Source organism: Aspergillus affinis (genome assembly GCF_023601865.1).
Source record: "Aspergillus affinis strain CMG 70 chromosome Unknown NODE_59_length_196328_cov_85_596298, whole genome shotgun sequence".
Lineage (NCBI taxonomy): Eukaryota > Fungi > Ascomycota > Eurotiomycetes > Eurotiales > Aspergillaceae > Aspergillus > Aspergillus affinis.
Genome location: NW_026515840.1, coordinates 1 through 134,427, shown reverse-complemented (window position 1 = coordinate 134,427; position 134,427 = coordinate 1). Strand labels below are relative to the sequence as shown.

The 134,427-nt window shown below is 51.1% G+C and overlaps 43 protein-coding genes across 43 annotated transcripts in view; 23 read left to right on the top strand and 20 right to left on the bottom strand.

Annotated features, from left to right (window-relative positions):
• The window catches only part of KD926_008704 (arrestin family protein), a gene marked incomplete at both ends in the record, with an annotated part of 2,076 nt that extends 1,500 nt beyond the window's left edge, over positions 1-576 (bottom strand). The window contains 3 exons of the mRNA XM_053101455.1: positions 1-221; positions 283-426; positions 515-576. The exon at positions 1-221 is cut by the window's left edge and continues 98 nt beyond it. Of these exons, the coding sequence (XP_052954994.1) occupies positions 1-221; positions 283-426; positions 515-576 (427 nt within the window). The remainder of the gene's footprint in view (positions 222-282; positions 427-514) is intronic.
• Positions 577-7,088: 6,512 nt separating this feature from the next.
• Positions 7,089-7,809, bottom strand: KD926_008703 (SNARE domain- containing protein; the record flags this gene model as incomplete). Its single annotated transcript, XM_053101454.1, has 3 exons — positions 7,089-7,247; positions 7,482-7,590; positions 7,784-7,809. 3 exons carry the CDS (start codon positions 7,807-7,809, stop codon positions 7,089-7,091), a joined length of 294 nt encoding a protein of 97 aa, XP_052954993.1.
• Positions 7,810-8,715: 906 nt separating this feature from the next.
• KD926_008702 (putative telomere silencing protein Zds1) lies at positions 8,716-11,499 on the bottom strand (the record flags this gene model as incomplete). The annotated part of the gene is made up of 3 exons (XM_053101453.1): positions 8,716-8,931; positions 9,002-11,407; positions 11,479-11,499. 3 exons carry the CDS (start codon positions 11,497-11,499, stop codon positions 8,716-8,718), a joined length of 2,643 nt encoding a protein of 880 aa, XP_052954992.1.
• Positions 11,500-12,764: 1,265 nt separating this feature from the next.
• KD926_008701 (uncharacterized protein) lies at positions 12,765-13,232 on the top strand (the record flags this gene model as incomplete). Its single annotated transcript, XM_053101452.1, has 1 exon — positions 12,765-13,232. One exon carries the CDS (start codon positions 12,765-12,767, stop codon positions 13,230-13,232), a length of 468 nt encoding a protein of 155 aa, XP_052954991.1.
• A 795-nt stretch (positions 13,233-14,027) lies between these two features.
• Positions 14,028-15,516, bottom strand: KD926_008700 (SYLF and SH3 domain-containing protein; the record flags this gene model as incomplete). Its single annotated transcript, XM_053101451.1, has 4 exons — positions 14,028-14,049; positions 14,119-15,212; positions 15,290-15,393; positions 15,474-15,516. The coding sequence occupies 4 exons, from the start codon at positions 15,514-15,516 to the stop codon at positions 14,028-14,030; spliced, it is 1,263 nt and encodes a 420-aa protein (XP_052954990.1).
• Positions 15,517-16,388: 872 nt separating this feature from the next.
• Positions 16,389-21,593, top strand: gem1 (ERMES complex Ca(2+)-binding regulatory GTPase GEM1; the record flags this gene model as incomplete). The annotated part of the gene is made up of 9 exons (XM_053101450.1): positions 16,389-16,398; positions 16,464-18,334; positions 18,511-18,893; positions 19,382-19,524; positions 19,614-20,556; positions 20,626-20,911; positions 20,977-21,174; positions 21,270-21,345; positions 21,451-21,593. The coding sequence occupies 9 exons, from the start codon at positions 16,389-16,391 to the stop codon at positions 21,591-21,593; spliced, it is 4,053 nt and encodes a 1,350-aa protein (XP_052954989.1).
• Positions 21,594-22,819: 1,226 nt separating this feature from the next.
• Positions 22,820-23,809, bottom strand: KD926_008698 (GPI anchored serine-threonine rich family protein; the record flags this gene model as incomplete). The annotated part of the gene is made up of 6 exons (XM_053101449.1): positions 22,820-22,959; positions 23,019-23,123; positions 23,223-23,329; positions 23,428-23,559; positions 23,613-23,691; positions 23,761-23,809. The coding sequence occupies 6 exons, from the start codon at positions 23,807-23,809 to the stop codon at positions 22,820-22,822; spliced, it is 612 nt and encodes a 203-aa protein (XP_052954988.1).
• A 3,813-nt stretch (positions 23,810-27,622) lies between these two features.
• KD926_008697 (uncharacterized protein) lies at positions 27,623-29,359 on the top strand (the record flags this gene model as incomplete). The annotated part of the gene is made up of 1 exon (XM_053101448.1): positions 27,623-29,359. One exon carries the CDS (start codon positions 27,623-27,625, stop codon positions 29,357-29,359), a length of 1,737 nt encoding a protein of 578 aa, XP_052954987.1.
• A 605-nt stretch (positions 29,360-29,964) lies between these two features.
• Positions 29,965-35,097, top strand: KD926_008696 (Smr domain protein; the record flags this gene model as incomplete). The annotated part of the gene is made up of 8 exons (XM_053101446.1): positions 29,965-29,994; positions 30,110-31,750; positions 32,111-32,330; positions 32,426-32,745; positions 32,850-33,183; positions 33,417-33,570; positions 33,642-33,726; positions 33,808-35,097. 8 exons carry the CDS (start codon positions 29,965-29,967, stop codon positions 35,095-35,097), a joined length of 4,074 nt encoding a protein of 1,357 aa, XP_052954986.1.
• Positions 35,098-36,544: 1,447 nt separating this feature from the next.
• Positions 36,545-39,030, top strand: KD926_008695 (uncharacterized protein; the record flags this gene model as incomplete). Its single annotated transcript, XM_053101445.1, has 6 exons — positions 36,545-36,953; positions 37,019-37,070; positions 37,113-37,184; positions 37,357-37,414; positions 38,454-38,608; positions 38,724-39,030. 6 exons carry the CDS (start codon positions 36,545-36,547, stop codon positions 39,028-39,030), a joined length of 1,053 nt encoding a protein of 350 aa, XP_052954985.1.
• A 1,100-nt stretch (positions 39,031-40,130) lies between these two features.
• On the bottom strand, positions 40,131-41,270 carry KD926_008694 (E2 ubiquitin-conjugating protein UBC8; the record flags this gene model as incomplete). Its single annotated transcript, XM_053101444.1, has 6 exons — positions 40,131-40,267; positions 40,323-40,504; positions 40,570-40,684; positions 40,742-40,779; positions 41,160-41,167; positions 41,238-41,270. 6 exons carry the CDS (start codon positions 41,268-41,270, stop codon positions 40,131-40,133), a joined length of 513 nt encoding a protein of 170 aa, XP_052954984.1.
• A 1,180-nt stretch (positions 41,271-42,450) lies between these two features.
• On the top strand, positions 42,451-43,370 carry KD926_008693 (ubiquitin-like protein ATG12; the record flags this gene model as incomplete). The annotated part of the gene is made up of 3 exons (XM_053101443.1): positions 42,451-42,718; positions 43,047-43,246; positions 43,311-43,370. 3 exons carry the CDS (start codon positions 42,451-42,453, stop codon positions 43,368-43,370), a joined length of 528 nt encoding a protein of 175 aa, XP_052954983.1.
• A 290-nt stretch (positions 43,371-43,660) lies between these two features.
• Positions 43,661-44,821, bottom strand: KD926_008692 (3-methyl-2-oxobutanoate hydroxymethyltransferase ECM31; the record flags this gene model as incomplete). The annotated part of the gene is made up of 2 exons (XM_053101442.1): positions 43,661-44,278; positions 44,339-44,821. 2 exons carry the CDS (start codon positions 44,819-44,821, stop codon positions 43,661-43,663), a joined length of 1,101 nt encoding a protein of 366 aa, XP_052954982.1.
• Positions 44,822-46,644: 1,823 nt separating this feature from the next.
• KD926_008691 (protein serine/threonine kinase activating protein nimO) lies at positions 46,645-48,831 on the bottom strand (the record flags this gene model as incomplete). The annotated part of the gene is made up of 3 exons (XM_053101441.1): positions 46,645-46,761; positions 46,816-48,192; positions 48,313-48,831. 3 exons carry the CDS (start codon positions 48,829-48,831, stop codon positions 46,645-46,647), a joined length of 2,013 nt encoding a protein of 670 aa, XP_052954981.1.
• Positions 48,832-49,677: 846 nt separating this feature from the next.
• Positions 49,678-51,556, bottom strand: KD926_008690 (aminopeptidase P family protein; the record flags this gene model as incomplete). Its single annotated transcript, XM_053101440.1, has 6 exons — positions 49,678-49,906; positions 49,959-50,770; positions 50,827-50,954; positions 51,022-51,054; positions 51,115-51,279; positions 51,349-51,556. The coding sequence occupies 6 exons, from the start codon at positions 51,554-51,556 to the stop codon at positions 49,678-49,680; spliced, it is 1,575 nt and encodes a 524-aa protein (XP_052954980.1).
• A 425-nt stretch (positions 51,557-51,981) lies between these two features.
• KD926_008689 (pyridoxamine 5'-phosphate oxidase family protein) lies at positions 51,982-52,837 on the top strand (the record flags this gene model as incomplete). Its single annotated transcript, XM_053101439.1, has 2 exons — positions 51,982-52,045; positions 52,101-52,837. 2 exons carry the CDS (start codon positions 51,982-51,984, stop codon positions 52,835-52,837), a joined length of 801 nt encoding a protein of 266 aa, XP_052954979.1.
• A 567-nt stretch (positions 52,838-53,404) lies between these two features.
• Positions 53,405-54,424, top strand: KD926_008688 (SIR2 family NAD-dependent protein deacylase; the record flags this gene model as incomplete). The annotated part of the gene is made up of 2 exons (XM_053101438.1): positions 53,405-53,735; positions 53,796-54,424. The coding sequence occupies 2 exons, from the start codon at positions 53,405-53,407 to the stop codon at positions 54,422-54,424; spliced, it is 960 nt and encodes a 319-aa protein (XP_052954978.1).
• A 920-nt stretch (positions 54,425-55,344) lies between these two features.
• KD926_008687 (putative SNF2 family helicase/ATPase) lies at positions 55,345-58,834 on the top strand (the record flags this gene model as incomplete). The annotated part of the gene is made up of 2 exons (XM_053101437.1): positions 55,345-58,350; positions 58,418-58,834. The coding sequence occupies 2 exons, from the start codon at positions 55,345-55,347 to the stop codon at positions 58,832-58,834; spliced, it is 3,423 nt and encodes a 1,140-aa protein (XP_052954977.1).
• A 5,393-nt stretch (positions 58,835-64,227) lies between these two features.
• KD926_008686 (protein kinase) lies at positions 64,228-66,402 on the top strand (the record flags this gene model as incomplete). The annotated part of the gene is made up of 6 exons (XM_053101435.1): positions 64,228-64,501; positions 64,744-64,973; positions 65,029-65,184; positions 65,242-65,696; positions 65,756-65,785; positions 65,838-66,402. 6 exons carry the CDS (start codon positions 64,228-64,230, stop codon positions 66,400-66,402), a joined length of 1,710 nt encoding a protein of 569 aa, XP_052954976.1.
• A 1,851-nt stretch (positions 66,403-68,253) lies between these two features.
• Positions 68,254-70,813, top strand: exg2 (putative exo-beta-1,3-glucanase; the record flags this gene model as incomplete). Its single annotated transcript, XM_053101434.1, has 3 exons — positions 68,254-69,267; positions 69,326-70,338; positions 70,399-70,813. 3 exons carry the CDS (start codon positions 68,254-68,256, stop codon positions 70,811-70,813), a joined length of 2,442 nt encoding a protein of 813 aa, XP_052954975.1.
• Positions 70,814-71,776: 963 nt separating this feature from the next.
• KD926_008684 (uncharacterized protein) lies at positions 71,777-77,591 on the top strand (the record flags this gene model as incomplete). The annotated part of the gene is made up of 10 exons (XM_053101433.1): positions 71,777-71,981; positions 72,067-72,379; positions 72,522-72,607; positions 73,039-73,492; positions 73,540-73,778; positions 73,925-74,900; positions 74,950-75,670; positions 75,718-75,768; positions 75,814-77,509; positions 77,554-77,591. The coding sequence occupies 10 exons, from the start codon at positions 71,777-71,779 to the stop codon at positions 77,589-77,591; spliced, it is 4,779 nt and encodes a 1,592-aa protein (XP_052954974.1).
• A 522-nt stretch (positions 77,592-78,113) lies between these two features.
• KD926_008683 (mitochondrial 54S ribosomal bL33m domain-containing protein) lies at positions 78,114-78,645 on the bottom strand (the record flags this gene model as incomplete). Its single annotated transcript, XM_053101432.1, has 2 exons — positions 78,114-78,283; positions 78,426-78,645. 2 exons carry the CDS (start codon positions 78,643-78,645, stop codon positions 78,114-78,116), a joined length of 390 nt encoding a protein of 129 aa, XP_052954973.1.
• A 2,281-nt stretch (positions 78,646-80,926) lies between these two features.
• On the bottom strand, positions 80,927-81,757 carry KD926_008682 (uncharacterized protein; the record flags this gene model as incomplete). Its single annotated transcript, XM_053101431.1, has 2 exons — positions 80,927-81,206; positions 81,261-81,757. The coding sequence occupies 2 exons, from the start codon at positions 81,755-81,757 to the stop codon at positions 80,927-80,929; spliced, it is 777 nt and encodes a 258-aa protein (XP_052954972.1).
• A 2,756-nt stretch (positions 81,758-84,513) lies between these two features.
• Positions 84,514-85,137, bottom strand: KD926_008681 (uncharacterized protein; the record flags this gene model as incomplete). Its single annotated transcript, XM_053101430.1, has 1 exon — positions 84,514-85,137. One exon carries the CDS (start codon positions 85,135-85,137, stop codon positions 84,514-84,516), a length of 624 nt encoding a protein of 207 aa, XP_052954971.1.
• Positions 85,138-91,806: 6,669 nt separating this feature from the next.
• Positions 91,807-93,152, top strand: KD926_008679 (putative zinc metallopeptidase; the record flags this gene model as incomplete). The annotated part of the gene is made up of 2 exons (XM_053101429.1): positions 91,807-91,819; positions 91,888-93,152. 2 exons carry the CDS (start codon positions 91,807-91,809, stop codon positions 93,150-93,152), a joined length of 1,278 nt encoding a protein of 425 aa, XP_052954970.1.
• A 168-nt stretch (positions 93,153-93,320) lies between these two features.
• KD926_008678 (NAD(P)-dependent alcohol dehydrogenase) lies at positions 93,321-94,346 on the bottom strand (the record flags this gene model as incomplete). Its single annotated transcript, XM_053101428.1, has 1 exon — positions 93,321-94,346. One exon carries the CDS (start codon positions 94,344-94,346, stop codon positions 93,321-93,323), a length of 1,026 nt encoding a protein of 341 aa, XP_052954969.1.
• Positions 94,347-94,801: 455 nt separating this feature from the next.
• KD926_008677 (nitronate monooxygenase) lies at positions 94,802-96,189 on the top strand (the record flags this gene model as incomplete). The annotated part of the gene is made up of 6 exons (XM_053101427.1): positions 94,802-94,931; positions 94,987-95,508; positions 95,573-95,601; positions 95,670-95,755; positions 95,832-96,014; positions 96,072-96,189. The coding sequence occupies 6 exons, from the start codon at positions 94,802-94,804 to the stop codon at positions 96,187-96,189; spliced, it is 1,068 nt and encodes a 355-aa protein (XP_052954968.1).
• A 737-nt stretch (positions 96,190-96,926) lies between these two features.
• On the top strand, positions 96,927-99,933 carry KD926_008676 (lipase/esterase family protein; the record flags this gene model as incomplete). The annotated part of the gene is made up of 4 exons (XM_053101425.1): positions 96,927-96,995; positions 97,058-97,454; positions 97,655-97,796; positions 97,854-99,933. 4 exons carry the CDS (start codon positions 96,927-96,929, stop codon positions 99,931-99,933), a joined length of 2,688 nt encoding a protein of 895 aa, XP_052954967.1.
• Positions 99,934-100,327: 394 nt separating this feature from the next.
• Positions 100,328-101,595, bottom strand: KD926_008675 (Mrp/NBP35 family ATP-binding protein; the record flags this gene model as incomplete). The annotated part of the gene is made up of 4 exons (XM_053101424.1): positions 100,328-101,007; positions 101,082-101,201; positions 101,327-101,462; positions 101,539-101,595. 4 exons carry the CDS (start codon positions 101,593-101,595, stop codon positions 100,328-100,330), a joined length of 993 nt encoding a protein of 330 aa, XP_052954966.1.
• Positions 101,596-101,874: 279 nt separating this feature from the next.
• KD926_008674 (AATF family protein) lies at positions 101,875-103,725 on the top strand (the record flags this gene model as incomplete). The annotated part of the gene is made up of 3 exons (XM_053101423.1): positions 101,875-101,932; positions 102,005-102,110; positions 102,183-103,725. The coding sequence occupies 3 exons, from the start codon at positions 101,875-101,877 to the stop codon at positions 103,723-103,725; spliced, it is 1,707 nt and encodes a 568-aa protein (XP_052954965.1).
• A 436-nt stretch (positions 103,726-104,161) lies between these two features.
• On the bottom strand, positions 104,162-104,800 carry KD926_008673 (uncharacterized protein; the record flags this gene model as incomplete). Its single annotated transcript, XM_053101422.1, has 1 exon — positions 104,162-104,800. The coding sequence occupies one exon, from the start codon at positions 104,798-104,800 to the stop codon at positions 104,162-104,164; it is 639 nt and encodes a 212-aa protein (XP_052954964.1).
• Positions 104,801-105,896: 1,096 nt separating this feature from the next.
• KD926_008672 (uncharacterized protein) lies at positions 105,897-108,140 on the bottom strand (the record flags this gene model as incomplete). Its single annotated transcript, XM_053101421.1, has 9 exons — positions 105,897-106,039; positions 106,155-106,254; positions 106,315-106,421; positions 106,472-106,897; positions 106,958-107,219; positions 107,287-107,456; positions 107,508-107,706; positions 107,762-107,827; positions 108,087-108,140. The coding sequence occupies 9 exons, from the start codon at positions 108,138-108,140 to the stop codon at positions 105,897-105,899; spliced, it is 1,527 nt and encodes a 508-aa protein (XP_052954963.1).
• Positions 108,141-108,697: 557 nt separating this feature from the next.
• On the top strand, positions 108,698-109,833 carry KD926_008671 (putative NAD binding Rossmann fold oxidoreductase; the record flags this gene model as incomplete). The annotated part of the gene is made up of 2 exons (XM_053101420.1): positions 108,698-109,024; positions 109,093-109,833. The coding sequence occupies 2 exons, from the start codon at positions 108,698-108,700 to the stop codon at positions 109,831-109,833; spliced, it is 1,068 nt and encodes a 355-aa protein (XP_052954962.1).
• An 869-nt stretch (positions 109,834-110,702) lies between these two features.
• KD926_008670 (LLM class flavin-dependent oxidoreductase) lies at positions 110,703-111,806 on the bottom strand (the record flags this gene model as incomplete). The annotated part of the gene is made up of 1 exon (XM_053101419.1): positions 110,703-111,806. One exon carries the CDS (start codon positions 111,804-111,806, stop codon positions 110,703-110,705), a length of 1,104 nt encoding a protein of 367 aa, XP_052954961.1.
• Positions 111,807-113,452: 1,646 nt separating this feature from the next.
• On the top strand, positions 113,453-115,668 carry KD926_008669 (putative glutaminase; the record flags this gene model as incomplete). Its single annotated transcript, XM_053101418.1, has 2 exons — positions 113,453-113,885; positions 113,948-115,668. 2 exons carry the CDS (start codon positions 113,453-113,455, stop codon positions 115,666-115,668), a joined length of 2,154 nt encoding a protein of 717 aa, XP_052954960.1.
• Positions 115,669-116,492: 824 nt separating this feature from the next.
• KD926_008668 (uncharacterized protein) lies at positions 116,493-118,898 on the top strand (the record flags this gene model as incomplete). The annotated part of the gene is made up of 2 exons (XM_053101417.1): positions 116,493-116,875; positions 117,044-118,898. 2 exons carry the CDS (start codon positions 116,493-116,495, stop codon positions 118,896-118,898), a joined length of 2,238 nt encoding a protein of 745 aa, XP_052954959.1.
• A 1,054-nt stretch (positions 118,899-119,952) lies between these two features.
• Positions 119,953-120,578, bottom strand: KD926_008667 (uncharacterized protein; the record flags this gene model as incomplete). Its single annotated transcript, XM_053101416.1, has 3 exons — positions 119,953-120,135; positions 120,196-120,406; positions 120,484-120,578. The coding sequence occupies 3 exons, from the start codon at positions 120,576-120,578 to the stop codon at positions 119,953-119,955; spliced, it is 489 nt and encodes a 162-aa protein (XP_052954958.1).
• An 890-nt stretch (positions 120,579-121,468) lies between these two features.
• KD926_008666 (uncharacterized protein) lies at positions 121,469-122,671 on the top strand (the record flags this gene model as incomplete). Its single annotated transcript, XM_053101413.1, has 3 exons — positions 121,469-121,837; positions 121,886-122,385; positions 122,458-122,671. 3 exons carry the CDS (start codon positions 121,469-121,471, stop codon positions 122,669-122,671), a joined length of 1,083 nt encoding a protein of 360 aa, XP_052954957.1.
• Positions 122,672-123,508: 837 nt separating this feature from the next.
• yap1 (putative bZIP transcription factor AP-1/Yap1) lies at positions 123,509-125,469 on the bottom strand (the record flags this gene model as incomplete). Its single annotated transcript, XM_053101412.1, has 3 exons — positions 123,509-123,659; positions 123,720-124,930; positions 124,993-125,469. The coding sequence occupies 3 exons, from the start codon at positions 125,467-125,469 to the stop codon at positions 123,509-123,511; spliced, it is 1,839 nt and encodes a 612-aa protein (XP_052954956.1).
• Positions 125,470-127,875: 2,406 nt separating this feature from the next.
• On the top strand, positions 127,876-128,883 carry KD926_008664 (uncharacterized protein; the record flags this gene model as incomplete). The annotated part of the gene is made up of 3 exons (XM_053101411.1): positions 127,876-127,926; positions 127,983-128,718; positions 128,795-128,883. 3 exons carry the CDS (start codon positions 127,876-127,878, stop codon positions 128,881-128,883), a joined length of 876 nt encoding a protein of 291 aa, XP_052954955.1.
• An 890-nt stretch (positions 128,884-129,773) lies between these two features.
• On the top strand, positions 129,774-130,786 carry KD926_008663 (oxidoreductase, short chain dehydrogenase/reductase family; the record flags this gene model as incomplete). The annotated part of the gene is made up of 3 exons (XM_053101410.1): positions 129,774-129,903; positions 129,974-130,337; positions 130,405-130,786. 3 exons carry the CDS (start codon positions 129,774-129,776, stop codon positions 130,784-130,786), a joined length of 876 nt encoding a protein of 291 aa, XP_052954954.1.
• Positions 130,787-131,504: 718 nt separating this feature from the next.
• On the top strand, positions 131,505-133,466 carry KD926_008662 (CoA-acylating methylmalonate-semialdehyde dehydrogenase; the record flags this gene model as incomplete). Its single annotated transcript, XM_053101409.1, has 3 exons — positions 131,505-132,267; positions 132,326-132,963; positions 133,050-133,466. The coding sequence occupies 3 exons, from the start codon at positions 131,505-131,507 to the stop codon at positions 133,464-133,466; spliced, it is 1,818 nt and encodes a 605-aa protein (XP_052954953.1).
• Positions 133,467-133,876: 410 nt separating this feature from the next.
• On the bottom strand, positions 133,877-134,427 carry KD926_008661 (tryptophanyl-tRNA synthetase; the record flags this gene model as incomplete). The annotated part of the gene is made up of 1 exon (XM_053101408.1): positions 133,877-134,266. A coding segment is annotated over one exon (390 nt), but the record flags the coding sequence as incomplete, so codon positions are not given.

Here is a 134,427-nt window from a genome sequence, read left to right as displayed (position 1 = left end):
CTGCCTTGAAGCGATATGTGACGTAGGTATCGTTCAAACCCTCCACACTCTCCGGCATCGATCCCTCCAGAACCAAGTCGAAGGGATACTCGTAGTTACCGCCAGGGAGAATTTCGGTTTTGCCTTTACCCGGGTCTCTGAAACTCCAGGTCTTCTCGTAGAACACGCGTTCCCTCCATGATTTTCGGCCGCCGCCAGCGGAGCTGGATGGCAGATGCCAACTGAAGTGACCAGATAGTTAGTCGACGGCGGTTTCTAGATTGCGAGGGGTCAACGACTTACCAGACTCGAGAAATGCCGGTCAAGTGCAGTCGGATATGCTTGATCGAGAGCGGCTCCGATAGACAAAGGATGAGTTTACCGCTCAGATGAGCACTGGCGGCTTCCTGTTCGCCACCTCGAAACACGATATAGTCTTCATCGAGCCTGCGGGACAAGAAAAGATAACGGGTTAGCCAAAGCCGAGAACGAAGATCGGGTTCCCGGAATTGTATGCGGGCGTTTAGTGACTCACCGAATGTCGAAGTATTTGGCATAACTCGCACTACCTCCCCCGCCAAAGAAACTGAGGGCCATGACGTTTCAACTAACAGCTGCAGACGAGGGGCAGCTGCCAGAAGAGGAGTAATAGGCCAGGATGAGTAGCCAAGGGATTGAAGGGTGTTGATTGTAGTGGAAGGGAATAGGAAGGAGGGAAAGGGAGGGGATTCACCGGAGTAATAAAAACTCAGGAAATCGGAGTGTCCACCAAACGCGCGCCAGTAGGGAGAGAAAAATCAAGAAAGAAAATTCAAAAAAATCGAAAGAAAAACCCGATGACACAGAATCAACGGGAAATTCGCAAAACGCAGCGTGCCAGTGATCTACCAGGCAAGCCGGGTCGACAAACGGGACCCACCCAGGAGTTTTGCTGGTGGGGGCTCGCAGCCGTTTCCGTCACCGTCTCGAAAATTTGGTCGTTCGGAGGTTTTATTTTAAATTTTTTTTTTTTTTCAGTTGGCCCGGAAAAAGTGGCGAGAAGCGGATCTCTCGGGCTTTTAGGTTAGGACGATGATGCGATCTTTCTAGTCTCTGGCCCTGCCTGGCTTGACTAAGCCCACTCCTGGATAAAGATAGAACGATGCGAAAGAAAGTGCGAAAGAAAGAAAGGCGAGGCTTTGGCCGGTCAGCAACTAGTCGATAAAGGGGTCCAATCGTGGGAAGGAATGGAACAAAGGGAAGGAATGACAGGAGAAAGAGAGAGTATGTATAAGGGGAGATAGAGATAATCATGATGGATGACAGTCTCCAAATCCAATCTGCATCAGTGCAAGGATAAGAGATGATAAGAAGGGAGGGACAGACAGGGACCGGGCGGTATCCTCGATACGCACGCCATACCGGATTACGTCACATACCTTGGAGTCAGTCACAGTAAGATGTCAGTGTCATGTCAGAGTGTTAAAGTGTTAGAGTACAGCCTGAAGAGGACGAGATCTCTTCTAAATACCGCGGAACTCACGATGCAATCTTCTCTCCTAGGGATCGTCGGGTTTTATCTCATCGCCATGAACTCGTAAGATCGACCTCCCCCCCCCGAGTCTAGGCGGCAGTCCGGTTACCCGGCGTCTACTATCTACTGAGTAGATTAATTGATGATGTTATCTATCCACCATCACAAGCAACCAATTTCCCCGGGAAAAACGAATCACCATCCATCCCTTCACCATATCCATCTTGGCACGCGATACCGATGCTTAGCTCCTGCTCCCTCCCTCTGTGATTTTTCCGGCTGAATACCTGATTATTCTCGAGGGGGACGAACATCCCGGCTGGCCCATCTTTCTGCCTCGGGATCGTCAATGCCGCATGATGTGCGATCTTAACGAAGTTAAACGGACAACTAATTCCAGGGGCAAATCGACTTAGATTTCCGCGGGGACAGCCGAATGATCCCTCCCATTCTGGAATTCTACTCCGTACAGAGTAGTTTTCTTCGAGGGCCGAGTCTCGCCAGTCGTCAGTCGTTGACATGTGCTCGGACAAATACCTCTACGACACGCATCCTGCCTGTCTGTTTAACCCCGCGATATAGTTACAGCCTGCAGAACGAGGTTACACAGCAGCTATCGGAAAATATCTTTCCGGGGCTGGATCTTCACGGTCGTCTGGGCTTCGCGGTCCCTCCCCTCCCCCCACCTACGGAGTAGTTGATGATCCTCTGTCGGCGCGTGCATCGGACCCCGGTCCCCTCTGAAGGTACCTTTTGTTTACGTGGATGTGGTGTGTCATATGGTGCTGCAGATCATGTCAGGGAGAAGAGAGGGTGGCATGACATCCTCGGTAGCAGGACATACCACCTTATTCAAGCCGGCAAGCGCAGCTGAAGATGCTGAAGAAATAGCCGAGATGACGGACTGAAACACTTGATTCGAATTCACATTCATGTTTGACAGTTGGCTCGTCAACCACCGGGCGGTTGGCATGAAAAGCTCAAGCTAAGCTCAGCTTTCGCAAGTCGGGCCCCAAGGTGGAGAGCGATGCAAGATGCATGCATGGCAACCAACTCCCAAGACCGGGCCAAGAGCGGTGGAATGGCGTGCTGTTCACGACTCCACTCCGGATAAACCGACTGTCGGACTCGGGCACGAGAAAATGCCAGCCCACTATCTGATCAAGCGACGCAAATTAACAGCATGGTCTTTTTCTAGAAGGTTACTATCGGTGAAGAAAGTTGAAGCGGTAGATCGAACTCAGAGACTTGGATGCCGAGCCTGTCATGTAGATCGAGGGACACAGTGTGGCACTGGCCTCATAAAGTTAACGACAGTTCAAAGAGAGCGTTACAGCTATCGATCAGCATCCTGAAGAGATTTGGAATGATCGCAATCACAGCCAAGACTCCCGGCCAAAGTCACCTCCCGTACAGGGCAATCATCTACGGCCATCACCGCTTCACATGCATCCGCAGCATGCGGAGGGGCACGGCGTACAGCACACCTAATTAAAGGGACAGGGGGAAGTGCCGTAGTCTCCTATACCTGGGAGGCCAGCTCATCATTGTGTCAATCTCAAACGACAATCATCCAGCGCACGGGCTTGTTTTCTCCTCAAGTAGACCGTAGTATACTCCTAATCTACTGCCCTGACAAAGTAAAATAAATACCCTCCGTATTAAGCCCGTACGGTATTACAGCCTTACGGGACTCGGGCAGTCCCGGGCAGGACAACATGTGATCGGGGAAAGTCGTACGGCCTCCAGGAGTCGCTGGTCGCATCCCGACTTGGCCTACTTCAACTGTCAACCACATGCCCGATAATGTCTTTCTTGTCATTCTTCCATCCTCTACTTACTCCGGAAGTTGATCACGTTCGAGACAGGCGTATTACACATCCCCTTCGTAACCATGACGCTGATCCGATGAAAAAATGCCTCTCGGCCCGCGAGTTTCAATGATCCCTTCACACAGCCTAGACCAGTGCCGAGTGTGCCATATTGACGCAAGCACTAACTATCAATGCTAATATCACGATCGAATTTCAGCTTGCGCAGCTCATGAACGGAATAATAAAAAAACAAGGCCCACTCCCTATACACGCACACGGCCTTTCGACCTTCCACATTGGTTGACGAAAGTTTCGGTCTTCCAAGGTACACAGTCCGCAGCATGTAGATCGTGGAACTATCCATTTCCTGAGGATCACATTCGGTGAGCCGAGATTCCAGAACGCATCGCTTTCCAGGGATGGTATGCAGGACCAGCCACTGATCACATCATCCGAGCTGGCCAAGTCAGTTAAGTGGGCCTAGCCTCGAAACCCAAGAACGCACTAAGCCTGTGGCACGGACTGTCATTAAAGGTGGTTTTACATTTTTTTTGCTCAATCCGGAGGACACCATCCCGTAGATCATGGTGCAGTGATGGCCAGTATTGGCATTTGATAGCATCTCGACATGACCACCAGTCGGGACGATTGGAAGGAAACGCACCCGGCGCACCATCTTTGTAGACGGTGCACAGCTACTTACCGTTTCAGGGACCGATTGACGTGAAGATCTTCTGCATTAGACATGCAACCTAGGAGGGGCTTGCATGAGGGCAACCCTCCACGCCATCATAGCACGCAACTGTTTCAGGCCTTCAGCACCTAACCCTGAGGCTATTGCTATATACGGAATGCCGACGTTGAAACAATAATAATGTCGGCATGCCGAGTATTCAGGGCGTTCAAAAGCGTTTCGCAATCCGGTGTCCCCATTCGGCATAGTCTTGCCAAGTCGCATTCAACCGAAGCTTGGATATCAAGTCGTTTAACTATGGACTCACGGAGGCTAGCAAGCGGGAAGAAAACTGGATCCGAATGAAAAACTGTGGTGAACAAAGTGGCGTTTCTCTCTCCTCACTTTGGTTCATGTCCTGGTCCGGCTGTCAAACCCAGGGCAACTCTACCAAGGGACATCAGATTGGAAGATAGAAGATGAAAATTGACCCCTACTCCTACGGAGTACACAAAACTTGTGGTTTCCTTTCCCAGCCTCTGAATGGAGCACCAAGCAAGCCACGCAGCGCGCCAGGGACTGCACAGACAGCAGACGTGGTGCAACGCAATACCCACTCTTCCCGTGTGCCCAACATGCGCGCTGATTAGATATTTTAGCTGTTATCAACGGACCAGGGTGCCTGAAAAGGAGAGGCAGAAAAAGAAAAAAAAAAAAAAAAAAAAAAAAAACCTGCTTATCGTGCCGGACTTGCGGTGGCTTCTCCCGAAGCGGATTTTGCCGCGGTTCCACCAGGTACAGTACCTAATCGACACCAGAAAGTTTGAAAATTGCTAAACCTGAATAACACATAACATAACAAGCCAACAATACACCGGCGCCTAGAAGAGGGATAATGGTTTTTGCGGCTTTTCCGTTTATCATGCAACGGTGCACGATCTACGGACTTGAGCATTTAAAGCTAGACCAATGACAGCTGCTGGTTGCCACACATGGCCAGAACCATCGAATGTCTCTGAAATTGCTTTTTTTTTCGCCGGCAATCTCGTCTTCGCTTTTATGATTTTACCCGAATCATTCTGAGGGAACCTACCTTGTTAGTGTGTCGGGCTAAGTCCGACAAAAGTACATTCTATTGACCAACTTGCCTAACACAACAGGTCAATATCGTGATCGTTGCCATCGCACTAGATATCTACATCAGACCCTAACACCAACTAAGAGGTTCCTAGTTAGCCCTGATTCTTCGGAAACAGCTCCGAGGTCCGAAGTTCTCTCTGGCAGATAATTTCCCGGAAGCGACGCTGACGCCGTGCAACCGTACTTTTCTATCGGAAACACGTTCGCGACATGGGATCTAGATCCCGTGCGACCTTACGATTTCTCGGGCTGACATTTCCAGGGACCATGTCTGATAAAGGTTACCAGGGTCCGGGAATTCGCCTCGATCCAGCTTGCAGACGGAAGAAACGCGTTTTTCCGCCGTTCCTGTTCGCCTCGTTGGCGTTCGGCCATCCCGATTATTTACCTATCGGGAGGCCGATGGCTGAAGTCGGGTTGTTTATCATCGATTAGCCCAGGTGGCTTGTTGTCGGCTTGCTAGATAGGTACGACAGAGCGGTAAAATTCCAGCATATCGCCGAGATCTACGGATATTATCGAGTTCTTTGCCCAAGCATGTCGGCTCAGCCCTATGCATATTTCCCTGCCCGGTGAGAGGCAGGGTCTTGAGTGATAAGCTTAGCAAACAACCGGACAAGCCCACACTTGACCCCTGCTATCCTATTTCTTCTGTCCTTTTCACCGAGTACAACAAACCTACTACAAAGACCTTGATCGAGATTGGACTTGATATTTGGCCCTCTCAACCATCGCACATAGGAGAGCTAGAATCCTCCTTTTCGGAACCATCGCTCGGCGGTCCATCCCTTGATATTATTTACTGACTCCTGGCATTAGGTATTAGAGCATCCATTCACATAAAATTATCTATCTAGATCGCTTTCCAGCGCATAGCAAACGATCAACCTGGAACAGTGTCAACATCAACTATGAAATCTTTATACTCAGACACATCAATGGTTCCATTCGACATCATCGACAATCCATCACTAACACCATAGAACATCTGTCCAAGGCTACTAATACTAAAGTAACATCAATCAATCAAGAGTATCAAATAATACCACTCGCACTATCCTGCTACATTTCTCGTTCCTGTACCTATAGACCCAATCCCCGTTACCTAACCCTCACCTCAATCTCGGACCTCCCACAGTCAACGCATTACAGCGCTACCAGATAACCTGTACCTCGTCTTGATAACCCAGGTAAGTATACCAAATATCTTAGACATTTCGTTAGCCAGATTTGAGTCCCAAAGCACAGAAAATCAACAATGCATAGATCAACCATCGCTAGCAAGAAAGTACTGATAGTAAATAAAAACTATGCCATATCATGCTAACATCATATATACCATGAACAAATAAAACAGTAGTAGGCAGCTCAGAGCCAGAAATAATTAACAGCCAGACCAACAAACTCAGCAAGTCAGCAAGCCAGCAAGTCAATATGTATGTATGTATGTATGTGTATGCACGCAAATAATCCATATCCATCGAAAGAAAGAACCCCAAGCAAGAACGAGATATAGAGTAAAGAAAGGTACATATGTATTAAACGACCACAAACATGGATCTCGAACCCGCAAGATCAAGCAGTCTAACAGTCAGTCTCTTCGGGCCTTTTCTTTCTTCCTCCCTTCTGCATCCGACCCTTCCCTTCATTCAACAAGAGTTGAACAGGAAAGAAAGGAGCGGGATTATTATACCAAGTCGAATCGAAACGATCCTAACCCATAACCCAATATGCAACCACGCAAATTTAAAAACCCCTAAAGTGTAAAAGCACGAAAAACCTCCATACTCCTCTTTTCTCATCCCATCCTAGAAAGAAAAATATCCGTGGACATTCCCCATCAGTTCTTGCTCTTCCCCAACATAATATCCCTCCCCAAGAGAAGATAAGGAAAAGACCACCCCGGACATATTCTCACCCCTCGTCGCAGCGCGACAATACCATGCACCGGAATGCGATTACGACGCGATCAGAAAATCCACCTCAGAATCACCCAAAGCGCCACCCCAACGCAGACCACGATGCCCGCGACTTTCAGCACAGCCACCGTATCGCCCTGTCGCGCCATGCGAGTTAATCGGCTCGCGCTGCCTTTCAGGCCTGTTGAGAGGGAGGAGAAGACTTGATTCTAAAGGTGATTGGGGTCGTATTAGCATCGTTATTGGCATTGGCTGGTGTTAGGTTGAGGGTATGGGTATTCATTGGTGTTTGATGAGTAAGGGAAGGGGTATTTGAATTTATTGTCGGAGCGAAGATGATGATATGTTGCGTAGTGCGCGCCGGTCGAGAGAAGAGAGATAGAAAGAGCGCTTGTAGCAGATAATGAGGGAGGAGTGAGGTAGGGAAGTTTAGTACAACGAACCGAATGATCCAACGTATCCTGATCTCTAGCGTTATCGTGAATATCGATCGTGACGGATTTCAAGGCGGAGACTTTCGAGGAGAGGGAGTTGAGGAGGGCATTGTTTTGTCTGTAGAAGAGTGGTTGAGAATGCGGTTAGTTATATTATATCATGGTCTTGGACTGATTTTGGTGGTTGGCTCCGCATTTTCGGGCTCGGAATCTTGAATCAAGATCAAGACCTCACGATTCATGGATACGAGAAGATGCAGAGACCGGGGAATCGAAAATGGAGACGTGTGAAAGGGGTGGAGATAGCGTACTGTTCTCGTTCGTAGGCGTCGCCCATCTTGGTGGTTGGGGTACGTTTCCTTGTGGTAGAGGTTCGAGGAGGGTGGACTGAGTATTAGAAGATAAAATCAAAATCAGGCACTGGTTGATATTCGTAAAGCAAGCTATCTAGTCCGTTGATGGAACGCTGGAATGGAGACAGGCAGCAACTTGAGGGAGCAAGTGCCGGACAAATGATGACATGACGATTGCCGACGGCGGCCCCGGCGGAGATAGGATCACGTGATGTCACCTGCATGTGAATGGACTGGCCGCCGCTGCATACAACGCGAACAACTTGAAGCCGAGCAGAGAAAAGGTCTCCAAAATGAGTTCTGAATAATCTCTATACAAAATTCCTATTGCAGCAGCCAGAGCACCTATGATCCCGCCAATCTACACAGTCATACCGTCCAAGTCCAAATCAAATCCGCCACCAGGGGTTATTATTAGACAAAGGTGAAAGAACAAGAATTGAGTCCCAAGTCCATGAGAGTGGAAAACTGAACAATAGAATGATTCAAAGCGACAACAAAAAAGACTGATCACCACCGACGCTATGCAAACAAAGCAAAACAAGATCAAATCAAACGTAAAAACAATAGGTCGTACCTCGCACGATCCTGCTTTTAAAGCCGGGATGTGCGTGCTATATAGAAATGCAATAGAATAGGAAGCAAGAGAGAGTATAGACACCATCAGGTGTCACATCATATATTCTTCTCCTCCTGGTGCATGTATAAAAGTCACAGTTCGCAGAAGCATAGGCAATGGAAACGGAATGTCAGAAAGGTGGGAATGCAGTGCTCAGTGTACAAAGTTGCAGGAAGGACCAGAGTTCACACACAAGAGGGGTATTCGTACGCTGCAGAAGAACTTGGAAAGAAAACACAGTAGCAAAAAGAGAGGATACTCCTGTTTCCTGTCACCACATGTCATCATCGTCATCGTCGAGTTGGACGTCATCTCCAAACGACGAGTGACCGTACTGGTGATGTCCTGATCCGTATCCATTTCCATTCTCATAGCCTTGCTTACCACCCCGCGACTGCGACCGGTATTGGTCATGCTGATCATCATGATAATTATACATTTGCTGCTCCTCATAAGAGCCATCGCTATACTGTTGTTGTTCTTGTGCCTATGGGAAGAGATGGATGGTCAGTTATTATGCTTTCATAGAGCTCAAGCAAGCCGACTAAGGGGCTTACCTCTTGGTATCGCTGATACTGTAGATATTCCTCGGCCTGAGCCTTCTGTTGCCTCTGCTGCGCCGACGACGCGAGCATCAGAGGATGCATCTGCTGTACCTTGGCCAGGTACGAGTACATGAAGTTGCTGAGTAGGACCTGGGAATATAGCGCACGCCGCGGGTTGGCAAGCTTGATATGAGCCATCCGGTAAATAGCCCGTTCCTCCAGGATCGAAAATCGAGTCCATGGGAAGTCGACATCCGGTCGAAGCTCGCGGACAGGGGGGTCGGGAGATAGAGTCCGAGATGCAGTCTTTTTATGACTACTATCTCCGCTGCCCTTCTTCCGGCCACCGCCGAAGATAGAAGAGAACAGCCCGGACTCCTTTTCTTTCTTCGACTCGCCAGACGTACGACGAACGTGGTCTTTGCGGCGCTCTTCTTCTAGCTTGGGATCAAGCCGATCCACCACAATACTTTCTCGTCCGCGCTGGTTGGAGTCGCTGATCGGCAAGGCGTGCGCCGTCTCGTGAACCTTATCGACAATCTTGGATTTGATCTTCTTGGAGTCGCTGTCCTTATCCTTCTTCTTTTCCTTTTCTTTGTCTTTGTCTTCCGAGCCGAGCAACCAGTGCCAGCTCGACTTGCGTCCGCCTTCCGAGTCCTTCTTGTCCTTGGATTTCTTGCCTTCCGACTTGACTTCTGTCTTGGTATCCGCTTTGCGATCATCGGAGAATGTAGGAATAAACGAAAGGCTGTCCGTGCGGGTCGTGTTGCCTGGGAGAGCTTGTGGGGTGTTGGCGAATTCGTTGAACGAGGGCGTACTCTCTTTGCCATACGCGCGGGTCTGCTGAGACCGTTTGGAGGAGCTCTGATCGTAAGCCGGCTGGGTTTTCGCGGGTACTGCAGACGGGGGCGGGTCGTAAGAAGATCCTCGGCTGGGATTGGAGGGGGACTGCGGAGAAGCGGGTTCTGGCGTTGCGGCGGGTTCCAGAGGGGGCGTTTCGATAATCTCGGGAATCTTCTGTTCGTTCGGAGGTATATGCAGGGTGGATTTCCCGTTGGAGCTGATTCGGGAATGCCATTGACGGTGTTGCGACTGGGAGCCCGACCTGCTCCTGGATTCTGCTGATAACTCATCCGAATGCTCGTTACCAAATTGTTGCTGCTCTGGGCTTGAACCCCTAGAGGGGCCCATGGCCTCGTCGGAGCCGCCCGCCGTTGCCTGCGTGGACTTTGCCGCCCGCGTCGCACTGGGAGTGGGATCGGTCGATACCCGGCTCAGACCCAGGACGGGATTTTCTCCAGTTAAAGCCGGCGCGGCGCCTTCGCTGGTATCCGACGTCCGCGCCAGACGCTTGGAATATGGAACTTTCTCGCCCTTTTTCAAGCTGCCGGCTTTCCTGTATTGGGTTCTCGTGGACCGCCTGAGACTGTGGCCGGGAGGCGCCGGCGGGAGGATAGGCCTATCCTCTTCGGCGATATCGAGGTTCCGCATCTCGCTCAACAAGGACGAGCTGGCACTTCGGGGTAGCGAGTCGTCCACCAGGGTCTCCAGCTCTTGCAGATTGGGGCCGTCCCCTTTGGACGACTTTGATCGTTTCCTCTCGAGCCGCTCCGCACCGTCGGTGTAGTTTTGGGAAGTGTCGATCTGTCTAGACAGCATGGACTTCTTACGCCGAAGACCTCCGTTAGACCCTTCACGTTCAGGGCCCAAAGTCGAGAAATCGCCCGATTTTCGTTTGATATGATCGGCTTTACTTTCGAGAAAGGACCTGAATTCTTTCGGGGCCAGCTCCGGGTGCAAGCGAGCTGGAACCCAAAAGAGTCGGGAGGCATCGTTTTCATCGTCGGAAGGTGACGGGGCAATCGACGGTACGGAGAGGTTGGGATTAAAGCTGGGAAGATCCGGATCGCCCGTGGCTGCTACATCCATAGACATCCGCCGAATGGCGGCCAAATTGTTAAGCTCCTGAGCTACGGCGGCAGGGTTGGATTCGTAGTCGATATCATTAAGCGGGAAGGAGGTGGTGGCGGTGTCGGTCGATCCAGGGGAAGTGGTTGAAGTAGGGGAGGTTGGGCTGGTACTATCCAAAGATTTGGCACCCGCGGGCGGGCGAGACTGTCCATTTGTTTGTCTATTGTTGTTTATTTCATTTAGATGGCTTTGTACTTGGAGCGACTGCGGCGACGAGGGCGATTCGGCACCGGCGAGTTTCGGGGGGATGATCGAGATGGTATCGGTCAGAGGGGAGGGGATATAGCTGAGGCGTTTCGATTCCCGTTTGTCGTAATCATCTTCGTACATATGGCCGATCGCTTCCGTGACATGGTGACTCGGGTCACTGATCGACAGATGAGGTCCATGTCCTCGTCGTGTGGCATATCCTCCGCCAACCTCAGAGGGGCTCGGGCTCGGTGAAGCCTAGAAAACGGGGCGGGTTGTTAGTTCAGATCCATAATTCACAAAGGATAAACAGGAAAATTGAATCGCACAACGTTCGCATTGATCTTCATTGCATTTGTTGGGGGGAGATTCGGTGGTTGTGTTGACGTTGTTCAAAGAGAAAAAAAAGGGACAGCACAAGACAAGGGGGTAAGTAAGACGGGACGGGCATCACAGGCAAATCGCAGACGAACATGGTTCAATCCATGAACAGCAACGCAGGACGGGAGAAGAAAAAGAAGGGCCAAGAGAGATGGGTTAGAAGCCAACGCACCTGCATGAAGAGCAACTTGTCCGGGAACTCAAACTGTAAGAAATCCCGAAACGGGCTGGGGAGACCGGAGGGCGATGAGAATCTCGCCTCGTGGAGAGGAGGTCAATGTACCACCTGGGCGGAAAGACTAGGAAACAGGATGGCGGTCATGGAATCATGGAAGCGGGGAAGAAACGCCGACGAAGAGCAACCACCAGGGTAACGGAAGGAAAGAGAGAATGAGGATGACGGCTAGGCATCCGGTGACAAATTCTCCTTCAAGAGAGGAACGGAAAAAGAAAAGAAAGAAGGAAAAAGTATGCGCACGCTGTATGTAGTGATGAACCTTCGAGAATAGAAAGAGAGGAGAGGGCACCGGGGAGAAAGAAAGAAAATGGGGAGAGAAACGAAGGGGTAGAGGAGGAGGGAGGAAAAGAGAAGCGCGAGGCTGAGGATACAACCCGCCGAGACGTCCAAAGTCGCGCGGTACCTGGAATTGGATTAAATGGATTGAACGTAGAGAGAACGTCGGTGCGGAAGAAGAGAGAAGAACGAAGAGCTGCCTGAGGAACGGGAGTTCGGTCACGTTGCCCGGTCGGTGTCTTTTGTGTCTTCTGTGTCTGGACTCTTCTTCTACTCTCTGGGTCACTCACTCGTTCATTATTCAACCCTCTCAAGTGATGATCACTTCCATGCCCCTCCTACTGACTTGGCCTAGACTGACAAACACTGATTTCTCCTCCCACTCACCTCTCTTCATTCCGTTGGATCCTGTCGACTGTCCCGCTCCACTACCTTACTCACTCAAGGGCCGATCAGGGCCACTGGACGGTAGACGATCGCTGATCAGCATTTGCCCCCCATGTCCCCCCCTGCGCTGGCCTTTTTAGCATGCTTCTATTTATGAATATGATCAATCATACATGGAGTTTGCTGGCTATCAGATCCATTGCACTACATATAACGAGCATATAGCCTAAATCGATGTCTGTCTATCTATCTGTCTCCATGCTCCATACTCTGTACTACTGTCTTCTACTATGGAATGCTGCCGGGTGAAAGTATATGGTTACACTCCTTCAGATGAGCGAACAATGGTCACAGGGCGACGACAAAAGCACAACCCTCGCTGATTTCTTCTCGAGTGTATCCGATGACATGGTCGAGTTCACACCCCTCTACTTCGTAGTCGATGGTTCCATCCCTATCCCTATCCCTATCCCTACCCCGAGTCCGCTGTCTTCCGTGTTTCAGCCGACCCTCTTCCGCCCTGATTCAGGACTCAGGAGTCGAATGAACAAGCCCGTTGATACCATGACAGTCAAGAGCCAAGGCTCCCGTCCCATCTTCAGGGCGCCTGATTACTCCCGGACACAGACATGGTCATCGACTGACTCACCTCACCGGGTGGCTTTGTTCCAACACCCAGCTCACCTGTCCTCCTCACTAGGTGATCCTGTCCCATCCACAGCAGGGAATCATCCAGAAGCCGCCCTGCTGCGCTTGGCTCTCAAGGCCCTCCGTTTCAGGTCTCGTGGGCCCCATCGATGACCTGATCTCGATTGGCCCGGAAAGGGGGGGAGCGCGCATCTGTCTGCAGTGTCCGGTGACTACCCTGTACCTTGTCGGAGAATTTCTTTTATGCTGACAAGCCTCCCTCCTTGATTAATAATTGGTGCCTACCGTTGGACGGTTATGGAAATACCGAAGGAATGGAATAACGGCGGATTCTTGATTTGTGGGATGCTGGGGTTTTAGATTCTTCCTAGGAATGTATGTACGGCCTTTCGCTGGGCTCCATTGTCCGCCGAGGACTTATGTCGATACACTATACTTGGGGCCCCTTGCTGCCCTCTGTTCCATCCCTTTCGCCATAACCAGTTTGGAATATTGATGGACGCTGGAACTATACTTGAAAACGGAGTCAAGGATCAATTTACAAACTGGCGCATTCAACCGCGAACAACATTGAAAAACAAAAGAGAAGGAAAGTGATCTAGAGAAACCTTATCACGGCCAAATATACAAAAGGTATTTATTTTAAGCCCGAGTGAACCGACTCCGGGCTGTCCATGCCAACCTGCACAACGAGAACTCCAGCGCTTGCACTAGAAAATTCAGAAGAGGGTCTCCGAAAGGAAACCGGGAAGGACATGGAGGGGTATGTAGTTCCTTGATGTACGGCTGAAAGGATGTGGCACCGCTTAGATACCACGAAAAGACGGACGCGACAAGGAAAAGGGAGTAGAGAAATAGAAAGGCAGGACCATGAATAGGAAACAAGGGTGGACGTTGGGGTCATTAAAGGTCGTTCCGCATAAGCCAAGACTCATGGCTGTAAGAGCTCTAGGCCGTCTCAACATAGTTGCTAGAAGAGGTTATATGATTAGCATGACGGAGTTCTGTTCTAGGTAAGTGAAGAAATCAATGGTCATACCTGGGAAAGATGCCGACCCGGTCCCCAATGCGCCCCGTCCACCAGTCTTCTTGCTTGTCGGTTCTCTTCAGGATAGTGATAATATCTCCCTTCTTGAACCCAAGATCTCCGTCTTGGTCCGCATCGAAGGTGAACAGTGCAACCGCCTGGTCTTGTCGCAGAGCGGCGCCCTGTCCCGTTCGTTGCCCGAAGACCGGTTTGGGCGCTGTGGGCCGAGTGGGCTTGCGATCCGAGTAAACGTAGTCATCCTCGGCGAAGGGTGCCGTGTTGCTGCGGTTGCGACCGAACGTATCGAAGTTGTCGTTGCGACCATAATCATTGCGGGTTTGTCGGGTGGTCGCAGAGCGGCCGAGACCTCCCGCAGGCCGGTCGTACACATCGTCAGCCCATGTGTTTGCGCGACGGGGTCGGTCACGGTACTCGTACTCGTCGGCATCGTTGTTGACGCCGGAGCGAGTGGTATTCCGCCGAGAGCCCTCCCCAAACGCGTCTCCGCGCCGTCCTTCCCACACCACGTCGTCATGTCGGTCATCGTAGATAGGGATGTCATTGTACATGGCGTCGCCTTGGTTCCTGGCGTTCCCGTAGAAGGCACGCGAGTTTAGGACGTTAAGCAGGGGGGCGGCGGCCGGGGGTGGCCGGATAGTTCCACTGAGCAGCTGGCGGGCTGACACTCGGCTGTTGTAGAGCTTCTCGTTCGCATCCTTGCGTTCCACCAGCATGCTGCCCTCCAAACTCACACCGGCGAAGAGACCCTTGGTCTTCGAGTACGAAAAAACCGCCGCCACACCCTTCGTGCTGGCTGCACCTGCAGCCTCTGCATTCCGTCCTACCGGCCCCGCAGCAATCGAAACGTTACCACCCAGCGTCAGTGTTCCCACCTGCGAAAAGGTCCGGACAGCGGCGGCATCGTTGAGAATGAAGACGAAGTCGGTCAACTCGAACCCAATCTGACCACCGAATCCGGCACCGGCCGTTGCGATCGCTGACGGAGCGGACCACGAGCCATCGGCCAAACGGGCAACGACCACTCCCGAACCAAAACGAGCGGAGCCTAGGAAACCAGCCTTCAGGACGGTGAGAACGGCCAGACCCTATGGAGAGAAGTCGTTAGTTCGATTGCAGTCCAGGGTGCTTCGTTCTTATTTCAAGGGGAATGGGTTGATCATACTTTAGCCCCAGCCAGAATCTCGGGAGGAATAACTTTATCAGGACCAAATGACTGTCGCGGGTCGACGAAGGAAGCAATGATTTTACCGGCCTTCTTGCATTCGCCTGTCAAACGGGCGCAATGTCAGCGCCGAAGTTCATGATGAATTGCGGGGAAATTGCAATGGAAGTGAGCAGATACGTACTTCCCAGAGACGAGGGCAAGGGATTGTGTATCCCAAGAGGCATTTTGACGGTGCTCTTCGAGATTTAACGGGAGCGAGGTGGGAGAGGGAAAGGGAGGGAGGGAGGAGAGGGAGAAGGGCGAAGGACGAAGGAATCAGGGAGACCGGAAGGTGTTGATAGTTTGGAGAGAGAATGCGCGACGGAAGTCCGTTCAGATGGGGGCGACCGGAAGTGGACCAAATGACGGGTGACACTGGTGACTGGGCGCTCGATATCAAGCTAACTAGTAGTACTCCGTAACTACAGAGGTGGTATTTCAAGGTACCTGGGCCTTGGTCTCGCCGACGTGCCGAACCACGGAGAGGTTGGTTAATGGAAAGGTTGATGAAGAATGTGGGCACCTTCCGAGCAGCGAGAGAGAGAAGACAGAAGGAATGAATGAATAATATATCCCTCTCTCTCTCGCTCTCCCTCCCTTCCTCTCCCTCTCTCCAACCGTCTCTCGTGCTGGGCGCAAAGTGGCGGAGTCGTTCGATCCGCTTCTCTTCGTCTTGGACTTGCCTTGACTAATTAATTACCTGTATTGATTGAGTATCTTTGTGTTTCTTACAATGATGGAAAGAATTCCAAGGGAGATGTATTTGTTATGCTGGAAGGAGTACTGTATAATTAATCTAATCTCAACTATGACATCAAACTAAATACACTGATGAAAGTTGACACCTGAGGCCACCAGAGTCGGCGGAAGAATCGCCGAAGCTCCGAGTTAGTTATCGCAGCAGATCAACGCAACACAGGAAAACTATTCCCTGGTGCCTTCCACTTGGAAACTTGTTTCCTCTGAAATTCATACATGGTGATACCACTCACAGCTCATGAAGCATGCTTTGGGAGTGATTTGAAAGAGGCGCCGTTGATCGCCTTCCCCGTTGCAAATGGCTACAGGTGCGATTGGCCCAGTACCGCTCGCCGAGGCCTCAATCACGACATGATGTGCTAACATCTCCCAGTGCGGATCTGTGTGTGTGGCGATGAGGGGACTGGGAAATCCAGTCTCATTACTTCCCTGGTGAAGGGTGTATTCGTGACAAACAAGATCCAGCCCATACTTCCTCAGATTACCATCCCTCCTACGATCGGAACCCCCGAAAATGTCACAACCACCACGGTGGTCGATACCTCCGCCCTCCCGCAGGAGCGCAGCAATCTGGCGCGAGAGATTCGAAAATCAAATGTGATCTTGTTGGTCTATTCGGATCATTACAGTTATGAGAGAGTTGCGCTTTTCTGGCTGCCATATTTTCGGTCCTTGGGAGTCAATGTGCCCGTGGTGCTGTGCGCCAATAAGTCGGACCTTGCTGCAGGCCACAGCGAGTCCCAGGTCATTGAGGAGGAGATGCTGCCATTGATGGCGGAGTTCAAGGAGATTGATTCCTGCATTCGCACGAGCGCTCGAGAGCATCGCAATGTCAACGAAGCCTTCTTCCTCTGCCAGAAAGCGGTCACTCACCCGATTGCTCCGCTGTTCGACTCCAAGGAGTCTTCCCTAAAACCGGCCGCGATCGCAGCGCTGCAGCGCATCTTCTACCTGAGTGATAAAGACAGAGACGGCTTTCTCTCCGACAAGGAGATCGGAGATTTCCAGATGAGATGCTTTGAAAAGCCTTTGAGTGAAGAAGACCTGATGCACATCAAGGAGACCATTCAGAAGATAAACCCACATTCGGTGACGCCATCTGGCATTGACTGCCGGGGATTCATTCACTTGAATAAGATGTACGCTGAAAAAGGACGCCACGAGACTGTCTGGATCATTCTACGAGCGTTCCAATACACTGACAACCTGTCGCTCCAGGAGAGTTTTCTCCATCCACGATTTGAGGTTCCCCCGTACGCATCTGCCGAGTTGTCTCCCGAGGGCTACAGGTTCTTTGTCAACCTGTTTCTTCTGTCGGACAAAGACAATGATGGCGGGCTGAACAATGCTGAATTGGCGTCCCTTTTTGCACCGACCCCCGGCTTACCGGCTTCCTGGGCCGACGGCTCATTCCCGTCCTCTACGGTGCGGAACGAAGCCGGACATGTCACTCTGCAAGGTTGGCTTGCGCAATGGAGTATGACCACTTTCACTTCGCCTAAAACAACGCTGGAGTACCTCGCCTACCTAGGGTTCGAATCATCCGACAGAAGTAATCCGTCTACTACGGCTGCATTAAAAGTGACTCGTCCGCGAAAGCGGCGCAAGCGCCCTGGACGGGTGGGCCGAAACGTCGTCTTGGGCCACGTGCTTGGGGCTCCCAGCTCGGGGAAGTCCGCCCTTCTTGATGCCTTCCTCTCGCGCGGTTTCAGCACGACATATCACCCCACGATTCAACCACGAACCGCGGTCAACACGGTGGAGCTTCCTGGGGGTAAGCAATGCTATATGATATTGGATGAGCTTGGCGAACTGGAGCCGGCCATTCTCGAAAACCAATCCAAGCTTCTGGACCAGTGCGACGTGATTGTATACACCTACGATTCGTCGGACCCCGATTCATTTGCATACATCCCGGCGTTGCGGTCCAAGTACCCCCATCTAGAAGAGCTTCCCAGTGTTTTCATCGCTCTCAAAGCGGATTTGGACCGCACCACGCAACGAGCCGAGTACCAGCCGCACGAGTATACTGCTATGTTGAACATGACCAGTCCGCCGCTCCATGTCAGCGCCACGTGGAGCTCGATCCAGGAGGTGTTTGTGCACATTGCCGAAGCAGCCATGGAGCCCAGCCTGGCATTCCCTCGGAGCGAGGAAGACGCCGAAGGGAAATGGATGGCATGGGGCATTGCCCTGGGGGCCGTGGTCTGTGCCGGAGCCGCGGCGGTGATGATCTGGCGGAGAGTGAGTGGCAGTGGGGAATGAGAATGAGGGAATGGTTCTCGATCGGTGTACACCAGATGGATACATGTGTCGTTATTAATACTATATGAATATATGATGAAAGATGACCTTTCAGATTGTAGTAAGTATAGGAGTAATCGGTACGGAAGTGCTTCGTAGGTATATGTATAGACTAGGGAGACGCTAGTGCGGCCAGCCCGCTAAACCACATGGAGCAATCACCAGCCCGAACTCCTCCCCGCCTTTGCACACGAGAGAAGCGCCAACCAGGCAAATCAGGCAAACCAGGCAAATCCCCGGAAAACCTTCTCCTCACTGGAACTAACCGGCTTGGGCGCTCCTGCCTCGCTTATGCCGATTGCGCAGAGGAATACTTCTCGCCCTTCTACTCTTCACGTCCCTCCGATCATTTATTCAATCACTCTAACAGTGTACCCCCGATCCATCCTTCCTGGAATCCATCGGACACTTTCAACGCCCTCCTTCCGCCCCCTCATTTAAAACGCCCGGGCAGTGCAGCGCCTAAAACCCCCCGATATTCCTCCGCGACACACCGGCGGTACTTAAAGATTGCACAGCACCTTGGTTCTCAACCTATTTATTCATCGCGTTGACATCTCCCACCCTGAACCTTGTGTTGTAACTATTATCCAATTAATCCACTCCTTTAGCGCCTCATACCACCCTGAGTAGCACCATCCCAGGTGCCGCTCTCGGGGGAGGATTCGCTATCATTGCGTGACCAATCTATCGAAGCCGTCCTGACCGGGTTGCGTTCATCCCGTCTCACGAGACACTCCTTTCTCCGTTGGACTAAATTGCACTGGGTGTCGCAATTGCAGCCATGTTGTAAGAATCACCCCGTCTCGGCCTGCCTACCCGTGCCCGTTCCTCTTCTATTTGTTGGTCTGTTGCTCGGCCGTCCGGGGGTTGTTAAATGTGTCCATCGGCTGTGATCTCCGTGGTTCCCCAGAAACTGTCCCGGACTATACTTTTCATGACGGCATTGTTGCGGCTTTTGTCTCGTGGCTGACTCTGTTGACCCAGCGTCCTTCCCCCGCCTCCGCCGCGCTACACCGTTCCAGTTGCCTATGCAGCTGGAGCGTCGAATGGCATGGCGGTCCCGGTTGTCGAAACCAACAATATAATCAGCAACCCAGAGGGTGGATGTCCGTTGCAGGTCGGAGAAGGTGCGCTTTGCTTTTCTGGATATTCTCCCATACCGTTCGCAGATGAAGATCCGTGTCGATGACCGCGCTAACGTCGACTGCTGCGACAGGCACCTATCACCTTCAGGATGACCTACACCTTGCGACACCCCCTCCGCATCCCTCCGAAGCTCCGATCATGAACCCTAACCCCCTAGCAACGGTTCCCACCCCTCCCACTACGGGCGTCAAGTTATCGCTGGTCAGTCTTGGCTCTCGAAATAAGACCCCCGTTTTCTCCTTGAACGACGGCATCACGGCGCCCGCATTCGGAGACGGCAATCCCGCGCTTGTGGCCCCGATCACGAAGGAAGGCGTCAAGAGGCGCAAGCCGAAGAACAACATCATTAAGAGCAATTCCTCATTTGTCTCGCGAGTCATTACCCACGAGGCGTCGACGAAACGGCTGAATGACCGAAGCCCGGACGGATTGTTTGCGTTCGCCAATATCAATCGCGCGTTCCAGTGGCTGGATTTGAGTTCGAAACAAAAGGACGAGCCGCTCTCGAAGATCCTATTTACCAGGGCGCACATGTTGAGCCATGATGTGAACGAGTTGACGAAAAGCTCGTCCCACATTGACGTTGTGATGGGTTCGTCGTCAGGCGATATCATCTGGTACGAGCCAATTTCACAGAAATACGCCCGAATCAACAAGAACGGGGTGGTTAGCAACTCCCCGGTGACGCACATCAAATGGATACCTGGGTCGGAAAATCTGTTCATGGCGGCGCATGCGAATGGACAATTGGTTGTTTATGATAAGGAGAAGGAGGATGCTTTGTTCACACCCGAGCTGAGCAGTCCGTCGGTAGAAGCTATCAAATCCTGCGGTCGACAGCCGCTGCAGATCTTGAAATCGGTCAATTCGAGGAACCAGAAAACGAACCCGGTCGCTTTATGGAAGATCGCCAACCACAGGGTCTGCCAGTTCGCCTTTTCTCCCGACCAACGGCATCTCGCTATTGTTTTGGAGGACGGGTCCCTGCGGGTGATGGACTATTTGAAAGAGGAGTGAGTTTACGCCCCTAATTATAGTGCACTCGAGCAATCGAAATAGTCAATTGACTGGACACATTGCAGAGCTTTGGATATCTTCCGCAGCTATTATGGGGGACTGATTTCCGTATGCTGGTCACCTGATGGCAAATACATCGTGACGGGCGGCCAGGATGATCTGGTGACGATATGGTCCTTTCCCGAACGCAAGATTGTCGCCCGATGCCAAGGTCACAATTCCTGGGTCTCAGCTGTAGCATTTGATCCTTGGCGCTGTGACGAACGGACATACCGATTTGGGAGTGTCGGGGACGATTGCAGACTGCTGTTATGGGATTTCAGCGTTGGCATGCTGCATCGACCAAGAGCGGTACGTAGAGGAAGGACTCCATCAACTATTCACTTTGCTCACTTACTGACTCGACGCGCCATTAGCTCCAAGCCAGCGCCCGTCATCGAACCAGTCTTCTCCCCTCCAATGCTCAACACGCCAATCGTCATCGAGCCGACAGCGCAGGCAACCGCGTACGATCGGACTCGCAACGCACCGCAGGCATTGACAACACCTATGACCAGACCGTCCGTCATCCTGTCGAACCGAGGGCACGGACTGCTCTCCTACCACCTATCATGGTTCGTTTCCCTCTTGTTACACATACATCCCCGTCGCACAGAGAGGCGACGACAAAACCAGAAACCCCGAAAAAGCCTAACTAACTGTTTGGTAGTCCAAGATCGTCGGAGATGACCCTATCTCCTGGTTAGGATTCCAAGAAGATTCCATCATGACCTCTTCCCTAGAAGGTATGTACTACGGCTGCCTGATCATTCCCTCTCTTTTCCTTTCTTCTGCTTATCCGCAGAAATGATACCCCATTACAAACCCAACTAACACCACATTCTCACTAGGACACATTCGTACCTGGGACCGGCCTCGAGAAGGCATCAATGACACTTACAATGGTTACACCTCCTCGCCAGCCGTCAGTGCCAGCGCTGCCGCGTCTGGCTCCGGCTCCGGTTTCGCTGACTCAGCGATGGGCTCGCTTTAACTAACTAGCAATCAACTAACTAGGAGTGTGTGGTTACTTTTCTTTTCCTTTTCTTTTTTTCAGTTCCCTGTCCCCCCTTTGCCGAGTGTTGTTTGTTTCATGGCTTGTAAATATGTACATTCTCTTGTACCTTAATTCATATACCCATTTGCACATGCCTTTACTTCGTCTTTGTAGAGTGTAGCCTTACTGTATATTCTACCTGGTCTGGCCGGTGGCGGCGGCGGCGGCGGTATATTGTAGTATTCGATCTACTTTACAAGGGAGTTAACTGTAGTATATCTACCGCGACTAAGTTATCTCCGGAGAAGAGAAATAGAAATTGCACACAAAGTCTCTTGAAATAAGTTGACCTACTATTAGGCAGGAGGTAGTAAATACACTAGGTGGTAGGTAAATGTCCGGGTTGATTTCAGAGATGGTTCGTGGTACAGGATATATTATGAAATTCTTACATACCTAGGATAGAGCAGTATATGGACAGTCCTATTTCTTCGTATGCTTCGTGCTTAGAGGACATGAATCGCACTGTCACTGAATCTCGACTCTTGAGAGCTATCTAGTAGGTCTGGTCATACGGAGTACAAGATACAAGGTGACAAAGAGAGCATGAACATAGGCGATGTGATCTAAGTAATAAGAGACATAATCAACGGGATGACAGAAGAATATATTGGAAAACAATTAACACTTTATGTTAATGATAGAACACTCTAGACCAGATCAATTGCGCACAGATCCTCTCGCCTCCATGGCACATAAAATAGTACCTATCACATGCAGTCGCGAAGCCAAAAAGAAATACTAGTGAAATCCAATGCATGCAATGAACAATACTATAGAAGCAATGTATGCAGTATCCTTGCATGAGTGATGAATTGTCACAACCAGCCTTATAATTGAAATGCAAGCTCGAAAACCATACCGAGGAAAGAAATAGACGAACGCAAAACTAGTGAAGGAGGGAATATTCATTAAGATGTCGCGTAAATACATCGGGCTTGTTTCTCATCACACAGCAACTAACTAATGCATTATATAGTCCAAGATGAATTAAATATTCTCACCGCGAAATGAAAAGTTGGAAAAGCGACGACCAGGATGATGGACGGGTGAATCGTTACTCTTCGGTTTTTAGGATGTCGACAGGGTGTGGACGCTGAAGCGTCCGTTTTTTCTCGCTCATTCTCACTTGCTCCAAGTACTCGGTAGGACCAGAAGGCCGCTTAGAGCACAAGTGCGAAGATACTCACCATGAGAGAGCCGAAAGTCGCCGGAATCGCGAGGGAAGAGGCACCGGCGGTGGAGTTGGTGGGCGCAGCAGTGGACTCGGTGGGACTCGAAGAGCTAGAGGTAGTGGTCGTTTCTGTTGCGGAAGAATATTATGTTAATGACCGTTCTCTCTTAATTCGTGTGTATACTCACTCGGTGCTGCAGAGCAGGCGGGAATGGTGCTAGATGATGGTATAGTAGAGCTGGAAAGTGTTTGATGTTTGATGCAGGGGCGGGAAGTAGATTTGGTGCTGGTAGCTGTGTGTGGTGATGATGACAATGGTGATGGTGGTGATGAAGATAGTGATGTTTATGGTGTAGATGTGGTGATGGAAGAAAATGTAGAGTCTCTCTTACTGTTCTTGGGCTTATCAGCAACCTTGGTGACCTCAAATTCCTGCGACTGGGCGAGAATGCCGGTGTTCATCTTGTCTCGAGAGATGAAGTTGAGCTGGTAGCCGGCGCTGTAGTGAAAGCGACAAGATTAGCTTCGAACTGAAGGGCGTATTGCGAGCCCAATCATCTCGTCTGCCCATGGTGTATCAAATTGGACCAGACATACTCCTTCGGAATACCCCAAACGGGGTCGATTTTAACGGAGCCCTGGGAGGCGTCGATATCTTTGGCAATCTCCTTGTTGGCGCTGGAGCCGTTCATGTTGACCAGGTCGATGCTGAACTTGGTTGGGTCCGACCTATGCATGATTAGTATGCGAGGAACATTCTATACATGGCATCAGTCACTTACTGGACGGACTTCCACTTGATCTCGTACTCCTTGCTCAAATCAACCTTGGCCCCGGTCTTGGGCGATGTGACAGTGAGAGCTTCGAATCGAGCAACGTTAGCAGATAATCCCTTGATCACAACCACGGCCAGCAGATTCAATCACATACCCACGCAGGAGACTGCAAAGAGAATAATCGAGAGAACGTTGAAACGCATTGTGAAGTGATATGTGCGAAAATGGTATAAAAGGTATCACAAAGAATCCAAGACAGCTCGATCAACGAGGTAGTGAAGTATTAAAAACAACAGCAATGTATTTATAAATCAGCGATAGACTGGAATAGACTGGAATGCAATCGAATGAATAGGCTGCAACTTGGAAGGGACGACGAGGGGTCTTTATATCGCAACTGGAGGCATTTCCATACACCGCAAGAAGAAGCCATGGCAAGAGCGATCGGCCAATGTTTCCAGGGCTCGCTCCTTCCGTTTCGGAGGCCATTCAGGTCCTTCCGGATTGACCGATAGGAGAAATCTAAATTGAGTTTTCTCGGTGTTCTTTGAGGTCGCAAGCACAGGGAGCAGCATCCTGCATTAAAGCGAGGGGGGCCACAGGTGATCTATCCTTCTTTCGCCCTCGTCCGCGAATCCCACCGATCCTCTCATCATCGGGACTCTTAATTGGCAGACTCGAGAAGACATTGCAGAAAAACTGACCTCGCCTGACTGGTTCTGGGAAATCTAGGGTAACGTTAAGGCAGTCCGTGTCCAGCACGACGGGGCTCTGCCCGTGCGTGCAGGAGGCATCTTCCTTCTCAAGGGTTGCCCTTTGGCATACGTTTAGTTACGATCATGACGTATTATCCAACAGGGGATGCTATTTTCTTTTGGCCTTTGTGCTTCTTTCTTCCTTTCTTTTCCTCTAATCCCTACTGCACGGGGTACCTGTTCCTCGGGCTGACCCTTGTTGATGGCGAAACCGAGGAGCTGCCTAAAACCGACGTGTGTATAAATTTTGTCGGCTCGACAATTAATTGACGATCGTTGACACATCGGTGGGGATCAACTGAAAGTCTGATAAAGCTAGCTACGAACCTGCATACATTAGAGGCTACATAATGGCCAACTAGTGTCGGCGATTGAACAATCTTAACACGACAACATGTTTGCTGCCTAAAAAATCTCAGATTTTCATTATCGTGCTATCAGAAATACACAGTGCATTCAATTGCGACTTCGAAGAACACCGAAATCGAACGAATTACGACGACTCCGCAATCCAGTCCGTTGAGCAATACTTGGCGCATTGGAAGGGAGAGGGTTGCGTACGACCGATAACGTGGACTCGCCTCCGATTGCCCTTTTCTTTTCTTGCCTATCTCGTTAATCGGAGTTGAGCTCTGAGTTTGCCTTCGGACAAGGCTTGTTTATGCGCTGCACATTAGGGATTTTTGGCTTGCCAATAAACTTCTGATTCGCACGCCGAGCGGTATACATATCATCCCCAGCCGCTTCCAGAGTCGACATATCACATCCCGAACTGCCGGTCTGCACGAACTATTGAGATTTTGCCTTTATATTCTCCCGAATCTGGCTAATAGGTAGTTGCGTGACTCAATGGCAACAGCAAGAACCATGGCGTGCAGGGTAGTCCAGGCGTGATTCGAACTTGTGATGCCGAAGCTATTATTAGCTGGTAGGAGGCGACAAAGCACTGCGCTCTGCAACTGTACGCTGTATTCCCGTCGGATTCCAACATTGTTCCTCCCTACTGACACGTAGAATTCCATGGGAGTTCGATGCGCCTGAGGCCTTCTTCATCTCGCACCTGCCACGTTATAGCGTCACGTTCTAGGTGGTCGACGCTGAATGACCATTGTTTAATCTAATTATAACAGCATCTCCAGACCAGTTGTACACTTCACGATGCCCCATAAATAGACCATTGTCGTGCTTACGACAGCGTGCGTAACGATGGTCCGGAGTCGCCAGCATGTTGAACAAAAACGCGCAACACGGTAGACAGCTACTTAGCGTTTACTTCCCAGATACTTTGCTTTCTCCCTTACGCTTCGCCTTCTCGCTACCCACCTATTATCCTGATGACTGCGATAGACACAGCATCAAATAGAAATTACTGTGCCGGACTGGAAGTGCTTCTCTCACCGCTCCGTTGGAGGCAAGGCCTGGATATTGAACCGGACCGCTATATTAGCTTCCCGAGAGTATAGTCAATGCAACGACATATATCTGCGCAGTGGTTCCGATTATCAGGTATGATTGACATGCACCTTACATAGACATGGTTATCATGCATACGCATACGGTATAGTAGAGGTTGATTGGGGACGAGAGATGAATGTGAAATGCCTCGGGGGGTAATAAACACCTTGAGAAAAGACCCTCGATTCCATTTGTAATACCGGATTTGAACGTGCAAATTAACAGAGGATCAAATAAACGTCGTGGTTTTGTATTACTGTTATTTCTTGGGTATATCTAAGTCAATCGCCACCTTGTTGTTCCCAGTCCTTCAAAAGACGTAGTACTAGTACAGGGATGTCGGAGAATTGAGATCAAGTTTCAAAGTTCAAGGCTTTCTTTTTCCCCCCCCTTGATTTCTCCAACAGTAGGGCACGGCAATTGCTCTGGAACCATTGCTTGGTCTTCTGGTGCGCCACAGATCGTCAGTCAGGAATGCGGCTTTCCGTTTCCGTTACTCTCAAGAGCCGAGTGCTACCACGACAATCCTCAGCATCTGTTCAGATTGGATAATCTCATTGATGCAAAATACAACCCTGATGATATGATTCTCCAGCGGGAGAAAAACCTAACAACATAAAGTAGCGTTGCAATGTAGTTGGGTACGGGTACAGAAGGTTGAGCCCGCGCGGCTACCTCCCACATTACCACGAACACCAGGGCCAACTAACTACCCATCTATCTACCTAAGGAAGGCCCACATTCTTGCCAAGAGATGACGAGATCAATCTAGGTGCAGCTGCTGCCCTCTGCATGTGAAGACCTACCTACTTCCTACCTTCTGCACGAAGAGATCTAGGCAGGGTGGATTTCCACCAGACGAAAACCCGGGATATTTTCCCGAGCGGACCTTGCCAGCTTGTTTAAGTGGAGGAGAGAGAAGGTGAGTAGTAATGGTGGGTAGACGGAATCGGAGAATTGTGTGGTTGTATCCATGGGCAGCTGGCTGTTTGCGGACGGAGAGAAAGGAGGGTGGGCTAGCACATGGAAATGTCCTCTCAGGGTGCAGTCCCACCCTCAGTCGATAAGACTCCTGAGAAAGGTGGTGGTATTGCTCCAAGTAGGTGAATGTGTGGTAAGGTAGTTTCGATAAGGGAATGAAAGTCTCATACCCACTGGTAACCGTGGGTGGTCAACTCAGTCTTAAGAGGATGACACAAAGGAGGTAGCACAGGTCGTCAACGTCTGCCAGAGAGCTTGCTGATCTTCTCAGGAACCATCTCGGTTGCGCCCGCCGTTTCACATGTCTGCTACTCACCACTGACTGTTGTGCGAGGGCCTTTTTCCCTCTCTTGGTACGGTACAAGGGAAACATGAGGTTTGAAGATATGGAGTTTCTAACGTCGATAGAGTCACAGCTCTATCAAGGTTTGAGGAATCCTGGATTTTGCATTCGGTCAATTTTTCCTTGGATGAGGTCTTATATCTAGTCATTCTTAGGATTGGGAAGAGGATGAAGGATGGCGAAAGCACGAAGACATGGACGAAGACAGACAGACAGATAGACAAATTCGGCCAATCTGTCTAGATCGCAGCCCATCCAGGACCCATGCCCGTTTTCGTTTCACCCCGGACTTGGAAGGTACCGTTTCCTCCTCCGGAGTAGGACATTCGGACCCGAAATTCTGCTGCGTCCTTACAGATGCGGTCTGTTCAGGTTATCAAGACAGAGAATGATATATATGATCACGGACTTGCCCACATTTTGGATCGTCGATAACCCCCTTCTTTCGAACATCTCCTTGACCCCTGGGCACTTTCTTCACCATGAAGCCCCAAACGTCGACAGTCATCTTAGGGCTTTGCACTTCGGCCCTTGCCCTCCCTTTCGGTAATAACCAAAACGAGAACCCAACCAGAACGACGCAGGCATCTAAGCGTCAGGATGTCGCAGACCCCAACTCCTCTGCTACGGCAGAAAACGCGGCCCCAAACCCCATGAGTGGATTCTCATTCCCCGGGTTCGGCGGAGGCCAGTTCGGTGGTCAAACCCAGGGCGCTCAGAGCTCAGGTTTCGGAGGCTTCCCAGGAGGTGGAAGCTTCACTGGCGGTGGGGGCTTCCCCGGTGCCGGACAGGGGCAGGGCTCGTCCTTCGGTGGCTTTGGTTTCCCCACCTCCCCAACCCAAGGAGCAGAGAGTGAGGGCACTTCTCAAAATGCCGAGCCCCCGGAATCCGGTAACCTTCCTACAGGCGGAGGTTTCGGCGGAGGCTTCGGCGAAGGCTTCGGCGGAGGCGGCTTCTCAGGCTTTCCTAGTTCATCAAGCCAGGGAAAGAACCAGAAGTCTCCCCAAACTACCGAAGCCCCAGCCTCTAATAGCCCTTTTGGCGGTGGAAACTTCCCTAGTGGGGTTTTCCAAGGAGGTGGTGGCTTCGGCGGCGGAGGTTTTCCGGGGTTCTCCAACACTCCGAGCCAAGATGCCTCAGCCTTCAGTAACCCCTTCGGTGGTGCTGGTGGTTTCCCCAGTGGAGGCTTCTCCGGAGGCGGTGGCTTCTCAGGCTTCGGCCAGGGCTCAGGTTTCCCGGGCTTCTCTAACGCTCAGGGCCAGGGACAGGGTGCAGATGCTTCTCAAGCCGCCGAGCCCCCGGTCTCTACCAACCTTCCCGCAGATGATGGAGCTCAAGTAAGTGCCAGGGAAGCTAACATCCCCAACCAAGGGGAAGACGATGTTGTCCCGGAAACCTCTGCCCCTCCTGGCCAAGCCGTAGGCAAAGATACCCCTCAAGGTACGGAAGCACCAGCTTCCAGTAGCCTCCCCGGAAGTGGTTTCCCTAGTGGAGGCTTCCCAAGCCAAGGAGAAGGTGAAGGTCCTTCACCAAGCACCGGGTTTTCTGGCTTCGGCCAGGAATCTGATTATCCGGGTTTCTCTGACTCCTCCAACCAAGGAGGGTTCGGTCAAGGAGGATTTGGTCAGGGCGGATTCGGTCAGAGCGGGTTAGGTCAGGGAGAATTTGGCCAAGGATCAGAGTCTGGTTTCTCTAACCCTACAAACCAAGAGGGAGAAAGTGAGAACCCCTCCCAGAGCGTCACAGATTCCCCGGATGGAGGTTTCTTTGGAGCTGGTGGCTTTTCAGGCTTCGGTCAGCAAACCGGGTCTGCAGGTCCCACGGGCTTTACCACTCCCCCAAGCCAAGGGGGAGAGAATGGTGCCACTCAGGGACAAGAAGAAACCGACGAGGCCCAGGACACTTCTGGTCTTCTCCCAGGATTTCCAGGCAATGGAGGTTTCCCGGACTTTCCGTGGCCGCCTGGCAACGACAACGAGACCGATGAGAACGCCACGACCAATGGGGCCCCGAGTCCCTACAACAATGCTGCGACAGGCACGTTCTCAGGATTTGGTGGACAGTCGTTCGGCCAACCCACCGGTTTGCCAGATACCACTGAAGATTCCGTGACGGATGGACTCGTGGGCATTAGAGGTGGCCAGGATGTGCCAGAGACACCTGACGATGCACCCGAGCCGGAGGTTGGAGCTGACGAGGAACAAGAAGCCTCAGCCTGAGTTTGATGTTTCGAACCTTTTTATTTGTCGCTTGTGTTAGGTTTTTCTTTGATTCCTTCAATTATTCTTTCTTTTTCCTGTTCTTTGTTTCCGATTATTGTGGAATCCATGCCATTATCAGTTCCAAGACATTTTATGTCCCCTAGATACTGGCGGAATAAATCACCAGAAATATGTTGCTATCGTTATGAGAATGTTATTTGGTGAGTTGCAAAAGGACGGAAACGAACAATTCCCGTATGATACTAGTCATTCACCATCTTGTCCAAAGATATGACTCAGATGGAGAGCCTTGACACCGAGTATTGGTGGTAGAGCGGTGTGTTTATACATCGCACAGCCAAAAGACCAAAAGGCCCAAGACACATGACGTGGAAAGCACGAGTCATCCAACCGATTATGTCATCCCCGAGTGGTGTCGTTTTGACTCTCTCCCCCGCTCCAGAATTCCCACTTTGCGCTTCTCGTCTCTCCCACAACCCAGTCAGATTCTTTGCGCAGGGATTTTCCTCCTTGCCCGAAGTCCAGTTGTTGTTTGGAAACACATAGAGGCATGCCCAGGAACCCCCGAATACACCCCCGACGTATCATTAGCGACTTCGAAGATGGATGACAAAAGTGACAGCTTATTTAGAGTAAGTCCTTGGCCCTTTTCGCATCCTATGTCGCTCGCGTTAGAAAGCCCCACGTAGATATTTGCTGGTATTGTTTGCTATACAACTCGGTGGTTAATTGCTCTTGGGATTTTAGGAATTGGAAGAATCCTATTGCCCACCTCTCGACGCAGCACTATTTACCGCCATCGTCTGTGACTATGACCTCACAGACGCGACTCAGATCCAAGACCTTCGAAACACCCTAGATACACTGAAATTGTCCGCATGGGAACAGGAAGGACTTCCCTTCGACCCTTCCGGTACGAGCGGCTTAGGATCGGTGGAAGGCCTCGATGCGGACGGCATCCCGTCGGAGCGCAGCGTGTCGCAAAACGGCACCGTACCGTCGCGCGAAACAGATCTGACCAGCCTGGTCTCCGAATTTTCCTCATCCAGTATCAATGATCAGAACAAGAATCATAGGAAAGACCAATCTGGGCTCTCCGAGCGTGTGTCGTATACAGTGGCTGCCGATGGCTCTCTTCGTCTTTCCGGGGCGACCCAAGAAGATAAGATTACGTACTTGACAGAAATGTTCCCCTCAGCGGACTATTACAGCATACAGCATACCTTGCAAAAGTCGAGTGGAGATGTAGATCGGTCGATGGACGTTCTGCTTAATCTTGTCTTTTTTGACGAGCAACCCTCGAACGAGCCCGACGCCAAGGTTGCGATCCCGAAAGGAATCGACGGCTTCCAGGACGGCTTCGATGCCGACATCTCGCGTAAAAAGGGTCGCAAGCGCAAGGGCAAAAACAAACCCGCCAGGAGCCAAGAAGTGTCTGCTTTTGATTCGGAAGAGTTGGAGTCGCCTCGCCCCATCAACAAATGGGATTCTGCCCAGAAAGATGTTGACTTCATTCATTCGCGCACCTCTCCTATTCTAAAGAAAGAAACAGTCACGTCTACTTATCATGCCAATGGAGCTTCACTGTCATCCACCATTCGGTCTCTCGCTAGCGCGTCTGCTCCGGCAAAGGAGGAAGATATCGATCAAGACCCAGTCAGGATGGCCCAGGTGGCCGAGCTGATGCAGGAGTTTCCCTCTATTCCACCAGCAACATTTGCCGGTCTTCTCATAATTACAAGGAGCTCAACCTCGGCCGCCAGTGAATTGGCAGACGCGATGTTAACCGGACCGACCACTCCGTCCGTATCTGAGTTGATTAAGATTACCGCGGCGCCACTGCCACTTGACATGGACGACGAAGAAACACCATCACAGCGGAAAGCTGCAGCGCGGATCGCTCGAGACTACACAACCGTACGGAGCACCGCTGGAGCTCACTTCGCAGCCGGTGCCGAGGCCCTCTCTAAAGCCTCAATGGCGTACAAACGAGGCAAGTCTGATCGACACTTCGGCGGTGCGGCTGCCTACTATTCCTCCGTGGGACGAGATCACTTGGAGCAGGCCAAGCGCAACGCTGCAGAGGCTGCCGACGCCTTGGTGGACTCGCAGTCGACGTCCAACATGCTGGATCTACACGGAGTCTCGGTACAGGATGCCGTTCGCATTGCCAGCGATCGAGTCGCAGACTGGTGGGATTCCCTCGGGGATGCCAAGTATGTCCGGGGAGGCAACGATTCCATCCGTGGGGGATATCGCATCGTCACCGGAGTCGGGCGTCACAGCCACGACGGAACCTCTCGTCTGGGTCCGGCTGTGGGTAAGATGTTGGCTTGTGAGGGCTGGAAGGTGGCGGTTGGGGAGGGTGTTTTGACGGTTACTGGAAAGGTGCGACGTCGTTGAGATTTGTCGTTTTTATTTAAGGAGATACCCATGTGCATGTGTATATTTTCAAAATCTAGTGGAGGGAGTATCTAGGAGATGTTGTCATGAAGTATAGTTACTGTTCGGTAGATACTAGATCCATACAGAGCTGATCTACCTTATTGATGTGACTGCAAAACGTGACCAATGAATAATCCGATTGAATCATTTTCACACGTCATGTGGGGCTCGGCCAGAGGCGACTCGGAGTGGAGTTCTCAAGTATATCTCGAATCGAGAATCTTCAATCGAGAATCACCTCAGCGTTCGGTCTCTCCTCCTCTTTCATCCATTTTCCATACTCATCTCCTGATGCGTTTCCAGACATTGTATTCTTCTCTCCGTACGTTCGCCATTCCCCTCCGATCCCGCGTCATACGCCGAGCCGCAATAGCTCCACCTCTCGCTCGACCCGGAGCAACTGTTCTGAAAGCCGCTCCAACGATCCCCTTCTTGAGCTCCCTGTTCAGTTCAAGTGCCAACGACAGAATGTCTTACCCCGACCAGCGAAGTGACGACTCCTGGCGCGCCGTTCTCAGCCCAGGTTGGTTTCCTCTTCCCCTCTCCCCGCACTGTTGATGTGGTCGCGAGAGAAACAGACCTAAGTCAGTCTCTAACCATGAACCAAACGTTCCACAGAGCAATTCCGCATTCTCCGTGAAAAAGGCACCGAACGTGCAGGCTCCGGCAAATACGACTCCCATTATCCCACCGAGGGTGTCTACGGCTGCGCCGGCTGTGATGCGCCATTATATAAGGCCTCGCACAAATTCAAATCCGGCTGCGGCTGGCCGGCGTATTTCGATTCTCTTCCCGGTGCGGTGACGAGACACACCGATAGTTCATTTGGCATGGAGCGGACGGAGATTGTGTGCAGCAACTGTGGAGGTCATTTGGGACATGTTTTCAAGGGCGAAGGGTACCAGACACCGACGGATGAGAGGCACTGCGTGAATAGTGTTAGTCTGCGGTTCCAAGCGGATGGAGGCGAGCCGAAGTCAAAGGCGTAAACCATGGAAAAACAACTAGTGTAGCATGAGATAGCGCGTGTCATATCATGAAGATGGAGTTGAGTGGAATCCGGACTTATACTGCCGTAGAGCTGCATATATGGTGCCTGTGCGGCGCCGGATCGGGCAGCCACACCGGGCGGCCTCAGGCCAGCAACCGCCACCTGACCGACGATCGATCGGAGAGTCGCCTTCGTGTTTCATCCTCCTTTCTGCCCGTCCTCGTCCTCCCTTTGCTCTGCCAGCCTGCCTCGAGTGGATTGCTTTCGCCCGCTGTGATGTCTCGACGCGCGACGCCATCCCAGGCTGCTCAGAACCAGCAGACCATCAAGAACCTGCTCAAACTCGAGTACAACAAGACATGTGCCGATTGCAAACGCAATAAACGTGAGTGGGCTGGCTGCTGATATACTTCCCTCCCCCCGCGGTCCCGAACCCTGGCGACTCGATCTCGGAGCACAAGGAGACTGACAATTGCCTTGGTAGATCCACGATGGGCCTCCTGGAACCTAGGCATCTTTATTTGTATCCGCTGCTCTGGCATTCATAGGGGAATGGGTACCCATATCAGCCGGGTGAAATCCGTGGATCTCGATGCGTGGACCGATGAACAACTGCAGAGTGTATTGAGATGGGGCAATGCGAGGGCCAACAAGTGCGCTACCCCCTGGAGACTGGCTTTTTGTTCATCCTGGTGAGAATGTGTGCTGATGGATGGGTTCTTGGCAGATACTGGGAAGCGAAACTGGCACCCGGTCATGTTCCCTCGGAAGCGTAAGTGGAATTGTCACCCGCGTCTTCCCTCGGCCGTTGCAAGTGTTTGGCTAATAGAGATATGGGGATAGTAAGATTGAGAATTTTATCCGGACCAAGTACGATTCCAAGCGATGGGTGATGGACGGCCCAATGCCCAACCCTGCGACACTGGATGTCGGTGATGACGATGTGGCAAGTGATACGAGACCCCGAGTTTGCCAATGGGACAAATCACTGACTTGATTGATCTTGAAGCCCCTCGCGGTCGTTCAAGAAAAGGCGAAACTCGAGCGCTCGGCTTCTCAACGAGTGGCTACCTCCAGCCAACCCCCCGCGCCCCAACGCCGCCAACAACAACCTGCCATCGATCTGTTTGGTGATGACATCTCTCCTCCGGTGCGCCCTAGCACGACCGAACCTGCACCCCGAGCTGCGCCGAAACAGCAACAGCCGCAGGCGCAGGCTGCCCCTAAGCCCCAACGCCCGGGAGACTCGTTGCTTGGGCTGGATTTCTTCGGCAGCACCGAGCCGGCCGCCGCCAGCCGTCCGGCTAGCACGGCCTCAACACCGACTAACCCTACTGGCATGTCTCGACCAGATCTAAAGCAATCCATCCTGTCGCTCTACTCGAAGCCTCAGCCTGCCCCGGCGCAGCATCAGCGGACCTCCTCGTTCGGCGATCTGGCATCTCCACCGCAGTCGGCCTCTTCCATGGGTGGTCTCACCGATGCATTCAGCGGATTGAGCTTCCCGTCGACCACGTCTCCTCCACCTCCGAAGCCCGCCGAGAAGCCCTCGCCTTTTGCCAATCTGACTAGCTTTGCCAAATCGACTCCGGCCGCTCCCAAGGTCTCATCTCCTACCGTTTCCACCGGTGGTGGAGGCAGCTTGTTCGACAGCCTCACGTCTCCCACCATCCCCCCGGCCAAGCCCCAGTCTCGCACCACCTCGATCTCTTCCAACGGATTTGACTCTGGCTTCGGCGGCTTTGCTTCTCCCCCACCCACCAAGCCGACCTCGCCACCAGCATCGTCTCTGTCAAATGATCTGTTCGGCCTGTCGTCTGCGCCCCCAGCTCCGGCAGCTGCGGCGTCGCGGTCTCCTCCCCCGCCCATCTCGTCCCCGCAACAGGAGCTGAGTTCCGCTTTCAACATCAGTGCTCCGCCTCCACCTAAGCCCCAGGCACCGGCTGCATCCACAGCGTCTATCGCCAGCGCTCTGCCAGCAAGCATTGACCCGTGGGGCGGCGGTAACGCTTGGTCCACCCCTGATCCCGCGCCCCCTGCGCCTTCTACAGCCACCACTGCGGCCTCAATGATGAAGGTACCGGATACCCTGACCGCTAACGACATCGGCGCTGGCTGGGGTGCCCCATCCCCATCAGCTTCCAGCTCCAAGCCAGCCCCCACGGTGGCCGCGGACGAGGACTTCGGCGGCTGGGCCAGCGCAGCCCCTGTGTCGTCGAGCACGACGGCGACGAGTTCGACTAAACCGGCTGGCGGGTTTGGTGGCGCTGATGATTTATTTTCTAATGTTTGGGAGTAGACGGAGGGTGGATCTTTCTGTTCCTTTTTTCACAAAAACAACTCCCTAATGCCCTTAAAACTGCACATATGTTTTTCGTGTTATTACCTATTCCTAGACTTTCGCGCCAGATCGCAATGTGATTTTCTCATTCAGTTTTCTATTCCATTATAATTTCCTTGTTTCTTTCTGATGTTATGAAATCTTCTTCTGTCCTTGGCATCCGTTGTTTTTCTGCTTCATTTATGCTTTCCGTGCGTTGATCATGACTGCTAGTAGGGAACCAGAACTCTTGGATTGAATATGGGTGGGGTTTACGAGCAAATAATTGATTTCTGTGCATCCTTCAGTTCATCGCTGCTGTTCATCTTTCGACTTAATCGTAAAGCTTTGTTGTATCCTGAAGACCGTTCCCATGCTCCAACTTCACAACGTAAATCAGCCTGTAGTTACTCGAGGAAAATCTGTCTCTATAATGGAGTGTATTCAGGGATACCTTGGTCCGACATGACAAGGTCATTCTTATGTCAATAGCCAGAAAGAGATCACGGTCCTATTTAGATATGTACGAGTATGAACCTTGAGAAGAACTTTCCCGTAATACTAACTACGCCCAAAGCGCGCTCACTGCTTTCCTAGCCCAAGAATACAGTTTCGTTGGGGCGTTTCGACCGCCTGAAGTGAATAGCTCAGTTATGCCTCCTACTCCAAGAGTAAACAGCAATTGCACCGAGTGTAACCACCAGCGTAGTTGTCAAAGGTCCCGGCATCTGCCAGGATGGCAAAAATACCTCCTCGACCGGTTGGGTCTCGATCGAAACAGATTCCAGTTCCTTCAACAAGTCATAGGCACTGTGGAATCCACCCTTGGTCCAACATCTCTCAATTATGGATCCGAGCCAGATACCCTGCGTACTGGGGAGATCCTCTCTCTGGGGCCATATAGCCCGATCACAACCTGGCGGGACATTCTTAAAGATATCGAATTTACTAAGCCCGTGCTTCCAATGCCGAAGATTTGATTCCGAGAGAAAGAGCCGATGTCATCGATTCATCCACTACAGGAGACAGTAGGGGATGTGGATGGTATCCAAGATAGAATGTATTCGAGCGCTGAGTGAGAAGACAAGTACTTGCAGTTAGAGGAGCAGGTCGACTTTATAGATTAGTGTGGCCACAGGAGGTAAGATGGCTAATTAACGACCATTGCCGCAGGATTAACTGTGCAAGCCCAGGTCCGATCGCCTCCGCCTGTGAACCTCCTGAACAGCCATTTGCATCTAGCTACCTAAAGACCCTCGGAAGGTCAAAGATCCAGGATGCCAACGCCTTCCCCCGATGACAGACAGGAGAATGTGTTCCTCTTCGTCCCCAACCTGATCGGTTTATTTTTCCCACCATAGTCTGCCTCACAGTAGATGCCCTAGGATACACCCGTATCGTCTTCGCCGTGGCATCCCTCTACTACATGCCCCTCCATCCTCGAACATGCTCCCTTCTCTACAGCATATCGTGCCTCCTTGATGCTCTAGACGGAGCGGCGGCTCGTCGCCTGGACCAATCCACCCGGTTCGGTGCAGACGTGGATATGATCACCGACCGTTGCACGACGACCTGTTTACTGGTGTTCCTCGCGAGCGCATTCCCCCGATGGAGCATCCTATATCAAAGTCGGATCAGCTTGGATTATTCAAGCCATTATATTCATATGTACGCCACCCTGGCCATGGGTGGAAGTCGCCAAAGTCACAAACAGATCGACGAGAATCGGCCCTGGGCCATGCGGCTCTATTATTCGAACACAGTATGTCTCGCTGTCGTTGTCTGTCGGGTTCAGCATCGCGCTGTATCTGCTCTCATTCTCCTCTCCGACACTGGTGCCATCGCTTTTGATGGACCAAAATCCTAGTGTCACCCAGCCCACGTGACCGCAAACATGGAGCTCACCGTGGAGCGCTGGAGCAATGGAAATGGCTCGGTAAGGTCCAGACACGGTATTTAGGGTACAGTGTACATTATACTAACAATGATCCTAGCGCCAATAAGATCGATAGTGCCGTTCCCTGGGCTTTGCTTGCCCTCTCCTCAGTCTTCATGCTTTTCAAGCAGTATGTGAATGTGGTCCATTTAGTAGAGGCGAGCAAGTGGCTTGCGCAGGGTGATATGGAGATCAGAAGGAAAAAACGAGTTGGTCAGAAAAAGACTTTGTGACAGGATGTTGCGCCTTGTGTTAGATAGCGGGTGTCGACTCAGGGTACTAGAATTGTACTCTCGTCTTAGTGTTCCCGGCAAAGGCGCGAAGGTTCTAGCCTTCGGCGGTGCCTGTGGGCTGGCTCCGGTATGATTACCTGGTAATGCTCTATAGCAACAGCCCACAGTATCAACCGCCCACCTGCATGGAGTGGATCAAGTGAAGATCGCAGAGTATAGGGCTCAAGTATCCATGGAGATGGGCGTCGACAGGCTGTTAGCTGCATATTCACTAGACCATTCCAAAACTCAGCGCATGACCTTAGTTCCATCCTCCATGACCCCATAATATCATACTCTAGACCTATGTACCCCGATGTCAAGGAGACAAGTATGAGCCTATGAGGAGACTAAGTATGCATATGATCTCCGATAAAAGCCAGTGATGCAGCGATCGCAATCAAGCCAAGAGCAAGCCCTTGCATCGACTCTGTTTGGGAGTGGCGTATCAACATGGCAGCGCCAGCAACCAACATTGCACAGCTCCGGGCAGATTGTCATCGAACCCCAATGGCATGGGGTAACCAGGGGTTATCAAATCAGATACGATGATCTTTCTGCATGGAGAAGCTGACCGGCGATCTGATTGTGATCCTGTGATACGGGAATATCCCTTGCGGCGAGAAGAAGCATCAGATGATGGGCGAGGGAGAGAAGGGGATCTTCCGATGTCATCGGGGGCGCACGGGCCAACCTGCCTTCCGCATTTCTCCATCCCGCCAGCCATCAGATCAGTCAGTCCATTTCATCCATCGATTCCATTCCATCGCCCAATCTCTCCCAGCATCACCGGTTGGTGCGTCGCCATTGCTCTGCTCTGGGCATCCATCGCTCGTTTTCATATTCTTCCTGTTTTTCTGTCGCATCCGCAACGCTGTTTATTCCAACCTTCGATTACCGACTCCGTCATCTGCGAATCCCCTCCTCGGGTTCTTCCGGTCTTGAATGTCTTGTGCTCCCATCTCGCGATCGAGACTTGCTTCGGTATAAATGGGTATCTGCGCCTCGTGTCTCGGCAGTCGACGAGACAGTCAAGATGTAAGTACCCATGCAGCGATCAGAATCTTGCGACGGGGATCCAGGGGATGCGGTGGCTAACTTCGCCTCTTTCTCCCTTTCTCTACTAGTCTTCCGAATCCTCGCGTCTCCTCGACGATGATATCTACCAGTCCGGATACGGATATGGAGCCCTCAATCATGCCAACCAGGTCTCTCAACCGGACACCGGATACATAAAGCGCGAACGGGAAGCCCTAGAAGCGATATGTCAACGGACCTCGGAGTAAGTCCCTCTTGTCTAGGAAATTCGATCTGCCGGCGCAATCTCCTGTTATCGCAGATGATCGCTTTAGATCACAGGAGTTGGAATAGAGCCAACGACTAACGCCTACAAACAGCAACGTCATTGACATCTGGTCCCTCCAACCTCAACCTCACCTCCAACCCCAAGCAACGCTACACGGTCCCGCGTCCCCTTCGACATCGAAATCCGGCGCCACAGACGATGTCCCCGTGAGAATCACCACCTCGCCGCCATCAGAACACCCCTCATCATCCGGCAAAGACTCCGCGACCATGCCCGGCGCCGTGCCCAAACACTGGGGCGAAGTAGTCATCAACCCGCGAAAAGGCAAGCAGGCACGCTCCGGATCGAACGACGAGACCGCCACTCGCGACGTCTTCGGCGTTTTACAGGTTTCTTGATCTATCTCCCTAGGTGGTCTTGAGTGGACAACGACGTGACGGTTTTTCATATCTTGGGAGATCTTTTCCCTAGTATCTCTTTTCTTTTCTTTTCCCTTGAGTGGGTTAATCCCGCCTCTTTCTTGATGCCTTTGCTGCTTCATTTCCCTTCCTTGAACCCGTTCCATAGGTCGCCGGTCGACGGTCTATACTCTCCTTTTGACTTCCCTTCTCCTTTTGCTTTTACTTTTTCTTGATCTGTTTCTGTTTCCCTCTTCATTTCAACCCACCCCCTTTTTAGAGACATAGTTATCATAATACCCTTGCTGCATGTTTTCCAATCACTGAAGTTCACAATTACTGCCAAACAAAGAACTCGGCCCTTTCTTATGTATTACATGTCTCTTACTTGCTCGCTCGAATTAGCTATTTGCGCCGTGAAGCATTAGAAATGACATCATAGTTCACTTTAACTGGGGCCAGTGAAGACAGGAGGCACATGATCTACGAGATCTACTGTAATTCCATACCTACTACAGAGCACGTGCTAGACAAGACGATATTTCTCTAGATATTTCATATTGTGTAGCATAATAATATGACAGGTGGAGAGGAAAGAGACATAGAATCAAAACCCAGCACCTATTGCTTGCGGGAGTTTCAAGACTAATTCAGAAAAAGAAGATAAGAGAAGAATAGAATCAAAAAAAATAGAAGCAACGGGAGACCACAGCGCTTAAAAATTGCAAGCAAAAAAAAAAAAAAAAAAAGAAAAAGAGAATAGAGACTATGAAACACAGAGTCCAGACACGGTAGCGCAAGGCGAGACAATGAAGCGAAAGATTTAAGTGGCCTCGCCGATTGAGCGATTGCTCGTAAAGCCAGCTCGACTTTTGCTGATTCACGTCCTTACAGCCGTAGTTAAGTCAGTTGCACCATGACCGTCAGAACTCCACCGGATAAACGCCGAGAAACCCAACCCCGATAAGACGACAGATAGATGATAGGAAGGAAATCATGCCGATGCAAATGTAAGGTCGTTGGTCGCGAATGATTACTCCCAGATCCATTATAGTCATCAAAAAGGCATAGCCGAAGGGGAGAAAATATTAGCAGGCGATTTAAACGTCGTCCATGGTTCCGGCCGGCTCTTCCCCGCCCGATTCGTAGCTGCCAGCGGAGCTGAGTTCATCTTCGGACTCCGTGTCTTCCCCGGCGTCGTCAACGGCTTCTTTGCTGGCATATTTGGCCACGTATTCTATTGATGATAAGCCATTTGCGTAATCACGAGACACCAGGTGGAAATTACGTACCCTTCACCTTTGCCTCGTAACTTTTGGGTTCCCGCATCAGCATGGCCGCGGCCTCACCATTCAGCGGGTCCGAGGGGTTCGGGTATCGCAGGAGTTGCGGAAGGAAAACCTCGAAGATGTTGATCATGTCGTACATCGGCGACCAGGTCTGGTTGATGACATCCAAGCAGACGGAGCCCGAGCTATGCCGGGAAAAAGAGGCGTCAGCGATGGCACTTCAAAAGCTAGGCTGGTATTGCTTACATACAGCTCATCAATGTTGGGGTGGAATATCCTGTTGACGAAGCCGATACTCGGGCTCTTGTACGGGTATTGATCTGGTAGTTCGACGTGGATTTTCCAATGCCCTCCTTGGAAGGGAGCTATAACACTGTTAGCTGGGAGACGCGCTGAATCAAAATGCACGGACCAATACGTACTCTCTTCGGGTCCCTTGAAGCGCACATAGAACTCTTGCCTGCGGAGAAGTGTAACCCATGAGCTTGTATCCTTCAGGGATGCAGTCCATATCTTTATTCAACATACACTATTGCACGGTCAGCAGGCAAGTTCAAATGGATGGGATGTTAGATAAAACCCACTATTATCATTGACCAGAGTTACCTCGTAGTCACTCATTAACCTATAAAAGTATATCAGCACATATCCCCAGTCAAAGTCGGTCCCAGCTTTGTGGTTCAATAGCGGCAAATAGTCTCATGAGGTAGACTAGAGGGGTCGGTGTTGGGAGTGGACGAAAGGGTATGCATACATCCTGTTCGATGGTTAGCCATGAATTCGGTCGTACAACCAACCGCAAATGGAAAAGGAGAGATAGAAGGCAGTGGTGGAACGTACTTCATGACCTAGATGAGTCAAACCAGGGTCAGTCTATATGGTCTCTGCAGCAGGTCGGAGAGGTGTTCACCGACTCACATCTGTCTCAATTCTCCGCTTTGGACTGCTCATTTTGAAGATATAGGGGAGATTCCGTAATCTCTTTCCAAACACTAATGATATCCAAGCTATTCAAAGCGTCGACTGACTACGGAAAGGGCGAATTGTGCGACTTGGGACAAAGCAACTAGTCCCCAAGGTGGAAGCGGGGAAGCAATAGAGCGAGCGGGGACAAAGGAGCCGGAGGCGGTGGCGATGATCGAACGAGAAAAGTAAGTTGGATGTGGCCAAAGTAGCGGGACTGGGGAGGTAAGAGAAGTATAGAGACCGGGGAAGGTGCAGGTTTCAAGGGGGAGGAGAGAGTCGAGCAATGGGGGACCGGAGTTGAGAGAAGTGGGAGGGAGGTATGAGCGAAGAGGGGAGAAGGCGAAGGGGAGGAAGGTTGACGATAGCGGGCGATGATGGCACCACGGCCCGCACGAGTCAGGTGCGCCTGCAGATGACTCAGCCAGCGTTATCATTCAGCATCTTGTAGGTTCATAGGTTCAAGGTTGCAAGTTGGGCGCATACGCAGATCGTGGATGGGAACCTCCCAAGCTGAGTGGTTCTTCCAACCAAGTCTGGTGCCGGTGACTCTTCGTTATACTCCTAGTTACTCCCCCTACTTAGTACTGGTCTTGCATCGTGTCGCATGTGGGGCATGATCAGGTAGCAAACCCGGCGAGTTGGATCAGGTACTCATCATTGAAGAGCCAGGTCATTCTTTCTTTTCTCATACTGTATATCAGTGGTTGAGGACCACATCAGCTAGAGTTCTCTAAGACAAGACCTTGGGTAGAAGTTGAGTCTCAGGCTTAGGATGCCCTAACTAAGTACTAGTTACTACGGAGTCTAGCAAGTCCTAGTGCTATGAAAGGATGGTAATTCGTGTTAGACGGAAGGCATATCTAAGAACACTAGACAATAATAAACACTAGCAAAGGAAGTCTAGAAAACCAGAACTCATTCCTATTAATGCCGCATACACCATGGAACTGGCTGTTGGTGATGAGACTCACCAAATGGTGGCCTCAGGTGTCCATGCCTCAACCCGCGGACGGTCTTAAAGAGAGTAAAAGTAAAGACCTCCTCCGTCATTCATCCATCTGATCCCCATCACACTCCATCCCTTAGCCGTGAGATTCAGCACACAGAATTTTCCAAGCCCATTCTTTGTTACCATCTTAATTCCATTTCAATCATCATGCACAAAATGGGCTCCTCCTCTTCATACCCCTCCAGCCAAATTTCTCCCCAGCCAGACCGGAATCCGCCCGGGATCGCCCAAACTAATCTGCCCCATCGACCGGCCAGTCGAAATAAAGCCTCAGACTCCGCTGCCAACACCGATGCCCCTATTCCCGATGACGCGCATGGATCCGACCTGCCACTGACCATGTCCGCGTCCGTGGTTTTAACCAGTCTACCACGGGACGCGCATCAAGCACTAGCGGATGCCGAGGCCATCGATACAGGAAAGGGTAAGTAACTATTAGTATAGGCAGTGTCTGGGCATTAGATTCACCCCGTTTTCCCTCTCAGTGAACGCCAAAAAAGAAAGTCAGGCCTCAGACTCTATAGAGCGAGCAGCGTCATTGTAGGGTCATCTGGCCATTTTCCCCCCTTTCATTTACTTTCATCCATTCAATCAATTTTTATAACTCTATTTTCCCCGCTTAATCCCCTCTCCAAAAAAAAAAAAAAAAAAAAAAAAAAAGGAACATGCGACTGGATTGGTGTCTTCTTCATCACGCAGCGTTTGCAATGACCCAAGAGGCTTTTTTGGTGTGCTTGCTGACTTACAAACAGTCACCGTCCGCTTCCAACCTTTACCTGCAGCCCCGATCTTGAAAACCCGCGTCTTCAAGATCAGCGCTTCCCAGAAATTCGAGACTGTGGTTAATTTCCTGCGCAAGAAGCTGGACTGTAAGCCGTCTGATTCGGTGATTTGTTATGTGAATAGTACGTTTGCACCGGGGCTTGATGAGGGCGTGGGGGGGTTGTGGAGGGTGAGTTTTCTTTTCTTGGGGTTTTTTTTCTTCCACGGGATCTTGTTAACTTGGTTGTGGACAGTGCTTTAAGACGGACGAGCAATTGATCGTGTCGTACTCGATGACGCCCGCGTTTGGTTGATGGGATGTGACGAGTTGTACAGCGTCGAGAGGAGACGGTGAGTATGATATGCTTGGAATTGCAACGAAGTCTAAGTTGACTCGATTGAAATGTACATAGGTCAGCGTAGAGAACAGCCAGCTGGCATCTATCGCTTTCTAACAGACATGAGACATGAGACATGAGCTATGATATGAGGTATCACAAAAACCACTTATGCCAGGCAGGACGAGAAATAGTAACAGTAACAATAACATGTAGCAAGCAAATGGTGAAACAAAACAAGAGAAGAAAAGAGACTAAACAACTCTTTACTCGTCCAACTTCTCCACGATTCGTTCAAACTCCGCCAACTCTTCCTTGGGAATAGGATAGGTGTATTCTTCCGACGGATACGCGCGACTCTTCACCTCTTCCCGATACTGCTGCATCCCCTTCATGGCCTCGCCCCAGACATCGGCATACTTCTTCACGAAGCGCGGGAGGAACCGACCCGGCGGGAAGTTGCCGGTCATGTCAATCTGCACAAGGACCTGCCCCGAACAGCCATTGCCCGCACCAATGCCGATCGTCGGCACGCTCAGTTTCTTCGTCACGATGGTGGCGATCTCCGCGGGCACGGCTTCGAGAACCATCACGAACGCCCCAGCCTCCTGCACGGCCTGGGCGTCTTTCAGCAGACTCAAGGCCCCCGCGGTCGACTTGCCCTGGACACGGAACCCGCCCAGCGCGTTCTGGCGCTGCGGCGTCAACCCGATGTGTCCGACGACGGGGATCCCCGCCTGCGTGATCCGCTTGATGGTCGGGGCCATTTCGGTGCCTCCTTCCAGCTTCACGGCCTGCACGCGACCTTCTTTGACGATGCGGATGGCCGATTGCAGAGCCTGTTCTGGCGAGACCTCATAAGAACCCATGGGGAGATCAGCAACCTGAATGGAAATGAATTAGCCCAGCCCTCACGAATTAAAATCAAGAGAGGGAGAACAAACCGTAAAAGCACTCTTCGCCGCCCTCGCCACGCTCCGACAATGCAACAGCATATCATCCATCTCCAGTTCGCTTGTATCCTCCATTCCCAGCGCCACCATCGCCAAGCTATCACCGACCAGAACCATCTCCATGCCCGCCGCCTCCGCGACATGAGCACTGGGGAAGTCATGGGCCGTCATCATGGTGATCGGCTCGCCCTTTCGATAGAGGCTGCGCAGCGTCTGCACGGTGACCTTCTTCCGGGACGTCACGGGCGTTGCGCTCAGCGGAGAATGCGAGCTATGGCGCACGAATGATGTCGGGGCAGAGGCGGTGCCAGTGCCAGACATACACGTGGGCAGGAGACATCTAGTAGCAAGGCGGGAGGGTTGATGGCTCCCTGCCAGAAGCAGCGGAGTTATCGACGATGAGGAGATGCGACCCCAAGAGAGACATTGTCGCAGGGGCAGCGTCATCTGGGCTGCGGTTCTAGATGATGCCATTGTTGCCACGGGACAAGTATAGATAAGTAGTAGATGATAGGTAGCGTGGGTAAGTCGCGTAGCGCGAGACACAAATTTCCACGGGGGGACTTTCCAAGAGCAGTGGAACCAACACAAGGAAGCGCAATTAGATCGTCAAGACGCAATTGTTATCAACAATGTATCTGTAGGTGTATGTATGTACGCAAGTACAGTATGTACGAATGTCTGGATGGATGTATGTACCGCCTATAGGGCGAGAGGGAAAAGGACAAGCTCCGATCCGATCAGATAAGCTAATGAAGAAGTGAGTGAGTGGCGTTACCAGCTTCCACACCGGAAGAAGTATGTACCTTGGAGGGATGGATCCACCAGTGAAGTAGATCCTCGAAGTAGATTGGTAGGGGGGTTAGGGAGTTCAGTGACGTTATCTGGCTGACAATAACTTAAAAAAAGAAACGGGAAAAAAGACGAAACAAATTTTTTGAAGAAGAGTTTGATTACCGCTCAGAAACTTTGAAAGCAAACTGAATTGCTTTATATTCCAGGGCAGCCCGGACGTGCTGGTATATGCAGCGTAGTCGGGAGCATCCCCAGCGCCTTCCGTTCTGCCGGCGCTCGTTAGGGCTTTTTCTTTTTTTTCTTTTTCTTTTCTTTCCTTCCCTAACCAACGAGTGGCAAGGCGCTGATGGATTCTCCGCCGGACGGACCGTCCTTTCTGCCGAGTTCCATCTGTCACTGGGCCGAGATGACCGAGGCTGTTTGCAAGGCACGTTTTATTTACTGATGAACTCTGTTGGGCTTCATAGGGCAGGATGTTTATCATTTCATTGCTAGATAAAATGCTAGGTACTTTACTATGTATGTGCCCCGACTGACCTAGACCCTACACCATGATTCGAACGCCTCCGTCGGAGTTCGGTCCAGCTGCATGTGCATGGATCACGAATCTCGCGATATAAGTAGGTAGAAAGAAGTGAAAGCGAGCTAGTAATAAACACGCACATTGGGGAAATAAGATTGACAACGTCAAAGTTCAAAAACACCACCGGTACGGACTGTCCGTCCTTTTAATGCAACCCCATAACACATCCACCTAAGAAGAACCAAGAAGAGAATAGAAGAAGAGAACCGAATGGAAATAAATAGAAAGGGGAATGAGAAGGGAAACGTGTGAATTAGGCCCAATGTAAGGTATGAACGGGAAGCGGAAGGACTTTTGAAATCGCCTCTTTCAACTCACAAGCCTTCCTTGTCCTTTCTCTCCATAACCTTTTTTTTTCTTTTTTTTTCTTTTTTTCTGTCGAATGCCCGAAATCATTGTTCCCAAAATTGATGTCGGACAGGCTGTCAGTTGCTTTCGTTCATCAAATCCGTATGATATAATGCAGGCAAAATCCAATGACGCCGGCTGTATGATAATGCACTGTGAGACATCAGGTACAACAAAAACGATTTGTAAAACACATAACCGATGCAAGAGATAAAGGGGGAAGAAAGGAAAAGAAAAGAAAAGTAGAAAAATAAAGGGGAAACCTGGGAATGAAAGGTCAAATGAGCGACAGAAGATCAAGTCAGTTGTTTGCTCCGTGGAGCGCAAGTTTTGAATCAAATCCGAGGCGCATATGTACCATTTGTTATTTAGGATCGCTCTTTCAAATGCTCTCGTGTTCTCCATGCATGTAATTACTGCCGTCAAAGGAACAGCTAATCGTTAAAAAAGTCAGTGACGCTAATGCGGTTGAGATGGAAAGAATCGCGTCATATGTATGTGCCATGTTTTTTTTCTTCTGATTATTGGTTGCTTTTGCTTTTTTTGCCCTTTTTTATTCTTTAAGGATGGCCTACACATAATCGTATTCTTCCTTTAATGGTCGTTGAAGCTGGAAGAGGAGTGAGTCGAGTTCCGACCAGTTAGACGTGTTCAATGCGAATTTGCGGTGTTTTCTTGTCAACACATGCTACATTCGTTAGTTAGCAATTTCTTCCCTTCTTGTCAACGGTAAGACACTCACCTCATCAAAGTCATCGAACTTGTCCCGGCAGTTTTCACAGTATCCTGGCTTAGGATCCCTCCGCCTTTCCTTTTTCTTCTGGCTGCTACTTCTTCGAAGGCTTGGTCGGTGTTTAGTGTTACCATTGCCTTCTGACTGCGTAGGTTCCTCTTCAATGACATGTCCAAGCTTTTCTGGCGGGTTCGGCTTGCCTTGCCGACTGGCCTGGTTCTTTGCCGCCTTCATCGCTGCAGAAGGGTCCACGGGATGGTGAGACGACGGTCCCGTGCCAGCGGAAAATCCCCCGTTGCTCTTCTCGAGAACCTTTCTCTTCAGCTCGTGGACCTCTTTGCTCACACCTGCCTTCGCCCCGGGCGCAGCGGCAGTTGAGGACACCATCTGGGATCGGATAGCAGACGTGATATTTGAGGGCTGCACGCCCGATGCAGCAGGCTCCCGGCCAAGGTAGAAAGGACCATTCCGGTTCAGCTGGGGAGGAACGAAACTTTCAGAGCTCTTCTTTGGCGACAACGGCCTCGTTGGTTGCATTTCTTGCATCTCCGGCTGCTTTGGCTGGGATATAACGCCTTCAGGTTCATCTCTGGGGCTGGTCTCTCGGTCAACCTCAGGATCCTCTACCTTCCCAGCAGTGTCCTCGAGTGCCTTGGGCTTGGTATCATGAGTCGCCGCGACGGGTGCAGGCTTAGAAAAGGCCTTCTTTTCCCTTTCTTTCTGGCGCGCCCGTTGTCGTTCGGTTTCCTTCTTCGTTGGGGCCTCCTCCACAAACGGGCATTTGCCCAATGGTGCACTCCGAAATTGCGGCCAAATACCATCTTGTCGCCTTGCCACCTTGGGGTATTCACGGACCATGACAGGCCGAGTCTTTTCATCCATGTCATGGATGTAGATAAACGGACCCTTAAACATGACCAAGTCTTTCAGGACCGACAGAGGATTGCGATCGGAAGAGCCACTCATGAGCTCGTTTTGAAGAACCTGGGACAGGTCGGCGTCACCTCTAGCCTTAGCATGGCCACCGGCGTTGGCATTACGGGTTGAATGGCCGCTGTGGCCGCCAAGTTCACCGTCGTTGATAGTAGCGATCATCCGCTGCAGTTTCTCGATAGCCCATATCTTCATTCCCATTTGGCGAGCCCGGTGCAAAACATCCATATTGGTCGGTTCCCGTCGAGCGTCATTCTTCATGGACATATGTAGGTGTGGGTCGGCATTTTTCTCGAGCAAGGAGGGGTTGACCGTCTGCAAAGAACCATCTGCAGCTGCCTGATCCACCGATTCCGTCGCCAATTCCGTCGGGCTTGTAGTTTCATGTTCGGGGGGGATAGGGCGGGAGGTAACGACGTGGGTCACTAGACGTGAGAAGAATTTCTCTTCGCGCTAGGGTGAGTTGTCAGCAACTTATTTTCGAGTCTTCACAACCTACATCCATAAATGGCTTCCTTTACAACCATGGAATGCGAAGGGGCGGGGTCAAGGAGAATGGTCAGATGCACTTACAGCACCTAATGCAATGACCTGTCTTGAGCATTTACTACGAAGATCTTCTGGGATACTGTCAAAGTAAAAGACGAATTGCGGGAAGGCCTTGCGATAATGTCTCTGCCACTGTCGGATGGTGTCGATGGTCTCCGCGGACGGTTTCTCATGCCTCAACGCCCGATTCTGAGGCTGTCTATCCTTATCCCTGGCAGCGACCAGCTTCCTCTCGAACGCACTTGGCTGACCATTATTCGTTCGACGCGAGAACAATTGCCTCGAATCATTATTCTGATAGGCGGAGGATCTGGACCGGGTCGGTGAACGGGCCTCCACTTCGGGCCCATCGACTACCTGCTTCTTGGGCGGTGGCTGGCCGTAAGGGATTTCAACGGGACCATTTCCCGGGCGAGAACGTTTGGCAGGCACGAGGCCCATTCGGTGAGGGGAATTCGTAGCATTCGGCACGTTGGCGAGTGGACGGCGAGTCGACATGTTATACGAGGTCTGCGGTGAAGGGGGTATGAATACTGCTGCCATAGGGTAACGATACGCCGAGGGTAAATAGGTAAATTAAGCAGCTAGTTCGGAGGCCTGTTCAAAAGAGGGGCGCGGCAGGCTGAGCACGCGAAGAACGACACGTCTCGAAGGCTTGCACGATCAAAAAAATGCCATTGTTCACGCGATCCAGAGTCATGGATGTAGGGAACGGAGGGACAATAAGAGGGGAGGGTGGGAGACAGCCTCTTGCCCAAGGAGGATATTGAGGGGAGGTCGACGAGCACTGTCCAGTGAACGAGGCCTGGAGGTGGAGGATGAAGGAAAGAAGTAGCAGTGGCTGCGTCGGTGTCTTTGGGGGGGAAGAGAGAGAGAGAGAGCGGGAGGAGAGAGAGAGAAAGGAAGTAACTAAAGCGTGTCGGGGAGTGGAGACCGTTTGGTTTGGTTTGGTTTGGTTTGTTTTGGCCGCGGGATGTGCGCCTTGACAACGGGGCATCAACCCACCGCGAACCTCCGCCAGGTATGCATGTATGTTCTGTACTATGAAGGTTGGGACATTCCGGTGCGGACTGCTAATTTCTCTCTCACCGCGACTGGACCTATCTACTCCTTTTTCTCTCTGGGAACTTCTTGGATTTTTCCGCGTCGCTGGTGCTGGAGGTATTCCAGTACTGATGTACATGTATGTACTGGCGTAAGAAAACCGGGAAATCTGTGACAACACCGCTTAGGGCTGCGTTTGTTTGTTTTCTTCTCTTCAGACAATAATAATAACAACAATAACAATGAGAGGAGGCGTGTTTTCCCACCCGACTCGGATCAATACATTTCGCTATTATACATCCATTTACAAAGGGTATCTTCCAGCTACAATCATGCTTCCCTAATCTAGTCCCGAAGTGCCTCGATGTCGTCGACCTGGAAAAATGACGTATTATCAGCGGAGAAGGCGCTAATGCACGCAAGACGGCTGAACGACGGCAAACTTACCTCCTTGACAGCTTCGGTGGTCAGCACGATCGGGCTGTCATCGCCCACGCAGACGCTGTCCTCAATGCGGATTCCAATTCCCCGGAACTTCTCTGGCCATCGCTCGTCGTCGGGAACGTAGATACCGCTGGATCATGTTAGCGAGGACTCCCCAACCAGTTTGAAGAAGAGACACCTACGGTTCCACGGTGATGCATTGGCCCGCCTTCAGGTTGTACCCTCTTGGGTACCCGGGGCAGTCGTGGACGTCCAGCCCGATATAGTGGCCAAGGTGGTGAGGGAAGAGGGTCCCCATGGCATTTCCGGAGACGTCAAAGCCCAGCTGCTGCAGTTGGTCTTTCAGACCATTTTCCGCGACGGTATGCAATCGGTCCAAGGAGAGCCCTGCGTCCTCGTGACAGAGAGAGACACAGCTGCGGTGCACATTCAACACCGCATTGTACAGGTCACGCTGAGGATCCGAGAACTTGCCATTGACTGGCCACGTCCGAGTGATGTCGGATATATAAGTACCTCCTTCGCCACCTCCATCCACCAGCACCATATCGCCATCATTCAAGACGTCGTCGTTTCTCGTGTAATGAATACTCAAAGCATTCGCGCCACCCGCGACCACGGGAACGAAAGCGCTGTTGTCACAGCCGTTGATCTTGAAATTGTATTCCAAGAAGGATGTGAGATCCTTCTCCTTCGAGAATGTGTGTCGCATGGATTCAGTGAAGGCTCTTCCGGAAGCTTGTCCAACTGCCCGCATTTGTACAACTTCGTCCTCGCTCTTGAATACTCTCATCTCGTTGAGGATAGGGCGCAAAGGCTTGACTTTTCGGTAGTCGACAATCTTTTTGAGTTGCTCCGATGCGCCCGTAGGTCCGTATAGATAACGATGTAGGGATGATCGGCCGGGATTGAAGGCAGGAATATCCGTATAGATCTCCGCGGCGTCTGAGATGATGCGCGGAAGTAGATCCCCGATGCGTTCTATGTCACCGGTCTTGGATTCTCGTATTAGCGATGCTTTCGTAGATTGAGAATGGGATCAAGCCTTACCTCGTCGGCATTGAAGACATCGGTCGCAGCTTGCGTTCCGGAGCGAGCCCCATCCCAAAGCTCCGCCTTAGCATCTTTCTCCCGAACATAGAGATGGAAAAGGTGGTTGTCGCCAGAGCCGTCGTTTGCTGCGGCCTAGTCAGCATTGTTGATTTGTTGTTCTTGAGCCCTGGATCCTCCTGGGCAACAACTCACCGATGATCGCAAGCGCATTGGGTTCGTTGAATCCTGTTCCCGACAAAATCAATCAACCATGGGTTCCTTTTCCTTTTCATCATGAACACCGACCCGTAAGATAAAAGAAATTCGAGTCCTGTCGGTACTCATTGAAGATGCCCGACGCGCGATATGTGACTTCGTTGGCAGCTAGGACGGCAATCGAGTATTTGGGAAGCTTGTTCGCAAGTCGGGATCGACGGTGAGCGTATTCGAGGGCGGTAATCCCGGGTGTCACTTTGATCCGCAGTCAATATAACCATGCCATATTATCTCGTGCGATGAACATCGAAGGGGGAAACACACATTCTCCGGGATTCAGTAGATGGGGGTGCGTCTCGTGTAATGGTTGTCCGAATTTAAGCTCCGCGGCGGAGATGGACGAAGCGTAGGAACGGCGAAGAGCCGGAAGTTGAAGAGAGACCAGCCGATTCGACGTTGACCGAGGGATCCATGGCACGGAGCGACGAAGGCAGCGAGGCCATTGGCGAGCGAATAACCTGCATGTCGACATGCTTGTCATCAAGTCACCATTGAAGGAGGGACGAGTGTTGTTGACTTGGAGATGTGGGCACTGGCCGTAAGGTTCAATCGGGAGGAAGCAGCAACTCCCGCGCCAAACCACGGCGGGCCTCGTTGCCTGGTGGCCTTGTCGCCTTAGGCCACAACCCGGGGTCGGAGCCGGCAGCCAATCAGCGACTCGCCGTTTGCGATGCGCCGCGCCGCATGGACTTGCCTGATTGGCCTAGGGCACCTATCTGCACCTACCTCCCCTTGGGTAGTATCTATACTGTTTGGCTACTCGGTCTGAAAGGATCCAGGTTGCGTCAGGTGTGGCCAAGATGACTCACATCTTAAGGATAAAAGGGCGTACAAGTTCCAGAGCTGGGCATCTATCAACGCCCAAATACAGCATCGGCAAAGGTTCCAGAAGACAACATGGGACGCACATTGACTTACCCAAAGAGGTCTGCAAACACCGTCAACCGCTACAAGCACAGAGGTGTGTCGAGCTTCAATTATTTGCCGAAGAGAAAGAAGGCTAAATCTTCATGCAGCGACGTATGACTTGGGAGCAATCCATTCCATCATCAACTCAACTCAGGTTCTCCATGTATCCTTCAATCCCGGCCCTGAGGACCCTTTCCCCGCCATCATACCTATGATCGGGCAGATGGGATCGTTCGACTATCCTTCTGCGGATATCAACGAGCCCCTGGACTGCTATCTACACGGCTATGTCAGCTCGCGGATCATGAACCTTGCCCGAGAATCTCAGGGACAAGGACTGCCGATTTGCGTGGCTGCTAGCAAAGTCGACGGGTTGATCCTGTCCCTGACACCCAACTCTCACAGCTACAACTACCGCTCCGCTATCCTTCATGGCTATGCGCATGTCGTCACCGATGAGGCCGAGAAGCTTTATGCAATGGAGCTGATCACCAACTCGGTGCTCCCAAACCGTTGGGACCATTCGCGAGTGCCCCCGGACCGTACCGAGATGTCTTCGACGGTCATTCTCAAGGTCCGAGTGGTTGACGGAAGCGGCAAGATTCGTGACGGAGGGGTTTCCGATGAGAAAAAGGACTATTCTAATGAAGAAGTGACCAACCGTGTCTGGACGGGAGTGGTACCCGTCTGGGAGACGTTCGGGGCACCCATTCCAAGCTCTGATAACAAGGTGGCCGTAGTACCAGACTACATTACCGGCTTCGTTGCCAGTAAGAATGACCAAAACCAAGGTTATGCCCAAGACGCAGTCGGGATAACTCTTCCCAAGGAAGAACAGCATTAGTTCAGTGTCTATTTCGCTATTTGCAATGGTCTGGCTACCAGTTTTGTCTTCAACATTATCATTCTCTTTTTGAAATTTACAGCTTATTTAGTCGCCAACGTAAATTAAAGCCGAGATGTCGGTGCCGTTATTCTTCATGTTGTGTAGTTCGCGTACTCCGTCCGCAGTGACCAAACTATATATCCCAATCATGTACCGTAGCAGTAGCAAAAGGGCAAAGAAAAAGATTTTCTGGGACAACTCGCCAAAGTAAAACCCCCAGGCTTCCATAATAAATCCCTTAGATCCGGTAAATCTAATTTAACACTCGCACTTTGTCACTCAAAAAGGAGCCCCGACAAACACATGGGATCCAATCCCCCACGTCATCGCTAGATTTTAGCGCGTTCCCGACTTTCTGCAACTTCAACATCCGACAACGTACTCACTTTTAGTAGCTCCGGAGCACATCCATTTGAGCGGAGAGTATAAGTTACAGCCCCCCTTCAATATACAAATCGCAAGCTATATAGGTCTGTCGACAAGATTTGTCACACGGCCCAGAGCCCTACCTCAAACGTCCCCGCCATGGCCTCGTCCACCATTCCAGCAGCCGATCTCCGATCATTTTCGGAATTTCTGAAGGGACGCAGGCGTGTCCTTGCTCTTCTAGGCGCGGGGCTCTCCGCATCGTCAGGACTGCCGACCTTCCGGGGCGTCGGAGGGCTGTGGAGAACTCACGGTGCGACGGATCTCGCCACGCCCGAAGCTTTCGAGGCCAACCCAGACCTGGTGTGGCAGTTCTACAGCCATCGCAGACATATGGCGCTGAAAGCGAAGCCGAATCCGGCTCACTATGCGCTCGCGAAACTAGCCAAGAAGAATAAGGACTTCATCACGTTAAGCCAGAATGTTGATGGTAAGACAAGTCTGGTTTCTGTCATCTTGTGGAGTTGAGATGCTGATATTGGAACGGTAGGCCTTTCGCAGCGAGCGGACCACCCCTCGGAACAGCTGCACCTTCTTCACGGGTCTCTTTTTACCGTGAAATGCACTTCGTTCTACTGCAGTTATTCTCGTGAGAATGATTTCACCGATCCTATTGTCCCGGCCTTAGAAATCCCCAAGGGTAACCCGGACTTCAACCCTTCCACTGAGGACACAACGGGCGAATCCGCCTCAAAATATTTGTCTGATCCTCTAGGAAACGGGGAGGCACCGGAGGCAGACATATCTGACGATCGGGTTCCGCTTCCTGCGCTAAGTCTGGATGCGCTTCCGCACTGTCCCGAGTGTAAAGATGGCATTCTTCGGCCCGGGGTTGTGTGGTTTGGTGAAAGTCTACCGCTGCATACGATTGATGAGGTGGATAGGTGGATGCGTTCGGGGCCTATTGATCTTATCCTAGTGGTTGGCACGAGCTCTCAAGTCTACCCTGCTGCGGGATATGTTGACAAGGCTCGCGATCGGGGCGCGAGAGTGGCGGTTGTCAACATGGATCGGAATGATGTCGGAGCTTCCGGTTTGAAGCCGGGAGATTGGTTCTTTCAGGGCGATGCGGGCACCATTGTCCCGGAAATACTGAAAGGCGTTATTGGGGAAGTTTGAGAAAATCTAAGGAATTGCGGCGGAGTTCAATAGCGAGTGCTATAAATAATGTACTTGGAAGTTGGATACGATATTGGCTAGTTCTACTGGACAATATTGTCATATGCCAGGGATGAGGGGGTATAACGTGAATGAAACTAGAGGAGGTCAATCTTCAAATTTCTGAATGTAATATTGCAGACTTGAGATTCTCTATCTAAACATGGTCGCAGTCAAGCGCAACAAGAAGCAATCCATGGATATGCACAGCAGGGTGATTCAGTTCCCTATACTCCGTAGACAATTGTACCTCGACGATTTGTCAGAGCAGAATAAGCCATTTGCTTCAAACTAAGGCCCCAAATGCCTTGAAGATCAACTGGCCACGATTCACAATCTAGATAATGGCACTTCCACCGAAAAGTCGAAGTCAAGGGAGGGCTGACAGATGCGGGGCGACGTTGCTGGGGCAAACATCCCAAACAAACGAGCGATAGGCGCTATCGATAAAATGTGGGCACTCACAACCTTTGCATCACCACCAGCTCTTCCCCTCCACGACTTTTTGACCCCCACTGCCCATTTGAGTGCAACAGTTGCTCATCTTGAAATGGCATGACCAGGGTGAGTCGTACATTCCTTATTGAGCCCAGCAGAACCGGCTCTCCTGAGTTCAATGAGAAGCTAACCAAGTTGCCCCTCCACGCCAGAGAAACGCGAAACTTTTTCGACCACGTTACGTTAACGACAATAGAGCTTAAATATTTCCTAGACAGCTGCTTGCATAGTCTGCGAGCCTTTCTTTTATGCAGAACTATTGACTACGGCAATACTCGACTTTTGACGCACTTTCTTTCAAAACAAAACATACAAGACCCTTTCCCACTTAGACAGCAAACGCACCTCGATCAAACCACAACAATTCCCACCTAGCTTTCAATATGGCCAAAGAAAGCGAGAACCCCCTCAATCCTATCACTCCTCGAAAGCCAAATGACGATCCACGTCGTCAGATCTCTCAACACCCCGAATTTGGGAGACCTTCGCCAATAGGCCCGGCGCACCCTCCAAACCCAAACCAACGCTCGAACCATCCGTTCAATATACCCAAGCCGAACAGGGGACGGCCCGAACATCATAGACCGCCGCCTCAGCCTCAACAACGGCCCCAATACCCCCACCAGGGTCACCGACAGATCGCTACCCCAGGAGCCGGGGTATCTACTCCGAGACGTGGCGAAGCGTTCGATCCTTTCAAGCCCGTCCGACCTTCTGCCTACAACAACAATCGGTTCTCTCGCCCTGTCAACAACGATGTCTTCCAGATCAAACGCCCCGAAAACGTTACCTTCTCCACGCCGAAAGCCCCCAAGACGTTTTACGCCTCCTCGGCCAAACCTTCCGCAATGAAAATGAATCATGCCTCCAAGAATTTGCAGAACTTTGTGGATCTTACTGGGGAGGGGAGTTTTACACCAAGCGACCGACCACGCAATGTAGGATTTGGCTCCACGGACACCTATGGTTATGTGGATACAGCCAAGGCCAACGAGAACATCAAGGCGTTGCTTGAAGGGGCTTTCGAGGAAGAAGACGGATCTAAGTCCTCGAAATCAAAAGACAAAAAGAAGAACAAGAAGAACAAGAAGGGCAAGAAAGAGAAGAAAGACAAAACCAAGGACGATAAAGATCAGAGCAAAGGCGAAAAGAAAGAGACTGCTGATATCGATGATTTGACTGCCCAATTGCAGGGAGTGACAGTTGCGGAACCCAGGCCGACGAGCGATGATTCCAGCAGCGATTATGACGTTGAGGCGCCAGTCTCAAAGGCATCGACTGGGGAAATTGGTAACAACAAAGCCGCCAAAGAGGACGAAGATGTCGAAAGTGACCAGGACGATGAGAACGATGACGAAGAAGAGGAAGAGGAAGATGAAGACGACGGTACAGTAGAGGGCTTGAAAGTAAAGCTTCTACCTCATCAACGTGAAGGAGTGAATTGGATGAGGGACAAAGAAACCGGCCAGAGCAAAGCCAAGGGCGTTCTTCCGAAGGGTGGTATCCTCGCGGACGACATGGGTCTCGGAAAGACTGTTCAAGCTATTTCACTTCTACTCACGAATAAAAAACGCGAGGATGGGCGCCGACGACCCGTTGACCCGGACGAGTCCGACGACAGCGACGATGAAGATAGCGAGAATAGCTCGAAACTGCCGCCTGGGCTAAGCAAATCAACCCTGGTCGTTGCGCCTTTGGCTCTTATCAAGCAATGGGAAGCAGAGATCAATGACAAGGTGGAAACATCCCACAGACTTCGCGTGTGTGTCTATCACGGAAACACCAGAGCAAAGGCAACAGACAACCTCGAAAATTACGATGTCGTGATCACGACCTACGGCACGCTGACTTCTGAACATGGAGCTTCCGACAAGAGCAACAAGAAATCGGGTCTCTTCTCTGTGTACTGGTACCGAATTATACTGGATGAAGCCCACACCATCAAGAATCGAAATGCAAAGGCCACACAATCTGCCTATGCCTTGGATGCGGAATACCGGTGGTGTCTATCGGGGACTCCGATGCAAAACAATCTCGACGAGCTGCAGAGTCTAATCAAATTTTTACGCATCAAGCCGTACAACGACCTAGCGGCCTGGAAGGACCAAATTACGAAGCCATTAGCCAATGGTCGAGGGGGTCTGGCAATCGAGCGTCTGCAGGTTTACCTCAAGGCATTCATGAAACGTCGAACTAAGGACGTTTTGAAACTCAATTCTAACCTCAAACCCGGCGAAAGTGGTGAGGGGAAGAAATCCTCCGGTTTCCAAATCACTAAGCGAGAGGTCATTAAGGTTGCTGCCGAGTTTATGCCTGGCGAATGGAACTTCTACAAGCGTCTGGAACAGCGGACGGAAAACAGCCTTGAGAAGATGATGGGCGAGAAAATGGACTATGCCGGCGCTTTGGTCCTGCTGTTGCGTCTCCGGCAATCTTGCAACCATCCTGACTTGGTGAAAAGCGATCTTGCCAAGGACAAAGATGTTCTTTTGCAAAATGGCGCCTCGGGCAGTCAACTTGCGCCAGGAAAGCAGGATGATCTCGATAGCATGGCCGATCTCTTCGGGGCGCTTAGTGTGATGTCGAAGAAATGCGACGTCTGCCAGACGGGTTTGAGTAAGGATGAGGCAGCAAGTGGTGCTAGCAGGTGTGGCGACTGTGAGACGGATATTAAAGATACGCTCGCAGGAAACCGCAGTGGCAAGAAAAAGAAGAGCTCCCGCAAGCATTCAATCGTGGACCTTACTGACTCGCCATCGGCCAGTCGCTCAGAAGCCAAGACGGCTCGTGCTCAAAGGAACCGAAGAATCATTGTCGATAGTGATGATGAGGAAGAGGATGATGGAGAGTGGATTGTACCCGAAGGGAAGCGGTCGGCTCCCAACTTTGGAAAGGCCGGAGGTTCGGATGATGAAAACGCAGAAGGAGGCGGCGAGTGGCTTGTTTCAGAAGATTCAGAATCTGACGATGATGATGGACCCGAATCACCCACTGCCAACCGCATGAGCTCAAAGATTCAACACCAAGAAAGCGACTCTGAGGATGACATTTATCTGAACCCGGGAGATGATGAAAACCAAGTTCTACCCTCGACAAAGATCAAGCATTTGATGAAGATTCTTAATCGAGAGTCGGCTGATCACAAGTTCATTGTTTTCTCCGTCTTCACTTCGATGCTTGACAAGATTGAACCCTTCCTCAAACGAACGGGGATTGGATTCGCGCGGTACGACGGCGGCATGCGCAACGATCATCGAGAAGCTAGTCTCAACAAGCTTCGAAACAATAGCGGAACGCGAGTCCTACTTTGCAGTTTGCGAGCCGGTGCATTGGGACTGAACCTGACTGCAGCGAGTCGTGTGGTCATTTTGGAACCGTTTTGGAATCCTGTAAGTGTCCAGTCTATTTCTGTCTGCTTGATATTCCAAAACAGATGCTAATCTATCTACTTTCTAGTTCGTCGAAGAACAAGCCATTGACCGTGTCCACCGTCTCAACCAGACCGTGGATGTCAAGATCTACAAGATGATCATCAAGGATACGGTCGAAGAGCGTATCATTGACCTCCAAGATCGCAAGCGAGAGTTGGCCAACGTCACCATTGAAGGCAAGACTGCCGCCGCCAAGCTTACGATGAAGGATATGATGGCGCTCTTTGGTCGGGATGCAGAGGCACGGTACAACGGCGACGGGGAAGTTGATTTGGCACAGAAAACCAGACTTTTGACATCAACGAACGAGAGCAGCCATTCCGGGTCTCAGAATGGAGAACGCAGCTCACAGGGTTCGTATTCCGATTCTCGCGACCGGCATCGACAACCTGAAAAGCGCGCTTCCAAATCAGAGGACTCGGTTTACGGACGGCGATGGTAGATAGCCATGACGCTGATGTGATGTAATGGTCTTTTGGTGATATTGGATCGGCGTATGAAGGGCTGGGTGGAGTTTAACAGGGAGGGAATTCGGGAATATTGGTGTTCTCAGGCCACCCTCAGGCACGATTTTTGGGTATGAGTGGTCATTTGTTTAATTTTGGGACGTCTTACTGCGTACAATATTTACTTTCGGTTTTCCTTGTTGCATATGCCTGCAAGCCATTTCTGTTCTACTCGACATATATTGATCGTTTAGGAAGTATTATGACCAAAAACCAAGTTGAGCCCCCGGAAACCTTTTCCGTAGATATTGATGACCAACTATGAGATGCTTCAGATGAGCCTGATTTCCGATTCAGGGCCCTCAATATACTCCACCTGCTATCCACCCTTGCACATCTTCCCCTGGCCGGTACCTTCTCAAGCACATTCATAGTTATACCCATTCAGACAGACCATATCTTTTAAAACCCCTCAGCCAAGAATTGCCGTGATGCGCTTCTAGAAATATTTGATCGATCTCGATCCCATCAACCCCATCACGTCATCAATCAATAATATATTACTTGTGGTATGATGAAGTGACCTCTCCTATGGAGTACTCCGTACACAGTGCCGGCATTGTAGAGCGCAGTCCACTACAATGGGTCGATACGGTAGTCTTTACGTAGATCCGGAACTCTGGGATGGTAAAAGTTGTCATTTCTCGACTGGATGGTGGTTATAACCGGCGCCTTCAGTAAGGAGGTCTGGAACCCTCGTTCCTCATGCAATCGTGGTTATCTCCCAGTACATTCTCCAGCAATGGGTCTTCTTTCTAGCGCACCGATTTGCATAGATCCGACCCGTACACTGTAGCTTGAAGACTATATCGCGACATTTGAAAACACTTATCTGGTTTGCCGCGGGAGGCATGCAATATTTGCTCAGGGGAGAATCACTTGGCCTGGCTGAGACAATGTATTGCTCCATCTGCCTGTTACCGGCTTATTTGTCCTGTTTCTACCGGTAGGAAATTCCAAATCATCAAATAAAGTTGACCGTGACTGCTTTTTGCAGTACCTTTTACTTACAAGAGCCCGCTCTGCTCTCGTTGATCTGAGTAATCAGATCTGATCCGGTAGAATTTTCCACCTCAGCTTGATAGTATTGTGCTGGTAGAACAATCAGGTCCGATCGCTAATCATGTTTGTTACCTGTCACTTTTGGCGCTATTGCATCCACTAGCCAACTCTATTCGCCTCCAGAGTCCAGAGTCCAATTTGTTTGTTGCCCCAGCAGGGGTCCCCAGTCCCTGACCTGTCCACTGACCCAGCGCCCATTTACTGACCTGTCAACTCCTCATGGCCTCGTGAGACACGTTTCGGACCAGTCAAAATTGGCCGCTGCGACCCTTGCGTTTTCTTTGTCGTGGCTGAATCTCGTGGCCGCCACGTTTTTGAGCGACCGTCGGTTTCCTCTTGGTTTACTGGCTGGAGGGGGAGAAGATCCATGGATCCGATTGATTGCCTGGTTCTATTGAGTCGCTGGTCAATAGCCACCAGTTGCATCTTGGCCTTCATGACAAAGAAAACGGGGTCGGCTTCGCCGTGAGAGGCCGTACTTTCGATTCGTGTCCGCCGCGATCTATTGAGGACCACTTCCTCGCTCCCCGGAATTACATGGCAGGTTTCCCTCATAGGAGGGAGGAAAAGAAGTACCTACTCCGTAGAGGTTAGCGAGTAAACTAGTCGGCCATCCCTGCTCCCACCAACAGCCTGCAGATCACCCATGCTGATTCTCATTAGTTGCACATTGCGGGATGTCTGTTCGCTCTGTGTTTCATGTTTCAGCTTCGTGTTTTCGCTTCTGGGGTTGTCATCTGCTTTCCGGGCTCCACTTTGTTTATCTAGCGTTGAGCAGTACCGTCGTAGCACCATAGCATGGTTCATAGTACGGAGTACTCCGTAGTGGTGACTGGGTGACAGATAGATGGGTTTCCAAGTTGACGAGGATCGGGCGGATCGGACGACTTCTTTTTGTCCCCCTTTAACTATGGCCCCTGGAGACCCTTGCGTTGTAGGTTCTATCGCAGTGGTAAGCGGTGGTTCACGTTGCAGTGCGTATACAAGCTGCAGTAGCCGCTTGGCGCGCCTTTTGCCCACTCGGTACTCTGCAGTCAAATAGAATCAGACGGAGAAACATTGGCCCAGTGATTCAGTGAATGTGTCGGGATGGACGGGCGATAGACGTGGGAGGATCCATGAAGTTCCATATAGATGGTCTCCCTGTTGGCTATGGCTCCAGTTTTCTTGAACAGGGAACTGGAGGCGTTCGTGTAGCTAAATTGCTAATGTATTCGTGTAGATAGGTAGCGAAGTACATGTGTGCAGTAGATGACCTCGGGTGAGACATCAAGCGATCCCATTTCTAGGCATTCAACGAGCAATTCGGACAAACAATGCAGGGCCAGTCACATGATGGATGACCTGCCCTCGTCGTCTCCCACTTTTCGATTCCCGGACTGAACAACGATTCTTCAGCATCCAGTATGTCCCCCGATCCGATCCACTTCTGCTTTCTCCTATCCGGAAACTTCATCCAGAGAGGTGGACTCCATATTCATTATTCTTATTGCTATTATGATCACCATTATGGTTCACCACATTTCCATCCATCACTTAAGTTACCCACGTTTCTACATCTTGACTAATGGCACGACCGTCGATGACCGCATCTAAACACTGAAACAGTCAACAGTCAACAGTCAACAGTCAACTTCCTCCCTATAACTACTCCGTATCTGTTCCTGTCACCACGTCTGCCATCCCTAGCGTCCTGGTCTAGGATCGGCCGCATTAGGATTGGCGGGTCTCTCCACTTCCATCCATCGACGAGTGGATCCGTATCCTATCGCATCCAATTTTTTTCGACGCCAACGGTGCTGATCCCATTTATCTATTTGAATCCCAGGTTAGAGGCCCCGACAAGCGGGTTCCCGTCCTACGCGCCAGCGCACCGCTGGGGACAGCACAGGACGAACAAGGCTGCTCCTCCGACAGGATGCTTGGCAGGCGAGAGACTCCCGCAAGTCCAGATGGTCTTAATAGCGATGATCCTATGGGCGTTTCCGCTTTGCGCCCACAGACCAACTAACTAATTGCCTGCTTCGTGTTGCCCTTTGATTTCTCGGAACTCTGAAGGGACTCCTGAATTCGCTTCCCTTTTAGGCAGGATGAAGATATCCCAGGCAGCATCGATCTTCCACCGGAACAATAATAATAAACCACAACCAGGTGCAGCATCCTGGTCCTTATCCTCACCCCCTGGTCACCGCTATTTTCTTTTCCTCCTCCCCCCTTTGTGTGGACGCCCTGGTTTGTTTCAGCCTGGATTTTCCTTTTTGCTTTTTTTTTATTTGACTTTTCGGGCGGTCTTCTGGATCTTCTAGAATCCCGGTTCGATGCATCTTCCAGACGGGGGCCGCCCACCATCTGACTGGGCATGATGTAAGATGCAGGATTCTCGGGCCCCTTACTACGCCCAATCTTGCTGCATGGCGCCATCTGGACACACATTCGATGCAGTAGTGCACTTTCTGTATATGTACTCTACCGACAACGAAGGTAGATGACACATTCTCCTGAATAAATTGGCCCCCTCCGCCCGTACGGTGTAGGGTGACTAGGTACGTAGTACATGAGATGCATGGCTCTCTATACTCTATAGATAGTCATACTGTCTCCCGGTTCTCCATCGCCCGGGCTAAATGGTTAGTAGTTCGTCTGTTCCCCCCATCGGCCTCTCCACCGGCCTCTCCACCGGCTGTCCATCCCTCCTTGCGCCTTTCCCACCTCCTGCGCCGGCGTGTTTCCCTCGTGGGCCCAAGCGACAATTCTGATTTCTCCTGGCCGACGGGCTGAATAACCCCCCGATTCGTGTTTTTTCTTTTTTTCTTTCCCTTTTGGTTTCTTAGCGTTCACACCCTGGTCCTTAATCCCCGTCAATTATGGTGCCTTTTCTCCGCCGCGATCAGCGACCTGATCCGGATTGTAAACCCAGTGTCAGGTTAATCAATCATGTCTTTGGATCGTAGGATGAGAGAGATCCAAATAGAACTCTTCCTTCACGTCCTGAAGGATGCTCGGTATCTGGCGATCAACCTGTACGGAGTACTTCGGACGTAGTCGGTCCTCCCTTTTTTTCTCTTTTTCAATTCCCATAAGTTAAGCTAAAGGCTGTACGGAGTCGACCGTCCTGACTCCTGAGTACGATCCAGTTCCTATCACCTGGTTCATTGATTCATGCTCGTATTCCCGGTCGCTTCGTGAGTGCCTCTCTCCTCATTGCAGCTTGGCTTCTCCATTCTCCTCTTGGTTACCCTGTCTTGCGCGTCGTCTTCGCTATTGCAGCACGAGGGATTGAAAAGAATGTAAGAACTAGACAAAGAACGACGAGAAGGCGAGAGGGCCAAGTCAACAAAGCAGCGGCGAACCGAACTCCATCCCAACCCTTAGTCCAAAAAGATAAAATAATAAATCAATCAAATCAAATACATAAAATAAAAAAGAAAAGCCAGACAGAATCCGAATTCCGGGAAATCTGGCAGTAAAAATAAAACAAAAAAGAAAAGAAGAAAAAGACTTGCGCATGAGCTTGAACTTGCTAGTCGCAAAGGGCCCGCCTTTTCTGACAGAAACCGACCAACTAAAGCCTCCGGTTTAGGGGTTCCTTTCCTTCCTTTCCTTTCCTCACCTCCTCGGAACCAACCCAAAACGCCTCTTCTTCGCCCTCCCCGTCTTTCTCTCTCCTCCTCTTCTGCCTTCTCTTCTTACCCTTTTCTCTTTCCCTCCAAATTGCCACCCTTCCGTTGTCTTGACGCCCAAAAAATCTTGAACTTTCAGGTTCAAGACAGACTCATTTGTCGCTTAAGCCATTGCATTGCATTGGGGTATGTTTTACCTGCGCCTTGCCATCTCCCCTCCTCCCCCTGGAGGGTCTCGGTCTTCCTGGTCATTCGGAAAAATGAACCCCTCCGCCCACGTTCCCGTCTTATCACCATTTGGCCGGCAGCCTCACACCCTTTCGATCCTTTGTTTGCAGGCTAACCCGATTGTCTCTCCCTCTGTTTAGGACTGGATGTGCCGGACTCTCCATCTCTCCTATAAACCCACTCGATCTCGCCCCTGTTGATCCCACCTCGCCTTCGTCCCGTGGAATCGCTCTTTCTACTACCTCTCTCTTTTCTTCCCTCCCGCACGCTCCTATTCTCCGTTCTGCGCAGATACCCGAATACACCAGGCCTGGTCGCTTTTGTCTCGGGGGATTCTTGTGCTAGTTTCACTGGCATGTGGTCGGAAGTGACGTTTTGAAACGTGTTTCTAATTTCTTCGCTGTCGCACATCCTTCTCAATGGGGAATACGCAGGGGAAACCGGTGTGCTCCTCCGATGAGGGTACGTACCGCAATGACGGTTGGACTGCGACCGGGTGCCGGCGATGGAATCCAGAAGCGTTGGCAGCTCGGTCGCCAAAATGGATTGCGCTGACAATTGAGTGTGTAGTGAACCTGAACCAGTTCCGATTGCTACGAGTAGTAGGAAAAGGAGCGTTTGGCAAAGTTCGCATCGTCGAGAAGAAGGATACCGGGCTAACATTTGCCCTCAAATATATCCGGAAAGAAGAAGGTTCGACTTTCGTCCCATAAGATTCTTTCGAGCCTGGTCCAGGCGGGTGAAACTAACAAGTTCTTTTTTCTCTTTTCTTTAGTGGTTCGATCGGAAAGCGTGCGAAATATAATTCGTGAACGACGAATGCTCGAACACCTCAATCATGCCTTTCTTTGCAACTTAAGATACAGTTTTCAAGATATAGAGTATATGTGCGTCCTGCAGCAATTCTCCACATATCTCCATCCTACCCCCTCTAGCGCCCGATGCTGATCCTTTGAAAAGTTACATTGTGGTGGATTTAATGAACGGTGGTGATTTGCGATTTCACATCTCTAGAAAATGCTTCACGGAGGAAGCCGTGCGATTTTGGGTGGCGGAGCTGGGTTGTGCTCTGCGATATATCCACTCCCAAGGTATCATTCATCGGGATGTAAAGCCGGATAACGTCTTGTTGGATTCGGAGGGACATGTCCATTTGGCCGATTTTGTACGCCCTGACACCTACCTTTTCTTCGAATCGACCGACCGCTGATTGTGTGCAGAACGTTGCCTCGGACTTCCGACCCGGCAAGCCTCTCACGAGTAAATCGGGAACGTTGGCGTACCTCGCCCCCGAAGTCTACGAAGGAGGAGGATACTATTGCGAAGTCGATTGGTGGTCGCTCGGTGTTACTTTCTACGAGTGCATCTACAACAAGGTTTGTAACTGACAGCAGCATGGTCCTCGATGGAACAGAAGCTAACACAATGTATAGCGGCCGTTTGAAGGTCGCAGCCAGGACACGCTGAGCGAAAACATCAAGAAAGCGTCACCAAAATACTACGTCACTAACCCTGCCGTCTCGGTTCCATGTCTGCGTGCAATGGCTGCCTTTATGGAGAAGGACCGGAGTAAGCGCATCGGCGCAATCAGTTTCGAATCGTTTACCTCGCATCCCTTCTTTGCCGAGCTTGATTTCGTCGCTCTTGAGCGGAAAGAAATCCCTCCCGTATTCACACCCTCTAGCGACAAGACCAATTTCGACGCTACATATGATCTGGAGGAGCTGCTGTTGGAAGAGGCGCCGCTTGAAGCTAGAGCTCGCCGACAGAAACCGAGAGCTGAGTTGCGAGACGATGCGACGGCCAAGGAGATTCGGGAGGATGAACTTCATCGTCTCATCGAGACGATGTTTGAGCCGTTCGATTATACAGTAGTGACTTTTAAAGGGTACGTTGGCTATTTTTGTGTGGCAAATATTAGAGTCGAGCTTACTGACCCGACCGTAGAAATGCCGCCGATGCGATCGCATCTACAACGTAAGGATAGACCCGTGACCTTTTACCTATCATTCACTGACATCTGTTCAAGGAACCCGGAAGACGTTCTCCCTGCTGGCTCTACTCATTCACGACAATATTCTCAACATGATTCGAGGAACTCGCCTCCCCCTCAACGCAGCGAGGGCTCGGTAGGCCGCCTGACCCAGCCAGATACGCCCTCTCCCCACGGAGGGACCCCAGAACCTCAAGACCCAACGTCGGCGCCTACTTCGGCGCCTACTTCAGCACCTAGCTCAGCGCCCAATAGCAATATTCCTCTGTCTCTACAGCCAGCGCAACCCCCACCACCTCCTGCTCCTTCTTTCCACCGTCCCCTACCGCAATCCAACCGCCCTCGTGGAGCAACGCGCAAGACCAGCAAAGGTGGCGGAGTGCAGATGGTCCTAGAGGAAGCTGGTAGCTGGACCGAGCTGGCGGATCATAGTACCACGCTTCCGGCGGAAGGCTACGATACGAACAATCCGAAAGGAAAGTCCTCCAACAGTGGCATGCTTGCCTTCTTGAGTCGGAAAAAGGGTCGAGACAGGAGTCCCAAACCACAAGAGCCGGGTGTTCTGGGCAAAGAAGGTGCCCGACAAATCATCGGCTCATAATGACACCGCGCAGCCGAGTCGTCGGAAAGCAGCACTGCGGCGCCTTTCTCCATTACGGACTATCTGAGGCGTACCCGAGCAGTGGCTGGCGCATCGAAAGTTTCTTGTTTGCTCGTTGAGCATTTATTGATACCTATGTTGGGGCTTATCGGCTGGTCCGTTTTGCATGGCCTATACCACCTGAGAGCGCCGAGTATCTTATAAAGGTCGCAGTTTCCGGTCAAGGCAAACGAACGATTCATAGATGATATCATGCTTTCCCCGTGGCATTGTTCAGACGAAATTCGCGACACACTCGAAAGAAATAACCAGCAATGATATTACGTGGTCGTTTCGAGTTTGCTTGCGGCTAATATGGCCTTCTGCGACACCACGGGGTTCCTTTCTTCGCCATAAGAACGAAAATGCAGAGCCTTGACACTTCTTGATGTGTCGTTCTCCGTTATTCTACCTAAGCAGTCACAGCCTGCGACAAAAGAAATTTCTAATATCGGCTGTCTTCATGAAATTTGGCCAAGAAAAGATTACCATTCCACACGCTTTCTTCTCTTTCTCCCCCCCCCCCCCCCCCTCCCCTCCCCTTCTCTCCTTTACATCTTATGGGTTTGGGGATAGGTTGATTGCGGAGTTGTACAGACGGCAGTGACATACATGACATGTTTTCATAATCATCATTTATCCATTCAGCAACCCTCCCTTCTACATGCATCTCATTGCTCATTATGGTTATGTATTTTACTTACTTCTTTTTCTTATCTCCTTTTCCTAGCTTTTCTTCCGTCTGTTCTGTGGCGTTTACATACCCTCTTGATAGTCATTGCCTGGAAGTGGTTTATGCAAAACTTCATGGATGAAGATATACGTGAAGGGCTGGATAGACTTTTTTTCATTTTCTCCTTATCACCTGTTATTTTCCTTTTTCATCTACTCAACTATTCCATGTTGTTATCTGTATCTAACGAATATTCTGTCCATACTCCCCCCGAGCATACATACTTAGTGTGAAAAGATAGACAGACTTTGGAATGAAGCTGCAGGGTTATCCATGACACATGACTTGGGTTGGGTGCGGGAAGTCACCACTCGCTTCTTAGTGATTTCTTTTTTCATCTCGTAACAACTTCCCTCTCGCCCAGATATACAGGCAACAGAAGTACGACATTGGCAGCTGAAAGGAGAGAGGAGAGGCCAAGATGTTGGCATCGACCAGTCTGTCTTGTCTCAGACTTTAGACTTCCTCCATTCACCGCCTTTGTTGCGGCGCAACTGTCCCCATCTTCCCTTCTCCTGCTCCACCGACCGCTAGGGACTGGCTTGGGGATCGTCGGATCCAGAATCCCTCGCGATCGAAATAGAACCCAACCAACTGCAATGAACAAGAAATGGGATTAGCAGCCATTGTGCATGATTCACAGCAGGCTTTTAATTAAACGGTTGATTCAAGAGCGACCGGTGTTGCAGAGTTGTGGTCCACCTGCAGGTGAATTCCTAGCCTACCGACGCGAGTTCCTTGGAAGCTCGGATTAGTTAGGTATTGGTTTGTTTACTGTTTTGAGTATAACAGGCCGGACTGCTCCCTAGCGGGGGAACATTTAAAGCTGGAGCCTGCAACTCTTTTCGCGCCATATGTCTCTTCAGCAATTCCTTCCAATGCGCTTCTTCTATGTGATTTTCACGCCGTGAGCGCCACTAGGAAAATTAACCTGGTTCTTTCCGATTTACGGCATCTTGGAACGCGACCAATTTCCCGAAACTTGCTTCTAACCAAACACGCGGGGCCAACATTCCACTCATCGCAACCCCCCAATAAAGCACCATATCCCTGACACATTCCGATCGAAATAAGAGTGTATGCCGAGCCACTCCCGCAGTCGAGACCGCATTCGCGGCCGCGAGCCGGGCTCCGACCACACGCGCCGACGATATCGGGAAGACGATTATGACGACGACTTTGATTACGACCCTCGCGAGCGCCGGTACCGACGGGACGGATATCGCCCAAGACGAGGCGACTCACGAGATTACGAACCCCGCAGCTATTACGATCAAGATGCCGACGACGTAAACGAATATGACATGGCCCCGGAGGACCCTGGGGTGCCTCTGAGACGATCGCGTGGAGAGAGCAGGCGCAGGGAGAGGTCCCAATCGAACGCATCGCCACTTGCGTCGCCGCGGAGGACTCGCGACCGAGACAGGGGTAGGGGAGACCGGGACCGCGCTGGAGAGAGCGATGCAGAGCGGAGGCGTCGCAGGGAAAGGAGGCGTGCCGCGGCATCGAAGCACGAGAGTACTGAGTCGACTAGTAGTGCGTCTCATCTGTTGAGTGCTGATGCACTGGCCAAGCTAAGCTCACAGTACGATGACGAAGAACGAGAGGATCGATCTCGCACGACGGGCGACTCTCGAGCGGAGAGGAAACGGCCACGCAAGCGCCCCGTGGTGGAAGGGGAATCCCAGATGCTGGAACCGTTCCCGGACGATACGCCCAGAGGGCAGTCGAAAGGTCGAATCGTGTCCGGCGCATACTTGGAAGAGGGTCGAAATCCCGACATGAACGTTCGACATCGTGGCGGCGGCGGCGGCGGCCCCCCAACGGAAAGTACATGGCAGAAGGAGGGAGATTGGGGTGATAGTATGGGTGGCTCCGGTGATGGCCAGACCTCGAAGAAACGGAAGAAATGGATATGGATTGCCATTGCTCTGCTAATCATCATATGTGCGATTGTCATTCCCGTTGCGGTGGTAATGTCGAAAAAGAACAAAGATTCGTCCGACTCGGCTGATGGGGGCGACAACGAAGACGACGATGATGATAAGCCTGCTAATACCGAACTAAATGGCAAGAGCCATGACAGTATTCCTGTGTGTCTGAACCTTGTCTTTAGTGGACCATTCTACTAGAGCTAACCGTGTGACTTAGGAATATGCCCGGGACACAGTGCTCGATCCCTGGACTTGGTACGACACGACTGACTTCAACGTGACATTCACAAATGAAACCGTGGGCGGCCTTCCTATCATGGGACTAAATTCTTCCTGGGACGACTCGGCAAGGGCAAACGAGCACGTTCCTCCTCTGAATAAACGATTCCCTTATGGCTCGCAGCCGATCCGTGGCGTAAACGTCGGTGGCTGGCTGTCGATCGAACCGTTCATCGTTCCGTCATTTTTCGACAAATATTCATCGAGAGACGGTATCATCGACGAATACACTCTTACTAAACGACTCGGAGACTCAGCGCCCAAGAAGATCGAGCGACATTATGCCAAATTCATCACGGAACAGGATTTTGCGGACATCAAAGATGCGGGACTGGACCACGTTCGAATTCAGTTCTCCTACTGGGCGGTTGAAACCTACGACGGCGACCCCTACGTGGCGAAGATTTCGTGGAGATATTTACTGCGGGCTATCGAATACTGTCGAAAGTATGGACTACGGGTTAATCTCGATCCACACGGGATCCCTGGGAGTCAGAACGGATGGAATCATAGTGGCCGTGAGGGGACGATCAATTGGTTAAACGGAACTGACGGCGATGTCAATCGGAAACGGTCTCTTGAGTTTCACGACAAGATCTCTCAATTCTTTGCCCAGGATCGATACAAAAACATCGTCACCATCTATGGCCTGGTGAATGAGCCCCTCATGCTCTCACTGCCGGTGGAAGACGTGCTTAACTGGACGACCGACGCCACCAAATTGGTGCAAAACAATGGCATCGATGCCTTTGTTGTTGTCCACGATGGTTTCCTGAATCTGAGTAAATGGAAGAAGATGCTGAAAACGCGTCCCGATAACATGTTCCTGGACACCCATCAATACACGATCTTTAACACCGGCCAGACCGTCTTGAAACATACAGACAGAATCAACCTCATTTGCAACGATTGGTACCACATGATCCAGGAGATCAACACCACAGACGCAGGGTAAGTGTTCGATCACCCCAACCTAAACCAACCAACGCACAGCAACTAACGTCTGAACAGCTGGGGACCGACCATCTGTGGTGAGTGGTCTCAAGCCGACACCGACTGCACGAAGTATCTCAACAATGTCGGCCGCGGTACTCGCTGGGAAGGCACCTTCTCCACCACAGACTCGACCGCCTATTGTCCCACGGCCGACGACGGCCCTTCGTGCGATTGCACCAACGCCAATGCCGACATCGCCGACTATTCGGATGACTACAAGAAATGGCTGCAGACGTATGCCGAAGCCCAAATGTCCGCCTTCGGAACAGCGCAGGGCTGGTTCTACTGGACGTGGCATACAGAGACGGCCGCGCAGTGGAGTTATAAAACCGCTTGGAAGAACGGGTTTATGCCTAAGAAGGCATACGCGCCCGATTTTAAGTGTGGGGATGATGTCCCTAGTTTTGGTGACTTGCCAGAGAATTATTAGTTCTTCTTCCTGTACATAGCCGTGTGCATGGCGCTTCTCTGTATAGTTTTTGGTCATGTATAAGTGTCTAGAATTAAATGATCAATCATGGTTTCATGAGCAACTTATTCAGGGAGCTTCACGCAGTGCATGCAATCCTTGACTTTAGAGTTCACCCCCTGGTGTATCTAGTGTTTGAGTTGAGATAAACATGCCCTGGTTGATGCCAAGACTAGGCTGTGCTCTTTCCCCAGGCCCAATTTGATCGTGAAGAAACGCAGACGAAAAGGACTGCACCCATGATTCGCCAGCACCCACGACTCAGCCTTGCAGCCAAGTTCTGCACCCGCCTGTCACTCAACCTGAAACACAGAAGAAACCCCCGAGAGACTCAATACCGTCGGCGGTCCATTGCGGACTATCATTGGTTGAGACGCCATTTGCCGTTCACCAGCCAAGGCGGGAATCACAGGCACCGGCGCCTACATCACACCGTCACCGCGATCTAGTAGGGATGATTCGCTGCTCTGCAGGCATCTTCGAATCCTGTCACCATGCCCGCTCCGCCCAGTTCGTGATGCAGGATGGTACGGACTGTACGTTGGGAGTTGAGGATTGGTGTGCTTGGACCTGTTACGGCGGTTGGCTTGCAGTTCGGTTTCCCAATTGATGCCTTGTGTTTCCTGGTGGTGTGTTGGTGAGGAGGTTATATAGCGGTTGTGCGGTCTTTTCTGGGAGTAACGAGGGGTGGTTAAAGCTGAACTGCTGTCTGTGTTTTGTTGCTTTAGGCCCTTGTTCGTTGTCTGATCTTGTTCACATTTTCCTCGCTGGTCGGGATACGATATATATCAGTTGCTCGGCCGAATATCGTTGGCATTGTCGCACTGGCCTCATCGTGTTGAGTGAGCACTTACCTTTGCGCACGTTATTTTGACTCAATATATTACCTATTTTCCTGTCCTACAATACCGACGAAAATACGCAATGCCGTCACTAGCATCTGCATTCTTCCATTGTTGCCTTGCAATGAGTTTCCTTGTCGCATACTCCACGGCCCACGATATTGGCAATGATGTCGAGAGCCAGAACCGAGCCGGAGCAGAAGGACCCTCTGACGACGGCGTGGGAGTAACGTCAACAGGAATGATTATCCTCTGCACGATAGTAGGCGTTGTTGTCGTCATTGGAAGTATGTCCCGCCGACCCTTGTCCTTTCAATATCATTAGTTACCATGCCAAGAATAAGAATTAAAACAACTGACCATTCCGCGCAGTTTCCTCCGCAGCCCTCTTCTTCATCGCTAAGCGCCGCCAATGGGCTATGCGAGAAACCCTGCGTCGATCTGCGCGACACGTCGTTGACGCCGTTAAGACGCCCCTGACGCCGAAATTCTCGAGGTCGCAGCTACGACTGCCGCCGTCGCAGTCGAGTCTGAATCCGATTCTGAAGAGGACGGCCACGAATGAAAGGATCAAGAACAATACCGAAGACAATGATTTGGAGAAGAATGCAGTGGTGACGGAGATTGAGGCTTCTGCGGGCGGGAAGCCGAGGACTTGGGGGTCTATGTTTGCGTTTGGTCGGAAGTGAGAATGTATTGATCTGTGGATTGAGGGCTGATGAGGTTTTGTGAGCGGCGAGAGTTGGAGGGCGTTCATAGTGATATGGAAGTGAAAAGTTGGAGGCGAGGGGCTGTGAATGGTATATGAGACTGACGGGTGACGATAGCCGTGCTGCTGCAACTGCAGATGAGGGTGAAGAAAGCTCTGGCCATCACAAGGCGGCTGATGATGTTGCTGGCGGTATCCCGGATGGTACTGCTGAGGGCAGGGAGGCTTGAGAGTGATGGTAGGTTGGTGTGGGATGAGAAGATCGTCTGCTTTATGAAGATATGGGATTTTTTGGGTTGTTGGGTCTCTTTGGTAATTCAATAATTTGCTTGTGATCAAATAGTGATAAACAGATCATCACTAGTGAAGCGTTCTTGTTGTGATAAGTATTCAGTAGGAGTTGCGGCTGCCTTCAATCCCAGGCCTTAAGGTGCTCCTTCCCTTTTGATGGTCGGGACTATCACGGGACTCACTTCCTTGATTGCTTTCTCTGTTGCGCTCCGCTATTTCATTGTTTTTACCTTCTTCTATCAACCTATTTATCTCCGGTTGCACCCATTCGTCACTTTCTGTCGTCCGACTGTCAACTTGAGTGGAAGGACGAGACCTCTCTCTGGTGTCAAGATATCATTTAGATCTCAGCACCGTCTCCATTATGGAAGACCCAGAGGCCCAGATAGCTTCTCAGATACCAAGTGACGCACTCTCAGAGCACGACATCCGCAGTGATTCAAACATAGACGAGGAAGACGAGCTCTTACTCGTGCAGATGGCGAACACCAACACTCCTACCTCTCCCAACCTAGACGCAGTCACTTACAGGCCTACTGACACCAACTGGGAAAGCCGACCAAAGGCCGCATCTCCTCTTCTTGTGGAACGTCCCCAGAGCTCTGGAGTGGATGTCTCTGCTTTCTCGTTTGCGAGGCCTTTGCGGCAGGGGAAACAGTTTTCCATTCAGTCATCCGCTAGACGAGTATCGAAAGACTCCAGAACGCACTCGTCTGGGCCCCCCGTTAACGGTAACGGTAACGAGACACGGCAGCCTATAGGCGTTGAGGGTGGCCATGAATGGAAGGGGAGATCGAGGTATTACTGCATGGTTGATGTTTGGGAGATGGTGCTGATTGTCCCAGGCAACGCGTCCCTCAAGCAAGTGACCTCCAGCACGGCGTGAGCCAGCAAAGTGTTATAGAGCCGCCAGAAGAACAACTACGAAATGTGCAGGTGCCACTAGATGATGACGAGAGCCGCTCTGTCACGCATGGTGTTGATACTCGTCAAACCCCATCAGCCCGTGCTCAAAGTGCGGGACGTAATCGCTCGCGATCTTTAGCTACCTCGCAGATCACGGAGATTGAGGATAGAGAGCAAGGTATGCTTGCTCACGTTTCTTTCGGTTTCAGATACAATGTGCTTTGGTCTGCTTTCGCTACAGCAGGCCGGCAGGCTCTTCACTCAAAGAACAAGACTGACCAGACCAAGTCCGTGACAGAAGTACAAATCCTCCGAGATCTTCAGGTAGAGGTTCAAAGAGATCACGCTCTGTTGTGGCTGTCGACTACGATGAACCAGCCATGGAAGACGACTCCTCTGCCCAGCATCCTCCAGCGTCCTTGATAAACGAGGGTCGGATGGCCAAGCGCCGACGGTCCAATGGAAAAAAAGTCTCCTTAAAAGACAATGCATTGAAAGGACATTCTCAACTTTCAGAAGAGCATCTGTTTCAACTCCTCATCAACAAGGTTAAGATGCGCGAGGAAGGTGATATAGCCGCGTCCAAAGTCAAAGAGCAGATGCAGATCCACGTCATGGAATTGACAGAGGAGAACAAATGCCTGAGGGAAGATTTGGGGGCTTGCCAGACCCATCTGCAAAGGCGAGAAGCCGATTTGAAGTCCCATATGCTACGGATGGAAACCTGGAAAACGAAGCTTACCAACTTCCGAGGCTTTCTCAATGAGTTCGGAGCCGATTACAAAGTTCTTCGTGGAGAAGCAATCCAACTCAAGGTGTCAAGAACACATCTTGACAAGGAGAAAAAAGAGATAGAAGCCAGCCTTGTCGGTGCTAAAGAACATATCTCACAAGTATCCAACCTTCTTGACGAGAGGCGCAGCCGTCTCTCGGAAACGGTGCACACTACAGAACTGCTCAAACAAAGCTTGACAGATACTGAGGTCAGAGTGAAGCTCTTCCAAGATCAACTGACCCATGAGAGAAAGCGATCATCTGCTTTGGAGTCATACATTCGACAGCAAACATCCGTTCAGAGCAAAAAGCTTGGTTTGGTGGTGTCCAACCAGGTTGCGATTATGACGACTCTGGTTTCAAAGTTCCAGATTATTGGCTCGCAGCTGGAGTCCATTAAATTTCCAATTTTTGGTAATGCTCTCGACGAGTGTCTAGTCTCTCTCAAGCAGCTTAATGAGAGTCATTCCGCCGGGATTATTGATGTACGGCGAGTAGAAGAAGTTATCAAAGAATTCACAGTGAGGTGAGTTGCGAGCTACTCATCTAATATCATTTACTTACCACTCTAGCAGAATTGATGCAGTCGGAATTAATATCGCCAGCGAATTGCACGGGGGTTCTGAAGCTAATAACAACCTAGCGGTACAGCTGAAAGAGCAGCTTCGATATTTGGCAGATAGTATGAACACTGGCTCGAGTATACTTCAAAAGCTTTCTGAGAACGAGAAGTGCTGTGGTGTCTTGCAGAAAAGCCTTGGGGTTATCATCCCGACCATTGACAACCTAAATTCGTCTATGAAAATAATGGATGGTAAAGGGCATGATATCACACGTCAAATAGAGCATCTTGGCAAGAGCATTTCAGAAATCAAGATACCAGACAAGGTTGAGCTCGTTCCAGTGGAGCCCTGCATGCATGCAAAAGAAAAGATTGAATTGGAGCTCCAAGTGCAGAAACTAGTCGCAGAACTCAAGATCGCAGGAGAAGCTCTCAAGGATAAAGAATGTCACAATGAGGAGACAAACAATGCCCTACTTGAAGCAACGAGCAAGATTCAGGAGACTGAAGCCCGCGTAAAGCAATTAAAGACTCAAATTATCAAGCTCGAAGATAATGTGAAGACTACTGAGGTCAATGTCCGCGAGGAGCTGAATAGGGCGAGCATTGTTGCTCGAGATGAACACAGAAAGAGATTCGAGCAGCAGCTTCACGGGGTCTTGCGAGAGAAGACTGAGATTGAAAAAGAAATCAATAAGCTGCAGGAACAGCTGGTCAACTCCCATCAAGAGATTGTATGAAGGCATATTTGATTTCCAAAGCATAAGCTAACGATGTATAGGCTGAAAAAGAAAATTTGTTCCAACAGAAACAGGCGGAAATTGAGATTGCGGTAGGGTACCTGATTTGTTGTAACGAATCATGCTGAATTTAGTAGCTTTCGGATAAAGAAGGCAAAATACAAACCCTTGAGAGCTTACATGCTGAGAATACTGCGAAGTTGGCAGAGAAAGAGGAGGAAATCAGGAAACTCCACGAGGTAGAAGTTGCTAATGGAGAGCAATTGGAAAGTCTGCAGCAAGAACTGATCAGAGAGAAAGAGAAGCTCGCCAGTTCTGATGCCGAGCTCTTTACAGCGAGGAACGACTCTCAAGTGAAGTTGGCAGAGAAAGAGGAAGAGATCAGGAGACTCCATGAGATAGAAGTTGCCAATGGAGAACAAGTGGGAATATTGCAGCAAGAACTAAACAGAGAGAAAGAAAAGCTCGTCATTTCCGATGCCGAGCTCTATACATTGACTAACGAGTCTCAAAAAGCGACACTCGAACTCGAGGCAAAGCTTGAATCACTCCGAACCGAAATTTTGAGAAAAGATGAATATTGTAAGTCATTGGCAAGTGAGCTATCAGCAGCAAATTCCGCCAAAAAGCGACTAGAATCTGGAAAATCTAAGGCCAAATCCGAGATACATGCCTTGCTTTGGAGGGTCCAGGGTGCAGAAAGCCGGATGAAGAATGTCAAGGAAGCACTGGACCAGATGCGTTCAACCTCATCACAGGAGTCAATTTCGAATGCCTGGTCCCGATTGGAAGATTTATTGCAACTCGGAACCCTGAAGAAGTCCACTGATTGTCAACCTATGGATTCAGGCTCTCAGGTCAAACCCACCTCCGATGCTCCTGTTGGAACTCCTTTGGCTCAAGTGTCCCAAGGAGACTGCCAAACTCCAGGCCAAGGGGCTCTTCAGACAACAGAATTCATTTATCGGACCGAAAGCATCCAGCGGAGGTTGTTCCCTTCTTCAAATGAAGAAGGCTTGGCTGTTGGAAGCTCCCAACCCGCATTGAGTCGAAACATAGGAATCCCTGGTTCGCAGTCATCCGCTGGTATTATCCCATTTTCGAACTTCCGGCAAGAGATTTCTCCAACTCCTTGCTCAGGCTCTGCAGAAAGCTTTGTCGATTTTGCTATCATGTCCGGTATGATGCCCACCGAATCCAAAACTTTAGCAGCTCCGGAAACGGCAGATAAAGCTGGTGAAACCCGAGTGATAGCTTCGCAAGTTGTCGATTCCCAACTGGTTGAGCAAACGACGGAAACACCACCTCAGACAAGCAGAGATGCGCCATCTGTGGTCCAGACAGAGCCGATAGGAGAGGAGATTCCTATAGAAAATCTACCAGCGAAGCAAAAGACAGTTAAGTTCCAATCACAAGATTCAGGTGCAGATGAGGAAAAGCGCCAACATCCGGCATTCGATGAAAACTGGGTCCTTGAAAGAACGAAGCCACGCGAGAAAAAGATGATTCGAACAAATCAACGAACCTACAGTCGCACTCGACAGCTTTCTTATACAAGCAAGGAAGAAAAGACGGTTCGCCAGCAATCTTCCCGCATCGAGGAAACCAGCGACCTTGATGGCCCGGGTCCCTCCCGGAGTAACATTCGAAAGACAACTGCTTCCGCGGCTTCATCTGCGACCCGGACACAGAGAAAAGGCTCCTCCGAATATCCGGAGCGCAAAGCGAGCCCTGCGAGCTTGGCCTCGGGCAGCAGCAAATACCCATCCGCGCAGGGTACTCACCCGAATAATGGTAGATGGACACGGGGCTCTCGGGGGCGCAAGGCACGAGGTATGTAACCATGTTGGTGGCTTGAACGATGCTAAATCGCATAGGGGAACGGTATAATGCCCGGTTTAACAAAGAAACCTAAAGTAGCCCACGACACGAGACATGACCGGATCATCTTGAGTCTTGAATCCAAGTTCTGCAATATTTTTCCCACCTGTATTCCGAATATCCGCGAAATCTGATTGACATTGAAGGCGTGTACCACGGTTCCAGATTGAGATTTAACGCACGAGCGGTGTTATGATTATAGAATATGTCGAACATGTTGATTGACCCAGATTGTACTGCTTTAAAACGCCAGAATGCAAAACCGATATAGATACATCTGCTTGCAAGAACCGTAGAAAGGTTTACACCATTCTCGATACTGCCGATACCGATGATCCGCCTAATATACAGGAGTAACAACATTCGAAAGCATCGACTCCGGGGCCCTCGGGAACCAAACCGCCAACCTGACAATTCTCCATTGCATTCCAGTTCGGCACCACCGCTAACCAGCCGGGCCAGGGCAATTCTTCAAGAAAGCATCCCCAAAGGCACCAAATCGTCGACCGATCGAACGAAAAACAGGGAAGGGAAAAAAAGGTCGAGAGATCGTAATTCATCGGTTACGGCCGCCCTTGGTGGCTTCCAGGAACAGCACCTTCTTCTTGACGACGGGGTCGTACTTGAGCATGCTCAAGGGGCGGTGGGTACGGGGCCTGATCATCGTTCGGAAGTAGCCCGTCATGGCCATCGAGATGAGCCGAACAGGGAGGGTACGCGATTTGCCTATAGGATAGAATCGGACATGTTAGTCTTGAATCGCACTTTTTTACATGAGCAACGCAATTCACACAACCACGGCGTGGACGATCGATCGCGGAGGCAGGGTATGAGCAAGGTAGGGGGGGGAAATTGCGAAATCACAAACCTTTCTTGGCCATGATGATGGCTTGGACCAGAGGACGCGGGGATGAAGAGGGAGGGGTGGAGGGATGGAAGTCGTTCGATCCAAGAATCGATCTTTGACGACGGGCGCTTCCGGCGGAGAAACTTGGGCGAGGCCGGCATGACGGCACGTGACTTGGCTGGCCCGCATGAGAGGGCTTGGCGTCCAGAGGAACCTCAGGCAGTAAATTACCGCTAGTCATGGATGATCGTCGACGCGGCTTGGATGGTGTCCTTCTCGCTTGTCTCGTGGTCTATCCATGGGAGATCTACATGTCTCAGTGTCCACCCACCCCCCCCCCCCCGTCTGTCCGTGCTTGTGGCTTCAAAGGGAACTAAAATTGAACCCAGTTGCGATACTCTGCGCTGACACGCGGGCATGGTTTCCGGTTTCTGCATATGAATGGCAGTTGGGTCAGAGCATGGTATACCTGTGGCTACTACTAGCACGACCGTCGCATTCTTCGGAGACTATATCTTTGTCGATCTAACTACCTACTGCCTATCGCAAACCACCCCGCTAGTGCATCCGTCGTCGACTCGTTGAGTACACTGAATGGAGATGCCTAGCACCGACTTCGTGATGTCGTCGGCTGTCCGGGACGCAGTAACACACCCGTCGTTGACTGACAGACGAACGTGGCCCCCAAGAGTAACACCGCATAGCATAGGCTTCAGCTGAGATTGCAAAGTACCTACCGTTAGCTGTTGGGGTTACCGGCTGCCTATATCCGTGCGACCACGGCAAGACGAAAATCTCCGAAGATGCCGTCGAACCGCAACCACCCGCCATGATTTCCGATTCTTTACTCCGGCCGCAGGAATTCCCTAGCCGCAGCTATTTTCGCCGGATCAGCCGTATGGTGGGTAGAGGGTGTGACATCCACTGGATGCTCGGTGAACCAGCTGACCTGGTGGGTGGTTGAAAAAGCTTGGATAGCGGCCGCACATCGTGCATGGCTTGATCCACTGAATTAACGGGAGGATGAAATGAAGGGAAAAGATCTTGATGTGCCATGCAGGTATGCATGCAGGCATGCATGGACCATGGGGATGGTGGTTTCTTGGTCTGTGGGGAGTTGGGCCCTAATCAAGGCAGTCGTGCATTATCAAACTAGATCTTGTTAGGACTTCAGCAATAGTCCTCTAAGGACTATTTTGGGGGTTTGGTATCTCATCTTTGTTTCTGCAGTCCTCGTCCTTCCACTGAGGTGTTGAAGGGTATCTAGGCTGCTGATATCTGAGTATATCAGGCTTCGTCTTCAGTTGAGACGGAATCTGGTTCATGGGCGTTCGTCTAGGCAGTCTGGGTAAAGTATGTATCCCGATGATAGGTAGCATTCCGGGGTATAATCAATAGTCTGTTGAAACTTGAAAGCGTCTCATGACCTCCTGGAGAAGGTCCGTTGGGTGAACGCCAAGTCACATGGCCGGACTCCGATTGAACGGGAGAAGGAACGTCCCTTAGATTGTCCCTCTTGGCTTCGCTTTCTCTTCCTCTCGCTTACCTTCCACTTCCCAGTTTCCAGTCTCCATCACGGCATACGATCCTATTCTATTCCGTCCAGTCCACCCTCGCGCGAATTGACAAACCTTCCCTCCCTCCGAGTTTCGCTGCCATCCACACCAATCGTGCGGGGTCGCCTGAGTCGCGAAAAGGTCTTTCTCATTGTAGGGTAAGGTTTTAGTTTCACGATCATCAGACGACCCCGACTGGTAAAAGTGACTGTTACTGCGGCCAAAAATAAAAGAAAAAAATAAAAGAAAAATAGAAAACAGAGAAAGAAACAAGACACAGGCACCAGCCACAGGAACGAAACCTCCACAGACAGGTTGTCCTATTTCCACCAGCACTGTCTAGGATCTGCTCCCCGGGCTGACTCACACTCCCATCTGTCTTACCTGCAAGCCAAGAGGGTTTTCATTGCAGAGCAGTAAGTATGGTTTGTATGGCTGTCAGTCCTGATCCGGGAATGATGCGAATAGGTATACCCATAAGCAACGAACGCCCTTTCTCGTTTAATAGGAGTGATGCACCCAGCCAACAAATAGATAGATACATGTCTGCTGTAGTCGAGTCATTGTTATGGCCATTTTCCCATGTGAAACAAATGAGCAAATCAAAAGAAGGAAAGAGGCATCATGTCGACCATTTGATAAAGAAACGAAAAAATCCCAAACTCCAACCATCGCTATGCATTGATTATGTCACCCAACACCGTCAATCCCAAGGTTTAACGATTGCCCATACTGCGCAAAAAAAGAAGCAAATAGAAACGAAAACAGATATTAGTCACCATGCCACCAATCCAGAGCACCAGAACACCAAGCAGACACAAGAAGAACATATGCGGCCTCTTGAAGAGCGCAGGCTCGGTTGTCATGTCGGTGAATACCGGTGTGTCTGCACAAGGTTAGCCGCATCATTAGACCTAGGAAGCTTTTGAGATTGACTGTCAAAGTACTCACTAGCCAATTGCCCAGTCATTTTTTAGCTTTAGTGAGAGCTGCGATGCGAGCGCTGCGACGTCTCTTGCTGAAAAAGAAGTCCTTGGCATTTATCGCTTGATTGATTTCGTCCGATTGTCCGGGAAGAGACTTTTCCTCTCCATTCTTTGGGGGAGGCCCAGAGGTGAAGTTTTTGTTCTTGCGCTTCTGGGCCTTGCCGCCCCTGGTCTTTTTTGCAGGAGGGTGGAGTATAGGCTGCTGAGAACCGGGGCTAATGCGAGCGCCGTGGATTTCGATATCACCGTTCACATGAATGCTTTCATCCGTTGTTAAGTATTTCCCCACGGGTACTTCTTCGGATTTGACTTACCAATCTCCGTTTATAGAGCCGCTGTTAGAGGTAGCAATCTCCGTGAGGAATTCCAGCTGGTCGACGCTGGCCGCATAGCGTACGCCTTCTGCCACGGGGGCATTGGGAAAAGGCCAGTGGCAGGACGACCGACGCCAGTGTTTTATACGCTCACAGATTCCGATCTGTCCAATCTGCTCGACGTTGCAGGTTGCCAGAGCTCGGTTTTTCCCTGCGCCACCCGCGCCCACAGGATACGGGGTACTCGGCTCCTGACCAGACGCCATAGTTGGAAGGGGAGTAGGCTTCCTTGCAGACCGAGGAGTCTCGGAAATCTCCGACATCCTGACTTCACGGCCTTTGTCGTCGTAGCCGCCGCCGCGGTGGTCATGGTGGGCAGGGTTGAATGGAGAATAAGTCTCACGGAATCTCTTACTCCTGAATTCCTCCGTATGCGGGTCCCTGGCCAGCTGTTCGAGGATAAAGCGGAGCTCCTCGGGCTCGAAGTAGGCTGACATCATGAAGTTCTCGACAAATGCTAAAGAATCAACACTCGTTAGCGATCAGTCACAACTTCTCAATGTTTCAGTGCGAGGATCATCCGGGGGGAGTAAATTTCACCAAATCAACGCAAGAATCCTGATAATATCGCTTCAATTAATGTTAAAAGCACTTTTTGGAAATGAGACACGAAAATTGTGAGAGTTACGAGACGGTTTGTATGAAGCAAGTGAGAGAAAAGCACGAGAATCAGTACGACAACAACAAGATGTGCAAGCGACCCTTAGCAAGTTTCCCACTCCCGTAACCAACTCGCCCTCTTCCCTCAAAACTTTTCCTCACATATTTTCACTGAGTAGATGAGTGAAACCAACCAAAGGTACATTTAGTGCTCTAATCCCTCGCCCTTCTAGCTTGTTGGTGCTTGGGAGGGGCTTCTAAATGTGAGTCCTGCTCAATATCAAACCCGCTAGTCGTTTTTGGATAACATCACTCTTCCCAAAGGCACAGGGGTGGTGAATCCAAGAATTGAAGCTGTGTGAGGCACTCTCCAGATAATGAAGGAATCTATTCACTGCGCCCGTGGGCTTAGTGTTTCTGTATGCTGTGTGAAAACCTAGGGGATAGCATTGATGAGAGAGCATATCGAGGAATAAACAAGGTGATCAGAAGCTCTTTTTCAGTCTGTATAGTCAGTCCTCGAAGTATGGAGACGAAAGCTACATTTGAACCATAATACCCCGGGAAACAGAGCCCGAACCTCATTCGTATACAATCTCGGGATGAGGTATACCGAAGCTTGGCGCCGTGGACGGCTCGTGGATCTGCATGCAGGGGCCTACCTATCACGCAACTACGGAGTAAACAATCCAATTCTCAAGAGAACTACATACATAGATGCAGCGACTTGAAAGTCGGCATACTCATTATACAATCGAAATCTGGGTGATTCGGGAATCGAAAAAAATGTACTGTACTTTTATTTTGTCTTGTGAAATTTTGTAGACATACTGTATATATTTTACTCTAGATATTTCTACTATTGATTGTTGTTTGTACTTTGTAGGACATTTGGTCATAGATTTGATACTACGGGGTAATTATGGATTTGCGAGCGTTGTGCTGACTGTCTAGATGAAGTGGCTCATGTATTAGGTGAATAAGTAGGTGGGTTGGAAGTAAATAATGGATTATTGGGGAGAACAATATTATTAGTAAAAAAAATTGGAAGAAAAGATAAGAGCAAAGAGAGAGGGCAAAAGAGGGAATTAAAAAAGAAGAAGAAGAAGAAAATATAGATACCTAGAGAAAGACTGTCTAGAAAGCTTTGCCATATCATAAGCAGTTTGTTATTTGCTTACAGTTTGTACAGTACTTTTCTCTCTACTTACGCCTTCCCGGAGATATGTACTGTACACATTTTGAGTAAGTTCTGGTTTTCCCACTCCACCCTCTTCTCAGATTTGTTGAGTAAATAAATGCAAGTATTAAAGAAAAACATTCCCCAAGAAAAGAAAGAAAACAACAAGAAAAAAAAAAAAGAGACTAAGAAACGTCAATGCTCCATACGTAGATCACCCTCCCCATCGGGACACACACCTCCGTAGGATAGTTCAGAGTATCGTATCCACTCACACAACCAACTTTTGAACTTATTTACTCCGATCCTCTGTAAAAGCATGAATAAGACTTGCACCGCCATAACTCAGGATTAATACCGACCTGCAGACGGGTAAGATGCCTAGATTCCTAGGTAAGTCATGGATGCAGAATCCAACGTCCAGCTGCAGGCATCCAACATGCATGACTAGTCGGGCCAATGAGGATGGCCTGGGCTGGCATGACTCACTGATTTACTCACGGGTTTACTCACTGTCCTCGTCATTGATTCTTTCTCTCTCTGTGTGTATCATGGTTTCGTTTTCTTTCCTTGTAGTAATGGGAGGATGTTCGAAACGGGGGATTCGCTGGGGCTTCTTGCGGATCTCCTTGGCTGCCACTGCCGCTACCTGCCAGATCGCTAAGGCACCTACTTGTTCGGTTCTTACGGATTACGTGGAAGCGCCAACTCGTGGAGACATCGTATCATTCATGCGTAAATACAAAACTCGGTAACTAACTAACTAGTCAAACAAAGGAAAGGAATTTCGTTGCAGCCTCCTTCTCGACCCTCCAATGATTATGGTCGGGACTAAGTTGGCCTAGACAGCTGAATGGTGCGGAGAAAGTGGACTAAATGAGTCACTGCGTTTCTTGCAGGTTCGATGCAAATCATGTACGACATTTTGGCATTCTCCAATCGAAGCCATACGCACAATCTTCTTCTTTTTTTAGTCGCATTTTGTCTTTTTGATTTTGTTTGGTGTTTTGTTTTGTTTCGCCATCAGTTGACTGCGGTTCAGAAAAAAGGAACAAGAGCAGGCAAGATCCAAAACATGGGAAATAGCCAGAGATAGAAAGCAGAGAAATTAATCTCTCCAATCTGAATGTTCTCAATAGCAGATGAATACGGCAAAATTCAAATGCGCATGAGCAGAAAAAAATAAGTATCCCAACTCCCGAAGTGGAGGGGAAACGGCGCATGGCCAGAGCCCGCTGGGCTCTGTTCTGTGTTGCGAAGCTGCTTGTGTTTCACAAGGTGTAAGACGTTGGGGTCTAAAGTCGCATCTGCCAGCAGAACGGCGGAGGGAATGGGGCCGGTGGTGGTGGGTTGAAACCGTAAAAGTGAATATGAAACGTAAGGCCGATAAACAAAGCATGGCCCGGGTCTGATTCAACGGTGGTATTCAGCCGGTCGGTAGATGCGCGAAGATTCCTTGAAACGTTCAACACGATCAGCCGCATCGGCCTCGTACAACGAGCCCCGGCTGGGCGAGCTGCGCGGAGAGGGATAGACGATGACCCGGCGACGCTTGGGGGTGCGTGGCTCCCTCTCGATGATCTCATTGTATGCCGGTTGCGGGGGTGCCGGTTGGGTAATCCGACGACGGGGTGGTATAAGGTAGGTCCGGTCGTAACTGATGACAGGGGCCGCGGTCTGGACCTGTTGTCGCTCCCTGCGGTGCAGGCGCAGTCCATCTTCAATAGCAAGCAGGAGTCCGCGCACGGCAACAGAGTTGCGAGGGATTCTGACCATGATGGGCTGGTTGGTTTCACGGCCCACAACGGAGAATGCCTTGCCATTCTTGCTGTAGATGTAGTCGGCCACGTCCAGGGCGTACTGGTGTCCACGGTCACAGAGCGAGCGGTCCTCCCGATGGACCTGCAGAGGGTCCGCGCATTGGTAGCAGTGGCCGGCATGACGCTCGAAGTTGGTCATAACATATTCCTCGTCGGCCTCAAGCTCGCGCACGGGCACGACGGGCTCCGAAATATTCTGGATGATCGGGGCAGGCATGTTGGGCGTTCGACGCAGCGATAATCTTCTGCGAGGAACTATGCGAGGGAATATAGAATCCCGAATGGACGATCTTTCGTGTTGGCGAAACAGGCGAGATGCGTCGAAGGGCGACACTGTGACGGATTGGAAGGGGATCACAGGCAAGTAGGGGGGGGGGACGGCGGCGAGATAGATTTAGGATCTGAGAGCAGAGGAGACCAAATTCAGAGATCGATGGTGAAGCTGAAGTCTTCTTGATATGTGCTGTCGATGTAGATCAAATCGGAGCAGTAAATGAGTGAAAATGTTGAGAATGAAGATATCATGAGGATATGCAGAGGGGGGCCAGGGAGGTATAAATACTAGGCAGGCTAGGAGGTACATGAAGGAAGGAGTAAACACCTGGGGGGAAAGGCACCCATGTTTAAAATTTAGCGCCGTCCACTAGCGGAAATACAAGCAGCTCCAAAATACGGTGACGGCATTATTCGCGGGTCATCAGAAGGGCGTGTGGCAGATGGACAGAAGGAAGGAACAGTATAGTCGGATGACCGGCCTTGAGGCCTTGTGGCTGATGCCTGCACTTGCAGGCAGTGCAGTTCCCCACCCTCCTTCCGGTTTAGCGCCGCCCCCATCCCCCCCCCCCCCACCCCATCGTGCTTACCCTTTTCAGGTGTCTACTCCATAGTAGTACTACTGTCACTCGTCCGCTCGTATTGCTGTTCAGAACACACTGTGGCTTGACCATCGTGTCCCTGGACTTACTGCGCCGCAGTTCCTATGACGACTCCCCCCGTGCAACTGCCACCACCGCCTCCTCCTTTCCCTCAGTCTGACGCTTTCTCCTCCAATTCTCTTCCTTCTCGCTGCATTTCCGGGTCCTGATGTCTGTCATGCATGACGATGTCTCCTGCATGGAATCTGTTGGCTCTGGTGTGATCTCAACTCTCAACTTCCTGCAGCATGAGCCTCAGCACCCGCCCGCCTCTGCTAGACCGCCCATTTGCTCTACAGCCGCCGTTCTTCATCCCCGATATATCCTGAGACGTTCGATCGTTTGGTTCCATTCTGTTGGTAACCTACAAGAATCCTGTAACCTGGCTTCGGCTATTCTCTGGTCGGTGTTCTATTTTAGTGATGTCACCTCTCTGTTCTAAGAATAAGAACCCCCGGTAGTTGTGATACGAGCGATCCACTGAGATCGCCAATGCCATGATCATAATAGGGGCCTAGTGAGCTCCTAAGGGGCCGAACCGTCTCAGCCTCATCCCCCTCTCGCGCAATTCCCAGCACGACTCAGCCTCAGCCACAGACACGACTGGCTATGCTTGCTTCTTCTGGCTTTCCCTCCTGTTCGTCAAGCGCCGTAGCCACAGTCCGACAGCGAGGGTCCGACCACATCCACAGAACCCGACCTGAACAATCTTCCGGGTATTGATAAATTACAGAGAACCATTCCTCGACGGTCCACTGATCATTCGAACTTGTCCTGCATGCTATTTTGGACGCTCAACTCCGTGTTCCGGAAGGCGCGCGCAATGAGCTCTTCTTCGTTTGAGAGTCACGATATCCTATCGAGTAGGGTTACACTTCACAGCCCTGCGCGGGATGTACAACCCCTGGCCTGCGGAGTCGCAGATGTGGAAGAGCCATTTCCAACATATTCTAAATTCGACTGTAATTTGTTATTTATACGGTATCAAACACCATATTTCTATGGCAGCCGGAATGATTATATAGGAGGCAGTAATTCGAAAACGGGCTGATTGCACTTGCTATTTCGGATGGCTGCATAGTGAAGTCGGCCAAGGGTTGTACAGCTACCGCAGCTGCGAGTGATGCCGTCCTTGGTTTTGCTGCATGGAGCTTTTTATACTTCTCACTGGCTCGACTAATCGATACTACAAAGTCATCCACGCGAGCGCGTAACTGTATACTGACATCCATCTAGGCTTTGAATCCCCTTTCAGCACGCTCAGAAACCTGCTGCCTGTCTGCCTACCGTGATGACGCCTCCGTCCCGGTGGTTCCCGCTGGTGATCATCGTTCTGTTGGGAAAGGGCAGATACCAAAGTCAGCCTCGCTTAGAAATATCACGTCAAGAGATCATCGGACGCGTCTCTCCTCGCAATCGATTCGCGCCACCGGCACTATTCAAAGAGCACAACCCCTGGTCAATTGCGACATCTCGGTAAGGCCGATCATACGAGTGTACATAGCACCAGATCTTGACATGTAGAATCCGTACCGTATGTAGGCCCGTTTTTTCAACAAGCCAGCCTGGCTAGCTCAATCGGTAGAGCGTGTGACTCTTAATCACAAGGCTGCGGGTTCGAGCCCCGCGTTGGGCTTTACCTTTTGCTTTTTGGCTAGATGAATCAAGCAGTTTTTTTGGGGGGGGGGGGGGAAGGGGGCGAATGGAAAATTTTCATGCATCGCGACTCCACATGGCGTTCCACATGCGCATTGCATGCAGCTCGGTCACGTGTACAGATCTATAATAACGCTTGGCACTTGGCGACCCCGATACTAGATGAACATGAATGAAAGAATTTATCTGTACTCCGTACAAGCATACCAGATTCTCTACACAGCTCCGGGTCTCGGGGATGGGCCCCTCTAAGCAACCTGCTAGGTACAACAATCATGTCTGCGACACAAACAAGTACCTATTTCTGATGCAATGAAGCTTCGAATGTTTCTTCCATGATCCTTGCTTTTCTCCCACCACAGACATATGGTTTCAGGCCTTTGCCAAAGTTTCTTCACATACATATCATAATCGTCGTATCAAGTGAGAGTAAGATCACTAGACTTCCAAATAGTGCCACGCTTGCTTGGATTGGGCGGGAAAGGTAATATTAATCGGTCTCTGGGGAAAATGGGAGTATAAATTCCAGGATAAATAGCGCAGTCAGGGCTATATGAAATACCTGCAAGCTTGATATTAGCTAGTGCAAAGAGATATGAAAGGATAAAAGACACACAAGCATGCTCAGGGTCCAGGGTGTATTCTCATGTCTCACGGAGAAAGCTGTACCCCAAAGAATCACGCCTGACAATGGAACAACAGTCGCTGACACTCCGGGTGGAAGAGCCTAAACTTGCACAAAGAAGCCAAGATAAAAGGACACATCAAACTTTAAAAGCGATAATAAAATCTGCCCAGGGGTCCGCGTTAATAATCTCAAGTCTATCCCCATCAATAGGTAGGTAGGACCTACTTGGAAAGTCCAGTATCGACTTCGCATGGTAATATCAGCATTCACTTTCTTGAATATCATCTAGCAAAGAGAATGCAACAGCAAAATATGGTTGATATCACAATCATAGCAACCAGAATGCCTTGATATACAGGCAATCTTGTAGCGTCAAGGTAATTGTTATCAGCGAGCATTTTTAACTCCTTCATTACCTGGCCAGGTTGGAGGCCATTAAAGATGCATATAAAAACAAAGTAAACATATAACCCATATACCTGGATGGTGTTCCTATGGGCAAGTGTGTCGTAAGCAAAGATCAGTTGGTTCAAAAAGCCTAGAGTGGTAAAGCCCAAGAAGGATGGAATAATAAATTTCGGAAAATCTATCTCGGGATTCGGCCTGAAATCAGCCTGGAAATTTACCCAGAGAGCCCTAGATAAAAATGTCAACTCTTGCCCTCCTCTTAAGTCCGATATAGAGTGACATCACATTTCCAAAGATATAGATATCAGGGCCTCCAAAAGAAGGTATAAGGAAAAGGTCCACGTCCACGGGGACTTTGGTCGATACAACATAATTCAGTCTGGAATAGAAACTTTTGAAAGATATTGCTTTGTCAGTGGGAGAGCTCCTGATGTTGTTAAATATGGACTCAGTGCCTCAGGTTGGTGGCACAACTAACCAAAGAGTGACAAATTGGTCCCCAGCCTCGCTACTCCTCAAGGGCATAGCAAACAATATTTTCCTCTCTTTTATCTCTCTTTTAAAGACCTCTCTCTTACTTCTCTCTTACTTCTCTCTCATCTCTCTTTTACCTATCTTTTAAATTGTTTAAGTGATGTCAAATATGGAGGGTTGGCACTCATCGCCGGACACTCGAGGCACACTGGATATATTGTGGGCATGCATGTTCACACTTACCCTGTGTGCATGGACAGCCACACATCCCAATATCCCTGTTGTATGCAGATTCTGGCCAGTATTCCTGGATCGACTAGGATTGATGGCGTTGGCCGTTATATTTCCAGATATCATCATTACCGCAGCCTAGAGTCAGAGGCGACGTGCCCAATCTTTGCTCCAAAATGTCAATCGGTCCTATGGGCACTTGTCTGAGATATCAAGGCCAAAGATAGTAAGTAGTATCTTAGTTGACATAGTGATCAAAGTCAAGAACAATTTCCCATATTAATATTTTCTTCCTCTCTTCTCTTCTCTTTTTTACTTTAAAATTTATGCAACCTGGCTTACGAATCATGTAGTTCAAACTCAGAAATCTGTTCAAGAAAGCCCCCTACAAGCCGGCAAACGGGCCCCTCCATCAGGATAATTCGAACCTAGCCACTTTTTCCGATGTGGAACTTGCTTCTCTACCAGTGTCAATCGACTCCCGCATCCCAAAGCTTCCTCGATGGGAGCTAGAACAGGCTCTTTTTGGCGTGATGGGGGACTTGCAATGGGAAACCAGATACCAGACACGTGACGGCAAGGAACACACCCTCCGTCGCCTTGTTACTATGCACGTGATTTCTGTGCTTGCCAGAATCGGCCAGCTACCTGCTATCTCGTTAAGCGAACTCGAGGAAAGAAGTAATGCGGATCCGTTTGCAAAATCAGTCGTTGTGCTCCAGATTATATGGTACGTGCTGCAGGTCTTTGGGCGGCGGGGCTCACAGCTGCCGCGATGGCCAGCATGATAAAGAGAGTAAAGATGAAACGAAGATCGAACTTCATGGTCACTGTGGATAGGAGGATTTGAAGAAGATTTGGAAGTGGAATTGTATGAGTTGGTGAGGGGAGAGAGAGGATCTCTGACCTTGAACTTGCATTTATGCACAGCTCATCCTCGTGACTTCATTAAGGACGCGGGGAGTTCTGTCATGGCACTAGAATTGAGGTGGTGATTGTCGGAAATCTCCCTGTATGATTTCTCACTGTACGTCATGTCCCCTGGCCTGGATATTTCCTCGTAAATCATTGGTGTAGAGGTAGATAAGATTGCGTATGCCTAGCGTCTTAGGTTAATTGACCTAAGTAGGTATTCTTTGTTTGACCATGCAATGGATATTTGACTTGATATTACTTTTTATTGATTTGGTAAGCTTCTAAGACATTATCTTGCATTTTTGTGAAAACAATTACAGAATATATTGTTTAATTATGATTGTGACGATACAGATCACAGAGTAAGCAGACTTAGGTACATACTTAACTAACTTAACTTCTAAGGACATATATTCGCTTTAGCTTATATCTCTGTCTCTGCCACATGCACCAATATTTCCACAGAATTGTTTCTTCTTAACTGCACTGTGCAGGCTGAGTCTCATGATCTGCTGCGACCTCAGATCACAGGTGCTATTCAGGTGCACTTGGGCCAACTTCTTGGATTAGGGTCCTCCTCGCACCTGCTCAATATGCAATGACCGATCAAGATATCCCTCAGTATCTTAGTATTTAGACCCTCTTGCACTTTGCTACATATCTCCCAAATTTATGCTAAAAAAGAATTGACCAGCCCGCTGGAGATATTCTCCGGTGAAGCAGGGTTGCGGAAGACCTAGTACTCTGCATTGACGGTGGTCGGGCTGGTCAAAATGAGGCGCTTGAGCAAGAATGCGCGGCATTGAAGAATTCACTGAGATTTTGGGATATTTTCAGGTGAAAGTGCCGTTGCCGAAGTACCCAAATCCTCGATTTTGATGTCATCGTTGTTTGTGGAATGCCCAAAGCATCGAAATTATGTCGATGACTAGTTTCTTGGTAGCCCAGATGCGATCGTAAAAACTTGTCCAGATTGTCTTTTCATGATGCTCGATAAATATGGGGTAACAAGAGCTTTCGGGACTCTGACGCGAGAATTTCTGTTGTTGTAGGACAGCCGATAGCAGGCAAACGAACAGAGTGACTGATGTTGAATTGAGGAGGGGTCCTTCAGGGTCGATTCTGCATATATCAGGGGCAGGGCCCTTATTCAATAGGTTTCAGCCATCAGCCGGTTCAGAATGATTACCAATTGGTGGTCTGGTTGCGGGTATCCTGCATAAGTACTCTTTGCTGTCGTCATTGGACGTCTCATATGAGAGAGCATGCATCGTGATTGATGATAAACAGTCAGGATGTGTTGTCATGATCCATGCAGTTATCGAGGCAAAGGAATGCGAGATGCCCGACGGACAGATGAGGCCGCAGCCGGGACCTTCCCAAAGCAGGCCTCAGGCCCACAGGCGGGGGCGCTCCTTGCCGAGAGCGGAGCAGCCAAGGCGAACGCCTCAGGCCCGCTAGCCGAGAGCGAGCTTATCGGCAATTCCGCTCGATCGCGTCTCTCTTAGTTCTGACACTAGATCGGTTCCTCACTTATGAGTTAAGACCTGCTCTTTCCCCTTTCCCCCCGCATTTATTCTTTCCAGTGTCTCCTCTTCTCCTCTGTATTCTGTATTATTCCCAACCAGACCTAATTCCCTCCCCCCCCCCGCCAAACACCATGCAGATCAAAGGTTAGCCGTGCAAGCGATTCATCCCACGCTGCTCTCTTTATTCGAAGTCCATTGCTGAACCAGACTAGCAACTGATCACAGCCTCAAGTCGATCCTCGATAAATTCCGACCGGATGTGAAAATATTCGAGGATATCTATCGGCAATTACACAATTCTCCCGAGCTATCCGGTCAGGAGAAGGAGACATCCGAGCTCGTCGCAAACTTCCTGAATAAGCTGGGCTTCGAAGTGCACACTCACATCGGTGGGTATGGCGTCGCCAGTGTGCTCCGAAACGGAAGCGGTCCCACCGTCCTGTTGCGCGCAGACATGGACGCATTGCCCATTCACGAGAAGACCGGAGTGCCGTACGCGAGCCATAAAACCGTCAAGGACAAGGACGGGGTAGAACAACCGGTGATGCACGCCTGCGGGCATGATTTTCACGTCGTGGGTCTCTTGGCCTCTGCCGAGCTCCTGCACTCAGCTCGCCAATATTGGTCGGGCACCTTGATTTGCATTTTCCAGCCGGCTGAGGAGCAACTGTCCGGTGCGCAGGCGATGATTGACGACGGGTTATATGAGAAGATCCCCAAACCAGACGTCGTTCTGGCTCAGCATGTCATGCGACAGCGGGCGGGCACAGTCACAGTCCGGCCTGGTCGATTATTGACGGCGGCCGACGCCTTTGATGTTCGTGTCTACGGACGTGGCGGCCACGGCTCGGCCCCTCATACCTGCATTGATCCCATCGTGATCGGTGCGGCGATCGTGACTCGACTACAGACTGTCGTAAGTCGGGAGGTGATCCCCGGAGAATTGGCCGTCGTGAGCTGCGGTAGCATTCAAGCCGGCAGCACGCCGAACATCATTCCCAGTCATTTGGACTTGAAAATCGGTGTCCGAACCTACGACCCGAAGGTGCGGGAACGAGTGAACGCGGCCATCAGACGCATCATCGAGGCCGAATGCGAGGCCGGAGGCGCCGTCCAGAAGCCGCTGATTAAATGCACCCACTCCGCGCCCGCGACGATCAATGACGGCGAAATGGTCAAGGCCTTAAGGGGTACCTTTGAATCGTACTTCGAGGACAACTTAGTTGACGACGAGCCCGCAGCGGCCAGTGAGGACTTTTCTCTCCTGGCGACGACAGTAGACGCTCCGTACGTGATGTGGACGTTCGGTGGCGTCGACCCCCAAACGTGGGAAGACGCGGTGGCCAAGGGAACGGTGCATGAGCTGCCGAGTAATCACTCGCCTTTCTTTGCGCCAGTCATCCAACCGACCGTACAGGTTGCCGTGGATGCCATGTCTGTCGGCGCCTTAACATTCCTCAAGAAGCAGACATCTTAACTGTGGCCACACTGTGGCCGGAGCGATCAGTTATTTCCTATATTTATACTATTTTCTGGCGATGTCGATCTGTAAATAACTTTTATGAAGAAACCCATTGGATGACCAGAACGCTACTAAATACTCAATACTATACAAATTGCACCCTAGAACCAGACTTCCCCCCGCTCAAACCTTCTCGGAGACATGAACCACAATCTTCCCCCTAGTCCTGCCCAGACGAAGTTTCTCAAACGCCTGCACCGTATCCGCAAACTCAAATGTGCTGTCCACCACCACCTTCACCTTCCCTTGCTGCACCCATTCACCAATCTGTGCCAGCTCATCCGGTCGCATGCGGCACAAAAGGATATCGTATTTTCTCTTGCCTCCGCCCAAGAAACCCGGCCACGCCACGCGGTTCACAAAGATGAGCATTGACGAAGCCCCGACCTGAACAAAAGCCTTGCCGGGCAACAAGAAGGCGTCGCACTCCCGATACAGCGCCTCAGGCGTACCGATATGATCCACGACGTGGGCAAACACCTGGCCCTTCGCCTTCAGGACGGCCAGGACATCCTCGGTCGTGTAGTCGATGACTTCGTCGGCGCCCAGCTCGCGACAGAAATCGGCGTTGCGGCCCGAGCACGTCGTCGTCACGTGGCAGCCCAGCAGCTTCGCGAACTGGATGGCGAAGATACCGCAGCCGCCCGATCCGCCGTTGATGAAGACCTTATCGCCGTTCGTCACGTACGGCACGACCGCCTGGTAGGCCGTCAGGCCCGCGACACCCAACGTGGCCGCGTGGTCGGGGTCCACGCCATCCGGCAGCGCGGCGATGTTGTGCTCGCCCACGGCCATGTATTCGGCCAGCGAGCCGAAGGGGACGGGTTTCGCAGTTGTGCCATAGACCAATTGGCCCGGCGAGACTTTCGTCACGGCAGGGCCCGTGACGACGACGCGGCCGCAGAAGTCCATTCCTGGCGAGGCGGGCGTCGAGACGATGACTTTGGATACGAGGCCCATTTCGGGGACCTTGAAATCCGCCGGGTTGATGGAGGCGGAGAGCACCTGGACGAGGAGCTGGTCCGGTCGCAGACTGGGAGGCGCGCGGGCGGCGGTTTCCAGCGTCAGTTTCTTCTCGAAGTCGACGCCGGCGCTGTGGTACATCCAGGCCTTCATGGTGGAAGGGATCGGGTGGGTTGCGTCGGCCATTGTGGAATAATCCAGCAGTACTGAGAATCTGAGTGGTGTGTTTGGACTTTGGAGAAAGTGGATTGTTGCGAGGTCTGGAATTTTGATGTTTATTTTATTTTAATTTATTCAAGTGGGGCGGACGGGTTTGACATGCGATGACATCATTGCAAGGGAGACTAAAGTAGGTATGCTTTGGGAAGGAAGTATAAACAATGAGTGGATGGACAGTTGGACACGGTCAGGAGTATAAACAATTATGAACCATGATCTATACTATTAACTAAACGAAGGAGTCAGTGGGGAGTGTCTCCACATGGGTCTGTCTACTGAACGCTCGATAAAGACGCCGATGCCCCGAGTAGCCTTCCGAGGTTCCAATAAATATCCCCGTTTCTCTCTCTTTGTCCATCATCTTCTCATCTTCCCCTCTATACCCTGGCTTACCACTACCAAATAATTCTACACGCTTCATCATGCCGTCCAAAGCAGAATCCATGGCCCGGATCTTCCCAGGCACCGCGTCGCCTCTCATTTGTAACGCCCCCATGGCCGGAGCCACGAATGCTGCCTTAGCGGTAGCCGTGACTCAGGCCGGCGGTTTCGGTACGACATGACATGTTTCCCACCAAGAGACACCGAACTAACGACGAAAAATCAGGCTTTATTAGCGGAGGTGCCAATTTCACCAAAGACTCCGAGGATGTCAAGCAGTTTCGCGCCCAACTGGATCTCATCCGAGAACAGTTCCTCGCGAAGACTCCGCTACCCGTCGGAATTGGGGCCCTCACCATGAAGGCCGATGTCTGGACCGACGACTTTATCTCCCTCGTCGCCGAATACCAGCCCGCTGCGGTCTGGCTCTTCGGCAACGAGCGTCGAGACCAGCACCAGAGACTGATTTCGGGGCTAAAAGCCGTTGGGCGGGGATGGGATCTCCAGGTGATTGCTCAGATCGGCAATGTTTCTATTGCGCGCGAGGCTGTGCAAGATGGGATCGATATTCTGGCGGTCCAGGGTACAGATGCCGGGGGGCACCAGTTCCGACAGGGCGCAGGTCTGATGACGGTCCTACCGGAAGTTTGCGATATGTTGGCCGCGGAGTTTCCGGGCAGGCGGGTGCCGGTTCTTGCTGCGGGTGGCATTATGGATGGGAGGGGAGCGGCGGCTGCGTTGGCTTTGGGTAAGTTTATGTTATGGGGTGGAGTGAGCGATATCGCTGTGGTTCGGGTACTGATAATGTGTAGGGGCGGATGGGGTTGTGATGGGGACACGGGTGGGTGTCTATTCTCCCAGATCTCTTCGTTTGAGGCATGGGGTATAATTTGCTGATCACAATACTAGTTCTTGGGCACGAAGGAATGTCCGTGGACGGACGAGATCAAGGCTCGTCTCCTGGCCGCGGACAATGGTGCATCGGCAACGGCCAAGTGAGTTATATATATCCTCCCCGGGGAGGATAAAGACAAGCACGCGCTAAACCACACACTCGACTGACTGAACAAGATCACCCGCTCATGACGTAGTCACCGGCATGAAGAGCTTCTGGCCCTGTCAGTACGACGGTCGAGCTCTGATCACCGATTCCTTCGAGCAATCGCTGGCCGGCGCAGATGAAGAGGAAGTTATCGTGCGGTATAAGGAGACACTGGCGGGGACGGATGGCCATCTGCATAAAGTCGTTTGGGCGTGAGTTCCTCCCCATGTTCTTTATCCTCGAAGTGCAATGCTGACCGGATGATCGAGTGGTGCTGGCGTTGGACAAATGACTTCGGTGGTGTCGGCGGAGACGCTCATCACGGAGACGCGGGCGCAGTGCAACGACTGCCTGCAGCGACTGGCCTGGTCCATGAGAGCAAACTAGCAGCCGATTAACATCAAGTAAGGCCGGCTGGCCCAATGGCAAGGCGCTTGACTACGAATCAAGAGATTGCAGGTTCGACCCCTGCGTCGGTCAATATTTTTTGGGCCTTCCTTCCCCACACACCCCTTCGGCAAGCATTCTACATAATATTCTTTTATATTATTGGAGGAGGGAACAGTATTCCTGAAGAGAATCGGAATTCAATAACGTAGAGATTTGGTAGTTATGGTTTGGTGCTCGTATCGCCAAACCGCTACCTTTTTTGTTTGCTCTGCGCTCTAAATGGCAAGAAATCTATCGATCATGAGCTTGGCGGACGTGACATCCGAGGACCATGTGTATTTCCGTCGGATCGAGGGGTGCACCAGGCCCATCTTAGCGATGTCGCCCCTGGGACGGTGGATCGACAGAGACTCACTAGTTAGTCGATCGCAGGTCCAGCACCCCATGACGTCATGGCGCCTTTCCCCCCCAAAAACACTCACTCGTCGAAAGTCTCGACGTCTTCGTTGTCACCGCAATGACCCCCTGTCGTGTCTAACGCAATCATCCTTTGTCCCTCCAAGTACCCTCGTATCTCCCGTTTGTCTCCCGTTCTCTCCTTCCTCCCCTCTCCTACGCCTCGGTCCCTAGTTTATCTCCCCCCTTTTCTTTCTCTACATTCTATCTTAGCAAGGGATGGGTCTTTGCAGTGGTAGCTCATAGCGGCTCTTCATCCTTTCATCTTGCATCCCATCATGCCTCTGAATACGGTGGCATTGAGCTTTGCTCTCACTCCTGCCGTTCTCTCGACGTTTGTCTCTCATGTGAGTGGACATGCGACTGTACAATAGACCCAACCCAATCCCACTAACAAAAGACCTCCCAGTACATACATCGGAAATCGCTGCACCATAAACCCAACATCCATGTCTCCTACGATGAAGGAATCCACATTTTCCGCGAATTTCTCGCCTACGCCTCCAAACACACCGTCGAGGACATTCAAGCCTTCACCACCCAATGGGTACCCAGTCCGCACTGGGTGAGGACGGAGACGGTCACCATCCCCAATAAATACCTGACAGCCGCCGCGAACACCCTTATCGAGCAATTAGGTCCACATGGCATAAAACGCGTCGGTGGAAAAGAGTGGTGGCAATGGCGTGGCCCCGCCGAGGATCTCAAGGGTGAATGGATCGAAATGCGAAACGACCATAACGAGAGAAAACGGGCCAATGGGGACCATCCCAGCCAGAAGCGCATTATGCTGTACATCCATGGGGGTGCGTACTACTTTGGCAGTGTGGATACGCATCGGTATCAGATGCAGCGTCATGCGAGGAAGCTTAAGGGGCGGGTGTTTGCACGGTAGGATCTTGCTCGGGGTTGTTTGTGGTTGTTATGCTAATTCGATGCAGTGAGTTACGGTATCCGCGAACGAGGTATTGATTGATATTCGGAACTAACTTGACTTCTATCGCAGCGGAATACCGCCTGGCGCCACAGTATCCCTTTCCGTGTGCGCTGCAGGACTCGTTGTCGGCGTACCTGTTTCTCTTGAATCAGTATAAACCCAACGAGATTATTTTTGCCGGTGATTCTGCCGGCGGAGCGTTGGTGCTCTCGTAAGTTGGAGGCTCACAAATGTTTCTTTCTGTTTCTTGTGCTGACCACTACTTAAGCACATTGGTCACCGTTCGTGATCAGGGGCTTCCTCTTCCTGCAGGTGCAATCTTAATCTCCCCTTGGGTGGACCTGACGCACTCCTTCCCCAGCATTGTTAAAGATAATCCCGGCGACTACATCCCCCCTTACGGCTTCCGGCATAAACCGTCGGCAGCATGGCCGCCGCCTAGCGCAGACGATGTTCTCTCGATCAAAGAGGCGATTGGCAAGAAACGAGCCTCGCAGATCAAAGTTCCGGAATCCAATATACCCTCACGTGGTCGGGCGGATGAAGCCGTAGCCAAGGGCTACTCGGTTGAGGATAACAATCCACCTCTCACAGACGCCCCTGCGGACCAGAGACCAGATGCAAAATATGAGGAGCTCTACAACGTCAAGGTTCCCATGGACGGTAAGACAGTTGAAGTCAAAGACCAGATCCATATGTACACGACCAATCAGCTGCTGTCACATCCATTGGTATCACCTGTCTTACAGGCCTCGCTTGGAGGTCTCCCGCCTCTTCAGATCATGACCGGGGGAGGCGAGATGCTCCGTGACGAACAAATCTACCTCGCGCACAAAGCTGCGAATCCGCCGGCCTATCCACCGGCCGATGCTTACTTGGATGAGCATGATCCGAATCGCGAAACTCTGCACAAATACCCCGGAACATACGTTCAGCTGCAGGTCTGGGATGACCTTTGTCATGTAGCACCGACCCTCAGCTTCACCCGTCCGGCCAAATACATGTATAGATCAGTCGCCCAATTTGGGGCGTGGGCGCTTGCTTGTGCGCAGGAATCTCGCATTGACATCCTTGATGACAACGTCGTCTCTCCCATTTCTTCCAGTGACACAGACACCCCGAAAACACCTGCCGACACGGCAACAGAGAAGCCAGTCTCTAATGGTGCCGTTTCCTCCGTCGGCATGGCTGGCGATCCACTGCCCCCGTTTAAAGACGGAATGGTGCGGCAGAGAGTGGACAAACGAGGCCGTATCTACCCCCTGCCTCCGCCATCTTCGTACTCCATCCTCCAACTTCCCAGTTCGCACGTGGGATCCTTCAACCCGGAGCTCGTCAAGAAATGGCTCGCAGGCAAAGAGGAATGGGACGTTAAGTTTGCCAAGGAGAAGCTGCGAGTGCAGCAGCAGCGACTGAAGGAACTGGCCTATGGCTTTGAGGATTTCGAGAACGAATTTCCACCCCCGTGTTCCCTGGCTGCGCGGAAAGAGGCCCCCGGTGTATTGCCTTCGCGGAATGGCCGCAAGAGCTATCCGATGACACTGTGGAGCCACTGGGCTAGCAAGCATGACGAGAAGACCATCGAGAGGGAGCGACAAAGGGACAGCGACGCCCGGCGGATCAGCGTGGAGGCAGGAAAGGCGGGGGCGTCACTCAAGAAGCCGTCGAATCGTGAAAACAGTGATGTACCTACGGTCGGGCAACCGCAGCCCCCTGTCTTCAATCTAGGACAATCTAAGCCTGCTGCCCTTGACGTCGAAAAGGCGAACGAGGAACTCTCGTCCGGGGAAAGGAACAGCCCTGACACGACCACCAGCACGGGCACGCAGACACGCCTCCACCTTCTCGACAAGACCCACAGCCCTCTCATCGTTCTACCCGCCTACGAATCTAAGCGGTTCGGAGAAGAGGCAGCCAGCACGCAGTCACTCTTCCACGCTCCCGGGATTATCGCCCCAACTTCAGACCCCTACGCCCCGCGACACCGACACCGACCTTCGTCTCATGCTGGCTCGGGCACGATCCGCAGCGGCATGACCTCCGATGTAGCCGATGATGTCAGCACCCTCGGTGACAAGTCCTTGGCTATCACCAGCACCGGCGTCGATGCCGCCAGCACCCGGGCCGTCCTCAACGCCGCGGGGGTCGTGAACACCATGAACGATGTAGACTCGAAGTCTCGTTCCGTGGAGGCTCTTTCCATGTCCCATGGCTCGGCAGGTCTGGCGAGTACGTCTTCCTTAGGTGGGAAGAGCGAGGTGGTAGAGAATGGGATGGAATCTTCCCGTCCCGGCATGCCGGAACGTGATGTCTTCAGGACCGCTGACGAGTACATACCGGGTCATTGATTCGTATATCTGCTAGCTATAACTGATCCATTCGCTAATCTCCCTTTCTGTTGTTGTTATTTTGTGTGGCTGGGCTTCCTTAAAGTTAAGCACCGTTTTATACCTATCTAGTTGACATGTCGGCTTCTTTTCTTTTCTTTTCTTTTTTTTTTTGGCTACCTTGATACTCCGACGGATCTTGTATGTCTCGCATTAGTTCTACTATCTTTACCTACATACACAATGGATACCCTTTCATATCTCATTTACGAGAAGTGGTACATCTTACTAGGTAATGGAGCTGAGATTCATTTCAAACATCAATCCTATAAATACAACGAACCGATCTATCTATCATTGGGTATAAATATCACATCCATATCAAAACATCGTCCTTGCCTACCTACTTACCTACCTACCATTCCACCCCCACCTTCCTAGCCACCTTCTCAGCGACACCCAAAAACGCCTCTCTCCGCGCACTCCGATCCGCCGACTCCTCCGCCACCACCGTCGGCATGCCCCGATCCGCATCCTCGCAGACACGCGCATCCAGCGGGATATCGCCCAGGAAATCGACCCCGAGCCGCTTGCACTCCGCCACGACGCCCCAGTCCTCCTGGCCCCCATGATGATGGTCATGATGATGCCCCCCGTGGGAAAAGATCCTCGTCTGATGTCCACACTGCGGACACGCGAAGAAAGCCATGTTCCGCACCATGCCGAGCACGGGCACCTCCATGCGCTGAAACATGCCGAACCCGCGGACGGCGTCCCGGAGCGCGATGTCCTGTGGCGTCGATACGATGACCGCCCCGTCGAGGATTATCTCCTGGCCGATGGTGAGTTGCACGTCGCCTGTGCCGGGCGGCAGGTCGAGGAAGAGTACGTCGAGAGGGCCCCAGGAGACGGAGTGCAGGAGCTGGTGCATGGCTTTCGTGACCATGAGGCCACGCCAGGAGATCGGGGTCGTGTCCATTGGGAGGGGGGTGTTGGGGTCCGAAGAGGAGGTGGTGGTGGAGGCGGCTTGGGGGAGGAGGTAGCCCATGGACATGGATTTTAGGCCGTAGTTGGTTAGGGGAACTAGGCAATTCTCTTTTTGAGGTGTTAGATAATTAGTCTCTCTTGGTGGTGAGGGGGACAGAGAGGAGGGAGGGTTGATGGCATACTATCGTCAAGACGCGGTTCGCCGGAGAGATTGAGGAGAGTCGGGATAGAGGGACCGAAGATATCGGTGTCTAGAATTCCGGTGCGGATGCCTCGACGCGCGAAGGCTAAAGCAAGGTTGACTAGATCGCAGACACATGTCAGCTATTGACTTTTTTGCTTGTGTGGACATCATTGCCGTCGGGAAGGCAATGCGCTGGAGGTTATATAGATGGGTAGCTCCCCGCCAGTCCCTAAACTCACTCACCAGCAATTGTCGACTTGCCCACACCTCCCTTAGCCGATGACACCGCAATTATCTTCTTCACATCACGAATCTTGCGTTTCTCAGGGAGTCCGCGACGACGGGGGAATGGAGGCGGAGTGCCGGAGCGAGGAAGGCCCTAAGCGGAGATGAATAGTTAGTAAATAGACCAACGAGAGACCCCCTCCCAGATCAAACCACGAAGAAAAACACACCAATGGGTTATCATGTTGCAAAACTCGGGCGGTCGAAAAGAATCTCCGTCCGAACATGGTCAATGCAAGCCCAATGTATCCAACGTTGAGTATGAGAACTGATGCCGAAGCCCGCGGAGGAAATATTGCCGGGAATAAATACCCACCGCCGGACGAACTGCCCCCTTTCGCTGGTCGCTAACCCAACCAGGTAAGTAATCCCCTCACCGCCTCGTGACTTTTCAGCGGCAGAAAAAAAAGATCGAAGAGAAAAAAAAAAGTAGTCCCGGCATTCTTTGGGGTTGATCGCAAAGAACCAGGTTAGAACAAGCAGACACGCCGGATTACATTTTCAACATGGCGCGAAGATCGTTAGCAGAGCAGTATGCTGAATTGGACGACCCTACTCCTAAAGGTTCGATTCATTATCCTACGTTGAATTATTGTTGTTTTGCATCCTAATTAATTTGCTTTCTTTCGCAAACAGATTTCGACCCCGAGGACTTGGAACACGCCGGCCCGGACAGCGACGATGAAGAGGGAGGTCGAGATGTCGATGAGAATGCCGGTCGAGAGCACTACCAGGCTGTAGGGTGAGTTTGCTTCCTTCAATTTTGTTTCATCTAGGTTGTGTTTGTTTTCTCCGCGGTCCTGCTAACGTCCAGCAGCAAAGGGAAACTCCGAAAACAAGACCCGATCACTCTGGGAAAGCAATATGCCGGCTCTAAGGTCAGCAGAGACGCCCTTGAGGCTGAGAGCGATGACGATCCGTTCAAAGCGCGTTCCGGGGGCGAGGAGAGCGATAGCGAGGATGACGATGAGGGGGATGGTCTCGAGCTGGGAAGCGACGAGGACGACGAGGAGGAGGAGTCTGAGGAAAGTGAAGAGGAGGTTCCTAAGAAGTCCAAGGTCTCTGGGAAGAAGGGGAAGCGGGACGTGAATATCGACATGGAAACTGATGGGTCAGATGAGATTGAAGGAGGCGAGGAAGGCGAGGATGAGGATGAGATACCCTCTGACGAGGATGAGGACGAAGACGAAGAGGACGACGAAGATGACGACGAAGATGACGACGAGGATGATGAAGATGATGATGACGAATTTGAGGACGAGGAAGAATCCAGACCCTCCAAACGTCGCGTCAAATTCGACGAGCCCGCCAAATCCGACGACCGGGACGAGCTGCGCCGACTGATGGCCACCGATCAGAAGACCATCGCGGCCACGCTCTCGCAAGCCGCCAAGTCCGACGCAACCAAGGGTAAAGCCGTCAAGCAACAGCGCGCCACCTTCGACGCCCTTCTCAACACCCGCATCAAGCTCCAGAAGGGTCTGACGGCCATCAACCAGTTCTCGCTCGCCGACCAGGACACGGAGAGCACCGACGGCAAGGCCATTAAATCCGCCGAATCAGCTGCCCTGGCCCTCTGGTCCACCCTGGAAGACCTGCGTCTGGCCCTGGCCGACGCGCATTCCCCGGACGAGTCCAAGAAGCGAAAGAGACCGTCGGCCGCCTCGCCGAGCACGTCCTCGGCCTCGCTGTGGAAGCGTATGACCGACCTGGAATCCGACTCGAACACCCACCGCCGCGCCATCCTGGACAAATGGTCCTCCAAGGTACGCGGCTCCAACGCGGCGGCGGCGCCGAACGCCCGCGGAAAGCTTCTGGGCGCCGCGACCGGCAGCCAGCAGACCATCACCGCCGTTTTGGACGCCCAGGTTGCGTCCGAGACCGGCGACCGCGCCGCGAAGCGTGCGCGCTCCTCCTCGAATGGTGCCAGCGAGGACCGCGAGCCCGTTTACGACGACACCATCTTCTACCAATCGCTGCTGCGGGATCTTGTCGAACAGCGCATGTCCTCGTCCGATGCTATCACCAACGGCATCGATACCCTGCATATCCAGCTGCCGTCCCGTCTTTCCTCTATCCATCCGGTCACCGGCATGCGCAAGGACAAGGTCAAGAGGGAGATTGACACTCGTGCGTCGAAGGGCCGGAAGATGAAGTTCGACGTTCACGAGAAACTGCAGAATTTCATGGCCCCCGAGGACCGCGGTTCGTGGACGGCCCATGCCCGAGAGGAGTTATTTGCCTCGCTGCTTGGAAAGACTGCCAGCGGCCTACTAGGAGAGGAGGAGGAGGATGCAAGTGGCGCTGAGAGTGATGAGGACAGGGAAGAAGGTGGATTGAGGCTCTTCCGGAGCTAGATCTACGTCTAAAAAAATCATGTAGAAATTTCATTTGGATATATTGAGAAGCATATTCTTTAGCAACTTTTCAAAAATCGCATTTGCATGTATCATGTCGTCGAGGCCGAAATCATAGTTGCAAGTAGGCCGCCAGTTTCTCTTCCCTTGTCCAATCGTAAAACGTCAAAATCGTCGATCATAAATCGTCACATGTATCTCTCATAGGAGTCATTCTAGAATCAGTTGTGTCAAGCCGGTGACAGCACGGATATCCGAGACCAAATGGTATATCTATCCATAGGTATAGAAAAGTGAGTCTTCTCTCTACTGGACGAAATACCATGAGTAAGCGGCCTTCATCCTCCAGCGAGAGTAACATCGGCTTTCAGAACCAACCATATAACTAGAGAAGGCAAGTTGAATAATTTTTTCTCGAATAGCAACCCGAGACGCATCAATAGCGGTCGCTTCTATACGACGGTCGTTGTGATCGTTTCGCCTTTGCAGGCGAGTACTGCGGCAATGCGGTTCCCTGACAAGGACTTTCCCAAGCAAAATCCGTCCGTCTCGACAATCCTAACATCCGTTCGCGTACGGCACACTCCAGTTTCAATTTCCGCTCGACCTCCTCCTGGGGCGAGAGGAAATGAGGTAGCCCGTTCCAATCGACTATAACTGCGCCGCTCACGTCGTTGTAGCCCGGGAGAGCACTGTTTCTGATCGAGGTGGGTTCGCTCCGATTCATTGCGTCTCGGTTCTGAGGCTGGACTGACGAGGGTGATGGAGATGGTAAGGATGGGTTGGCACGGTTATAAACAAACACGGCTGGTGTAAACTGATGCTCGGCCGGTGGATTGATGTCTTTCCAAAAGTGGGCTGGTTCCTGTGCAGAAGAACTCGAGGCAGGTTCGATCTGTGCTTGGAGAGCTCCTTGTTTTTCTTTGTCGGTAAAGGAAAAGTGCGGACGTTTACGATCGAGGGGAACCGATTCTGTGCCTCCTGTATAAGTACTTATTGGTTCGTTGTCGACACGGATGCTGTGAGGTGCAGGTAACGAGGAGAATCGAGATTTCCATATCCGCATAAACGGCATTGTGGCAGGTCGTAAAGAGGGTATCTACTTTCGGAATTTGACGTTAAAACTAGACTAGAGAGGCAGTGGGTGAAAGGGTCCAGATGGAAAAAGGCTCTCCTTGTCCTGATGTGATGACCTGTCAACGCTGCCCTATCGCCAAGATCACTGACTGTAGTGACGGTCTACCAAATTCCAATCAAGACCGGCCGGAAAGTATCTTGGACAGGGTCATGAGAGGTCAAAGCCGAGCGTTAAGGGCGTCACGAGGCGTTTCAAGCATAAAGCTTGACATCTCCGATGGGTACACGTGGATAGGCCGCAACTATCGGTCGTGGAATGTCAGGCGAGGGTTTGCTGCCCAGGTGTCCAAGGAATTTTCCGACTTCGTGTTCGGACCAGGGCATGGGAAGTGCAGGTTTGACTCCCAAGGAGACCGTGCTGAGCCATGCAGCGTGCAGAGCCTGTGGAGCATTGTGATAGGTCAAGATATAAACCCTAGGCGCCAGGAGCACTCGGTATATGCAGCATTTTTGTCACCGAGTCCATCTAGATTGATCTTCCGTCATGGATTGCATCCCTTCACCGCTTGTATCTAGTCGGAAGGTGGCCACCAAACAACTCGCTTCTAAAGCCTGGAGCTAATGGTGAGAATGATTTTGATTTTCCACTAATGCGAGAAAGCAAACAGAGACCAATTGATCGTTGGGAAAGGAGTATGGCTCTACCCTGTAGGGATCACAATTGCGCAGTAAGCCAAGCCATAATCGCACAGGGTTGCTCTTGCCAGATTGTAATGGGGTCGCAGGAATTTTGAGGTTACCTAAATTCCGTAATAATCCAGGCGCAAGGGTCGAATTATGACAACAAATAGGGTGTTGAGTACTGTCACGATGGCCGATATCTGGGTTTCAACTAGAGATATCGTCCTGTCTCTCTAGTTGCCTTCGGTTGACTTATCATCTTGACATCTTCACAACAACAAGCGGAGTCTCAAATGTAACCTATAGAATGATGCTTTCTGGTAAAAAGCATCTGAGAGAGCTCGCGTACAGCACGCGCCGATTGGTATCACTCATTCAGCCAAGGCTTGCTAGAAGCCTGCTTGAGTTTGGGACTACTCGTCCGAGTATTCTTCATACCATTGCCCTCGCAACGCCTGAATCGAGGGTGCCACATCCCAGCCAGTTCTCTTCTCCAGATCACTTAGTAGATCTTCTGCAGCTGCTTGATCTAGCTTATGGCGAATAACCCAGCCCCCTGTGTAAACATAGTCAGCACGAATACAATCGGATTTGGCAAACGCTCAAATCGACCAAATAGATTGACAAGAACTCGAACCCCTACAAATGATAGGAGATTAAGTACCACTCACAGGCAACTAAACTATGACGTGCAGTGAAAAGGGTGTTTTCGGCTTTTTTATTGGACTTGGCCAGACCGAGTACGGTGAGAAGATGGCCCCGAACAGTTTTCTGGAATTCTTGATTTTAACATGCGCTATCAGTGTGCCACGTCGGATTCGATGATCATACCTCAATATGGCGAGAATTTTTGAAAACCTCATATGCAGGGGATGGGTTTGGGCAGCACGAGAAGGCCAACATAATTTTCGCGATGTGATAATATTGAACGCCGACCACTACGGTCTGTCAGTGAATCGTCGCCAAAGTCTCGAGTATGAAAACCAACCATGAACTGGTAGCAACATCCAAATGCCCGGGAATCGATCTGGGGCTTCTTTGTTGCGCGGAGTAAAATGAATGGGCTCGAATGTGCGCGGTTTAGTGGCATACCAATGCTCAATCTCTCCCCTTGCGCACTGCAGCGCAGTAAGATGTGTCCCCGACTCATAACTAAATGCACATTTGAGAAGTTTGGCCAGTAAGAATACCATTCGGCTTGCGCAGGCAAAATCATCGCTCCTCATAAAAACATTTGAGTTTCTGAAGCTCTCAAGATCAGCGCGTAATGGCTTTTGTGATGTTATCGATATGTGGATGTCTTCGCGAAGGCATAACCATGCTGCTGCTTCACCCAAACCACCAGATGACCCAAATGTCGATACTGTATTTAGAATGTGGGTTATCCCTGTCAAGTGGAATTGATTGTCCTCGCCTGAGACAAGTGAGCCTATGTCAGGAAAACCAGAAAAATCAGAAAGCCTGGGGAACTTACTGTCCATCTCTTCATGTTGCCGAAGTATTGCGACCGCCGCAAGAACAGTGTCACTAATATTGTCCCTCATATCTGATAGAATGGGTATTAGCAGCTGAAGGCATCTGTTGTGGTACTGTAATGCCTCGGCTGCTTCGCTCTTTCTCTGTCGGTTCATATGCCGGGAGGAGAAAGCAAAGATAGAGAGGCATAGAACAGAGTTCTGAACGGCTCGCAAAGGGACTTCAACCTCAAAATGTCGTTCACGGTCTGTGATATCAGCCTGTTACGAGTAAGGTCAGTATACTCTGCAGAAATTTGGGGTAAAACCGTATTTTGAATTTTCTTACCCACAAAGCCATATTTTCCACGTAGTTGCGCATTAGAGTAGCCTCTCTCTCATTGAAAAAAGCGTGTGTCTTTTGTAGGACTATTTGATTATCGTTTACCGACAATGCAAAATTGTTTGGGGTAAGGTGATCAGTAGAAGTCGGCGAAGCCACTGGATAATGGACGGCATCTATGCTACTAATTAAATCAATTACCAGAGAGCGAAAGCCGTTTTGCCTACCCAGTTGTTGCCTATTGATGTTCTGATGTGTTTGGATCAACTGCTGCTCCTGTGGCTGAGAGATACCGTGTTGCCCAGGACTACCCCGTGCATGGGACGAATCAACGAAATTATGCCCCTGGCGCTCATTTGGTCCGTTAAACTCCGGAGAACCAACTATCCTGTATTGACTTTTAACTTCTAGAGTCTCATCATAAAACTGTACTTGTAGGAAGTTAGTGGGAGAAACACAGGACGCCTGACACAAAACTCACAAGATTCCATTGGCCGCGGCCATATCTTTGACTCTGGAAATGAAACGGCAGGGTCGTCGTCCAAGCCTAATCCATTGCGAAACCTCACATTGAACCCTCTTTCGCAATTAGCACTGGCTAGTCGGCAATGATCGCAGGCTGGATAATTGAGATCACCTGTACCCATGTAAGATGTATGCTAAATTAGAATGAGGGGATGGTACGCACATTTCAGATGGCGAGCTATGAGATAACGCTTAAATCAGTCTAGCACTCATGATCGCGATAGGCCAAATCTCTATGGCGAGAGTGGCATCTTCCTCATCCATCAGGGGCCTCTACTTACCCCTACATCTTTGGCTGCAGCATTGATTAGTCTCCTCTTCAGTATTGAACTCATTGGATGAAGTGGACCGGGGTACCAATTACCAGCCAGTAGCAAGGCGGCTTCTCTTCTTCGGTGACCAAGACATGGAGCTGCCTGCTAGTAAAGCAGTAATCGATCTGGGGAGAAAGAGAAGAAGAATGCGGAGAGAGTTGCCGACGGGTTTCTCGCAAGGCGGAGAAAGGCCGAGCCCCGCAAGAATTTCCCCGCAAACAAGAAGATCCGCCCTTTTTAAAGGCAGGGAAAGTCTTTCCGTCTCCACTGGAAACTCTGCCCGTCTCCGCCGTGGAACTCGTCTGCAGCTTACAGACTCACGATCACCTTCGATTCCCACTTTATACCCCTCAGTATGCAGATACAGATGAGCTTCAAATGGGTAGACTTGCCTTATATTCACCAAACTATGCAATTAAAGGCGAAATAAAGGCTCACCAGCAAGGTCTCGCTGGATATAAAAGGGCCCCAAATATACCCAGGTTGAATGAGCAGATCCATCCTCGTGAGCTCTTTTCCTTTGTCTCGACTCTCTAGTTTCTTTCCTTCGCCCTATTTCGTGCCACTCTTACTTCACGATGTCCATCCAGAAACTCAAAGTTGGCATGGCCGGCCTGGGTCGCGTCGGCAAGATCCATGCCAACAACTTCCTTCACCAGACCCCCCGCGCTGACCTGGTTGCTGCATTCACTCCTGACCCGGCTGAAATCAGCTGGGGTCGGCAGAATCTTGAGCCGTATGGAGTAACATTGTATGATGATTACGAAAAGATGTTGGACCACCCCGGACTGCAAGCCGTAGCTATCGGAACAGCTACCTCTGTGCATGCCGAGGAGACGATGAAGGCCATCGATCATGATCTGCACGTCTTGTGCGAGAAGCCATTGTCAACCGATGTCGAAGTTGTATGTACTATTTTCCATTCTATGTATATCTGGGTTGTTTTCATTAGCAGACTAACACTCAACAATAGTGCAAGGCTGTTGTGCAAAAGGCAAAGACCAAACCCCATCTCAAAGTTATGTGCGGGTTCTCGCGACGATTCGATGAATCTTATCGTGAGGTTCACGAAAAGATAAGCCAGGGAGCAATCGGACGACCATCGATCGTGAGAAGTCAAACCTGTGACAAGTTTGACCCTTCCGGTTTCTACGTTGCCTACGCGGCATGGTCCGGTGGAGTGTTCGTCGATATGTCCGTCCACGACATCGACCTTACCTTGTGGTACTTCGGCGACGATGCCGTTCCCAAGAGCATCTCGGCGCATGGAATCACGGCGGTGCAGCCCGAATTGAAGAAGTACAAGGACTATGACAACGCTGTGGGAATTGTCGAGTTCCACAACGGCAAGATTGCCTACTACTATTGCTCCCGCATGATGCCCCATGGCCAGGAGGACACGACAGAGGTGATTGGGACCGAGGGCAAGCTGTCTGTGAACATCAACCCACAGCGCAACTTTGTGAACCTCTACCACCCTGGTGGCATCACCCGCGAAATCCCACCCAATTTCATCGGTCGGTTTGGACCTGCCTTCGTGAGAGAAGCCAATGAGTTCACTGCCTCGTGCTTGGATAACACGCCGCTTCCTATCAAGCTGACCAACGCGGTCAAGGCAGTAGAGATTGGTTCCTACTTGCAAGAGGCATTGGTCACTGGAAAACAGATTCATTTCGATGAGATTGGTAGAAGGGTGGAGAAGGCTCAGCTCTAGAGTGACGGCAGAACGGATTACTGGATATTATGATTAGCAGACGAAATAGACGCAAATTTTAAAGGCATTTTCCAAGAGTTATGCTGAAACGCACATTTCATCTCTTTACCGGTGATGTTAGTCTCCTATGTCAGCGTCTCCAATGTCAGCGTCTCCCTCCATCATGGCAAGATGGGGGGTGGCCCTTCTACGACACCCAGAATATCCTTGGTTGAAGGGAAATTAAGGGATCAATCAATACCAAAAGGATACGTGGGGTAGGATGAATGCAGGCGAGGTTTTCTGGTTAGGGAAGGGACGACCGACCCCAGTGATGGTGGGAGTGGCAGAAAATCTGAAGCAAAAAAAGATAAAGGTTATGGGATGAACCGGGATTGAACCGGTGACCTCACGATTGCCAGATGAACTGACTTGACTGAGTGGATCTTCAGTCGTGCGCTCTCCCAACTGAGCTATCACCCCATTTATTGAAGTTGGGTTTAATTTATGTTAAATGATCCTCTGTGCACAAAATCCCCCATCAAATCGACTTTCTGGCGCCTCGTCTTTCTTGAGCTGTGTGACAATCCTCAAATCAAGCCAGTCGAGCCCTTTGAAGCCATCTCATCCTTCTCATCCTTCGACTTTGTAAGTTTAAACTGACTGGTTGAGCGCCAAAGCTCATTCTTTGAATAGCTAATTCAATTTCATCGCTGCCCTTTTACGTATATTTTTGTGGGCTTTACGCTGGGATTAACGGATGTTCGAATGCTTCGTGTGATATCTCTCTTTTTGGTCATCTCGTCTAACTAATATCTGGCTCATGATAACGCTCGTGTGAACTGGCTGCCAAACCACCGATTATCACGAATGTATTGAAGAAAACCGCATCACTGGGCCGCAGAGGAGCTCTCCTGCTCCTTCAATGCCTGGCGCACCCGGGGTAGGATGTAGCGGCCATAATCGATGGCATCGTTGAGATTGTCATAACCTCGAATGGAAATCAGCTCCGCCCCAAGATCGACATAATCCAGAATCGAGTCGGAAATGGTTTGATAGGATCCGACGAGCGCCGTGGACGCCCCGCGCGCGTTGGTTGCGGTGACGGTGGGATACCACAGGGCGCGGTCCTGCACCTCCCCACGTTTGGCGATGTCGAGCAGTCTCTGCGAGCCGACGTTTTGCGGAGGAGGGGCATCGGCCGGCGCTTTGCCCTGGCCCTTGGCTCGATTCTCAGTCAGAGCGTCCAAGGTGCGATGAGCCTTGGCCCAGGCGAGCTCGTCGGTCTCGGCGATAATTGGTCTGAAGGTGACCCAAATCCGCGGCCGGTCGAACTCGGGACGGCCCGCGCGTGCCGCCTCGGCGTAGATGCGATCGATTTGCTCCTTTGTTTCCTTCAGGGGCTCGCCCCAGAGTCCGAAGATGTCGGCCAGCGACCCTCCAATGCGGTATGCCTCGTCCGACGATCCTCCCACCGAGACGGGGATGGTGCCGTTGACCGGGCGCACCTTGTTGCTGAACTGCTTGAATTGATAATAGGTCCCCTCCCAGTCGAAGGGTTCCGGCGACTCCCAAGCCCGGCGCAGAATACGGATATACTCCTCGAGACGTGCGTATCGCTGCTCCTTGTTCAGGAAATCACCCTCCTTGGCCTGCTCGGCGTCACTACCACCGGCGATAAAGTGAACGACCGCGCGGCCGGAGCTGAGTTGATCTAGAGTCGCCAGAGCCTTTGCGGCCACTGTCGGATATAACGTGTTTGGTCGGAGCGCGATGATGACCTTGAGGTTCTTGGTCACGGCAGCAATCGTTGCACCGACTGTGAAAGGATCATAATAGGAAGAATCGTAGGGCACCAACGTATAGTTGAAGGCATAATCGTCTAGCGACCGCGCATAGCGAACCAGGTAGTCCGGATCAATCGAGGGATTGGGAATCGGGTTAATTTCCGTCGATTTGTTGGGAAACGTCAAACTGATAAACTCGGTCGGCATTTTTGCGATTGAAAGTCTGGCTTTTGAATTGGTACCTAGTGGTCTGAATGATTGCCTCTTCAACCACAGGCCAGATCCTTCTTTATATACATTTGTCCAGTCGCGACCCCTCCAGCTCGGATATATCGTGATTGGCCGACTATACCCTGCTGCGCACGCGATGGACGATGGATGATGGCGACAGCTGCTACGGAATCACGTCTTGTGAGATTCCCCCGATATCGATCAGCGCTCATTATTAATCATGTTCCTGAGCCGAAGTATCCGTTCGTCAGCGAAAACAATCGTTGAACATCCAGCGGGGTTTCTACTCCGCAAGGTAAAAGGCAATAGGCGGATATTAGATAGGCCGCTGGTTGATCATATCGCACCGTAAGAGGGGGTAACCTCTTGTCAGGTACACTCCAGACTGGCGTCGGCGGAGCAATCATTTCCAAGGCCTACTCTGGGATCCGATAAGAAGACATTTGTCATAATTTAAGAAGCCTCAATGAACTTATCGGTGTCTCAGCGTGCGGAGAACCACACGGCGGGGGGTTTCCGGCGTGGCATCAGCCAACCTGGAATCACGCAATCGGAGTTTACATTGCGGCATTGGAGTTGAGGGAACCGCCGTGAGAATCCCTGGGAAAGCCCCAGAGAGCGTTCGAAGAGGAAGGAGTGCAACAAGAAGAATATTAAGAGACACACTCGTCCGGACCATATCAGAGGAATGAAGCTACAAACAGAAATTGGGCGCTGACTGAAACTTACCTAGGGAGATGACAGTGGTGCTGAATTTTCATAACGGCATTGCCCTTCGATTAGGATTGGAATTCTGTGCCCGCGATTACAACGTCGAAACTCCCTTTTTTGCTCTACGAGAGTCTTTGCGAAGATCGAAGGCATCATGCTCATTGGGAGTCTAAGAACCAGGGCATAGAAGAGTGTTGGATGGCCACGCTAGTTGCATTCGAACCTACGAATACCTCTGATGACGAGATGGGAGCCCGAAGAACTGGAGAAATTCGTTGGCAGTGAAGATTGTTCTCTGGATACAGAGTCAGCACTGTTTCATATGCCAAAAGACGAAGGAGTGTGTTCGATGAGCGGCGATATGAATCCCGGAGGAGGGAAAGCACAAGACAGAATAGCCTCACAATACCACGCAGCATCTATACATCAAGTATACTGACTCCCTCATTATGAACCTCTTTGCCCCAGCTCTAGGACTCGGATTGTCATCAATTTCATTATGAAAGCCAAACCCCGCATTCCACACTCTCTTGGCGTCTCTTTTGCTGGATGATCTCGCAACCTCTCTTGTCGTTCCCATCCGACTCTAATTGATGGATAGTGTATAGTCCGACCAAAAAGGACCGCAGTACTCATGATGAAGTACCGATGCACGCTGCTATGACTGTTGTCAATCAATTGGCATCATCTTTGACTCTCCGGGGACCTTTCGAGGGCGACACGCACCCCGGCCCCAATGACGCCATGGGATCGACAAGCCCAGCCAGCCTGGACCGGTCGCTGTTTCCCCCAGATCCCTTACCATCGTCAAATATCTGTTTCCGGCTTCCCATAACCTCATGAATTATATACTCCTTGTATAAACCCTTTTTAGATCGACACCGGAGCCTCTACTCGAGAGAACCTCCATCATGCATCTTAATTTCCACAATAGCCTAGGATTGGTATCCTTGTTTACAACAGTGCTTTCACTATTCACCAACGAACCCAATGCTATAGTCTACCGACCAGCACAGCCACCGTCCTATCCCTTAGCCGTCCGTAACCCGTATCTTTCAACCTGGATGCCCGGCGACCAGATCCAGGACCTACCGCATGCAGAGCCACAGTTCTGGGCTGGCCAGAATCTCACCTGGTCTGTTCTGGCGCGTGTAGATGGTCACACCTACAGTTTGATGGGCGTGAAGGACCACGGCGATGGCGTTCGTCCGGCTGTCGTTCGCAGCGCCGAGTATACAGCGACGCATTCGCTTTTCACCCTTGCTGCAGGGGAGGCCGTCATCACTCTTGATTTCTTCTCCCCGATATCGCCCTCGAACTACCTCCGGCAGTCTCTTCCCTTTAGTATGATGCGCTCTCATCCCTGGAATGATATTTGGTTGAGCGCTAATGTTGTACACTCCCAGGCTATCTGACGGTGACCGTTTCCGGGTCATCGACCAGTACCGTTCAAGTCCTTTCTAGTATTGACGGACGATGGGCTGGGAGTGCGGAGAGCACTGCCCGCAACTTCCAGAAGGCCGGCTCTACGGCAGTTTATTCGCTTGCAGTGGAAAACGCAACGCCATATTCTGAAGTAGACGACATGGCCACTTGGGGAGAGGTAATCTTTGCGTCTCGACCGACGCTCGCGTCTAACCTGTCTTTCTCTTCGGGCAAATGGGAAAATGTGGAATCCATGTTTACAAAGACGGGGGAATTAGCTAACAACGACCCTTGGGCGCCGGAAGGAGTCCTGGCCTTGTCGCATGTCCTGGGTACCGTTACTAACGAGCAATCGGTGAACTTCGCCGTGGGTTATGTGAGGGAGAATGCGATCAACTACCTTGGAAAGCCATACACGGGGTATTACCGAGCCCAATATCCCGATACGAACCAGGCCGTCTCATACTTCTTGGATGATTATGACGACGCCCTCCAGGAGTCCTCGGTTCTTGACTCAGAAATGGCGAGTAAGGCAAAAGCAGTCGCGAGTCAAAATTATGCGGACATCGTCACTCTTTCGGCTCGTCAGGCATACGGCGGAATCGATCTAACTATCCCAAATGATACTTTGGATACTGAAGATGTGCTCGGGTTCATCAAGGAGCTGTCGAGCAACGGCAACCTCAACACCGTGGATGTGATCATGCCCGCATTCCCCGTCTATTATATAATGAACCCAGATTATATTCGACTTCTCCTCGAGCCGATGATGAGATATCTCGCGGCGGGGCGTTGGAGGAAGCCATACGTGATTCATGATATGGGAGCACACTATCCAAATGCCACTGGCCACGATGATCAGAAGGCGGAGCCTATGCCAATCGAGGAATGCGGAAACTTGATGGTTCTGGCTCTGGCGTATGTGAGTGCATCAGGGGATGTAGCCTGGAGGACACAGTATACGCCTATCCTGAGGAACTACGCGGACTATTTGGTCGAGCACAGCGTTGACATTGCGGAGCAGTTGTCATCCAATGATGCGGCAGGGCCCTTAGCTAATGAAACCAACCTGGCGATTAAGGCCGCAGTTGGTTTAAAAGCGTTTGGAGAGCTGACGGGATTGAACGAATACTCACGAATTGGCTATGAGCGAGCATCGCTGTTTTTCGCTCAAGGTCTTGGAACCGATGAACGCAAAACGCATTTTGTGCTTCAATATCCCGAAAACCAAGATTCATGGAAGATCCCATACAATCTATACCCCGACGTATTATTAAACTTGCAAACATTCCCAAATGCTGCATACCAGATGGGCAATTCCTTTTTTAAGACGGTGCGAGCCGAATATGGAGTCCCTCTGGATCACCGGCAGGACTGGGCCAAATCAGATTGGAACATGTGGCTAGCTGGCACGCTTGACACAAACACCCGGAACGAGTTTGTCGATGACCTGTGGGCATTCATGACCAATGGAGAACACAACTGGCCCTTTTCTGATCGATACGTTGCCACATCAGCCAAGGGCCAGCATCCCGGCCTTCCCATCCTTTGTCGCGCTCGACCCACAGTCGGTGGCCATTTTGCGCTGATGGCGCTGGAAGGTCCCAAGTCACTTCATAATGACGTGATCCACTCATTGAAGTCCATAAAAAACATGAAAACAGAGCAGGAATTGACCGAGCAGCACGGAGAAGACCTTTGAAGCCATGGTGTAGCGTCTTTCGGGGAATTTCTCCGGGAATAAGTATCGGTTAGGTATGAGGTCTAGCTCAAGATGTGCGAATAAAATATTAAAAATCGAATATAATGTAATAAGAAGAGAAGACAACTGGACAGAGTCTCTACCCTGTAATCTATTGTTAGAGCTCCGCCGTGCCAATCACTGGGTTGCATGTTATGTCAAGCTACATACATGGATCGGGTCGCGGTGAAGAGGATCCATGATGTCTCCCAACACGTGGTTGCGCCTTTCCAGCCAGGCACCAGCGTCTTCAAGGCCCTTCGATCTGGGAATTGACCTTCAAGAAGCTGCCGGACACCTGGCAAACCAGCAATTGACTCTCCAGAAGGAAAAATCCGTCCCTTGCTTTTTTGTTTCTTGTGTTGCTCGCTGGTTGCCCCTGGTGCTTACATAAGCCGCGCTGACTGGCCGACTTGTTTCTCTCTCTCGCTCGTCTCGTTCTCTCTTCCTCTCTTTCGCTGCATCCAAACCGCCGCTTGTTTAGCTTCTTGCTCCATTTCTTCCTTTCTTCTTCTCTTCTTTTCCCGCTTCCTTGTCCTTTTGATTTTACCCTCCCGACCTTCCTTTGTCCTCTTCCCCGGTTTCATCTCCATCGTCGACCTCACTTCCTCTTGTCTTCCCCCCCGGTTGAAATAGATCATAACTCATGGCTTCCGTATGTCTCCTCGTCCTCCCCCCCCCCCTCGTCACTCTTTTCCCTCAAGCTATCGGGCCAACGTCATGGTCACCTCAGCCACGCGTTTTGCCACCCCTCCGCACGCGCCAGGAGAGGACTCGTTTTGCTAATGCTTCGTCGATGCCCGTCCTCTAGCCCCGTCCTCCGCACAGCTTCGGTCCCCAAGGCTATTCTCTCCCCAACGGTGCCACTGGTCCTGTTCCCGGGGCCGCCCCTCTTCTTCCGAACAACGGTCGAATCATCCAAAACGGCCCTGTCAGAGTCCTCTGCATTGCCGATGTTCGAGGTAGGTTTCCTGGCGCACGTTCAACGCAGACGTCACGGCGGGCGGATAGATGTGGCTGACAATGTTGCTTTTTTCCCTTTTTTGTGTTACGCAGGGAACTTGAGATCTTTGAATGAGTTGGCCAAGCAGGCCCGTGCCGACCACATTATCCACACCGGTGACTTTGGCTTTTATGATAACACCTCGCTGGAGCGAATTGCAGACAAGTGAGTGATGCAATTGTTTTGGAGTTTTTGTGTCCCCCCCCCCAATACTTATATACCTTTGGCTCCATGGGAGTGTGCTTCTCGTTTTTTCTTTTTTTTTTCTTCTCTTCTCTTTATATTACTGTGAGTGAATTGGGTATGCTAATGAGCGGAACTTGTAAACAATAGAACTCTTAAGCATGTGGCCCAATACTCTCCGTTGCTTCCTGAAAATGTGAAGCGGACCATTGCTCAGACCCCCCCTCAGCAGTCGATTAAACAGCGATTCACCCCTGACCAGCTACCCCTCTCAGAACTTCCCATGTTGCTCGATAGGCGGATTACTCTCGATGTTCCTGTTTACACCGTCTGGGGTGCTTGCGAAGACGTTCGGGTATTGGAGAAGTTCCGCTCCGGTGAATACAAGGTGGACAAGCTGCACATAATTGACGAGGCCAATTCGCGATTGCTGGATGTTGGCGGTGTCAAGCTGCGTCTGCTGGGATTGGGAGGTGCCGTGGTGATGCACAAGCTGTTTGACAACGGTGAGGGCAAGACCACCATCGCCGGTGGACAAGGTACCATGTGGACGACTTTGCTCCAAATGGGCGAGCTGATAGATACCGCGAACCGTGTGTATGACCCGTCGGAAACCCGCATTTTCGTCACACATGCATCACCCGCCCGGGAGGGAATGCTAAACCAACTTTCCGTGACCCTCAAGGCCGACTTCTCGATCTCTGCCGGTCTGCACTTCCGCTACGGTTCGTCCTACAACGAATTCTCCGTGAACCCTTCTCTCGACCATTACCGCGGCAAGCTGGCTGCCTCGAAGGCATCTTTCAATGACGTCTGGGAGACGGTTCGGGGTGAGGTCGAGTCCGCTATTTCCTCCAACGAGGCCCAGAAGACTTTGTTGGACAACGCTCTCAACGTGGTGAACCAGATGCCCACCATCGCCAACGGTGGAAATCCCTTTGGCGGGCCCGCTGGGCCAGGCAACGCCGCCGGCCAAGTTGATGAGAGTGCCTTCAAGAACATGTGGAACTTCAACCTGGCTGATGCCGCATTTGGTTTCTTGGTTCTTGAGGTTGAGGCTGGCCGCATCGCCACGGAGATGCGCGCCCAGGGATTCAACTTTGCGCACCGGACCGGAAAGCCCCAGGTTGCTGGAGGGCCCGGTGGTCAAGCTGGCGCCCCCGTGCCTGCCGGACCGCCCGCTGGCGTGACCTCCCCGGCCACTCGTGCGACCGGACCGGCTGCACCCCAGTTCAACCAGGCTCCGCCCGTCACTGTCCGCCCCGGAGCTCCCGCCCAACCCCAGGCGCCCGCCAAGGGTCCGACCGCTGCTCCCGCTCGTACTTCTCCGGCCCCCGTGATCCCCAAGCCCGCTACTCCCCAGCCCGCTGGCACCGGTGCTCAGTCCCAGGCGCCCGCTCCTGCCTCGCCCGAGAAAACCTCGGTTTCGGAGGCCAATGGCAGTGCGCAGCCTGAGAAACCCTCCGAGTCTCCTCTGCCCAAGCCCGAGAAGAAGCAGAGCAACGGACTGTTCGTTTCGAACGTGGACAATGAGCAGGCGGTGCGCGATCTCTTCCCCGAGGAAGACAAGTCGAAGATGGTCAAGGTCGAGAAATGGGGCAAGTTCAACCACGTCGTGATGTTCACAACCGTCGAAGAGGCCAAGGCCGCTCTCGACCGCCAGCCCGTCGAGCACAAGAAGCCCTCGCCTCCTGGCCAGCCTCGCAAGCCCAACATCAAGTTCTTCGAAGACCGCGGTAGCCACCGGGGCAACGCCGGCACATGGCAGAGCAGTAGCCGTGGTGGAAACACCTCCCAGCGCGGATACCAGAGCGGCGGTGCCAGTGACAGCGAAACCGGACGAGGACGTGGTGGATTCGGACGAGGCCGAGGCCGCGGTGACCGTGGCGGACGAGGTGGACGAGGCGGCCGCGGCGCATTCAGCAAGGGAGCGACAGCAGATTCTCCAGCCCCGACATCGACCCCTTCAGGCGACAAGCCGGCACCTTCGGGCGGTGATGCTTGAACGGTTTGATGTGATCAATGGATAGCCTGTTGTTGTTTTTTTTTGACTTGTGTTTGCTGCCTGCGTTTTGAATTCCCTTTACTGTTGATCTTATCTATTTTCCACTTTTTTTTCTGTGTCGAAACATTTTCTTTTCTCGGCCGCCTCATTTTCCACCTTGTGCATTCCTCTTCTTCTTTCTCTTGATAACACTCGCCGGATTTCCCACAACTCGTTCCAACTAATCACTTAATTTCTATTCTTGTGATACTTGCAAAACCAGTGTTTTTCTTCCCTTTCTTTTTCTTCCCTCTGTGTCCCCGATCTGAGCGAGATGTTATTCATTTCTTTGACCTAGTAGACCCTCGTCTTCGGATGGATTCCGCTAGGATGATTTATCTTTTCTACATTTCCAAGAGTTACTGGTGCAGTACAGGGTGGGAACAAAAAAAAGAAAGGAACCTCTGCATTATCAATTTATGTGAAGAAGGAAAAAAAGTGAGAAAAAAGTGACTTTGGTGTGTATTATTGGTGATGTACGAAGGGAGAGAAGACCAACAAATCGACCAAAAAAAAAAAAAGATCCAAAAAAAAGGGACGTGAGCGGACTGTTTTCTGTATTCTAACCCTGTTTTCTCCTGTCTTTTTGCTTCTTTTCTTTACCTGGATCGCACCAATATCGATACCCTTGTAAGCTTCATTATTGCTCCTTTCTTTCTTTTCTCCGAACGTAGTATCTCTTATTTGGGTGACAATGAATGATAATGTGACGCTGTTATTCAAATAAACGCAATAATTGGTATCTCAAGCGCCTGTTTGACGTAACTATAATTCACTTGAGGCTTGCAAGCCATTTCCCGAACTCCAATCCTCGTGAGAAACACAAGGTGTACATAGCCCTTATTATGTATGTACGAAAGACCAAGAGAGGGTTCCTCCCTGTCCATTGAAAACGCCAAAAAACCCACCCCGTTCATTAGATAAACCAAAACCAGACCAGATAAAACACCAACCGAACCACTCATAACCGAAGACATGAAAGAAACAAGAACCTAAGCAAAGGACCCAGTTCGGTTCATCCATTGATGATATCCCCAGTTCCAGACGAGCACCACCATCTAAGCAAGATCTTGAACGCGGGGACATTCTTCTCCCGGAAATCAAGCAGCTTGGATTGTCGAATCACAAGTTCGGTACCGTTATGATGAGCCAGGAGGATGCGAGCATGTCGGGGTCCCGTGAAGGAGATGAGTAGCACCTTGGAGGAGTTAGCCGGGAGCATTCGAAAAGAGGCTAAGAAAAGAACGACAGCACTCACCGGAATGACTTTATAAGAAAGATAGCTTTTCGCACGGAGACATTTGATCATAATTCGACAGATACTTAGGATCTCGCCCCGGGTGATCTGATCCTCGTCTCCGTTGACGCTTTCAAGCATCATACATCTGACCCAAGAGCCATCTGGGTTTTCGCGGATGCCGGCAGCGCGCCAGTCGATGGCGTTCTCAAGCTCGTACTCCCAAAGGGGACTGTGGGAAATCGTTAGTCGTTTTGTTTTTCTGGCATTGAAGTCGTGGAGCTTAATTTAGGGAAGTTGGATTCATACTGTCTTGGGGAATTGGACTTGCCCACCCAGCCTTGATCCATGGCATCGTCGAGATAATTGGTGAGAAACTGCCATATATCCGAAGCTTCGCTCATGGGCGTTGAAAGTGGGTGTTGCGGATTGTGAGACGGGTATCGATTTCCTCACTGGGGTCCTGGAGTAATTTTCGACAGGGCTGGAAGTATTCAGATTGGAACAAGGGATCCCCATCGCTCGACAGGGGCATCGGAAGGAATTAAATGGGGAGGTGATCAAGGTCTTTGTGCGCATATTGGGCCTCCCGAAGATTCGAAATGGTCTCCGCGATGGTCTGAACAGCGCGTCGGCGAGATTGATGCTCTTTGCTTTCCACCATGTTGGCAGGAGACGGAACAAATCTTTCCCCAGAGATCCACTAATAATTAAATTAGTGTGAGTGGATGGTGGATGGTGGATGGTGGGGGATCTCTTGGAAGTACGGGGTAAATATGAGGATGTTGAATAAATAATGGGGGGCTCCGGGGCAACGACGGGGGAGGTGCCTTCTTGCCTTTTGGTACCGCCCGCCATCCAACCCTCCCGCCTACCATCTTGCTCCATCCATCTATCCAGACCCAGAGAGAGGCGCACAGACAGCGTCTTCTCCTCTTCGTGATACATCCACCGGCGGCAAACTCTATCATGAATGCCTGGCGCACCTCCGGATTGGATGGATCCCTGCGGCGCAGGACCTGGCCTGTATTCACTGGTCTTGACGCGTCCAAACCGAGTGAATTCGATTCACAAGCCTGCCTTTATAATGCTCTATAATCATGTGGAATAGTAGGTCATTCAATATTCTTCGTAGGCTCATTTTGGATCTTCAATCCTATCCTTACACTCCTTCCGAGTTGATTTCTTCGACTGCAGAGAAGCACCACTACAGTCAGATATCTCATTCCGTACGGTACCAGATACAACAATCTAAAGACCCCCTCACAACCTTATAACTTCTCGTCTGCACAAAATGTCGGGGTCAGCGGCAAAGCTTCCCTCGGCTCCCCAAAATTGGAAAAACATGGTGGCAGCAGCTAGGATCTCAGATAAGCAGATACACGATGAACAGCTACCATCGGCTTCTAAGATGAAGCTGCGGCATTTTCTACTGCTACGAGTTCTATGGAAACCGGTCAAACTCAGCAGTTTCAGTCCTAAGCGGTTTGACTTAGACACATGGATGGGGCCCGCACGAGACATGCTCAACTCGTATCACTCCTGGCAGGTCTACCTCGAGAGCTTTCGGGGCACGAAACCGACCGGCGAGGGGAAATTCTTCCTAGCGAAGATCTCTCAGCTCGAAGCGGCGAAAGTAGAGAGCGATGAGATCTCAGACGATGTGATCATGTCACCAGTCTCGAACCGTACTCGTTAGAAGTGCCTCCAGAGGCGGCGCGAAGAGCAGAACAAGGCCCCGACGAAGTCTTCATCCATTCCCCTGGAAGGCCTCACACCCAATGATCTGACGCCCTCTACGCCGGAGGACCTCGAGGAAGATGATCCTTTTAAAAGCCGAACGCCCCTGACAGCGGAATCCCTTGGACCCCGGGAGATCAGGAATGAAATGTACCCCAAAATTGACGACGAGCAGGTGGTGAACGTTGCCACTCTCAATTTCTTGAAGGCCATCACGGCTCATTTCTCATGGCTTTCGAGCTCCTGGACCATTCACCGAAAACCCTTCCATGCTCGGTTCGAAAATACTCAATACGAAGCCAGGACTAACGGATATCTCCAAGGTAAGGAGTCGAAGGACGTGCGAGGCCTGATAGAGGTGAAGGCCCCTCTACGCATAGATAAGCAAACCGAAATCCGCATCCAGGAAAGCGCCCAAACGGTAGCATGGGTGAAGGAATTTCCGCATACGCCGCCAAATCGTCCATATCGGTGCGTTTTAAGTTTGACTTACTCCTTCTTGACTGACCGTTGACTCTGGATCATACTAACATGGAGAACCAGGCGTTTTCACGTGTCGCAGGATCGGCATGAAATCTGGCTCATCTTTGCTGAATATGATGACCAGAACCTCAAGAATCTTCAGGGTACCTCTAACTACTGCTACGGGTCCAATATCCTTCCTAACCATGTACGAGGTTGGTCCGTTCAGTACCCAAATCGAGAGACATATGGCCGAGCTTGGACCTATCTTGCTCGCGCTCACTTTGCGCGCTGATCACGATCGCAGAGAAGAACAGTGATCATCGTGGTTTTATCTTTACGGGGTAGTTGAGAACCAAGAACAAGACATTCTCTGAACGGCAGATGGTCGAGATTTTGAATATGTTGGAGATCAAGTATCTACGGTAGCTATCGCGTTAAACATTTAAACGTAGGCAACAAGCTATTAAGTCGATCGACCGAAGACTAGGCACCGATATCATAGGTCATATCTTTATCATTTGGCATTGATAGGACAGAACTAGAGATACCAAATTACATTTCAAGATTATGTTCTGCAAGAAATTCCATGCTGTGCCCTCAATATAAACAAACCAGATGAAAAAGAGAAGCAAACTCCTTCAAGCTCCAGGTCGGGCTCCGGCTCCAGTTCCATGAAAACGCAAACTGCGCCCAGTCCAAAGCGCCGCTACTTGAGGTCGCCGCCGGCGTGGGGTTATCAAGTAAAAAGTGACATAATCAACAGCATAAACATGCCCATGATCGAAGAGACTTTGATGTACATCCCTTCCGATTCGAAGGGGAATGAGGTTTGACCAGATGTGCCTCCCATTCAACTCAAGTTTAAACAGAAGAAAAAGAGAGCGGAAAAAGAGAACGGGAGCGAGGAGACTGAAAGTTGAAAGACGACAAAGAAGGTACGCCGGATATAATCAAAATGGTGATTTCCAGAAAGAACAAATAGATTTGATCATGTTTTCGAGATAATGGCTGTTGTTCCATTTTTCCGTTTTCATATTATGCTCGTCATGACATCAATTGCGGTATCGTATCGTGGAGTAGGGGGTATCTGAATTTAAAGACAAGGAGGACTATGATCAAGAGACATGTGCTAGTGAGCACGTCCCATGATATCGTCAACGTCCTTTTGATTGACGACGACGCCTCCCTCGGAGCATCGAGCTTTAGTACGAAGTTCAGAGCAGAGGTTGTCGACATCAATCTCGCCGTTGCGGAACCTTTCCATAGACTGCAAACGATCCCTGTGATAGCTAGGTCAGTACACTCTTCTTGAAATAGGACATGGGGAGGATAAAACGCACCATATCTTGGTGCACGACAGCATCTGAGACTTGTCCTCTCCGGGAACCATTTCTTCCTCGTCCAATTTCTGGTCAATAGAAGCGAGTAGGTCTTTCTTGGGCGGCGGCTGCTGCGTGTTTTGTGGCTGCTGGTTGGCCACCTCGTTGAAGTTATGAGAGGGGCTTCCCAAGTCGGGCAGAGGGAAGGCATCGTCAAAGAAGGTGCCAAAATCCTGAGAAAGGATCGCATCCTGGGGTTCCCGCCAGTCCCCAAAAAGCACGGGGTCAAACTGGCCTCCATTCTGTTGGGCCAGGAGATCAAGTCCAAGGCTGTTATCGTTATCTTGCTGCGCCTCGGCGGGGGCCGTCTGCCCGGGAGTATTCGATGCACTCTCGCTGTTGTGTCTCACGGCTGGGATTGGGTTTCTAATGTTGCCACAGGCCATACCAAGCTGAGCGCAGAAAGACTCTTCACCATTGATGGTACTGTAAGTGCAGTGGTGCCCATCATCGTGGGTCTTGTTTGCTGGCGAGTTTGTGGTGGGCTCGGGGGAAGTCCCACTAGAAGACAACAGCTGGCTCTGATGTGAGTCGGACGAGGACGATGGGGAGTCTGAATTCGATGCACCAAGTGAGGACCCCGACTGCTTGGTATTGTAAGCGGAAGAATACTTCGGAGCCTGGCCTCGAGATGAACCATTCGTGGAGGTGGGAGTCGTGCCGGCTGATTCCGAAGCAACGGTTGGAGAGTTGGCAGGCTTGGCAGAAGCTTGACCGTTTGCTGAACGGAGGGAGTCCCGGTTCAAAACGCCAGGGACATAAGAGTCATTCCGCTGCGACGTATGCTGATCATCCCTGGACTTGTTTTGGTTGTTGGACTTGGACATTTGTCCGTTGTTGAAAATGTGTGAGGCCGGCAGGTCTCCGAACTTAGGGAAATCGAACATGAAATCGTGATTTTGGATTCCAGATGATCCTTTGTTGGGATAGGCACTTGGAATGGCGTTGATTGCAGAAATTCCACTCCCAGTTGTCACCCACGAGAGACGCTTACGATACTCTTTTAGTTCAACTTGCAGACGCTCCACCTGAGCACGCAGCAGGCCATTTTCCTGGTTCGCATCGTCCGAAGCTTTTTGCAATTCATCCACCTTGGTCTCAAGGTCCTTCAAATGTTTCTCCTTGCGCTCACGGAACGCCCGCTGAGCTGCGCGATTCTGGGCCTTGCGTTTCTGTAACGTGCGTTAGTAACACGGAATTTTCGTGCTTTAAATGGGAGAGAAGAGAAGCATACAGAAGTGGGTTCGGAGGTCAGTGGCTTCCGCCCTGGCTTCTTAGCTGTTTTGTCGTCGCTTTCCCTTCGCTTCTTCCCAGAGTCTTCATTTTCGTTATCCGATCGTCCCTCTAGGTCCTTCCTCTTCTCTCCAACCTCAGGATCATCAGACGGAAAGCCGCCTGGGAGATCACCAATCAGGCTTTCAGAGCCTTGGAAATCAAAGTCGAGGTCAGGGTTGAAGTCAAGGAAAGGGCTCTCGTCATCAAATCCTAGGTTACCGGAGTTCTGAGAGCGGTCAAACCCGGGGGACGCGCTGTAGCTTGCGGACGACGTACGCCCCGGAGTGTTCTCAGGATCGTTCTTCGACTTGGGATTTTGGGGCGTGTTCTGCTGTTTCTGGGAATGGTTGTTGGATGAAAGAGCGGCAAGGAGAAGGTCCTGTTGACCGGGAGAGAGGTACAGGCCTTGCTGATAGAGAGAGTTGTAATCGGACATTTCGGCAAGATTGAGTGAAGAAAAGGAGGTTAAAGGTTTTAGAGAGAAAGAAAAGATCGTGAGGGAATGAAACTGAAAGTAGCGGGGTTGTTGGTCCCGGCTAAGCAAAAAGCCAACTTAGCTATTTTATCGATGAGATGAAAGGGCCGGGCTTCCCGCCCGTTTCTTGTATCGATGTAGATCACCGATGAAGCAGGAGTAAGAAGTCGTATTGAAGCGAGATAGAGTAAGGTAGTCCAAGGTTGGGTGAGGTGTTTTTGTTGGATGAAAGATCAAAAGTCGTCCAAGCCCAACTCAACACACGGTGTATTTCTTGGCGAAATCCTTCCGCGGGCAACGAGTGCAAGGAAAGAATAGTCAAGAAAATCAAACCGAGAGGGGAAAGGTTGTGTGCCCTGCCAATCGATATCGAAAACTCGTATTCCGATGTAGGCCTAGAGATGGCGAGTGAGGAAAACTCGAGGGTGGGGAGGCTCCAGCAAGAAAAAGAAACGAGCAAAATCAATTGCTTGAAAATGCCCAGAGGACCACAGTCAGGCCTTGTAAACTAATAGTTGACTAGATTAAAATCCAGGAGGCAAAGAGGGGACAGATGCCCGTTGGTCGAAGATGAAGAGCCGGTGTTGAAGAGGGGCTCGAGGGGGGTTCCGGATGGAGAGATATGGGGCAGATACTGCAGGGAGGCTTGAGAGCGCGGCAGCAGCAGCGGCCTATGGGGACAGACAGGGTCTTCAGGCCAATTGGGGAGGGGGGGGAAGGTGTAAGAGAGGTGGAAGGCGAGAGAACGGGGTGTATGAAGAAGGCAAAAGAAGAGATCGAGGATGGCAAGAAGGTGACTAGGGGAAGGAAATACAGGGTAGAAAGAAAGAAGGCAGGATGAAGACAGACGAATGAACCAACCACGAGGCAAATCCCGACGGGTCTTTCGATCGCGATGGAAGAGTTGCAGGAATGAAATGAACGAACTGGATGGGATTGAATGAGACGGGATGCATGCCTGAGGGGGCGAACGGCGGTGACTCTTACTTTCCGTGGGCGGTGGGCAGTTTGTCAAAGCGGCGAGGACTTTTAGGCCTCACCAGTGGCACCCACCCGTGTGGGACTGGCAGAACTGCCAATGGCCGAGGGCAACGGCGGACTGCCGCCTTAAGGGAAGAAACTGCACCCAAAGTGCTTAGAAATCAGGCCAGGCCGGCAATGGAACGTCGCGCCTCCGACGTTCTGCCACTTTCCACGCTCTAAGCCCGAATGGTGACGGTAGGCAGAAATTACAGAGTACGCGCTGTAGGTTGCCAGATGATGACTACCGGGGTCACTGTATTTACTAACTAGTTACTCATGCTAGGAACCCATGCGACCCAGGTAGTACTCCGTACTTTGCGACCGGCAGGTCCTCTGCATCTGACGTATTCCCCGCTCCGGCCATCGGACTCGGATGATTCGGATTTAATGGCCCCCTTATCATGTTAGATGAGAGAATTCTTTTTTATGAAAAAAAAGAAATAAAAATTAAATAAATCGTGGAGAAAACGTCTATCTACGCCGTTAGTCTCTAAGAACCACATTTAGCATTTGAAATATTATTTCAACCCCCAGAGAATGAAGCATTCATGTCGTGTTATCAATTATCATCCATGGATCCGGTAATTGATACGAGTTCTCCCCGGACAAGGAGCGGATATCTTAGGCTGCCGTATCCCAAGTTCCAAATCCCTACGCCCGACAGGGTTCTGGATCTCACTCCCCGCCAGAGCACCTTCCGATCCCTGACAATACCAAGTTTTGCACCAGAGGTGGCAAATGCTGACTACGTCGACTCGTCGAGCCAGCCGATAGCTGGTCAACCGATGTATCCAATGAGACCGTGTCCCGGGTGACGTGACGATCGACCTTCGTCCGGACTCGCATTTGCATAGCGTTAACCGTCCAGACTAGGCGCTGATCCCGCCCACCCGTTGGGCGGTCCCTCGATTGGGTGCGCTAGTCTTGGGGGTCCATGGAACCTGGAGAAACAAGAGAATGCGGAAATCGAGATATGAGGACACATGGTGAATCGTCACCATGCACAGCGCAGCCTTGTCGGTCCTTGAGTCGTACGGAGGAAATGTGTACTCCGTAGATAAATAAGAGAGAACAAAAGAAAGTCGGGAAGGACGGCGGACGATCATCTCGGGGAAGCGCGCATCACGTGATACAGTCTCGCCCGACGGCGGCCGGCACGTGCGCGCGCCATATCTTATCCCGACCGTCTCAACTCTTTTCTGGTGTTCCCCGATCTCTGCTCTTTCACTTGCTGAACCCTCCCCCACGCCCTTACCCCGATCTCGGCACTTGTCTCTGGTTCCGTTGCATTCCCTCTATTTTTTCGTCTTTCTTAATTCGTCCTGACCCTAGTCCGGTTCAATCATGGCGGACGTAGCAGCCTTGGAGGCCGAGGTCAAGGAATTCAAGCTTCAGGTTAGTTCTCTCGCCCGTCTCGTCCTCCATCCTACTCTAATAGTGCTTTGTTTCAGCTTGAAACCGTCCAATCGAGTTTGCAGGTAGACCCAGATAACACGGAACTACAAAGTCTCGAAGCTGAGCTCGAAGAACTTATAAACCTCACCGAAACGTCTATCTCCGAACTCAAACCGGCCGCTCCGCCGTCATCCAGACCGTCTCCCCCGGTCAAAGAGAAGGGCTTTCGAGAATCCCAGGCACCCCCGCAATCGGGGTATCGCAAACCAACGGCCGAGCAAGCGGACGAATCGTCAGCCCCCGCCTCGTTCTCCATTAACGAACATGTTCTCGCTCGATGGGTTTCGGGCGACAATTCCTTCTACCCTGCCCGGATCACCTCCATTACCGGCTCGTCTAGCAATCCCGTTTATCTAGTTTCCTTCAAATCATACAGCACAGTGGAATCTTTAACTTCCAAGGATATTCGACCCGTTTCCGGCAATGACTCGCGCAAGCGCAAGGCTGATGGAAACTCAGGCAATTCCGCATCCCAGTCGCCCACCCCTCAGCCTCCAAATTCGAGCGTGATCTCGGCGGCCGCGGACATCAACCCCGCCTTGGCCAACCAGGCGCGCAAGGAGCCGAGCAATGTTGGCGACGGGCCGGCGCGTCCTGCCAAGGTGCCTCGCAAGGTCAAGGCTACCCGGGAGTTAGAGGCAGGTAAAAACAAATGGAAGGATTTCGCCAGCAAGGGTAAACTGGGCCGGAAGGAAAGCATGTTCCGGACCGGTGACAGCGTCAATGCGCGAGGTATGGTTTCTCTTTCCCCTTTTGGTGTGAAAGCTATCCATTTTCGGAACTGCATACTGACTTGACTATTTTGCAGTCGGATTCACCGGGTCCGGCCAACAGATGCGCAAAGACCCTTCGAGAACCCGACATGTCTACCAGCAGGGTGAAGAGGAAGGATATTAAAAGCAAAGCGCCGGTGGTCATAACATGATTCTGGGGGTTTTAATGTGTGGTCTATGTGACAGACCGGTTGTCTCCTTATTCGTTCATATCTGTTTTCATGCGATCCTTTTCTCGGTCCTTCTTGCTAACGGGCTATCGATGACAGATAAGTCATCTTATGAATGTCGAGGCAGGAATGTTCGTCCATAGAGATGGTGGTGAACCCTGGTAACATTGAATCCCATGAGTCTACCGGCAGTCCCTTGATTATTGCGTTCCATTCTAATGCACCTTGATGACCCTAGGTATTCTGATGTATGATCGGAGCTGCTGGGCCATGTTGTCGCCTTCTCTGACCCGTGGAAGAGTGGCGCGTGGGCTCAAGCGAAATCGTAGATATCGTACACGGTTCGTGCCTGTAAGCATGTAGATGGTTTCTTCCCGGACAGCCAACATGATGTATGTCGTGGTTAGTGCTTGCGATCCGTAGCAAACGATTTTGTTACTAGATAGTGGCCCGCTAGGCAACTCTACTGGGCTCTGACAAATGGTTATGCTTGATCGTTGGTGGTCGAGTATTCCTGGTCGGCGTGCTGACCTCCGATTCTTCATGAGTGACCAACGCCAGTATACCTAGACTTTCAAGCCATGGCAGTACCTTCGGGACACTGCGGTCCGATATTATTTGACAAGGAAGCAAATGAACTGACGTCTTTGCGGAAATGAGGGGTAGGAAGGGCCTCCGCATTGATAAACCAAACCTTGCCTGCCTGCCAGTCTGTCTATCTGTCTGAAAACTGAAAGTCCATCCGCAATTTGCTCCCATCTTGATAGACCAATATCTCTCTAGACAAATCACGATGACCTTTCAAAAAGATAGCCTGCCTCCTACTCCCCAGATAAAAAAGCAGATGCCATGGATTCAGCTTGGCCAGCATGATCCAACCACCACGCTGACTCCCCCGCCAGCTCCATTCCCCGAACCCAGCACTCCCGGGGAGCGAGCGACGATGAGGTTCGCTGTCTGTGGAAACGCGGCGTGTATGTTGATTCCGTTTACATGTAGAGACATGCTCTCTTTTCTACAAGCCCGTGACCAACGCATAGCCAGTCACCGGCGGCGCCGGGGCTCTGGCCCTGGCATCTGCTCGCGCTCTTCTCGAACACGGTCTGTCCGGCATAGCGCTCCTTGACCTTCCGCTGGGGCTTGAGAAGAGTGCCGCCGAGATCGAGACTCTCCGACGAGACTTCCCCGCCGCGAAGGTTATTACGCAGACCTGTGATGTCACGGATGCTGGGGGCATGAACGACACCGCTCAGCAGGTCCGCGACCAACTGGGTGATATCAACATCCTTTGTTGCTTTGCAGGGATGGTTAACTGCGTCGACGCGGAGGATCTTGCCATCGAGCAATGGAGGCGCGTGATGGATGTAAATACAACGGGATCTTGGATCGCGGCGCAGGCATTCGGACGGTAAGTGCCAATTGTCTCACGAATACTCCTTTCAACGAACAGACTCATTGGCTCCCTCTAAAAACAGACATATGATTTCCAGCGGCCGCGGAGGGAAGATCGTCCTCGTGGCTTCGATCAGCGGACATCGAGTGAACTATCCTCAACCGCAGGTAGCGTATAATGTGTCCAAGGCAGCGGTGCTACATATGCGGAGCAGTCTTGCCGCAGAATGGACGCGGTATGGGATCCGGGTCAACTCCATCTCGCCGGGATACATGGATACGGTGCTTAACGAGGGCGACGACTTAGAGGCGTGGCGACAGAGTTGGGCGGAGCGGAATCCCATGCGCAGAATGGGGTCGACCCAGGAACTGACCGGACCGGTGGTCTTCTTATGCAGTGATATTGGAGGTAGCTACGTGAACGGGGCAGACATTGTGGTTGACGGTAGGTCTTCCTTTGGTTAGCATGTCGGGCTGTATTAATGATGTTTAGGGGGTGGACTGGTTTTTTGATATATAGGAGTACAATGTGAAGCATCGCCTGTCTCAGTCTGGGATTATACATTTTGTGGATTAAAGATGAGATCATGAATCGGATATCACGGCGAGAATCTATTCCCACTCTAGAGGATCGGATAGGATGCCGATGCAAGGAATTAGGGCAGGCATTCCATCTAGGCAGTACCTGCGGTGTAGACTGTTACCCCCAACCAGCACAGCCAATGCTAGATCAAGTAACCGGTTTCTTCTCTCTGTTATAGTTAGTAGTGCATACTTCTTCTTTTGGGCAAAAGACGAGGGTCCAGGATAGACCTGGGAAGTTCCTGACCTACAAGGCATGAGATTCCGATATCAGTACCGGTATTGGTATTACCACAACCCGGGTCTCAGGAACCGGTCAATTTACGGGCTACGATTGGTCCCCCACGCCGAAATTGGGGTTATCAGGGCCATTCGGCGTATCGACGAACCCCCCGGATTATGCATGGCGTACGGGCTGTAATGTCCTATTTATTAATCCTTTGCTGCGTCTCTCCTACTCTCTCCTCTTCTCCGATTTATCTTCGACCGCCACTTCCTCCTGCTCCCCTATCCTTATATCCTTATCCTACTTCCATCGTATTGATATAATCCTTTATATTTTCTCCTCTATTCACTTGTCAAGTCCTTCCATTCTGCCGCCATGGCTGCTGCACGCCACTCCCTTGCCCGATCTCTCCCCGCTCTCCGCGCTGCTTCTCCCCGCACGGTGCTGGCTTCACCTGCTCGGGCATCCTCAGCTCGCTCTCTTTCGACGATCTCCACATTATCGGCCTCTTCAGTGCTGGCTTCTCAGCTCTCTTCGTCCTCGTCCTCGTCCTCCCCTTTGGTTGCTACGCGCAGACTGCACGTTACGGCCCAGAAACTCGCCCCCGCAACAACAACCGCGGCTACTACCGCCACCGAATTTCCGACGGACCACAAGCCCATTGCCAACCCAATTGATACCACCAACTTCATCGACAACCAGTTCGTTTCGTCCAAGGCCACCACATGGATTGACTTGAACGATCCTGCCACCAACAATCTCGTCACCCGAGTCCCCCAAAGCACCGATGAGGAACTGCGGGCTGCCGTCGAGTCGGCCGAGAAGGCCTTCCCGGCCTGGCGGGCAACCAGTGTGATTGCCAGACAGCAGATCATGTTCAAGTTTGTCAGCTTGATCCGTGCTAACTGGGACCGATTGGCCTCCTCGATCACCCTGGAGCAGGGCAAGACCTTTGCCGATGCCAAGGGCGACGTTCTCCGCGGATTGCAGGTGGCCGAAACCGCCTGCGGCATCACCACTCAGCTCACGGGCGAAGTGCTCGAAGTCGCTAAGGATATGGAGACCAGAAGTTACCGAGAGCCTCTAGGAGTCGTTGCGGCTATCTGCCCCTTCAGTGAGTCCCCACCCCCGGAATCCCGTAAGTGATCCACTATGAACTTCTCCGATACTAACCGCTTCAACCCCCGCGCGCGCAGACTTCCCCGCTATGATTCCCCTTTGGTGCATCCCTGTTGCGACAGTGACTGGAAATTGTCTTGTCCTGAAGCCCTCGGAGCGGGACCCCGGTGCCGCTATGATCCTGGCCGAATTGGCCAGGGAGGCTGGCTTCCCTCCTGGTGTGATCAACCTGGTCCACGGCTCCGCCAAGACCGTCGATTTCATCCTGGACGAGCCTGCCATCAAGGCCATTAGCTTTGTCGGCAGTAACAAGGCGGGTGAGTACATCTACACCCGCGGCTCCGCCAATGGCAAGCGTGTGCAGGCGAACCTCGGCGCAAAGAACCACGCGGCCGTGCTTCCGGACTGCAACAAGAACCAGACCCTTAACGCCATTGTCGGCGCTGCATTCGGCGCCGCTGGTCAGCGATGCATGGCCCTGTCCACCGTCGTGATGGTCGATGAGACCAAGGACTGGCTTCCTGAGATGGCCGAACGCGCCAAGGCCCTGAACGTCAACGGCGGGTTCGAAGAGGGCGCCGATCTGGGCCCTGTCATCAGCCCCGAGAGCAAGAAGCGCATCGAAGACCTGATTGCCAGCGCCGAAGAAGAGGGCGCCACCATCCTCCTCGACGGACGTGGCTACAAGCCCAAGAACTACCCCAATGGCAACTTTGTATGTTTATCCCACCCTCCCTTCACCCGGGAGGAATCATTACAACCACGCAACAAAGATCACCATTGACTAACCGTCTGATCCAGGTCGGCCCCACCATCATCACCAACGTCACCCCCGACATGAAGTGCTACAAGGAAGAGATCTTCGGGCCCGTGCTGGTCTGCCTCAACGTCCCCACCCTGGAAGACGCCGTCGACCTGATCAACAAGAACGAGTACGGCAACGGCGCCGCCATCTTCACCCGCTCCGGTCCCACCGCCTCGCGCTTCCAGAAGGACATCGAGGCCGGCCAGGTGGGCATCAACGTCCCCATCCCCGTGCCTCTCCCCATGTTCTCCTTCACCGGCAACAAGAAGAGTATTGCCGGCGGCGGAGCCAACACCTTCTACGGCAAGCCGGGATTGCAGTTCTACACGCAGCAGAAGACGGTCACGAGTTTGTGGCGAGGCGAGGATGCCGTTAGCACCAAGGCTAACGTGGTGATGCCGACTCATTCATAAGTGTTGCTCAAATTAACATATATAAAACAGAACGCTGGGGAAATTCTTTTTCTATACTTGGCCTCCTTGTGCAAAGTGAGAATGGATCATGCTGCATGAAATCATTGGGCAAATTGGATTTGTCTTTTTATTTCAAGGGGAGGGATACGGTGCTACGATATGATACTCATCTATAGTTTTGATTCCTCATTTAATACATTGCTTTATTTTTAGCCATTTTTATCATATCTTCTTTTAAACTCGCATCTTTTTGTGATCATGTCTTCCCTATATGTTTAAACAACTAAGGATGAAACGATATGCTCTCTCAACGCTGAACAGTATTCAAAAAAAAAAAAAAAAAAAAGTAATGGTCCAGACCAAATCTTGCATATATTTCTTTTTGCTCGCACATGAAAGGAGGAACATGTCTATTTAGACTCCTTCTTGGCGTCCTTCTCCTTCTTCGAACCCTTAGTTGTCTCCTTAGGAGGAGGTTTAGGGATGGGGTTCGGGTTGCCCTTCCACTCCAGCTTCCTGGGGCGCATGAACTCGTTCAAGACCTCGTCCGTGGATAGCTTGCGCTTCTCCTGGAACTCCAGCACGTTCTTCTGCAGGGTTTCGATAGCCATCTTCTTCAGTTCACCGGTGAGCAGCTCGCCGCTCTTGTAGGACTTGTAGATCTCCTCGAGCTTAGCGTCGTCTTCTTCGAAGTAGGTCAGGTAGACGTAGGAGACGTCGACGTCGGGGTTTCCGCCGAGACGGCGGTGGTCTTCGACGCTGACTTGACCGCCGCTGAAGGCGTATTTGTTGATCTTGGTCTAGAGGTTCATACCTAGGTCAGTACCTTGATCTTCACAATTGCACTACCGCCGAGAAAGAAGGGAAGGGGGGGGGGGGGGGGGGGGGGGGGTGGTCGGGGGGGGGGGGGGGGGGGGGGGGGGGGGGGGGGGGGGGGGGGGGGGGGGGGGGGGGGGGGGGG